General features: G+C 45.3%; 2 protein-coding genes across 3 annotated transcripts; both read left to right on the top strand.

Moving 5' to 3' along the window:
• The first annotated feature begins 11,404 nt into the window (after nucleotides 1-11,404).
• On the top strand, nucleotides 11,405-71,740 carry LOC144729090 (formin-like protein 3). Of its 2 annotated transcripts, XM_078608982.1 has the most exons (28): nucleotides 11,405-11,619; nucleotides 12,836-12,975; nucleotides 21,903-21,986; nucleotides 29,146-29,229; nucleotides 30,851-30,927; nucleotides 31,259-31,342; nucleotides 31,902-32,078; nucleotides 33,559-33,658; nucleotides 34,541-34,617; nucleotides 35,317-35,413; nucleotides 38,254-38,328; nucleotides 39,287-39,397; nucleotides 39,837-39,986; nucleotides 41,819-41,920; nucleotides 42,381-42,600; nucleotides 45,208-45,408; nucleotides 50,297-50,421; nucleotides 51,503-51,714; nucleotides 52,952-53,186; nucleotides 54,183-54,251; nucleotides 54,932-55,012; nucleotides 56,068-56,197; nucleotides 56,993-57,156; nucleotides 58,079-58,180; nucleotides 60,132-60,215; nucleotides 60,731-60,854; nucleotides 64,429-64,469; nucleotides 69,450-69,550. In XM_078608982.1, exons 2-28 carry the CDS (start codon nucleotides 12,856-12,858, stop codon nucleotides 69,453-69,455), a joined length of 3,132 nt encoding a protein of 1,043 aa, XP_078465108.1. In that variant the 5' UTR covers nucleotides 11,405-11,619; nucleotides 12,836-12,855; the 3' UTR covers nucleotides 69,456-69,550. The 2 variants fall into 2 exon arrangements, with proteins under 2 accessions (XP_078465108.1, XP_078465107.1); XM_078608981.1 differs by lacking the exon at nucleotides 64,429-64,469 and having other exon boundaries at nucleotides 11,406-11,619; nucleotides 69,450-71,740.
• Nucleotides 71,741-81,961: 10,221 nt separating this feature from the next.
• On the top strand, nucleotides 81,962-96,878 carry LOC144729086 (TGF-beta receptor type-1-like). Its single transcript, XM_078608978.1, has 9 exons — nucleotides 81,962-82,106; nucleotides 86,965-87,246; nucleotides 89,841-90,071; nucleotides 91,747-91,977; nucleotides 93,305-93,472; nucleotides 94,373-94,529; nucleotides 94,928-95,052; nucleotides 95,951-96,081; nucleotides 96,631-96,878. The coding sequence occupies exons 1-9, from the start codon at nucleotides 82,046-82,048 to the stop codon at nucleotides 96,745-96,747; spliced, it is 1,503 nt and encodes a 500-aa protein (XP_078465104.1). The 5' UTR covers nucleotides 81,962-82,045; the 3' UTR covers nucleotides 96,748-96,878.
• The last annotated feature ends 6,849 nt before the right edge of the window (nucleotides 96,879-103,727 follow it).

The raw sequence follows: 103,727 nt of genomic DNA, 5'->3' as shown, positions 1-103,727 counted from the left end.
ATTTTAAGTTAAGCAGCTATAACTTGACACATTCAGTAATAAACAGCAGTTTTAACGAGCAGCTCCACTTCCCTGACTCTCCAAAGGATTTATTTCAAATAATAACTTTCGAACATCGTACATCTTTGTATGATTACATGCCGGGATTGCGAGAGGTGTTGGCAGATTGGGGAATCCTTCATCCAGCAGTGGATTGGCCAAAGCAGACGATGACGGTGAAGATGAAGACCTTTGTATGAATAACAGCTGTCTTCTGCTCCTCATTTGTTCTCTAGTTTCTCCCAAGCAGGTGCTGTGTTGGTTGCAAGAAGCATTAGTTATTGATCGTGGATGATTAAATGGGCCATCTTTGCCGGCACCCGTTAAGTGGTCCACTCTTGTTGGGCAATTAATATCTTCGGAGAAGACAAGCTTGCAAAGCACACTGGGGTTCCCGTTATGCTTTGCTTTTCGAGACATTGTGGATAAATGATCAATTTGTCTTTGGGCCCAGCACATATTTTAATGAATTTTTTTTTACCGCGCTTCCGTCTTCAATGAGAGACAGCGTTTGAATTTGGTTCTTGATCCTCCCCTTTAAGCTGCTTAGAATTTGTCCCCGCAGTGTATGGGAATTCCACCTCTGGGTTACGTAAAAAAAGACCCCATTACATAATCGGAAGAATATCTCAATTCGGGAAGAGATATTTTCAATTGGTGGCTATGACAACGCATCTACATTACATTTCACTTAACTGTAAGTTACTATACTATTTGCCAATTATGAATTCAAATGACTGGGAGAACAGAAAACATGCACACGAACGCGTTGTATTTTTTCCAATTAATATTATTTCACTAAAGTTTAGGGTATCGTTCTCAGCTTCATGAATGTTCATTTTCACCACTGTGTTAGATTAAAATATATTTATCATTTTGACAATTGAATTTTAGTTCCAGAATGAGCTCACAGCACATGGAGTGAAACGTGCCAAACAAGCACGCGACACAACCGGAATTTTTTTTTTGCAAAACAATGCGACATAAATTAAATTGCAAATGATACTCTTGATGTTTAACGTCAATATTTTGTTTTAGTTTATAATAATACATTCTACATTTGGTTTAACACGTAGGCTTCCGCGACTAATATTATCCATAATATAGGTTTTTCTAAGTAAGATCACGTAAATCTAAATGTATCGTTAAACCCGCCACCACCCGACACAGCCAATTAGTAAAGTTTTTCACGTAAACAGAACATGCCAATTCGTCACTCGTACATCACACCGGTGTGTTAGAGAGCAAATCCACAACATTTACAATCAGAGTACGACGTTTCGCCACTAATTACAACTAGCTTCATCAGGCGACAGCCAGATTTGTGGATAAATCCTCCTGTTTAGTTCCTTAAATAGCGGGATAAATGTGATGACGGCGAGTTTAACGACACATTTATATTTACGCGAGAAACCCAAAAAACTCCTATATTATGGGCATTCTACATATGTAAATTTTGACTTAAAAAAATAAATGTCCTAACTCTATAAGCTCTTTCCAGCTTATATATAAAGGTCGTCAAATCTCTCTCTGACCAAATAAACTCAACACATTCGTGAATAACAATGTGGCCTTTAAAGGAAACCTATTTAATAGGCTAAGTTTTGGGAAATTGTCCATCTTTCAAGGAAATCATGCAGAAGGAACGTTTCCTAAAACGTCACCGATTAAATATTTGATATCCCTTTTAAGACCGCAGTATTATTTCCGAATGTGTTAAGTTGTTGTTGATGTTGTTAATTGTGCTTGTGCACTATTGCCAACGCAACAGCAGCAGCAGCAACAGCATCACCAAATAATTTCCATATCTCAAAGTGGTTGGCATCCATCGACATTACTTGTTTTTCACTCTATTTGTCATTTAGATTCCTCGTTACTTCATGGAGAGGGTTACTCCCCTTAGGATGAAACGTCTTCAAACCACGTGCTGGGTCGCCCAGAGTTGGCGGTGGTCAGGGTGGGGGATGGGTTGAGGAGACATTTCTATGAGGCCTCCCAGCAAGGTGTTTTGCCTGCTGGGAGAGAAGGGGGTTTCGGTTGGGGGTGAGGGAAGCATTGATGAGGAATGAGGATGAGGATAGGGATAAAGGGTGAGGTGGGGGTGGGGTGCAGAGTGAGTGGCACACGGGGGTGTGGCTGGGTGGGTGGGGGTGAGAAAGCCACATGGTCCAGTTTGGATTTTCTTTGTTTGGCTAGGCCAGGGTTCGGCAACCAAAATAACAAGAATAATTTTGTAAACCCACCACCCCCAAAATTTCAAGAGTCCGCAATACATGTGACTACGATACGCTGGTCCTTCATAAATAACATCACGAAAACAGTCCTTCACGAGCCACGTGCAGCTACGCAGCCAAAGGTTGCCGACCCCTGCCCATGGCAAACTGGATTCCCATGGTAAACTGGATTCCCATGGTAAACTGGACATATGACAATGACTTGGTGAGGCCTTCATCCAGCATTCGTTGAGTGATTTGATGATGTCTACGTGATAGAATATATAACATAGCTTGAGTGTTTTGACAGTGCTCGAGAAGGGCTAGAACTTTGGCCACATTTTTCACATTTTTTTCTCCGAATAATTATGACCCAATAGGCGGGTTTAGCCTAAAGTTATAAATAGCTTTAAGTTTAATGCTTAACACAATAAAATATACAATGCATCTCCACGAAGTAAGTCACCTCCATACAGTATTGTACCAGCGTGGTCCAGATGACCTCCAATTAATTCTTCAAAAATGAATATGTTTTAAGTAAGGTTTGTTTAAAACAGAAATGAATATGCAAAGGAAAAACACTACCTCGCATGGTATACAGGAGGTTGTGGGCTCGATCTTAACCCTGACGTCTGTATATTTGGAGTTTGCATGTTCTCCCTGTGGTTGTGTGGATTTTTCTCCGGGTTCTCCGCTTTTTCCCTCCACGTTAAGAAACATGCGTTCCGAGTATTTGGCTGGGATAAATTTCCACATAAGCCATTTCACTGGGCTATCATTTGTGGCCAGGTGGCTTCTGAAAAAGAACGATATAGCTCATGGAGCTAAAAAAAGAGTGCTTTTTTATCAGTTCCATGGACTCCCACGGTGAAGTGGGTATGCAGCGTGCGTGATGCAGGCTCGGTGCACTATTGGAAGTGGTATTTGTATACAGTACTTTTTATCACAGCCTCTTGGGTACAGTTTGTGAGTTTCAGTGTTACCGAAGTGTTCATGTCTTTGTTGTGGATACGACGAAACAGTCATACGTACAAGCAATACACTTCCTTTGTGTGTTGCTACATCTGGATGCTAAAATCTGAGTGACATCATCTGTCTTAACCGCAGAGTCAGGCAAACACTGCAAATGCGATCGTGGGATTACACGCAATTCAATTGTGAAATTATTAAAAAGGGGCATGGCTATCTCACCGTGGAACACGCGTATCTTGTAAGATAACAGTGTGCTTGTATTTGTGGACATTTGCAAAAAATAAAAAGTGACCACGAACCTTGCGCACAATCAGCAAAACATTTAAAAAATACGTTAATAAGAATTACTATTGGCCGCACTTAAAAGGTACCCAGCATGATGTTTAATTCGGGTTATCACAGGCTAATGGTGCGCTACGCCACATTCAGTTACACTACACGCAAACGCTGGCAAAGAAGGCAGTAAACCGCTTTTTTATTGTGTTTTTTTTTTCTGTTTAATGATCTGAGAATATGACTTCTTAAGTGGCGGTGCCTTAGAGGAAGCAATCCGCAGTGTAAATAAGATGTTAGCGAATATCTGAGACAAAGGGTCACACATAAGATGGCAGAGGCCAAAGGTCAAAGGACTAAAGATCACCGCGCTGAGAGGGATAAATTGTCCGAGTGTGTGGCCCCACTAATTAATTTCCGAGGTGGACAAACAAGAGTTGAGCAATCCCAAGAATGTTCCATCCAGGCTCATTTGCCCACTATTTTTGCCTCTCTATTCAAATTCCAACTCCCCTACCCACCAACCAAATGCCACAAACCCTGTCCACCCATCTTAGCATCTGTGCTGTCCTGAAACAAACACGCACACAAACAAAACACAAAACCATTCTTAGAAGCTGCGCCCTGCCACCACACACACTGTGCCATCTCGTATCCACCCCCTCCCCCAAGGGGAATCTCTTAAAGTGGTCGTTGTGGATTTGAGGTGGCAGCTGATGAAATGTACACATTTTAACGATTTTTATTTTCAACTTGTAAGACTATGTGCTGGAATGCCCCTTTGTGTGTTTTTATACTGCGATTATAATAGTGAGTGAAGTTTATAGGTTTACATTCAAGGTGGTTCCAGGGGTGGGGGTCGATTGCTCCATCCCCCGTGAAACCCAAACATTTAATTGACATTTACTATATATTTTTTCAAAACCAAAAAGGGGCCCTATTTCAAAAAAGTTTGCAATGTCCAGAAGCACCCCTCACGTTTGGAAATGTCTAGATCCCCTCTGGTTTACTTGTGGCTTTGATGGGAGATAATTCCTTTGGGCAGAGGAGGCAAGAGAAGGAAGATTAGTTTGTATGTGTCAGTGCTTAAACACGGAGATAAGCTGGAAGAATGCCACACATTCTTGAGAGGTGCAATACTTAATTATTCTAAGGGAGTCGGGAGGGGGGTGGTCCTGAAAAAAGCCTGATAAGGCAACACCACAGCTTTCCTGTTTTGAAGGGGGGTGGGGGGGAAATACCGGGAAGATCCACAAACACCATGGAACTAAAACAAAGAGCCCCCGTATAGCCTTTAATAGACTTGGGGAAAGGGCCGTTTGCGAGCACCTATGAAGGCCAGCGTGGCACACGAGGAAGTGGGTGGCCAACACCAGTGGTTATTTTAACACGTAGGCTTTCGCAACCAATATTATCCATACGTTTTTTTGGGTTAGATCGCCACCACCAGACACAGCCAATTAGTAAGGTTTGTCACGTAAACAGAACATGCCAATTCATTACTAGTGTAGTGTACTAATTCAGAGACACTAGTATGAGGCACTATCTCTCTCTCTTGTTTATTCCGACCTTCACAGCCATAGGGGATAACTACACACCGGGTCAGGACAGCCAACATGCTTCCAGACCCACAGCTCGAAGAGGCGAAGACCACGACGACAGCAGCACGACGAGTTCCACTCCAGATGGCAGCAGCCCTGACTGCGAGTCGGAGCTCACCTTTTATCCTCCCCAGCGTGGCCAGCTTCCGCCCTCGGCCACGCTCCTTCTGGATCCCCCAGAAGGCTCTGGGCTTCGCCCACGTGTCCCACTAGTTAAACCGGGCTGCTCCCCATAATCTACCAGTCCCCAGCGATACGCGCTCTAGTGACTCATGTCATGGCACTACACTAGTACAGCACACCGGTGTGCTGTGGATGTTGTGGATTTGCTCTCCGCATTTATATTCACGCGATGAAACCCACAACAACCTATATTATGGACCAGTGGTTATGTTTTCACACCACAGCAGGTACTTTACTAATCAAGGCTGAGTCGACATAGGGGAGGTCCAGGACCGGGACACCATGAAACACACACAGATGTGCACGCATGTACATACACATGGACACGCTTACACTCGGCTCTGATGATCCTCGCGTGAAGACACCGAAATCCAGAGAATTGACACACAACATTTCACTTACATCGAAAATGTCTGATCTTAAGTGGTTATAAATGCCAATTGCAAACACATTATACTTCAAGTTTTATGAGGCATTTAAAATGATCACCTAATCATATAGATATATACATTTATAAACATGTATACTCAATTATTAATGATATATACCATCCAAAAAAAGACCTGTCATTTTAGTTGTAGGCATTCTGATTTGTGGGGCCCTATACGTTTCTAGTATAAACTGTGGATATTAGTGTGGGAATTGATACTAAAGTACTGTCCTGTTTAACAATCACACACAATCATTGTGTGCCGTGGTGTCCTTAATAGGCGCTCACTAATTGCATTTTCTATGTTTGTCTTGCTAATTAGTGATTTTTATTTGAACACAAGAGTTGTTATAACTGCGGGTCACTGAAAGTTGTACAACGGAGTTTAATTCGCTCGGTTTACCCTCTAGCGCTCCCTGGTGGAAAATGTTGAAATGTGGCAACGTTGGCGTTTATTAGAAGGGAGTTAAATTGTTATGGAAAGGGTTAATTTAGCTGGTTATTTATATTTGCCATAGAGTACTTTACATGGTAATTTTCCCACCAGACAACAGCATTTTCCAATTAAGCTGACTAATATCAGGATTTAAATACACTACTTACACCAAAATGTAATTATCCACGCCTTCAGTAATGATTAACAAACAGAAGGCAGAATACACTTTTTGCCACCACAGTTAGTATTGTGCTTCACTGCTCTAAGATGTTTTCTCACGAACCTCTCTTGTATATTTATCTTTCAAAATATATCACGCGATGGCCCATCTTTCGGAGGCGAATGTACGCACAGCTTGGTGATACATTTTGTCTAATTGTATTTTTCTGCAGTAAATTTTGCACGGTGGTGAAGATCACAGTCTCAGCATTAATGTTGAACTGTAGCGTGCCTTTAGTTTTCTCAAATCTGGTTCTGTTCGTTCTATAGTGATATCAGAAATACATAGACACACATGACGTTAATTACAAAAGGAAAACAATAAGTCAAAACATAAAAAAAAACGTTCGACTACTTTATGATTTGAGTCCTCGTCTGTACAGTACTAGATTTTGATCTGAATTGCATTCATATTTGTGTATGTGCTATGAAGACGGGCCTGTGCCCGAAACGTTGTCTATTATGTTTTTATTTTAAGGCCTTTGAGGTATTGACGATTGTGATTGTGGGCCCACTTGCCAACTCGGCACCACTGACAATTTTGCATGGCTCTGTTTACGTTGCATGAACCACATACGTCCACTAGATGGAAACCCTGGACTGGGTTTCAGATTCAAGTGCCCCGTGTGTGTATCATCGCTGCAAATTGCTTGCCAGGTGAAGGATTATGCGTTAAGGGACCAAATGGTGTCTTGCCAAGCTTATGATGGTGAACTTTTCATTCGGATATTTCTCTCGGATTTGTCTGTTGTTGTTTTTGTTGTTGTTGTGTATGCATTGGAATGTAGCAACACCACCAAAGTAGCCTGTCCGAAATGAAGATATGAGGCATCCTCATCAAAATCAGGCCGTGATCAATCCACTGTTGGATGAAGGCCTCCCCAAGCCGTCGACATATCTCACGACCCTGCGATACAATAATCCACCTAGCATCAGCTGCACACGAGCTGATTCCATAATTATTAATGAGTCAACGGGTACAGAATTTATAATGCAGGGTGTTTTGGGTTAAATCGTGTAAATATATGTGTCGTTAAACCCGACACAGCCAATAAGTAATGTTTGTCACGTAAACATAACGTGGCCAATTCGTCACTAGTACAGCATTAGTGTGTAGTGTATAGTGTAGTGTATAGTGTAGTGTACTAGCACAGCACACCGGTGTGTTGGAGAGCCAAGCCACAACATTTTCAAACTGAGTACGACGTTTCGCCAATAATTATAACTAGCTTCATCAGGCGACAGCCAGATTTGTGGATAAATCCCCCTGTTTCTTTCCTTAAATATCGGGATATCACGGATAATATTGGTCGCGAAAGCCAACCACGTGTTAAACTGGGTACAGAATTGATCACCTGTGAGTTTAAGCAAAGGACACCGGGAGTGAACAAAGAACCAGACAATTCGCAACGGACGTGTTGTTCAGCCCTTGTGTGCAAGCCCTCTGCTGGAAGAGGGCATTCCCTCTCCCACGCTGGTCTGTACAGGTTGGTGAAAGCATGGAGCATAGAAACACGGTACAACAATGGATTTTGACCCCACGGATTTTTCCTACAAACACGTAAGCACGTCCGCCTATTCCTGCATCCTGTCTCGAGGGCGAATGTAAGTCATCTCAGCCATTCAAGCACCGTCCAGGCTCAACTCTGTTTGAACTTTCACGAGACGGGACACATTCCTGCCGAATTGGTCATAGGCATTCGAAATGCGTTTTCATCTTGAATGCGGGTATTGTGTTGTTAACGAATATTTGACAAAACGAGCGATGTAGCAACGCGATTCCATTAACATGAGTCACGATCATGTATACACGTGAATTCAGGTCGGCTCGAGTCATCATTATCTTCATCATCATCTTGTGGTCTTGCGTAACGTGTCTGATCAAGGCTAACACGAAGCAGTCATTGCACGTGATTGATTTACGTGTTCACGTCATTCATTCACGGCTGGTTGTCAGACAGGAAGTTCATTTTGACACCTTCACTTGAGTCAGACAAAAGAGAAACGTTCCTAAGCATACATTGCGTTTTAAAGAACGTTTTGACCACCCTATAGGTACGCTGGTATGCACAATGCAGCAGTGCTAAAGAGGAAGTAACTTTAAGGCTACGTTCACAGTAGTCTATGAATAGTGTTTACCGAGCTCCATTGATAAAAGTGAACCGGGATACACATTATACAGAAGAATGTGGTGGAGTGCTTTGGGATATTATTTTAACTGATTCATAAATTACATAATTTTTGGTCGTATCGTGTAAATGTAATGGCAATGTTGATGACAGAGCCAGTCAAATCAAGATGCCACGTGGCTAAATATGCCAATTAATTTATCAGCAAAACCGGAGGAACATTTTTACTATGTCAACGGTATTACAGTACTGCGTCCATCAGGGATGGAGTTGGGGTTGTCAACCCTCTCGAATTTGCCAGGAGCCTCGACTGGAATTGTCATCGAGCTCCCGGTGATTATTATTGAAAGCTATCCAGGAGATTTCAACACAGCAATACCCCGGTTTACGTCGGAGATGCGTTCCTGAAAGGTGCGACGGCGGATATCGAAACGACGTTGCTGAACGACGTTTCGTAGGGGATTTCATTCGGCATCATCAGGCGTTATCAGAGGCTCGGCTCCTTCCCCCACGTGGAAACTTGAACGTGGGGTTCGATATACGGAATTTCGCTTTACGTACAACTTTCCAGGAGCGTATCTGTTCAGTACAACGAAGGATGCCCGTACTGTATTAACTACTGTGGCAGGACACATAGCTAGAAAGGATGATATGTGTATGTATGTTGCACTTCTTTCGCACCGTACATAGCCAACCGTGCTCGTCGGAGATGCGGGGGAAGGACAACAAACTAAACACAAAAAGCAGTTCTAAATAAATGAGTTACCGATCTAGGCTTCCTAATATCGGATTGAAGAGCGTTCCAGACGGCCGCAGAAGCGCGTCTTTGTTCAATGGCCAGCCAGAATCCGCTGCTGTGAGGATGACTGGAGTTTGCGTGATGGTTAATGCATCTTGACGAGATCAGCGAAGGTATTGTGGTCAATTTGTGGCAATCACTTTGTGTGTGTTGAGTCGAGGCTAACGACGGAATGGCAGCAAAGGAGTGAACACACCAGAGCGGGCGAACGGGTGAGATTAGATCATGGACAAGGTGTCACTTTTGATTTAAAGCTTTCGTGACTGCAGTGATTAATATTCTTGGTTCTTTCGGTAAAGTCACCTAGGTATAAAAGTAAACAAATGTTATTTTAATATATTTTTAAATATTTTTTAAATGTATTATTTTTATTTTCTATCTACGTAACTTTACCGAAAGAACCAAGACTGTGATTTCCTGCAGTCACGAAAGTTTTCAGTCAAAATTTGGCTGCTGTAAGTTGCAGATGACGAAGACGTTTCCCAGCAATGTATTAATTGTGTGAACAAGTGCCAAAGTTTCGTCTTTCCTTCTCCACACAAAGTTCTTCTGGATACTCTGTTGGAAACCCCCGCCTTCTCGTAGGGCTGGTGGTGGTGGTGGTTACAACACTTAAGGGAAGGCAAAGGTACTTTCCTGAGCCGGTTAGTTGTGGTTGTGTACTTCCCCATCTCTCTCTCTCGTTATATCGCTCTTGCTCCACCACTGGCCATGTTCACATCCCCCACGAGCATTTCCTGTTGATTAATTGCTTCACTTTTTCTCTCAACAATGTTGGCTGCGTAACGGTGCGAAAGTCGTCCAAATCACTGGGATTTTTCACCATTAATTCTAGATTTGAAGCTTTCGTGACTGCAAGGATTCATATTCTTAGGTTTTTTCGGTAAAGTCACGTAAGTAATTTTTTTGTACTTTTATTAATTTTAATTTTTTACCTACGTGACTTTACCGAAAAAAATCTAAGAATATGAATATTTTTCACCATGTTGGGTGGACCCAACCGCTCACTCAACCTCGTGGCCACAACCTCTGGGCCCTGTGGCACCGTCGTTCAAAAATAAAACACCTGGCGTGGTCACTTTCATTTGTTGAGACCAAAAGACTTATGGGGAAAACTTTCTTCAATTTTTCTTGTTCTTCTACTTCTGGTTGTTTTTGGGTCAGCTTTGAATTTTCACTGTTTAAACGCTTGCATAATTTGTATTATTCCCTTTACTGTAAGTTAATATTATGGTTTGCTAATTAACTGGGCAGACCATCGTGCGTGCCAGGTTGTTCGAGGCGTGTGAGGCGATGTGGAAAGGAGCAAAGAGAAGTTGACCATTCGAGTTTCAAGTGAATTTGTTTGGCCAGGTGCCAACTCAAGGGACCGGGATGAGCCTCATCTGTAAGATCGACCTGGGGTCGGCAAAATAATAATAAGAAACTAATAAAACACTTAGCGAAGTACGGTCAAATAGCTTCCAGAACCAACACATTGGACATTATCCAGCAGTGGATCGAGAAACCACTAACCCTGAACGCATAGCGCGTTTCACTTTGTTTACTGGTAACGTGGTGATAATCTTCAATTGATCAATTCGCGTCATTACTATTCACTACTACTTAATATTCACGATCAACGAGACACGCCCCTCATTAATATTCATGAGCAACGAGACACGCCCCTCATTAATATTCGTACGAATACGTGCGGGATGTTTAGGGCGTGGCCTGACCATATATGGTATACAGGGCGGCCATGTTAGGTAGAGGAAAAACACTTTTAATAGTCGAGTCTTGATGACATCACTAAATTATTTATACGTTTTACTAAATTAAAATAAACACCCAATTGTTTACATTAGCAACGGGCGCGCAGTAAATAACAAAAACAAATATTAACACATCAGTGGCTTCATTACAAAAATAAAACAGATATACGATTAATACCTTTTGTTGTTGTTGTTAACCCTCACTCAAGATGGCCGAATGGGCGTCCGGGGAGGGGGCGTGGAAAGACGCCCACGTGGTAAAGTCCCCGCCCCCTCCACCCCCGCCCCGCCCCCCTCCACCCCCGCCCCGCCCCCCTCCAACCCCACCCCCCACCCCCCACCTCATCCGCGTTTCCCGCCCACGGCTCCCGCAGAACAGCAGCGGCAGTAGCAGCAGCAGCGGCAGTAATAATATTAATAAATTACATTTAAAATAGGCGAAGAATCAGAGGGAGGAAAGTCCCCTCCTCCTCCTTCTTACTCGTCCTCAAGCCCGGTGGTGTTTTTATTTATTACAGACGAGCGCGGTGGCTCGGAATGGATTTGCTGCGACTGCTGTGTTGAGTTTCGAGTGAGTTACACGTGGGTCGCGAATACGTTTATTCAACTCCCAACACATTTATTCAACAACTCCACCACATTTAACTCTACCACATTGATTCAACTCCACCACATTGATTCAACTCTACCACATTGATTCAACTCTACCACATTCAAATCTACCACATTTATTCAACAACTCCACCACATTTAACTCTACCACATTCATTTAACTCTACCACAATCAACTCCACTACATTTAACTCCGCTGTCGAAAACTTCTCGCTTAATAAACCCTCTTCTTTAATAGCACTGCGTGCTTCATTTTAACAAGTGTGAGATTTACTTTGATTTAATCTAACAGTGTCCTCTAAACGTTACACACGCTGCTAACTTGTCTATTGACTTACAACTAACTTGGGCCTCTGTGAATTTTATTAACGTGATGGTATAAAATTACGCGTGGGTTATATTTTTGTTACAGACTTTATCTCTCCATTGAATGTGATGTGCAAGTTGTGTGTTAGGATGCTGCTGGAGAACAAACCCGCGTGTGTTAATATACATAACGTATTCTATATTGTGTTTGATTAATGCCTATTACTTATGACAAGTTTATATTTAAGCTCTTTTACAACGCTGTCTTATTATATTCGAATTGATTCTGCAATGTACAAGCCCTTGGTCTATCCACCGCTAGATGAAGACATCAATGCACGCCGTCTCGGCCACGGGGCTTGTTTGACCATACTTCACCACGCTGGTCAATGCGTATTTGTGAAGTTGATGCTCCTGGCACCGCTTCACAGACATCTCTCGCCACTGATTCATCGCCGAGTGCGCTAACCGTTGCGCCACCGCTCCTCTCGCACGTGTTATCTTAAATAACGTTAATCGCTGAACATAATCGTTCAGGAGTACAGTACTGTACTTTAAATGTAATCGATAACACATCGAACAATGTCCGTTATCTGTGGGTGTGGGGGGGTGTCGCAGCTGTTGGCGTTCTGCATCCAAAGTTCGATTCCCTGCCACGGCTGACATCAGCGACGAATCCTCTATGAACCGGTCCTTGTGTGTGTGACCTCCTACCTCGCAAAACTCCCCACCACTCGACCAGCGAAGTATGGTGAAATATAACCGACCTGGTTAAGCCAGCAGTGGATCGGTGAAGCATTGTGAACTACTTAGATGCTGTACTTACTAATTGCCACGTGCTGTGTGCGGTTTTTGTGTGTGTGTCGCAGCTTTCCACATCGCGTTCGCCATGGGGCTGAGTAACAGCTCGCAGGGCCGGGTGGGCCACGACCTCCGGTCCCATGCCATGCCCATCGCCCTGCCCATGCCCGAGCCCGGCGAGTTAGAAGACAAATTCTCGCAAGTCCTGGTGAGAAGCTGTATGTGGTGTGTGTGTGTGAGACAGCATCGTGGTTTCTTTGCGTCTCAACATGCATTATATTTACACGTTCTAACCTGAAAAAAACCCTCTATTATGGATAATATTGGTCACGAAAGCCTACGTGCTAAACCTTTCTTGTGGTGAATGTCAGGATTTCGTGGTGACAGCTCATAAGGTGTGTGTGTGACATCCTCTTTGGCTTGTGTGTTGTGAAGGCCTTAAACATTGTGAAATCCTCAAGATAGTGTGTGTGTGACACCTTTAAGAGATGTGTGAGAGACCATTACGGTGTGTATGAAAGCATTTTGTATATGTGAGAGTCTCATGGTGTTATACCTTTTTAAGGTGTACGTGTAAAATCCTTATGGTGCATGCTAGGACCCTGTGGTGTTCGTGATAACTTTTTAAGGTGTGTATTCAAAGGTGTATTTCAGGGTGTTCTGGTGTGCGAGCTACTTGCGTTTTGTGTGAGTCCCGTATGGGCTGTGTGAGTGTTAGACCCTCTACGTTCGTGAGACCCTAAGTGTGTTTGTGACTGCCATGGTGTGCGAGGTCCATGTAGTTTATGGAGGACCTTTACGGTGTGTATTGCACTTCCATTGTGGTGTTCTCTTAAGGTGTTGTGTGTATCTGTAGTGTCTGGAAGGCCAATGTTATTAGAGTTCTTCTGGTCAGTGCTTTTGAGATTGAGATGCAAATTCTTAAAGGCTCATCCACGTGCAGACTTCTATCAGAACTCAACAACTAGGTGAAAAAACCTACTTCATTTCTCATGGAGACCTAGGGCCCAATAGCAAGGTTACTCCCTCAAGCAGTGACTAAATCCATTGTCCAGCTAAGTGGAACCTTTAAAATCCGCTTGCAGGGATGTGCAATTTGCATGTGTATGAAAGCTTAGGTGTGCACGTCCTGGTTTTGTGTGCCCGTTCATGCCATTATACATTGTCATACGTGTAAATAACGTTACACGTCCTGCGTGCATATCCGCCTTGGTCCAGTTGTCCCCAAGTACAAGGTACTTTTTGGATCCACGTGTGTGCTGTGTGAGCTTGCATCTGATAACACACTAACGGAACTGACCCCCAACAGTCTATATGGTGGTGTCTTTGTCTATGCACGCATATGTAGGGAGTGGTGACATTGATCACTTGGCACACTGCGCTTTGAGCCTAGCGACCTGCGTTCAATTCCTGGCCCATGGCTAACTGCAGTGGCGTTTCTGGGCCCTCTCCTCGGTTGACTCAGCCTTAAATGTGTAGATGACCATCTGGGAGTGGTGCTGCCCACAGCATATTCTCATTCACTGAGCAGTCCTTCACAGGTGTTCCAGTGAACAGTACCAGAACTTGCCCTAACAGTCTGATAATGTGTACACAGCGGATCGTTGTCTTGGACCACGATGTATTCTCGAGTGTCGCATGCAATAGCAGTGCTTGTGATGCTAACGCTTGCCGAATCCTCACCTCGCGCGAACCCCAAGCATTGTAGAAGGAGCTGGGCGGGGGATCTCCGCTTTTCGCAAGGCTGCCAAGCGCAGCCTCTGGAGATTCTTAAGCTTCCCCTGAAATTACAAAGTCAGAAAATTTGCCACAGGATAAATAAATGCGATGCATTGTTATGACTGATAAAAATTCACCTTGTGGCGGTAAGAGTTGGCCCTGATAATACCACTGCGCGTAACGACTGGCATTTTGAAGCCGGTTGAATTTGCCGTTAGAAAGTGCAGTGCGGGTTTTTAAAAAATATAAATGTGTGGTTGTGTAAGCGCTGAGCAGTTGGGTGGCCTGGCAAGTGAGGTTGTGCTTGTCACAGGGTCGTTTTGTTTGGAGTTGGCAGTTCAATTCCCGCAGCTACCCGGTAATGTCTGCAGGGGGAATTAACAAAGTAAGCCGTGTCCCGCAAAGTGGATGTTGAGAATCACATGATATCACTCGCTAGAGTTAGCTCCCTGTGTGCGAGAGCCATGACCTGAATTATCGTGATCGTTTTGCCAGACTTGTTCAAATCCCCCTCTGGAGAATGGAGCACGGCTGAGCCTTTGTTGAGACGGAAGAATATTCTTGCCTTCGTGTCGATGTGTATTGCATCTTTACAGCAGCACAATTTTTTTTAATATAATGCCTTAAGTCTTGAGTGAGTCAGAACGGTTACATCATTAACATCTCATTGTCCCTTGGAACCAAATGTGACTAAGGATTTCCTGTATTGCTCAATTGTCGTCGTTTGTCTGTGATGGAAACACAACTCCTCCCACACTGCGGTTTGGGAATTATTGGACTCTCCCGTGATTGTCTGAGGATGTGTGGAGGGGGGGGGAACAATGCAATGGCTGTCTTACAATGCGATTCCCATTATTAGATGGGTGGCGGCTCTCTTGGTGTGGAATGTGAGCTGGTTGATGGGACCCTAAAGGTTTTGGGGTAACTGTATGCTGATGGATGCACATGATGGCTATTCAAGGCATCTGAGTGAAGCCAAGCGGTGTCTTCACTTAATTGAAAGACCCGATACATTTTGTCTGAAAAAGGACCCCATCTTGTTTGACTTATAGGAATCGTCTGTCTGTCTGTCTGTCTCGGTCCTCATTCTCTGGATGCTTTGTGTGCGAGTTGTGTATTCAGACCAGTCTGTTTTGTCTTGCAGATTTCATGCAAAATGGTTGTGCTGGTCTGCGGATTTAGATTAGTTAATTACAGAGGTGTACTGAAAGACCCATAATTATACATTTATATTTCCAGACAGCCTTAGAGTTCACCCTAAGGCCTGACCACAGGCGGTTTGATGGAAGCAAATCCATTTACGCATCCATTCCTAACCGAACTGGACAAATTAATAGTTGTGAATTAGTTTCAGGTTTTTATTTTATGGCAGATGAGGCAACATGCCTTGTAACCAAGTACTTTATAATAATAATGATGCCAATTATTGAACCAGGAAATCGTCAGTGGGTCTTAAGACTCTTTCCATGTTTTTTATTTACATGTCTCATGTAACGGGGTCACGTGATCCTTGAAGACAATAGTGGCCTGCCTCTGCATTCACCACAGCATTAAAACACAGATTTTTCTTTATTTGATTCACAATCACGAATCGCGACAATTTCATGAATTGCCGGTGGCAGTGGAGAACAAATACTTTCACCTTTTGACATTCAGTATGGAGTTGGTCAGTTGCCTCGAGCAGGAACCTCCTGAAAAGCATTGTCTTATCATCGTCACGCGATTTATCTTCGGCAACTGTTGGTGTGACTTACGTACGATTACTTGTGTGGCATCACAGGAAAATAACAATAACCACTGTGCAATAAACGTGACAGTATGTCAGAGTGGGCAAGTGAAAACGGCTTGCCAAGGTGTGGTATCTCTGTTTGAAGAAAAGCCATAAGTTCACCAGATTCTAAAGGGCTTTGGGTTTAATACTCTGTAAATTTACAGTGCACTGCATGTGTGGAAGTTGTGGCTTTAATTTCTCTGAAGCGGTTCCATTTCGCTGTGCATCAGAGTTTGCATTTCCCTGATGCAATCACATTTTCTCTGTGTATCATCACTCGATTTTGTTTGTGTATATTTTTCTGATTATTCGGACTAAGTGTGCACTTGGCAAACTGTTCAGGCATGAAAACACATAAAGGCTGCTGCTGTGAAGAGGGCTTTGCTGTTTTGGGGAATATAAAAATAATACATTTCTATCATCAGCCATGTTCAGTCTACTGCTGAATGAAGGCTGGCCCAAGCTGTTGCCATCTCTCACGGCCCCGCAGTGTAACTAATTGAACAATAGCGGGGGTAAATTTGTATGCCTGTACAATCCATCGCTCTTTTGCTCCAAGCTTGTAAGCCATTTGTGTTTGTAGCCGGTGGATGGGGAACTCCGCTGCTTGATGTTCGCAGAGCTTGGGCGCTATTGTTGATGGGTTGTGGGAGGATGGCAGTGGCCTACTGAACCCACTTGCCCACTTTGTGAGCATAGTGAGAGGTGATACTGGCTGTTGAGGCTTCCAGATGTGTGTGATGATTAACTCGCAGCCCCGCTGTTGATGGGAACCGTTATTCGTTCACTCCACTCATGTTACTGTCATGTAACGAATATTCTTATTGGCAGTGCAGGTGGTAAAGTGCTTCCCCTACCTTTCGGAATATAGGTCACTTGAAAGGATCTCAGAAGTAGCTCTGTAATATCCACTTATATTTAGATTGGTGGGATACATGTAGAAGCTTTGAGTATATAAGTGGATCACCTTCTGCTTTGCCATCCTCCCAATTCTCTCATTGAAAACAAGGGCCATCGTCCAAGATCTTAGCATGGTATGATGTTCACTTACAAGGCAGTGCTTGTTAGTGACGCTAGTTAGACGAGGTTTGATTTTTACGAACCGTAATAATACATCACTTTGTGCTGCGAGCGTTATGCATTCTTCAATTAGCAAACGGCACAAGCGGACTTTGAGTTCCTTTAATGCCAAGCTCACAAAAAAAATAAATGTGCGTCAAAATAGCCTTTGGTCCTACGATCACTTACAAAATAATGGCCTTGCTTGTTATGGTTTTGCATGGGAGGAAAGTGGATTTTCGAGTGGGTGTTCCATACATAGGAGACTATTGAAGTCGGCTTGTGTGTGTGCGTGCGTGTCAGTGCGTGTGACTATGGGTTGTGTCTGCCTGCATGTTACAGCGCAGATGAAGATTCTTAAGACGTCAGAAAGTCAGCCACAGATCCATTTTGCGCAGAGTTCGATACCTATCGCAGCCGCTCACCAACATATATAAGCATTCACCGATGCTTCGGCTCACATCTCCTCTTAAGCTTATGATACATGCATTTAATTGTGCACGTAAGAATGAATTTGTTTTCAATTTGTGTGTGTTAGGAATGGCAACAAAAGGGGAAAAAGCACCTGAGATAAGACCATCATGTAGATGGAGCCATGAGATAGGTTAATATGCAGGAGTGGGATGGATAGTGGCGTCGCAGAACCATGAGACATGGTGATGGCTTGGGGGAGGCCTTTATGCACATCTTGACGACTATAATTTGAATCATTGGGAATGGTAGGGGGATTAATGAGAAATCTTTACATCTGCAGGCCTTTTTCAATCAACTGCCGGATGCTGTATTGGCATTGGGGTTTGTTTGACTATACTTCACTGCACTGGACAGGACTGGTCAGTACGGATTGGTGGAGGGAATGAGCCAGGATCAATTGGCGTGTCACTCCCCGCTTATGTTAGCCATGGGAGGGAATCGAACTTCCCTCATCGGATTAATGGCACAGTGCTCTAACCGCTGTGCCACTGCTCCCTCCCCATATATTTACATGCCTAGTAGCAAATGTAACGTGACATCACTGACACCTCGATTAACCTTCGTCTCACACAGTTTAAGATTATTATATATAGAACTGTGTATTTCTCACTGAAACGGTATGCAGAGTATTTATGATTGGGTTTGGATACTATATCAGGTAGTGAGGATTGTAAACGTTATCCTGTTTTGCCAGTCCCGCACCAAACTTATTTTGAAATAAAAGGGCCATGTACATGTGTTAAGCAATTGTTGTTTGCAATTACCTATGAAGGCCTAGCACGGTTGAGGATTGGGTGATGTGTTAAGTCGTCTCATTCATGGCACTTTTATTTGGTCTTTTTTTGAAGTTTTGAAGGTCGAGGCTTTGGTCATACAGTATTCCAATTAGACTCCAGTGTCATGTATGTTCCAGAGTTGAACCCAAGGTCATTGAGGTTGTAGGGCATTGCTCCAACGACCACTACAGTAAATCTCTCCGTATAGACAAAGATATTCCATGTAGCCTCCATAAATGGTTGAGGCAACTGCTGTTAGCAGTCACCAATTAAGGCTGGCATGGCACACGAGGATGTGGCAGGCCAGCAGCACTCCCGGCTGTCTTTGTCTTCCTTGTGCTGACGCTTAGATACTGCACCGGGTATTCATTTAAGGCTTAGTCGACTTAGAGGATGGACAGGACGAGTTCAGATACCGCTCGCCACTGATAGCCATTGTCGAGTTTCAAATTTAGTTCGCCGGCTTCATAGCACAGAGTGGTATACACTGCGCCACCGTTCCCTTCATGAACATACTTGCTCAAACTGACTACGTGAATACATTCAGGTGTGCATACCTTCACAAAGGCACATGCATTAGCATGCACACACACACACTGATGTGTTTGCAGGTGCACGCAGACCGCAGAGCCGTCAGAAAAGGAATTACTCTCGAGAAGGTCTTTCTTTTAGCAAACTTGTGCAGTACCCTTAAACAAATTATGCCCATGGCTAACCTAATAAAAACACACTGATTCATAATGAAATGCAAACGATTATTTTTAGCCTTTCTTAACCTGCTTTTGGATAAAGTCACGGGAGTTGGTGAAGGTTGGAACCTGGACCGCTTCAGATATCACTTGCCACTGATATTAGCCATCGTCAGGAATAAAACTCGGGTTGCTGGGTTCATAGCGCACTGCGCTATACACACTGCCACACTCCTCAGGCTTATCATCATAATAATGTCATTTATTCATGCAGGATAGCTTGCGTTACTGAGTCCCCAAGATTCTTTCACGAAAGTCCTGTATTGCAAAAGTTTTGACCAGTTCAGTTTAGGAGGCTATTGAGTGAGGGGGAGTATTAATCAAAAAAATAATACCTGCATAAAATCCGTAACGTACAAGGTGATAACACTCAAATATCCACTCAGATGGGGTCACAATCCCTCCGTTGTACTGCCACGGTGCTCGGCCAACGCGCAGCCCAGTTCGTCTGGCAGTTCCGCAAACTTATGCCATCAATCATCCACTGTCTCAAATGTCCCTAATTGCAGGCGTGTGCCGCACGCCCAGCTCCTGGCAGGCATGCCGAGCTCCACTTACGCGAAGCAAAAGTTGTTTTGTTTTCACCCGCTAAGTTGCACATCTGCCTCTTTATTATCCAGGTGACTTATTTATTTAAAACTCGGGTCTTGGCAGAATTTGTATTGGGTGACTGTATTGGGCGGTGGCCCTGACTACGGAAGTGGTTCTCGGTGCCCTGAACCCAGCCTCGCTGGCCCACGTTTCCTCACCTGCAGGTGTTTTGCGCAGATTACATCTCGTGGCCCGATCCTGCAAGGCCTGGCATGCCATGTCGACGCACAGCCTTTTAAATCATGCCCATGCACCCACCACGTGGAATGTTTTGCCTCCAAGCTTGCGCAAAGCAAAAGTATATATACGTGTTCTGGTACCTTTGCAAAAACAAAAAGACTGCGAGTAGTTTTTTTTCCTTTATTCATTTGTCGTGTTTTGGTTCCACCGGCTGGTGAAGATGAGAGAGCCCTTTGAGACTGCGGCGGTGGCACTGTGTGTCTGTTGTTGTAAGTGAGCGCCGGGGACGGATTGGAATGTAAATTCGGGACTTCTCTTCAAAAGGAAAAACACTCGCCCACCAAAGCACATTCTTTTTGACTGATATATTAGGCAAGGTCATATAAGAGGGTTGGTTTCACAGGACCCCCACTATCTATCCATCCATTTATTAATTAATTTGTTCTTTCCTAGTCATCAGCCATGGTTAATTAATCCACAGTTGGATTAGTGCCTCCCAAAATGTCGCAATCTTTATAATCCTCTCATGTAATAATCTGCCGAGCACATGCACAAAAGCTGATTTGATCACTCCGCCTCCTTGCTTGACGTCCTGTCAGATGCGTTCCATTTCTTTGGCTGCCATTCCGTGTTCTTGACCATCATTCATCACTTAATTTTTTCTTCTTTCAAGCAGGTAAGAACCCATTGAGACTACACAACCCTTTTTTAATGGTGGCCTGGGGTACAAAGGCAAATACGAGCATAAGAATGCTATTGCACAACTTTAAATTAAACACAAAGCATCGTAAGCAAAACTCAAGAAAAACTAAACATTTTACTTGGGCGAATAAGTAACAAAGCGAAATACAATATACCGAAATTAATGATAAGCCGCTTTGTTGAGCTGTCATTTGTGGCGAAGTTGCTTTGGAAAAGTAAGTTAATACATCATTGGACTTTGTCTGGTAGGATGTGGATGGTTGAGTTTTATTTGTATGCGTTTGGGTGCTTTGTTTACCTTTCTTCGACTTGGCACTCCTATCGTGTTTTTGTGTTGTTTGTTGTTGTAACGTTCTTACCCGCCCCTACTGGATATCTGTGAAAAAGAGCTTCATAGCTCATCGGATTCCTCCAATAAAAATAATTATTCTATTTCTGATCATGAAAACAAAGATCAAAAGTTCTTACACTCGGAAAATTCCAAGCTCTGTGGGGTGGGGTGGGGGGGTGGCGGCGCCAGATTTTATTGCATGGCTATTAGCCTGTAATCTGGGTGAATTGCAGTGGCAGGTGGTAATGAAAAGTCCAGAGAAGAGGATGGGGAAAGCCGCTGCCATTGTGAGGGGGCGAGGGGGGGTAAGTGAAGAGGGGTGGTCTGCCAGGGTGTGGCCGCGTGGAGGAGGATGGGGAATCAAAAACAAACACGCTCCAAACACCACGGGTCGGCCTTCTCAATAAAATTCGCATTCCCAAGGGAAAGAATTCTTTGTTTTCACAAGGCACTTTTGCACCTCCAAACCAGTCTCTTGACCCCTCTTTTTCCGTTTCATTGGCACATCTACCTTTGGTGGGGATTTGTATCAGCTGAGATCATACAGGCTCTGGTTTTGCATTTGAATTCATCAAAGGAAATCTGCGTACCATTCTAATTACATTATATTCGTCAGTTTTCTTTTGGCCAATTAAGTTACTCGGCTCCCTTGCCGAGCAGTTCACTCATTCGCTTGATGAGTTGCCCAAAGGGATCCTTCCGGGCAGCAAACTTACCTGAGATCGGTGGCATTGAGCCACACGGATGCCGTCCCTGATGTTTTGTTGTTTGTGTTCATTACAGAGCTCGATGAACTTGCCGCCTGACAAGGCGCGACTCCTGCGTCAGTACGATGACGAGAAGAAGTGGGAGCTGATCCGCGACAAGGTGAGTGGGAAGGCTTTCGGTAAAGTCACATAGGTAGAAAAATAATAGATCACGACGTTTTCGATGGCAACACAAGCAATCGTGATCAGGTGGGACAACCTTTTTTCTACCTACGTGACTTGACCGAAAGAAAATTTTGATTTAAAGCTTTCGTGACTGCAGGGATTCATCTTCTTGGTTCTTTCGGTAAAGTCACGTAGAAGGGAAATAATAAAATAATAAAAATAAAACATTATAAAATACAATTCTCATGACGTTTCGGCCACAATGCAAGCAGCCGTCCTCAGGTGAAGAACCTTTACTTAAAGAACCAAAGAGTATGGATTCCTGCAGTCACGAAAGCTTCAAATCAAGATTGATCCACGTAGCGTCTGTTGCATAAGCCATTCGATCGCTCCATCTATTGTGGGTAGACTTTTTGCCATTCAGTCGTTTGTCTCGTCCACCGGCTGTCATCCCTTTTATCAAGGTGTTCTCATACCTGTCAACCCCTTATTAGTGCCTACCTTATTACAGACCAGTTCAGACCTTATCGGTCACCCCGTGCCCTTATAAATCTCATCGTTCATTCTGCAAAGTTCCATCGCAAGGGAGAAATGCAAACAAATAGACAAAAAAATAATGTTGCCCATATTAAAACGGCTGTATGCCGTATAGACCTGAAAATGTAAATTTACCTGTACAAGGTTATGGGTAAACTCATATGGGTTGACGGTATATGTTCTGCCCAAGCACACTTACTATTCTTCACACTTGACATGCGCTTTTGTTATGGCACCTCTAGCTTGAATGTTTTCTAATCCCATGTGTTCCTGTCCACGTTTTTTGCAATTTTTTAATTTTTTTGTAAAAAAATTGGCAATGTTTCTGATGTCTATGTCTATGCAGACATATGCACCATCTCAGAATTGCTGATGCCCAGTGGTGTTAGAATACAACAAACATTCGGTCTCGTGGCATCTCAGCATTCATCACTCATTTATCTCCGGATGTTGAATATTTTGCGCTTTGAAACCAGCGGTGCTGGGAGAAAAACCTTACTCGCAATGTGAGGGGCAACCACCCCAAATTACATACATGGGGGTCAGACACCAACTTGCTGTACTGCCCCCCACAAGGGACCTCCTGCACCTGGACGTGTGTGTGTGTGTGTCTCACACTGTGGTTCCACCTATGCGTTGTGCACCAATTCTAGCCTCCCAAGTCCTCGAGTTGCCGGCATGTACCACCACAACCCGTGTGCACAAACCAAGGTCTGCCTTGTCTCTGGTTAGGCTGTGTCATTGCCAAGCACCGCCTTGGAGCATTTGTAGGGCAGTGTAAAGAAAAACGTTTCCTTTTGTTGATGATTACGCAACCTTGAAGACAATTCCATTTACTGTATATTCGAGACAAATGGGGCTTCTGGAATGTGCGTGGGAGTTTTCATGCCCCACGCACCATAGTTGATGCTTATGAGTTATTTATTTTTTCAAAGCTGGAATGGAGCCGTGTATAGAGCCATCTTCCCAGTCTGTACTGGCTCGTTTAATTTGGGGTAAAAGTTGGAATGCAGCCAGTGGTTCTGTTGGCCGAGTAGGGTGCTGACCAAAGTGTAGCCCGCAGCATAGCTCAACAAAGTGTTTGTTGGCATCCTGACTTCGACTCGGCGTTGGAGGTCGCGCTGGCAATTTAGCCACATGTAATCCTACGGCACTCAAGAACCCATGGCTTGTATTGTAAGTGGGTCATGCATGACACAGATCGGTGCTCGTGAGAACAAACTGTAATTCAGACAACAAGCGGATGCCAACTGGTACACACGTGTAAACGCTGCCCAAGAAATCAAGTGTAACATCACCCGCGGCAGCACTGTATTGCATCACGGGTTGTGCTGTGCTGTGTATTCAGCCATTCTAAATATCCATGGCCGGCACAATTGTCGCTTGAGCGCGGCGAACATTTAACTTTTTTGCTGCGGCGTAAAATGATCCAATTTAAGTGGGATTGAAAACAATGCATTCTGCACAAAAACGTGTTGGCTAACCTGAGGGCTCTTACTCTGAATGGTCGAAGGCGTGCCACAATTGAAGGACGCCCCCCCCCCCCCCCGGGCTGGGCTTAGTTGTGAGATTGTGTGTCGAGGACTGAAATGTGCAGAGTGAAATGTGCGGGCACTTTGGCCAGCTCACGGTGGCTGCTCAAACAAGTGACTGCAGTGCGTCGTTTTTTTTGGGAGGGTGGGGGGGAAAGGGCGCGAGGTGCTTCAAAGGGGACTCGTGCAGCAAAAAACCCCACCCCCTTGGGCAAAGTCCCAACGAGAAACACGCTCGGCCAGTTTTATTCAACGCTACAAAAAAGTGCGCATTTCCTTTGGCATATATTGCGGTTTAAAATCTGGTAAAGGTACAGCCCTGACATTGCTTTATTATGCCATTGCTGGTGGAAGTGCCTTGATTAGAGGGAGCTCTAGAGACTTCATCTCGAGGGTAATTGTCCTACTCTTCTTGATATAATGTAAGTGGTGGGCAGTACCCACAGTTAATACCGCACCAGATACAACTTGTGTATTGATTAACTGTGGTGTAGCCATTTATACTGCTGGGTTGGACATAGGCAGCGAGGGCATTTAAGAAACCTGGACATTGTTTCAACTGCCATGCCAAGTGATTAAATCGAGCCAGCCACAACCAATTAACCACGGCAACATCCCATATTGCGGTTTACGGAGTTAACAGTTATAATTATGACAAAAATATTTTTTACAGAAATTGCAAAACAAATTCCGTTGCTTCACAAAAACATTTGGGTATTGACAAACTGCGAACAAAGGTTGCTCCTATCATCCGGCATACCCGCTGCTTTTTTACGGTTCCTAAATCGGAACGGGTTATCGCCGGTGCGCGTGTAGGAGGGGCAGTATGCATCGATGCAGCCCCCCTTATGGGTTAATTTTCCAGGTCACTGACCGCCAAGCATCTTCAAATGCTCGCTCATGATGGGGGCCACCTCCTTCTGGACGCTAAAAGCCTTTCTCTCCGGCTTGAATGGGCGCTTGACTTGAAAGGCAACTCGCTGCGTTCCAAACCCTTACCTGCCGCCGGATGTCCGGTCAAGTGGCCCCAATCATTCCTCCCGGGCCTAATGCGCTGCTTTGCACCACCTTTTTTTGACCCACGTCACGGGTACCTGCGGCTAGCCACTTGACTGATTCCAATGATAAGGTAGGAAAAATGATGCCTACGCATGGATTATGGTGAAGGTTTCGAACATGCAGTACGGAAGCCGATGGTTAGCTGTTAGGGAAAACGTGTGTTAACATGTTTACAAATAGTCCTGTTTGCCATAGTTTTGGCCGATTTTCGAAAGGGTAAGTCCTTAGTAGCAACGGAGCAAGATAATAAAATTTGATTCATTTGGGATAATCTTATAATGTCCTTCCCCCCCATACAGACAGCCGGATAGAGCTAATGCATAATTTATTTCAACCTTGTTGGAAAGTGTTAAAAATGACTAATCATCACAACAGTGTCTTGTTTATTTATAGCCCATTGGGGTTCGTGACATTTATATGGGCATAGAACAAAGTAAATGTGACTCATGCTTGGAAAAGAAAAGGAAACATTTGTACTTGGCTTTACTGATAACACGGAAAGTACAATAGTGAGTCACCCCTTTCCCCTCTCGTGTATGTGGGAATGTCACACGTACGATGTCACCCATTGATGAAAGCGCAAAATGCTTTGATGCGGACATCCCCTTAAGCATGTGGTTAACGAGTTGTGTACTGTCCCAGTGCCCAATGAAGGATTTTGAAATTAGAGTCATCATGGTCATTAAAGGTTCCACTTTGTAACTGTCTGATAATGTCTCCCAAGTCAGACAGGGCAATAAGCCAATAGACTGAATGAGGTCCATATTTTATGAGAATAATGTCCTTTATTTAATCAGGAAATCCTCAATAAGATGCGAGACTTTTTTTCTGAATGGTCCTGCAATGAGGTGGTTGGCCAATTCCATTGACAAGAGCATTGTGGGAAGAAACCAGAGTGCCTTCCAATTATCCGCACAGATGTATTCAAGAGCCCACTTGCTGTACAGCCGTCTCCTGCCCACTTCTTCAGGTTTGATAGTTTCCAAAGTTCACATGATCCACCAACCCTTACCTCCAAGGTGCACCTCCGATGAGCACGGTTTTCTACGTGCAGTGCGAAAGAAGTTCAATGTACACACATATGCTGCCACCACACGCAGCTCACAACATGCACTGGCCCGTGTGTGTATCGATGGCACTCGCTGCCAGAATTTCAGCTCGGGCTTTTTAACAGCCAATTAGCAGAACAGTTTACGAGCTGTAAAAGTCGCAGGTCAAATTTCAGCCGCAGCTCGCGGGGGGGGCCAGGGACGACGACGTGAGACGGCGCGAATGGTTTAATTGCTCGGCGGCGCGCTTGCGAAACGCAGATTGTGCGACGCCCGCAGCATTTCGGCTTGTCACGCGAGTCTTCAGCGAATCACGCTCCGGCCGCCACTGGCCGCACGGTGCTCGTAGCGGCTGCCCATGCGCCCCGCGACGGCTTATCGACGGAAACATTCGACGTGTCTGAGCAACCGAGATAGCAGCTCTCTCCCTTTGGCTGCAAACGCCGAGCGAGTTATAAAATAATTACCACGGTTATTTCTTTATTTGTTGTTTCCCCTGGCCCGCGCTCTCTCTCTCGCTCTCTCTGCCGGTTTTTCCCGTCGCACATCAGTGGGGGTCATTGTTTCCGTGCATGAGGGGGACTTTCTGTTCAGGATGTGGCAGATTGCTGTGGGGGGTCATGGCTATGCGCAGCAGTAAGAGGGGTGTGGTGGCCCATGCAGCATATCGCTTTTCTCCACTCACTGGCCCTGCAGAGACTTCCACAATGAAGGGCTGTTGCCACATCGGAGCTCTAATCGCTATGGGCCACTTCCTTCTGCTGCCAATCTCGCCCGGCTCTATAACCTTGCTTGATTAGACTCGGGGACAGTACTTCACGCAGTTTCCTCATACAGTCGGTTTAACGCAGTCACATTGAGATTTGTTGTCACCTCAATGAGATCCTTTGGAGGGCCTTAAATAGTCAACCGATTGTATTATTAATTGATTACTAACATAGTGTGAGGATACGTGTATCCATTGGTAATTGGGAATCAGTGAGATCCTTTGGAGGGCCTTAAATAGCCAACCGATTGTATTATTAATTGATTACTAACATAGTGTGAGGATATGTGTATCCATTGGTAATTGGGAATCGATGTATTTGACTTTGTTTTAATTACTGTGTGGCGCTGCTGTGACATCTTGAAAACATTTTCGTGTTGTCATCTCTGAATTCTATTCTCAGTTTGTTTCTAATTGCGTTACACAGTTGTGTTTGTTCAGTCTTTTGGTTCTCGCCTGGATTGTTGCCTCTTGGGACCGTGGCAGATTGCAACGGCTTCGGGAAGACTTTATCCAGCAGTGGATGGATCATGGTTGATGATTATGTGTGGTACTGATTTTTGGCATTTCACACCCTCAACTATTGTTTCAATTATCATAGTTTGGGATCACAATTCTACTCCATGATATATTCTTTCTCCATTGAGGAGGGTGTGGAATCGATCATACTTTCAGCAGTCATTTGAACTGATTAGATTAATAATAATCTATTCACACACAACATTTTTAGCATTTATTGTGAATAAATGAACGAACGAATGTATGTGTGTTGAACTTCTTTTGCACCGTACGTAGCAAACCGTGCTAATCGGAGGTGCGAATGAATATTAATATGATTCTCTACACGGCGATTGTAAGTTGAATCGCGGTGATATATTGTCCCTCTGCCTTATATCCCCCTGGGATCAATTAAATGAGTACCACTTTTCCAGGCAGTCTCCCATCCCATCTACGACACAGGTTCAACACCACTTAGCTTTCAATGTCTGACAATATGTGGCACATTCGTTTATGCTCTGCATGTGTATATTTATATATATAATTTATTTAAACGTGACCTATATTACAGTTTTAGGCAACTTAACGGACAGAAAAGGAAACCATTTCATCTGTTGAAACAATTAAATCCAAAATGCTCTTTCCAGTTTCCTTCAGTGTGCTTGGAAAATTCCCAAAATTTCACACATTCCGCTGGGAGATGGCCAGCACTGTCCACCTCCTGAACATCTTAACGCTCTGCGGCTTAAAAGATAAAAGGTCTGTGTTGAATTCCTTGCCCTGATAATTGGGCAGCTAGATTTCACGCCACGGGTGGCAAGCCCATACGAGTAAAGGAATCGCGGTTTGTGATCCTGACAAAACTGAATCGCAGTGAGCAGTCATGTTGGACGGTTGAATGGTTTGGAAATCATTGCGCTTACCCCACTGAGCCTTTTTGCATGGAGCCTGAGATTAAATTCCCACAGCTGCCTGGATTTTTAAAGTCCCTGTGGGATAATAACGCTGGCTAAGAAGAAGGCCAGCTTTTTCTGGTATTATAAAATATCAATCTGCTGCTGGATGAAGTATTCCCTTAGCCGTTGCCATTTATCTTAGTCCTGCTTTGTAAAGGTCCAACCATGCAAATGCACAGTGGATTTCATTGCTCCATCCTTGTGGTTGACGTCCTCTCGGGCAGGTTTCCTCCCTTGTCTCGACCACCGACAATCATGTTGGTATAATATAATCTATTGCTTGTGTAAATGTCCATAAATCACACATTTGAAAAGTTATACGAGCATCACGTAACAAATTTAACACGTAGGCTTTTGCGACCATTATTACTCATTCAAGGTTTTTGGGTTAGATTGCGTAAATATTAATGTGTCGTTAATGACACATTTATATTTACACAATACTTTATTATGAGTCATATTTAAATATAAATTATGATCTCCACATATGAGCTAATGTTTGACACGTGCAAAAAGAGTGATGAATCTTATTGAGCTTTTATTAATGTATGAATGCGGTAACAAGAAAGGTCATGAAAAACATCCTTAAAGGATATTGCACTCGAACCAAACTTGAGCTCGTCGGTTACAAATCTTTTCTCAGGGGGTGGTGGAAAAAGATTGGTTCGATCCCAAGTTACTGCGCAGCATTGCCGTGTCCTCCGCGTGCCTTGGCTTGTGATGTGACGAGCGTTTTTGCTGCGTTGTTTATTTGCAGGAGAAAGTCCAAGTGAAAAACCCTCCGCACATCTACATCGAGAAATTGCGCAGCTACTACAGCGACCCGGAGATCGACAACAAAGTGCGTGTGGCCGGTGCAGGCGGGGGAGGGGGCTTGGGGTTACACGCGCGAGCAGTTCCACGATGATTTTGGACGTGCGTTTTCATACGCCCGTTAGGATGTGGGTAATCATTCATGAAATTGCGAAGTGACTTTTTTACTTGCGGATAGTATGTAAAGCGCGCCACTGATTAGCACGGTTAGCTACGTGCGGTGCGACGGAAGTTCTACATACATGCATACAACCAATTAGGGCTGTGATTCGGTAAAATTATACTTTTTGACAAGGGAGAAATTATAAAATATTGCGGTGGTGTCAGGCCGAACATGGACATTCTGAGTTGGAATGGTGATGGAGCATTCAGTTGTGTTTATTGTCAAGCTATTAATATATTCCATTAATAAGCCATAGTGTTAGATTATTTCATAAATTAGTCCGAAAGCTATTGGTGATTTCTTTAATCACAATGCCCGATATGCATTATTATTATTGTTCAGATGATTTTGACCAAGGTTGCCTCATTAGTTGTGCTGCCCCTTTTGTGTCCACCGGGAGTGGAATGATTCACCTCCACCCCCTTCACCTCTGCATTCAACCTAAAATCTGCGTCAATGCCGCCATCCAAAGGACTCTGTTGTATTCATTACAAAGAGCCCATAATGCCACAGGGCCACGTAATGTGCGCAGGGGAGGCTTTTGAGGTGGGCACTAAGTACCTGCCCAACGCAACCTAACTTACCCTGCCCTCCACAAAGAATTCCTCACTTGCTTCTTACAAAAGATACATGACTGAATTGCATGAACTCATACACATCACGATCAGACACGTGCATTGCGAGCTCAAGAGACAAATGAATCGTTCCGCCTCGAGCGTCAGTCGTCGGATTTTAGCGCTCATATTTTACATGTAGATGTTTTGCGTCATGGCAACGATTGACGTAAATCTGTGCGCAGTGAGTATGTTGTACAAGTTTTTGCGACGAGAGCTGTTCCCACGTTATTCATCCGCGACGTGTGGATGTGTGTCAAACTCTTCGTATTCCGTGCACGGCCGACAACTCAAGCCGACACTTGTAGAACTCGCAGGAATTCGGCGGCAGAAACCCACAAGCAGATTAAACAACCAAAGTGTGTGACCCCCGCTTGCCGTGTCGCCGACAGACGGGAGTTTATTTATCCCACCCAACAGTTAAGGAAAATGTTTAGAATATCCGCAGACAGTACGCCAAGCCATGTCTATTTAGCACATTGGCGTCATTAATGTGTTAGCCCTGGGGTTTGTTTAGACTGAGAGGGGCGGTAGTGGTTGCTCGATGATTTTGAAACGGTGCAAGCGGTGCTTGTTTGTGCATTCCTATTGGCTCAAACTGATGCGAAATTACTTGACATGGTTTACGAATTTACCCAATCAGTGTTCGCTGTGGGCACAAAAAAAATACAAAGGCTTGCTGTGTAATTTCAACAAGCTCGTAACGTCAAAAGCTTCATTTGTTTTGTTTACCATGTATTAAATATACGCAACCATGAATTCTCAGCCTTGGACATGTCTTTTTAACTTATTAATGTAATTTCTGCGGTCAGTTGTTTGATGGTGTGACCCCGGCGTTCTGTGGGTGAATGCGTTTTTCCCCCCTGTATCAGAAATTCAGGCGGAGGGTGAACGAGTCCACGCAGGTTTTACGCGAGCTCGAGATATCGCTCAGAACCAACTACATTGGGTGAGCACAAGTCGTACTGCACTTCCAATAAACTTCCCAGCTTATTGCTTGAATTTTTTTTATAACTCGACATGGATTTCACAGACGCCTCACATTGTCAGTGGCACAGCTATGGAGTGTACAGGCGGTGCGACTGCACGGGGGTTGACGGGCCGGGTGGGCCTAGGCTCAGGGCTACGGAGAAGAGGGAAATTGGTCAAGTCGTCCTGTTTTATTTTTTGCATCAGTGGCCTGTGCTGTTCCAGCCTCGCTACGGCACCGCCTGTCTTGCCCCCCCCCAACACACATGGTGTTGACCTCTTTGCGGGCGATACGCGTGCGCTGCCTTCAGATGGGTGCGAGAGTTCCTGAACGAAGAGAACAATGGGCTGGAGGTGCTGATGGAGTACCTGGCGTTTGCGCAGTACGCCGTCACGTGAGTACGCGCGGCTCGAGTCGGACACATTCTGTTCATCTTGCAAGACGTCAACGTGATCGTCGCCTGTGTGCTATGAGAATCGCACGAGTGATGCGTAATGTACACTTGTGTGTGGACTCCCGCATCACATATGCACATTTATGGGGAGCCCACTTCCTTACTGAGGGCTAAATAGGACTTAAAAAACATTTGTCCATCAAGCACACGTTAGTTGACACTAAACCCTTGATAGTGCTTGGACTGTTTGGATTGTGCTCACAACTACATGAAAGACGAGTGCCTTGTTGCCAGGTTAAAGGTATTCCCTTCTCGTACCCGACTTGAGATGTGTGATTTAATACATCTTATTTGTGCGTCGTTTCGAAGCGATAGGCCTCAGGTGGCTGCGGGCTGTGGGTAGTGAAGCCATGGGCTGTTACCTGGTCTGTACACCTACAGGTTATTCTTCTTCGATCGTAGCTCCTGCCAAGCGCAACAAACTCCATGCGCCTTCAACCAAACTAAGTGCAACTCTGCCCATACCCGAACATTGACCATGCTTGTGTCCTCCTCGCAGGTGCGACGTCGAGGGGGATGAGAATGTGGCTCCGCTCTCGAGGAACGGGCAGGCGTCGCCAAAGGAGCTCCGCCGGTCGCTCAAGCAGAGGGGCTCCCTGCCCGGCAGGCAGCGATCTTCCTCCGGCGCGTCCAGCACATTGGCGGCAGCGCGGTCATCACGAGCCGCGAGCCTTAGGTCGGTTGTGCACCTCCGCGAAACTCATACGCTCTCTGATCGGTCAAGTTCAAATACCTCGTCACAGTGAGTGCTGTTGATGCTACCCGCGGTGTGTTGGTTGGTGAAGTAATGAGCAGTGGCTGCTGTTGGTTATGGCCGCCAACTCTGTCCATGACAGCGTTCTTAAGCTGTATTTTCATAATCAAATTGGCAGATCGCATGAATATTATAAACTATGATATCACACGGCTGCGTCATGACGTCTGTTCTTACGGCCAATAATCTGTATATATGTCTCCAGGTTTCCCATCTTTTGTTTATCTTACCTTTAGCTCACTAATCCTCATCTCTTGTCTGCAGCTTTCCTATTTGTCTTGTTTTTTTATTTTCTCTTTCATCTGACTAGTCTGCGTCTCTCTGTATCTCTTAGTGGGCCACAGCTCGGTAAGCCACTCCGAGGGCCCGTTGCACTGGTCTATGGTAATGTTGTGATTACCCAGAATGTAGTCATTTAACACCTTTACCTTTACATCTATCAGGGGAGAGCTTATTTTGGCAGAGGTCTATTTCACAAGACACAAAATATCAACTTGTGTCCACGTTCAACCAGTAATTGGCTTTACTCACTCACTTTGTAGATCCTTCGCCAGCGGTGGAAATTCCACGTTCCTATAACAGGGACCAGTTACTATATGGCAACTACTGTTTAATTCTTCAAAGTGGTACAGACTTTGAGCCCAGCAAGACGATGGGCTGAGTTTCCTGGGGAATGTGGTACTGACACGGATAATTTATATACTGTTAGTGACAAGTAGGGTTTTTGGGTAACTCTTCCATAATTATTTTGTTATTTCAATAATGTATTACATATGTCTTGTTTGTAGACATGATTAAGAGGTTTTGTTCTCTGTGTGGCTGATGTTGATGTACAGCAACAGCTTATGTACGTTGAGGCAGTTGACCCAGATAATTGCGTCAGGAGTTGTGGACTACGTAATGTCGCACCACCACTAATCGGTTGAACAATAAAATGAGACCTTTGTAACCCAGCTTCGGTTGCCTTATCCATGGAAACGTTTTCCAATGGGCCATTTGTGTATGACGCAATCTACATTTAACTTTTGTCATCAAGTGTATTGAGTTGATGATGTCAGCCCTATCACCAATGGCTACACAATAAGCCAGCGCATTTAATCTGGTTCTCCAGTTAATTGTGGCACGGAGCACTGAGAATTAATAGTATAATTTTGACCATCATGGGACGAACGGTACTCTTTGTGGTACTACAAGTGCTGCCCTACTGTGGGCCGGAGGCCAAAGGTCACCTTTCGTTTGTAAGGTAGCTCTGTGACATCCACTTTGTGGGCCATTCTCTGATTCTAATAGATAACTTTGTCTTATGGCTTGACACCAGGAGTCCGATTGAACAAAAATTGGGGAAACTGACGAAATTATAGATAGATATTTTCTAAACGTGCTTGTCTTTGCCGCACAACAGCAACATTCGCTACAAGACTCTGCGAAACTCGTGGCTCGTGAGCCAAAAGGACGACGTCCACCTGTGCATCATGTGTCTCCGCGCCATCATGAACTATCAGGTGTGTCCTCTCACCTGTCAACCGCTAGCGAGCACTCGCGATGAACTTGGCTCCTGCTCCAGGTGCGACCGACACGGGGAGTCTCACCCCTAACAGACACAACCCAAGAAACAAGTGATGCTGTCCCACGCGAGATTGAAGTTCTCTTAATGAGAAACAAGGCTTTGGTTTCCCTGTCACATGCATCTTGTGCCATGAATACCCCCCCACCACCTTCCCACAGCCTCCCCCCCTTCCTATTCACGATTAATTCACTTATCGCGATTCAAGATCATGATTCATGGTGATGAATGTTGCAGCCTCTAGTGGCCTTGAGGATTCAAGCATGTGAACTCATTGCTGCATACATCATCATCACCATGATTCGCCATGATCAGTCCACGGCTGGATGAAGGCCTCCGTATGCCATCGCCATCTCTCATGGTTACGGTCTTACGATGTAAAAATCTGTATGTAACATCTATGGTTCCGAAAAAACGTGTATTTTTGCTCAGCAATTCGATGCATATATTGGTGAGCGTCATCATCGTTGTCAAATGATGCATCGTGAAACTTGTTTCCCTCTAGCAATGTCACCATGATGCCACTTCCATACATTTACATTAATGGTGGATACAGTGATGTGACCTGAGCCTGCTATGTAGGCCACACCTGAAAGAAGATGTTTCTTTGGAGCTTCATTAACGAATCTACAAGCTCTTGTCGGACAGTCTCGGTACTTCTCTGCAAGATATGATATTTTTTTTAGGTTGACGAAATTGTCTTCGCGAACCAAAAACAGACTGTCAAAATGTCAGATGTACCGTAGGCACGATGGTTTATTGTTGACCACACATGTGAGGTGACCCATGTGACCTCCGTCTTGTGTGTGTGCCACTGCAGTACGGTTTCGAGAAGGTGCTGTCACATCCGCAGTGTGTCAACGAGATTGCACTCAGCTTAAACAACAAAAATCAAAGGTGAGCACTTTCATCATAATATCTCGCCTCATTGCGTATTTTATGCCGTTATGGTTATGGTGCCTATGAACAAATCACTTGGAATGTGCCACATCCTGTCAGACCTTTCAAGCTCAGTAGGTTTCAGCTTGCACGGTGCTGGGATGGGTACGCACCATGCGCATAACACAGGTGTAGTAGGCATTGTAAATAGTAGAAGACAGTGCATAAAAATTAATTGCCCTGTATACACTGCCCCCCCCCCACCCCCCATCTTCACCAATTCACACTGACCAGTGTAGTGAAGTGTGGGCAGATAACCCTGAATGCCTGCATGGCCTGGCGGGACCCTCATTCAGCAGTGGATGAGAAAACGGCTGTACATTGACATGTTGACGTTATTATTGTGTTTTTGGGTGAGCGGCGGCGCAGCCTTTAACACAGTCCAACAAATCTAGCGGATTTGGATTCTCAGCCACGGCAACAGAACCAGTCCTGGGCTCCTCCCCTAGGTCGACTCTGTGATAAATGAGCACCAACTGTGTTGTACCGTGAGCGTTAGCCGTGGGGCGAGACATCGTCATCCGGACGTGGTGCAGCTGTCCACCCGCCTTCCGCGTGCGCCGCGCCGGCCTTCCAATAGGTGCTGACTAACAACAGCACCTTTCCCCCCCCCCACAGTGTGTTAATGCTCCGCGTGTGTGCGGGTTGTGGCTGCAGGACGAGGACGCTGGTGCTGGAGCTGCTTGCCGCCGTGTGCCTGGTGAGGGGCGAGGGCCACGAGACCACTCTTGCCGCCTTCGACAACTTCAAGGAGGTGCGGCGGTTTGTGCGAGACGGTGGACGGGGCCCCGTAAAGCCGCAGAGCGCCCTCGAAGTTGCGCGAGCGGATCAGAATCAGAATCTATATTTATACTGGAGGAGGAATCCAAAGGGCCTATGAAGCTCTTTTTTACAGATGTCCAGTAGGGCCATGGGGTCAGAATAAACCCTGGCGGGAAAAAATAAAGATAGTTCCCCATGTTTACTTTCGGATTTGCGCCATGTATCTCTGCGATCCGTTGTCAGGTCGTACTGCATTGATTGGCATGGTGTACACAGTGTAAAGCTAAATTCTGCCTTGCTATTAGCTGCCTCTCCACTTTGTGGTTTCGTGTGCACTCTCCAGCAAGCACTGGAGCATTGCATCCTGCGTTCCAGACTTGCTGGTGATTTTGAGTGGTCTCAGTGGCATTTTAACCCTCATTTTAAATAACTTTTTTATTTTATGATAATACAAAATCGATGTAGATAACATTTCAAGCTCCAAATGGGCTTAATGTGGTCTTATTGTCAATTTCTGGCTTTTTCTTGAAAAATATGATATACCGAGGTGTGCCCGTCTCCTGAATTACACCAGTATTTTGAGGACACTCTGTACATTACGTATTCCTACTTTGTGCTCTGTTCCCACTTCTCGAGTGATGCGAATTCACCCCTGTTGTGCTATCGTGTGGTGCTGTGAAGCATCGCCGTGAATTGGCAGAAAATCGAACCGGACAAGTTTCACAGCCGTAGCTTAACAAAGTGGGCATTTGTCCAAAGCAGTAAAGTAGGCAAGTACAATACGCCATGTATATAAACCATGACCCTGCAGTATGTAAACTAGCGTTTGGAGTTGTCAAATCTCATTGCATTATTGCCCAGCTTCATGGATGCTTTGATGTAGTTTCTTTTGCCGCTACGGCAGCATGCGGAGGTTTTTTTTATGCTTAGTCACTGAAGACGTATTCCCGAGTCTCGCTCATGCTCATTATGTTTTAACCCTCGGAGGGTTCTCGGTGGCTTTGTCCAATCACTGAGAAATGCTTTTCCAGGCATTTTTCACCTCTCACGTGGGGCCTGCATGTCTAGTCCTGTTACTATACCTGTTCCTGTGCTATGCCATCTCCACATCCACTCAATTGGTACTTCACTTCCCGGTTCATTCGATTCATCTCTCGCTTGGCCTGCCTCTTAGTCTCCTCCACCCCCAATGTCTTAGTTCGTCATCACATTTCTTCTTCCGCTGTGGTTTTTCCTTCCTTTATATTACGTTTCCTCGGCATCCGAGTAGACTTTTCTCAGCTTGTCCGAGTATGGCTACCATTCTAGAATTCTTAATTGTCTCTTCATTTCTGGCCCAATCTAGTCTTGTGATCGCTGAGGTTCTGCCTCGCCGTCGTAATTTTTGGGGTGCACGACATCCGTTCCTCCCCGGATATTAGAATTTAACATTCACACCTGTATGGCAGCCCCTGTGCTATTGCTGTCTTATAAACGTTTCCTTTCAAATAAGTCAGAATATCTCTGAGCTAGCACTTGTTGAGATCCTGTTGAGATACTGGTTTCAGATACGGGCAGCTACCTGTGATTAAACCACATGCACTCTCGTTTAGCAGGTTCGATGGTATCAGCTTGGTTTACAGGGAATTCACAAAAACAACTGTTAAGTGTTTGGTTTCCTACTTGATTTAATCTAGTTCTACTCTAAGGGTTCAAATTAATGAAATTGACGATTGACAAGCTGCAAACGACTCGTTTAAAGTATCAACGAGCAGTGTCGTTTTTAACGTCATGGAAATGATTTACTACTTTTGGACATCAGCGTCAACTCATCATTAGCCATGATCTATCCAGTGTTGGATGAGAAGGCTTCTCCAAACCGTCACCATCTCTTATGGTCTTGTGGTACAACGATTTATCTGGCTTTTTGCACATAAGCCGATTACATCGCTCCATCTCCTGTGGCGGTCGTGGCCTCCGCTGCGATCTCTCCTTTGCCTGCCACTGTCGTTCTACTCGACCACCAACCCCCATCTCTGCAAACGACGCGTTTGCTGCCCCAGCAGTCAACACGATGCTCTTAATTTGCATACGTTCTCCAATTGATGTGTGCCTCTTTCTGTCACGTGGTCTATTTTAACGACAGAATGCCAGGTTGGGATCCCAGATTGCGTGACTTAAAATATATATATGTTACAGAACTCTTGCGTAGTGGTATTTCCTCAAGTCTGGAAAATAAACTCCACTCTTGAGTTGTAAAAAAAAAATATTTATACAGTAGCTCCTTTCAGCTGGGAAGCTTGTTTTTGTGAAAGCAGGTTATTGTTTCCATTGGAAAAAGGAAAAAAAGGAAACTGAAAATCGCAGCAGCCTTTGTGACGGCTACGGTGTGATCGTCATATTCCGTTCAGTTGTACTGCAGTTGAATTGAAAAAATGCCATAACCTGTTCGTTTGCCAAGACCCTCCCGGGGTCTTCTCTGTGTCCTGGTTATCCGTTCACATGGGAAATTACAAAAAAAACAATCAAAACAATACTAAAAATGACCTTTCCCTGCTGAAATCTGGCTTTAAAATGCAATAACGTATTTGACGCCATGGTAAGTTTGGGTTTAAGTGACATTGTGGATTATTGTTTTGGCTAAGTGTCTTCCGAAAGAGAGCTTTTAACTCTGCGTGTGGCTTGTTTTGTTTTGTCCGAGACTTAAATAGCTGATGCCATTTTCAGTTGCATAAGTATGTCGTAGATTCGGTGACTGTCACTTAAATCGGTAGCATTACACATTTCCTACAGAAGGGGCATTCAAAGTTCGTTTTGTTGCTGTTATGGCTGTTGTGTTTGTTTTGCACGCAGGTCTGCAAGGAACGGCATCGGTTTGAGCGACTGTTGACTTATTTCAAAGATGACGAATCCAGCATGGACTTTATGGTAGGGGCACACAGCAAAAGTACATTTACTATAGACAGCACCTATTCAACAACAGCAACACCAACAGTGCTTTGAATAGCGTCAAATTGCCACCACATCTCAAAGTGCTTTTCATAAATATAATATAAACTACATTGGGGTAGAGGGATGGTGGGGGTGGAACGATGGTGCTGCAGTTAGCGCACTGTTTTGTGGAATCAGAATTTGTTTTTGGCTGTCAGCCTTCAAGTCTTGACATTAAACAAGCAGCTAATGTCAAAATCAGAATATTTATTTGGACTGGAAGAATCTGATGAGCTTTGAAGCTCTTTTTCACAGATGCCCAGTTTGGGCGGGTCAGCAAGTTACAACAGAAAACATTACGAAAACACGATAGGATTATAAAATAGAGAAAAAGGTAAGAAAGTCACTCAATATAAATAAATAACATGCGTCCGATTTATCAAGCTTGGACAAGGTAGCAGAAACAATAACAAAACAGTCCCAGATCACACCAAGATAATACACAGTTCACTATGAGATCTCTTTTACCAATGGCAAAATATAGTAGTAGGTTTTTACCCTTTTAAACTGGTACAAAACTGACACCTTTATATATAACAAAGGTGTCATATAATAAAGGTGTCAGTTTTGTACCAGTTTAAAAGGGTAAAAACCTACTACAATACACAGTTCCTTAATAAAAAGGCACATTAACATTGAACTATCGATACACAGCAAAGGATCAAAGTTATAAATCACATTGACAAATGTGTTGTCTAAACATCAGCACTGGGGAAACAAAAGCCTATTGGCATGGTTTCCGGGCACGCGACTCTTTCCTCCTATGCCATAGTGGCCTTATTTTAGGTACTTACTCGCATTACTTGCTCGCTCTGCACCATAAAACACGAAGGGGGAGCTCGTTTTCCTTGTGTTAGCTCCACAGTGTTCCATTGAGTATCTCTGTCTCTCACAGGTGGCCTGTATGCAGTTCATCAACATTGTGGTGCACTCGGTAGAACACATGAACTACAGGGTTCACCTGCAGTACGAGTTCACGAAACTGGGCATGGACGAATACCTGGAGGTACCGGCACAAGTTGTACAAACTCGCTCTGATCGCCCCTCCACTTCTCACCGGGGCATTTTCTGTTTTACTATTCTACTCAGTCTCATCATTATTAACAAGCAACCATGACCTAACCACTGCTGGATGAAAGTAAGCTACAAGAAAGGATTGAATAACAACACAAAAGGTTCAAGATAAGAATGAGAAAAACAAGTTGCGTGATACCTCGAATGAGTACATTGGTGTGGTGTGCTAACATCGCCAGTACGGTGACAAAGTTGGCCCGGAGTGATGCATGCCACTCATCCCCTCGTTTGCCAAAACCGGCCGTCAAAGGTGCTCGCTAACAGCACTTACCCCAAACGTCTGTTGAGGCTACACGGGGGATCTTTGTATTGTCTTTCGTATGTCATTGTGGTGGTGATTGTGGTGGTGTTTGTGGCGGTCGTCGCTATAGAAATTGAAGAAGACCGAGAGCGAGAAGCTGCAGGTGCAGATCCAGGCGTACCTGGACAATGTGTTCGACGTGGCCGTGCTCGTGGACGACGCCGAGACGAAGAATGCGGCGGTGGAGCGTGTGCAGCAGCTCAACGAGCAAGTGTCGCACGTGAGTGCTCGGGCAAACAAGGCAAAGATCCCCCGTGTAGCCCTAACAGACCCGGTGGTGTAAGTGCTATTATTAGCGAGTAGTGCCAATGGAGGCCGGCACGGCACACGACAGGGTGAGTGGCCAGCACCACGCTTGGCCGGCATTGTCTCCGCAGTGGCGATGTTTACACATCACACCAGGTACTCCTTTGAGGCTGAGTCGACCTTGGGGAGGCCCGGAACTGGTTCAGAAAATTGGCACTGGTGGTGGCCGTGAGCGGGAATCGAACCCCGATCGCTGGGTTTTTGTAGCGCAGTGTGTTGACCACCACTACCACTCCTGCAAACACACTTCCGCACGCACTACACATGCACTGCGCACACACGCGTTGCCTATAACAGAGTTGGGTGATCCTCGTCATCACGATATCCGAGGGACTCTAGCGATCGGAAACCCAATTGTAAGACCGCGGGACCGATCTTCTTTTAGATCGTGACCGCGAGGTCTCCCACGGTCTTTTTGGAGAGCCCCCCCCGTGACAGACGTCGCAGTCACGGCCAGCGAACTAGCCGACGAGAGCTCGGGCTTGGAGTACAGCGCCGTCTACCCCACAGGTCCCAGGCCACGGTCCCACCAGCTTTTGAAGGGTTTTCTCTCCCATGAGCCTGGGGCTACCGTGCGGTGCCGTGAGCTGTTGTCCGATGCTGATGAACTAACTTGCCATTCGGAACTTGACCATGTGCGGTTGTTATTTCCGTATCGTATTGTTCATGTTTTTCTTATTCTTCCTGTAACCAGGTTATTATGGTCTAACCAGGTCCCTGTAGAAAATGAGCATTTATTGCCCGATGGGTCTTAACCTGGGTCAAAATAAAATCTAAACCTAATAAATGATTGGTGGGACCATGGAGATTATTAACCGTGGAGAGTGAGCTCGCGGTCCCACGATCCACGTGGGGCTCGGAATCACATGGCTCTTAATGCACGAGCACCACGCGCACACTCGCGCGCTGTACACATGCGCCACAGAATGCACCCCGTACTTTGACGCACTCGCAGGCATTACACATATGCACACACTCGCTGCTGCAAGGACACATGCGCGCACTGCACACATGCTTCCGAACGCAGTGTTATATTGATCGCACATCACGTATCACACGTTGTGACCTGTAACAGATGCCTGTAAACATTGTGAAAGTCGACCGATATAAATCAGAGACAAAATTGTCTCACTGTTCAAACAAGCGTGGGATGGCATTCATCCGCCATGGTGGCCTTGATTCAAGGGTGGACATTGCACATTCATATGATTTTTTTTTAACAGAAATCACTTTGAATTCATCGCAAAGTGGTACTCATATTGTCATACCGTACGCACACTATTCTATTATTTGTAAACTATTTTAAGGCCACTCCCCACTGTTGCATATTCCATCCTTTTGGAACTAAGGTATGTGAAAAGGTCAGATATGTGAACGTTTATGGAAAATGGCAATTACATTGCCAATAAATAGATTATTATGAAAACATAACATACAATATGCTTTAAACATAGGGATATTCGTTATTGTACTTCAGAAGTAAGTGTATGTAGACGGGAATACGTTGCTGCGTGTGAAACGACGGGATGAGTGAACGTCTGTAGAAACTGGCAAGTTACACCATCATGCACCGCGGCTGCACTGGGTGTGGGTGGTTAATTGGTATGTGACGGTCGGATATGCGGCGTTGTGCTTTATTTTGTTTATCCAGAATTAGATAAACGACGGTCTTGTTATTTGACTTGCCTCACTGCAGAAGGAGGCAAGCATGCATGCATGTGAAGGCCATTTGCCGTTTTCTTGCAGCTTCAAGAGAACTTGCAGGAACAGGAGGATGCGGCAGTCTCTCGGATTGTCGAGCTGGAGAAGAAACTGCTGAATTACTGCAAGGAAGTTGAAAAGCTCCAGGTGCGGTCATTTGCTCACTTTCGCATTCACATTTGTTTTGTATGTGTGTATGCATGCATGTGTGTGTTTTAATAGGATTTAAAGGATCAATCCTTTAGAGGGACTCTCTTAAGCTCCCCCTAGCGGAGGCCCTTCTGCCACCAGTGGCGTGCACGAGCAATTGCAGCGCTGCACCCTTTACTGTATTATAGGACAAATATGAATCGTTATCAGATTTCATTAAGCTAAGCAGGTATTAGCCTGGATAGTGCTTGAATGGGCCACTACCATGCACAAACAGGTTGTTATAGGCGGCTGCAGGGATACGTGTTTGGCAGCAGATGGAAGTGTGGACTGGCCGTCATCCAGCAGTGGATTTACAAAAAGGGCTGTGCATGTCAAATGTAAAAATCGTAAGCCTTACCAAAATGGTCAGCCTTAGACGTGTCATCCTGCTGCCCCTTGTCCCCGATTGTCCCAGGTTTCCTTGAAGGAGGAGCGGGGTCAGGTGTCCACCTTGCGCCACTCCGTCAAAGAGAAGGACCTGGCCCTGCGCCGGCAGTCGGAGCTGGAGAAGAGGCTGGAGGAGATGGAGGCTCATCGCTCCAGCATGGTGCTGTCCCAGGATGGGCTGCCATCCTCCCTGCTCGCTCCCCCCAGCGCTGACACTGCCTCAACCCCTGCCTCCGATCGAGCATCGGGTGAGTTCATCTGACCAAACAACACCAGAAGGAAAGGGCTCGCTGGGAAAGCATGTGGTTTTTGTCTGTAATTTTCCACCGATCTCATCCATTGGCATCACATTGCAAGATGAAAAATCTATTCAGAACTCTTGCAGAGCAATGCAACCCTTCGTGTTAGATCAGGGGTCGGCAAACTGCGGCTCTGGAGCTGCATGCGGCTCTTTAAGGACTGCTGCTTCGTGACATTATTTATTAAGGAAACACCGTCTCGTATTGACATGCATTTATACTCTTAGGTTTTTTCGGTAAAGTCACGTAGGTAAAACATAAAAGTAATAGAAAGAAAATAAAATTATTTTATTTTATTTTGTTTCTATTAATCTTAATTTTTTTTTATTTTGTTTCTATTAATTAAATTTTTTACCTACGTGACTTTACCGAAAAAACCTAAGAGTATGAATCCTTGCAGTCACGAAAGCTTCAAATCTAGAATTGACATGCATTGCTGCTCTTTAAATATTCAGGGTTTTTACCGAATTCGAAAAAAATGGCTCTTCATGTTATTTTGGTTGCCAACTCCTGTGTTAGATGAAGGCCCACAGAAGCGGATGTCACAGAGATAATTTTTAGATCCCTTCAAGTTACTTCTGCACACAATTGACAGCAGCACTTTCCCACCAGCTCTGCATATGACAGTAACGTTCATCGCGTGCCAGGCAAATGGATATTTGAATTCTGATAGCTGAAATGTCGTCAAGGACTGGGGACGAGAGAAGAAGCTGCAGGAGATAGAGCATGTGTCCTAGCGTTCGAGAAGCATTTGGTAGTGACGTTGTAGGGAACTGTGGGCGAAGAGAGAGGGCTGGCATGCGTGACGCATCTCACATCGCGTAACAGAGAACCTCTTTGATTCCGCATAGGGGCTTGTAAATCAGGGCACGTGAGACACTGTCCACGGAAGGATGGGTCTCTTCAAAAGACTGTTGTTGTCGTTTCTGGTAATGCAGTAAAGTCATTCATTGTTGGGATTTTTTTGACATCCGTAAGTCATGTGTTTCGTTTCTGCATTTTCATAAACATGCTGTGTATATTTTCATCGTTGTTTTTTCTTTGTAGGGAGCACAGAAAGTAAAGAATTAGACTTTACTTGAATCGGTCATTAATTGTTGACATTGGGGTTTATGCATTCGTTTATTTTGGTGTTTCATTAAACAGGGCGCTCCGCTCTGATTAAGAAGTTGGTTGACTTAATGAATGCTGTTACGCAAGAGATAAAAACTATTTAAATCCGTACTTCACAGGGGTTTACATATATTAAGAGATGTTGCATGGATATTTATTCAGTTTAATGCTTTTTTACCGGAACAATTCAATGGGTGAGAGAAAGCTCTGTTGGGAAATGAAGGAGACAGGAAGTCGCAAGATACGTTAAAACAACGACAATGGTTTTCACAGTAAGACTTGTTACTTCCTGTAGTGGGGTCATTCCAAGTAATGCATAAAATCAATCAGCTTTCAGTACTTCCACTTAAAATGTACTTCTATATTTAATCGTCTTATTGGCCATATGGGCTTGTATTATTCATAATCAACGTTTTTGGGTTTAGATCGCGTTATTTATAAATGTGTCGTAACCCTCCACCACCCGACACGGCCAATCAGTAAAAAAGTGTCACGTTGACAAAAGACAAATTAGTTCACTGCTTTAGCCCACCGGTGTGTTGAAGCGAAAGCCTACGTGTTAAAATGGGCTTGTATTAACTAGCACCATTTGTGTAAGAAAACTCTGGACCAGTTTAGACCTCGTCTCATCATCACCGTCACGTTCTGCTGAGACGCTTAGTATCGTACCGCCTGACATAGGTCGAGAAAGCCAATAGGCCGATAGTCTAAACATTATACTCTCTATGAGAAGTTGCATAAATGCGACTACAGCGTGCTTAACAGCAGTGGAGTGCCATCCCAGATCTTTGTCATACACAAAACGTTGGTTATTAACAGCACAGCTGGCACTGCTGTTAGCACCCTGTCGTTTTGAAATGAGGAATTTAAACATATTTGATTTATGGCATCACGTGAGCGAAATACTTCCCCTGATGTTGAGCTGCAAGATGGGCAAGTCATATCAAGAGAGGTGTGGGGCTGAGAAGTGATGGTATGAACCGATTGACTATGCAAAGCAGGGTGTTACTAACGTGCGTAGTAACACAGTGAGCACAATAACATTGTTAGTTATGGATAGGTGAGCCTCCATTAAATAAATAATATTACTTACTTAATTGAGAGGCATGTAACGATTTTCTGCCTCATCCCACCTTGTGGTTTGTTGAATTATCATTCTTCAGGATTGTGATAATATTCAAGCATCAATTATGTTCTGCCGATGTGGGTGCGTGTAGAGTCTCCACTTGCTGCAGGGTTGACTCGAACCAATCATATACAGCAATATACAAATTAAAAAAAGTATTAAATTTGACACATGATTCGATACCATGTGTCATGAACATCAGAATAAATTTCAATCGATGCATCCTTACGTGCCTGCCATTTTACCCATGAGAGTTTCGATCGAGTCTGACTGAAGCGTGTCCCGTGCCATCTTTCCCACCTCCTCACCTGCTGTAGAAGCGCCTACACCACTGCTGGTCTCAGGCTCACCTGCTCCCCCACCACCGCCGCCGCCACCGCCACCACCACCTCCCCCGGGGGTCTCCCAGGATCTCCCGCCGCCCCCTCCTCCTCCGCCACCCGGCATGGGAAAGGCTTTTCAACTGTCCAAGGGGGCGCCTCGCCACGGAGCGTTCAACAGTCCGACTGTGCCAGGAGGTAGGCAGTTGCTTGTCCATCTGTCTGAAAGTCTGTGTTTTTGTCTGTGCCTGCTGTCGCCGAATCTCAAGACTCTTATTTTCAGAAGGGTCCTGCTACATTGAGATGTTTGGACAATTCTGTTCATGAGTGCTTGGCATATGGAGGTCGGTGTTGTTACAGGCCTTTGCTGGATGTGAGGGTATTTGACCGTACTTCACGCCGGTTACTACGGATTGGTCAAAGCAGGGAGCATAGACACAGGGACGTAGAAGCACAGCACAACAATGGATTTAATTCACTGCCGCTGTGCTGTCCACAGCGTAGCTCCAACAGGAACTTCACTTGTTCCCGTCATCCAAAGCAGTTTACTAAAAATAAGTGAATAAGCACTCTCATAACTGGTAACCCACAGCTGGCGTTAACCCTAAAACTCGAGAGTAATTTTAACATTCACCTGACATACACAGGAGGCTGTGGGGTGCAAGATCACACGGACGTGCTGAGAATTAGCGTGGCTCTCAGATATTTTGTTGTTTGCTGGCACTCACCTCAACGAATTCTGCCTCATGACTGTTGCTGGCTTAAATTATGGACTGGCTTCTGTGTGCATGTGTGTGAGCGTGCTTTGTTGCCTTTAAACCTCACAAATTATCCTTGTTTTGTTTACCCATTGCAAAAAACAAGAACAAGCCAGCACTTGTGAAATCATGAAATCGGAGACAATGCTGGGTCACTAAAGCAAAGCTTTAGCCTCAGAAAATGCCTGCTGTGTGTATACACAGACAGGATTCAACCAGTTCAGATACAATCTTTAGTTTTCAGAGGATCTAATCCAACATTTATCTTCTCGATGATTAATGTGAACTGCTGTAAATCAGTGGTGCCGACTCCCAAGAGCAAATCCTGTCTAGATGTCTGCCAGCAAGACGGAGCCTGTATTGTGCGTTATCACATCACGTAACACAAATCGATTAATTTTACAATGATTGATAGGCCCTGGAAAAGCCATGCCGGAGAGCCAAGCTTCTTGTATTTAATCGATAAAGGCCTGGAGGTACTTGATCATTTGTTTCTGCAAAGAGTACTTTGGGTGGTGATTGGTTTATTTACCATGCGGGTGGCGTTTTGCAGGCTTAAATATAAAGCAGTGCACAATCGTGAGCAGTTTGGTGTGGGTATGGCTTTACCCTGCATTGGAGGAAGTAGATGACCAAAGTCCACGCTAGCATTCATTATTACCAATGCTGGCCAAGTGAGCCAAATATTTAAACAGCTGTCAGGCTGGCCCAGTGGCTTTGGTTTATTGTATTTCAGAGTGGTTAACTTTTAGGTGAACAGACTTATTATACGTGATGGTGTTTGCTTATTGAATTAAGAACGCCAAGCACCTAATCCTGATTGCTCACGGTCCATCGAGCAGATAGAAAGTAAACAACCTATTGAAACTAAATATATATGGGATTTTAATACTTTCCGACGAAGGTTGAAAGCGTTTATACATTGGCAACGCCTCTTTGTCAGTTTGCAATGGGGTGGGGGGGCACGATAACGCTCGTGAAGACGTCCAATTTCAACCAAACCGACACATTAATATTAGAGACTTGTCCAATTGAAAACTGGCCTAATTGCTCTTAAGGGTAGCTCAAAATATGGAATCACAAACCAGAGCAAAAACAGGATTATTTGCAAATATGCAAACATGTTTCACCTTGACAAGCTCGGCTTCCGTGCAGCAAATAAATACCCTCCTTCCCCCGCCCCCCCGCGAGGGCATGCGCGTTAGAAAAAGTCACGAAATTAGTGTGCTCGTGTGCACGATAGTTCCCAACTTTTACACTATGGGAACCTCATTTGCCAGTTAAAATATGATAATTGGTTCTTTACCCTTCTATCTGGCAACAAAACTGACACCTTTTTACAAGGAGTCATGTTTGCATAGACCGCAATACCTGCAGTCATAATACAAACAAAAAGACATAACTCTGATAATGTGCACTGTCCTTGAAGTTGATTGGTCCACACCCGAGACAGCTTTCCTTAGAGCCTAGTCTCATATGGGTTGGACCAGATGACGCCAAAAGGCGCACAACTCAAGGACAATGCACCATCAGAGTATGAGAGCTCGGGGCAAGCATCTACACTATGGGAACCTCATTTGCCAGTTAAAATATGATAATTGGTTCTTTACCCTTCTATCTGGCAACAAAACTGACACCTTTTTACAAGGAGTCATGTTTGCATAGACCGCAATACCTGCAGTCATAATACAAACAAAAAGACATAACTCTGATAATGTGCACTGTCCTTGAAGTTGATTGGTCCACACCCGAGACAGCTTTCCTTAGAGCCTAGTCTCATATGGGTTGGACCAGATGACGCCAAAAGGCGCACAACTCAAGGACAATGCACCATCAGAGTATGAGAGCTCGGGGCAAGCATCTACACTATGGGAACCTCATTTGCCAGTTAAAATATGATAATTGGTTCTTTACCCTTCTATCTGGCAACAAAACTGACACCTTTTTACAAGGAGTCATGTTTGCATAGACCGCAATACCTGCAGTCATAATACAAACAAAAAGACATAACTCTGATAATGTGCACTGTCCTTGAAGTTGATTGGTCCACACCCAGAGTTATGTCTTTTTGTTTGTATTATGACTGCAGGTATTGCGGTCTATGCAAACATGACTCCTTGTAAAAAGGTGTCAGTTTTGTTGCCAGATAGAAGGGTAAAGAACCAATTATCATATTTTAACTGGCAAATGAGGTTCCCATAGTGTAGATGCTTGCCCCGAGCTCTCATACTCTGATGGTGCATTGTCCTTGAGTTGTGCGCCTTTTGGCGTCATCTGGTCCAACCCATATGAGACTAGGCTCTAAGGAAAGCTGTCTCGGGTGTGGACCAATCAACTTCAAGGACAGTGCACATTATCAGAGTTATGTCTTTTTGTTTGTATTATGACTGCAGGTATTGCGGTCTATGCAAACATGACTCCTTGTAAAAAGGTGTCAGTTTTGTTGCCAGATAGAAGAGTAAAGAACCAATTATCATATTTTAACTGGCAAATGAGGTTCCCATAGTGTAGATGCTTGCCCCGAGCTCTCATACTCTGATGGTGCATTGTCCTTGAGTTGTGCGCCTTTTGGCGTCATCTGGTCCAACCCATATGAGACTAGGCTCTAAGGAAAGCTGTCTCGGGTGTGGACCAATCAACTTCAAGGACAGTGCACATTATCAGAGTTATGTCTTTTTGTTTGTATTATGACTGCAGGTATTGCGGTCTATGCAAACATGACTCCTTGTAAAAAGGTGTCAGTTTTGTTGCCAGATAGAAGGGTAAAGAACCAATTATCAGTTCCCAACTTTGTTTAATTAAAATGATTATCGCTCCGAAGCCTAGTGAAGTGTGTGCACAGGACGCAACCATTTCGCACCGCCTCTCTAACTGCCCACGGTTTGTTGTTAGGAATACTTCAAGCTCGTTTGGCGTGTCAACGTAGGGCGCGGGGCCGTAATGCGAGCGCGGTGTGTCGAGATTCCGCGGGGAGATGCGAGATGCCGAGATCAGCCTCTAATGCTGTGTTTTATTTTATTATTTGGGAAAAAAGAAAAATGCTGCCCCGCCAGTACCGAGAGGAAAAAGGACACAAAAAATATATTTAGTGAATAATTCGTGTTGCGTTGGTTCGCACGGCAATTGCCACTATTCATCATGTCGTACTCTTAGTTCTTTCGGTAAGGTCACGTAGGTAAAAAATGAAATAAAAAATAATAAAATAAAACAATGAAAATCACGACGGTTCGGAGGCAACACAAGTCTCCGTCATCAGGTGGGACCGTCACAGCCAGATTAGCTGCATCAAGTGAGTTTTATTTTATTAATTTTTATTTCATTTTTTACCTACGTGACCTTACCGAAAGAACTAAGAGTATGAATCCTTGCAGTCACGAAAGCTTCAAATCTAGAATCATCATGTCGTCTCCGCCGCGTTGCGCGATCACGCGCGGTGAGCTGGAACACTTTGTGTGTGCATTACTCGTCGTTGTAAACATTATTTAGTAAATCTTGACTTAAAGCTTTCGTGACTGCAGGAATTCATATTCTTTGGGTCTTTTGGTAAAGTCGCGTAGATAGAAAAAATAATAACTTTATTTGTGTTGCGATCGAAATGTCGTGATTTGTTTTATTTTATTTACATCTATGTGACTTTACCGAAAGACCCAAAGAATATTATTTAGTAAGCTTCATATTTGCCTAAGGACATATTTTCCACGTTCTAGTAAGGTGCAACTACAATGACCAGCCTGTGTTCAATGCCTCATTTTTGTTGGACCCCATGTGTATGTGTGCATATTCATTCGGGTGTGTAGTTATGCTTCAGTTAATGCTGTATACTGAAGTAAATTGCATTTGCAAATGCATATACATGGCAAATACTCAAAAACAGCTGTTGTGCCAAGCTCGGTGCACTTTCAGGCTCTGTGCAGTATCTGCTGGAAGGAGGTCACAGAGCAGACCCTGGTGCTATGATATATTTAATACAGTTTTAACCTCAAAGATCTCATGTTCCTATATACAGCACATACTCAACTGAATTGATTCAGTTCCTGAAGAAGCTCCTAGCACATAGATTGAAACGCCACAAAGCAAAACGTCGAACATCACGCCAAACAACACGCGGTACATTCCACTGCGAAGCCCAACACAGTCGTAAAACACTCATTTATGGAATTGCCCCCAATATCCTGATGCAGGATCCTCCTTAAAAGGAGTCTTTAAGACTCGGTGAGGCTTTCCTCTGAATGGCATCATCATTATCACGATTGTTACCGAGATACGTTATTGAAGCCGTGCGTCCCCCCGCGCTGTGTTCCCTGCGCTTGCGCCATCGGCCACTCTAGGCATGCGCATCAAGAAAGCCATCCCCACCAAGTACCGTCTGCCTGTGTTCAACTGGACGGCGCTAAAGCCCTCCCAGGTTAACGGCACCGTCTTCACAGACATGGATGACGAGGAGCTGCTGCAGGTGAGTCTGCTGCACCTGCGTTCCCAGCTCCGGTGGAGCCTTTGTAATTGTTCCGTGTGTGCATGTGGGTGTGTCTTTGTGTTTGTTCATCAAGCGGGTTTGCACGCTGCGCTGTGACCCCGGCGACCCGAGTTTGATTCCCGCTCACGCCCAACACCAATGACGATAATCGGAATTAGTCCTGGGTCTCCCCGATGTCGACTCGGCCTCAAATGAGTACTTGGTGTGATCTGTAAACGTTGCCACTGGGGAGACAAAGGTGGCCCGGCGTGGTGCTGGCCACCCACCCCCTTGTGTGCCGTGATGGCCTTCATTGGGGTTCGCTAATAGCACTTGCTCCAACGGTCTGTTAAGGGGGTCTTTGTCCATCAAGATGCACCTGGGTACAAGCGCTGTGATAACATCACCACGACTTAGCGGCGAACGGCGGTTGTTGTAAGACAAAGATACCTATGGAGCCTACACAGCACTGCACTACGAACCCGGCGACCAGACTTCGATTGCTGTGATGAATATCTTAAACTGGGCTTGGGCCTGACTAGGTTTTCTCAGCCTTAAATTAGTACCTGGTGCGGTGTGTAATTGTCAGCGCTGTGTAGACAAAGGCTGCCGGGCGTAGTCCTCACCACACCATTGGTATGTGTGCCGTGCTGGTCTGAATTATCCTTCTGCTCCTTCGGTACTTGATAAAGAATAAATAGCCAATGATGATAATGATATACCATAGGTATGTGTTAAGAAGTGAATTGGCACTGTAGTGATAGCACTCGGCTCACAATCAGAACTACGCGAGTGACGCCACTAAGCACGCGTTCAGCGTCCGTGTTCACGCCGTGACGTCATTGCTACTTCCGAGCTCAGCCTGGCTGAAAACGTCAAGCGCAGTAAAAAAAGCGTCGAAACCCAAGCCTCCTCACTTGCCTATGGGGGGGGAGGGTCGGCCCAAGTGGGGCTGGCGTGGGAACGTGGACCGTGCCCGGTTATTAAACCGAGCCGGCACCCTTCCCTCCCCACGGCCGTTGAAACGCGGCGTGAGCATTGACGACGGCTCCGTGCCTGCCCGCACGCGCGTGTGGTGCAGGTTCTGGACATGGACTCGTTCGAGGAGCTCTTCAAGACGAAGGCGCAGGGCCCGGTGGCGACAATCCAGGTGGACGGGCCACGGTGCGACGCCGCCCAGCCGAAGGTGGCGCCCAAGGTGTCGCTCCTGGACGCGAACCGCGCCCGCAACCTGGCCATTACGCTGCGCAAGACGTCACGCTCGCACGGGGAGATCTGCAAAGCCGTGCAGACGTACGTGAAAACACGCGCACGTACATATCTGATTGGCTACAACCACTCAAAATGACAATTTATGGTATACAGACAGTCCCCGGGTTGCGGAAGGACCCATCTTACGGAAATCCGACCTTCCGGAAATGCTCCATTAAATCATGTTAAAAGAATGCAATATGCGGATTGTTTTGCGTGAGTAATGCAATCGCAAGTAGTGCAGCGTGGTGAGGTTGAGGATGAATACCACGAAGCGGGGGTGTAAGGCAGGCCGAGCCTAATGCGTAAGGCGGCCTAGCCTAAAGTCTAGGCCTAGCCTAATGCACGGTAAATTAACATTCGTGGTATTCATAAACAATTGGATACAGTAAATGTTCCATTAGTTTAATTATGGGTTGTGTTAGGGTAGATATTAGATGAAATTAAAGAATCCTAGGAAGTGCAGAGCGTATGTACAGGGATATGATAAGGTAACGATAGAAAACGGACGACAGCGCGATGCAGCATTGAGAGAAAACGAACCTCGTAATAGGGTAGGGGAGGTGCAACTATTTCCAGCTATGGGATTAATTTGTTCAGTTTCCATTCGGGTTACGGATCATTCTCGGGAACCCTAACCCTTCCGTTACCTGGGGACTGCCTGTATAGTTATTTTTACACATTTAACGTACAAGATGTGAAATGTAAACCAGCAACAGTAACAATTGCCAGCTTGCACGGAAGCTAAGGTTACATTTGACACCTTCCCATTCTCCACCTATCACCTACAGCACCTGCCTGTCCATCACCTTCACCTATGCGACTTTCCCTTTGCAGCAACAACTTCTCCAGTACGTGTCCTCATATCAGGCTAAACAGTGCCTTCACCTTATGCGTGTGTGTTTGTGTGTGCGTGCGCATGGGGAGCGGTAGTGTAGCGGTTAGCGCGCTGCGCTATGAACCTGGCGACCCGGGTTCGATTCCCGCTCACGGCCAACACCAGTGACGATTATCTGAATCGGTCCTGGGCCTCCCCTAGGTCGACTCAGCCTGAAATGAGTACTTGGTGCGGTGTGTAAACATCGCCACTAGGGAGACAAAGGCGGTCGGGCGTGGTGCTGGCCACCCACCCCCTCGTGTACCGTTCCGGCCTTCATAGGTGCTCGCTAACAGAACTTGCCCCTACAGTCTGTTAAGGCTATACGGGGGATCTTTATCTTTGTGCGCGTGCGTGCCCGTGTGTGCGCGCCCGTGTGTGCGCGTGCATACGTGCCTGTAGGTACGACCTGCAGAAGCTGCCGGTGGAGCGGCTCGAGTGCCTGCAGCGCTTCGTGCCCACCGAGTCGGAGGCGTTGCTCCTGCGCCAGTACGAGCGTGACCTGCGGTCCCCCGAGGACCTGGCGGAGGAGGAGCGCTTCATGCTGCAGTTTGGGCGCGTCGAGCGTCTGTCCCAGCGCATCACCGTCATGCTCTTCATGGGCAACTTCATGGACACGGTGTCACGCCTCACTCCGGTTAGTCGACCTCACGTAGCTTCGAGGCAGACCGGGTCCCAATTCTGATGGATTTACACTCTGAATGAAGATTTTTTTTTGCACGTTCTGATGAATTCACAATGTAAAATATGTTGTTCTACAGAATCTGATGCATTTAGACTTGGCAATGATCACCCTCAGATTTCAGTGAGTTCATACTGCTAACGATGTTCTCCAGATTTTCATGGATTCAGATTGTTGGCAGTGACCTGTCTCTTCTGTTTCAGACTGTGATGATGATTTAGATTGCCTCATTGTAGGTTCCTGATGTGTTGAGACTGCTAATGATAATCATCTGTACCTTGTGATGAGATGCCACTGTTAACAGTGACCTCACAGTTTCTAGTGGACTCGGTGTTAACGATGACCTCGTACAGATTCTGGTAGAATTCAGACGGAATGATGATCTACTATGATAGTGCCCCTGTCCTGTACCCTCTCATGCCTGCAAAGAATCAGAATCAAAATATTTTATAATTCTGGAGGAATTCGATGAGCTATAAAGCTCTTTCACAGACGTTCAGTAGGGGCGGCTAAGAACGTTACAACAACAAACAATACAAAAATACGATAGGAGTGGTGACCGTCTCCAGCCTCCGATGGGTTTCGACTGCCACTGGCTGCCTCGAGTGGGGCCTGGTGTTGATGGAACGTGATGTCCTCGGGGCAGGATCACGTCTTCATCTCCATCCGTCCCTTTCCCCCGTTGCATTGCGCAATACTTGGCTGCCCCTCCCTTTGTAAACCCTCCCCCCCCAGTGGCGTTGGCCAATGGAGCAATTCATTGCGGCGAACGTTTGTTTATTTTTCTTGAGTTTTGTGTTTACGATTGTACCCTACGTCCACACAAAGTAGTGCATGTCAGCTGTGTGTACGAAGCATTTCTCAAGCGTGTTTCAGCGATTGCCTTTCCTGTGCTCATTCACCGCAACAAAAAGATTTCCTTAATATTTCCCCACCCTTTTTGTCTTGCAGTTTGTGAATGCGATAATAGCAGCGTCGCTGTCTATAAAGTCCTCTCAGAAGTTCAAAAAGATCCTGGAGGTGAGGCCTGCTGTTGTAGACTCTGCGAAACAAAGTGCGGACAATAACTAACCAGCCACATGAGTACTCGCGCCGCCCACAGATGCTCACCCATAAACAGCGTTCGCAACTAACAGAAAGTATTATCTCTAACACTGACATCCAAGGCAACAAAATGCCAGCCAATACCCTTGACTCAAAGCTTCTCTAGCCAACTGAGTGATAGTACTAACCCTAACCAGTAGCCAACCATCAACTAGCATGAGTCCATACTCTATGGTTCTTTCGGTAAAGTCATGTAGGTAGAAAAAACAAGTACATTTTTATTTTGTCTTTTTTTATTTTTTACCTACATGACTTTACCCAAAGAACCAAAGAGTATGGATCCTTGCAGTCACGGAAACTTCAAATCTAGAATAGCATTAGTCCCCCACTGACCCTAACCAACGGGCCTACCAGCCACCAACACTAGCCCTCATGTTGATCCTAGCGCTATCTCTACAATCGCCTTCAACACATCCCAGAGCCCCTTGAAATTTTGTTTGTCTCAGTGTCGATGTTCACAGCACCATAACCCAAGTTGGCCACGCCACCCCTTCCGAGCATTGTGCCGTCCTTAATAGGTGCTCGCGAACAGCTTTTGCCTCAACCGTCTACTAAAGGGGGGAGGGGTAATCTTTGTTTGTCTCTGCTGCACGCAGCTCGTCCTGGCGTTTGGAAACTACATGAACAGCAGCAAGAGGGGGGTGGCGTACGGGTTCAAGCTGCAGAGTCTGGACCTCGTGAGTGAATCCTCTTCTCTCACTGGAGGAAGACGTAACCCACACCACAGTGCTACACGTATCTTTCATAAAGCGCTTTTGTGAGAGCGCTTGACAAACATTATAAATTGTACATTAGTATTGGCTGATGGGGTTTGAGTGTTGGGGAGGGATGGCAAGGAAGGGTGATAGGGAAAGGGAGGGGCGAGGTTAGAAAGGGGGAAGATGGTTAAGGTTTTAAGGACGAGGAAAGGAAGTATTGGAGGGATACGCTTTTGAAAAAAGTTGATTCTTAAGGGAGGAACGAAAAAATTGTGTTGCCTGTTTGTGAAGTTTGATGTGGAGTGGGAGTTTATTTTAATGGAGGTGAGAACTCAATAGACCCAGGATCGTCTCATTTGCAAAAGATAGTAATCTGTTGGAAATCCCCAGCTGTTTCCCCCACTCGTTAGAATCTAAGGCAACGTGGAAATATGATCGAAAAAAATAAATTTGCCATTATTTGAACAGGGGAAAGCAGAAGTGGTTGTTGGGTTGGGTGTTCTATGAAGCTGGTTGTGGAGATTTTGGCAAGGGTGTGGTTGGTGTTCATATCACAATGAACTAATATGCAGCATCCGAAGGGTGTGAATGATGTTCAGTGCACAGGGAGGTATTACGATAGTGTGATTTTTATCAAGTGACTTTCAGCTATGGTATAGTGATGTCGTGGTTCATGTTTTATAACATCGTTAACATGACATCACATCAGTGCTGTCGTGGTACACTTGAGTCACACCACATTAATAAACCTCAAGCCGGATATCTCGGAACACAAACTGAAGTGCATGTATTCAAGACGATAGCTGTTTTTATTTGCATGTGGGAAAACACAAAAACGAATTGCATAGAGATCAAATCGCGTGTGAGAGAGCAGAAATGCTCAAATCTTTACAGATAGGTCAGCGACCTGCTACCTCCTTCACGCTACAGACACCGCCTTGTTGCGCTACAAGCGGAGCGTCTCGCGGTCTCTTGTGCACAGCGTCACCCCCCTCCCACCCCGCGTGACCCACGTGCTCTGTCCCTGTCGGCAGCTCGGGGACACCAAGTCGACGGACAGGAAGTTGACGCTGCTGCACTACCTGGCCGACGTGGTGCACACCAAGTTCCCCGAGGTGGCCTCCTTCTACTGCGACCTCTGCTTCCTTGACAAGGCCGCAGCAGGTGCCACCCCCATCTCTCCCCCCATTTGTGCTACTTTTAGCGTTTTTATCATATCTCTGAGACCGTGTAAACGGATTTAAATTGTAATGCACAGAGAGGTTTCCCCCGCTTCATGCGGCAGATGCGTTCGGGGGAAAAAAACAGGCGCACGAAGCGAAACCTCACAAAACAGCTGCCTGCTGAGTCGCGCACACAATACCTACACACAACGTTGTGCCACGTCTGACTGCATAGCCTTATTTAGTAAATTCAAACTACATGCAGTAGATTTTGGGTAGAAATAGGTTTGCCAGATATATACGCAAAATTGGACAAACCGAACCCACATAGAGCGGAGGGAACCTATAACTACGCGTTTTAAGGCCATTTGTCAATTGACTGCGGGATGAAGGACTCCCCCATGCCTTGTCGGCCATGGGGTGGGTGGGTGGGGGGTGAGGGGTTTGTTTGGCCATAAATCACCACCCTAGTCGGTGCGAGTTGGTGAAGAAGGGACCTAGCACAGGTTCGAATATCACTTGCTACCAATGTTAGCTGTGGTTGGGAATCTTAAGTCAGGTGGCCGGGTTCATAGCGCAGCGTGGTAACCACGCTGGTGACCTGTTTCACACTTCATCACGCTGGTCAGTGCGAGACCAGCAAATGTATTGTGAACCGATAATCGATTTGTTTAATCGGTACACTAGATTGTCATTGACGTAGAAACTGGAATTAACAGTCATAATCGTTGTCTGTGCTGTTGGCGCTGCTGCTGCTGGTGCTGCTGCTGCGATGATGGTGGTGTCGGCGCCGCAGTGTCGATGGACAGCGTGATGCAGGACGTGCGTGAGCTGCAGCGCGGCATGGAGACCACCAAGCGCGAGGCGGCCCTGCACGAGTCCAACGTTGGCCTGCGCCGCTTCATTGAGGCCAACGATGACACGCTGAACCGCCTCGTCGGCGACGCCAACACTGCAAAGGTACGACACCGCCTCCGCTGCGCTAATCCAACCGCTCGGGTGGCACAGAGTTTTCTTTGGTCATCCTTGCCAGCGTCCACAGCCGCTCGGGCCTTATTTTGTACGTCAGCGTTATACCGCAGGCGGCGTAGGGTCATGAATGTCATGCAAGAGAAGGCCACCTGACTCCACGCCCACTACCCATCATCCCTCACTTTGATATCTGTACTCAGATGGCTCAGCGGTAGAGTGAGTGGCTCGCGATTCCGGTTGGGTGCTTACTCAGCCCAGCATCCGTCCAGGGTTGGTAAATCAGTACCACTTTGCGGGGAAATCAACAGCGATTTTCCTATGATTAGACTCGCCCTTGCTATAGGACAATGCGATTTTCACCACTGGCTGTGCAGGGTTGTTGACAGGAGATGAGCATCGCCTCAATGCTCCTTTGAGCAGGAAATCGCTTTGACCTTGAAGCACAGTCGACTGCGTCAGTCTGACATGCAATTATGTGGTTTCTCATAATGTTGTATACTGTATGAGTCAATTTCTTACCATCCGAACAGTATAGAGGAGACCAGGCGTTTGTGAAAAGTATTTGGTCTCGGTGCAGTAGTATATATATTTTCCATGTATATAATACTTATAATATGCAGCCCTTTGACAATCCACTGCTGGATGAAGGCCTCACCACTGGGTTTACAGCACAGTATGTTAACCACTGTGCTATCGCTCCACCCTATTTTAAAATATAGTATACATTTAACAAGCATATTCTTCTTATTAATGTGAATACAACATAAAATGTACATTAATATGCAGCTGTGCTTGGTAATGATATACCGTGATAATGTAGCATCTATTACAATTACATTTGAATTTATAGAGCTTATAAATGTATCTGCAGCCAGCCAGTCTTACCCAGAAATCACTCCTCCTTTCCCAGGATGCCTTTCAGGTGGCCGTGGAATACTTTGGCGAAACTCCCAAGACGATGCCTCCTTCCAACTTCTTCCCAGTGTTCTCCCGATTTGTGAATGCGTTCAAGGTAACGGCTGTAAATACACTTTGTGTTTGACCATGTGTGTGTAGTCAGATGAGACCCAATTGAGGCTGAGTATCTCGTTTACAACAGAGACCTCAGGTATTTTACTCTTCATCTGGATAGTTTTAATTTGGGCCTTGATAACAACACCCAATGGTCTATTATTGCGGTTCATGTCACATGGGTGAGATGGGAGGAAGCGATGGAACGAGATACGAAGATGGGGATGTGATTCGAGAAGTTGCACAGTACAGAAGCACACGGTGAAAGAAATCTGAGTAGCTGACTCCACGATATACTTTGGCTTAGAAGAAGATATCACATGGTCTTCGAATGTCCACTTTAGTTAGGTAATTCCCCTGTAATTGATATCTGGAATTGCAACGATAGTGCACAATACTTTTAGTTGATATCTACTTGAAGTTACTACATGGCTGATCAGTTATCTACTCGGGTACAAAACAATAAAAGTCTTTATGTGGTGAGACAGATATACGAAGGAGACAGTCTGCTTATCTGCTTTGCATTTGTATTCTCTAAAACGACACGAGTGACTATTTTGTGTTGTACTTCTGTACAGGTACACGTAAACACGTGCATGCACAAGGTGCTCGTTTAAATAAGCGTGACTGCTTTCATGGTGGGTAATACAAAAATGGGCTCTGAGTAAATATTCCAGGCCAGGCACGTGTTACGGCTCACATTCAAGCCAAACAAGCAGGTGCGTGGAGGATATCTATTTTGTTCGCCAAGGATCCAAATGGATTCGGGTTCGTTACCACCGAATCGTGCTCTGGTGCAGTCGCCACAATCAGCTGTAAGCAGACTCGGACCATCGTTGGTATTTCTTATGCACGCTCTGAAAAAAAAATCATTCCACCAGACTGTAAAGGGCTAACTAATTTGCATTCAGGCAAAAATGTATTGTTGCGTATAAACAAGGAAACGGCAGCGTGGGCGCACCTTTTGTGAAAACGAGTGCCCTGTTTTTGGCAGACCCCACGAGGCCAAATTTGCCCACCACTGGTTTCCATATTCTCAGCCGCTTTGAATTGCGGATGATTTGTGCCTCCTCCATGCGTCGTCTTGGCACAGGGCCCCGCGACTCCCGCGTGAAGCTGTCCCACCTTTGTTATTTCTGTCCTCCGCAACCCTAAGTGAAACTCTATCTGTGCGCGCGCGCACTGCTGCCACGGAGTTTACTGTGCCAAGGGGCGAAACGAGGGGAGGGGAAAGCGGAAAGTCTTAGTTGTCGCTGCAAATGCCAAGGACTCGTGGAGCCAAATTAGTGCGTTGGTACTGTGCCAATTTAGCATAACTGTGAAACCGTTAACGAGTCAGAGTTTTACTGTAAACTTGACACAACGCAATATTGTTCTGATAATTTTAAGCGAATTTTGTCAAATAAAAACGTCTGATTAATACTATTTACATTGGCACACATTGTCTATTTGATTTTTTTTTATATATAATTCAATTGGTAATGATAATGTATTTTAGAAAAAGAGGTGTTCATATTGCATAACTTTTTTTCTTTATGAATAGCAAGTCCTTAATTTTCTTAAAAAACTCCACATGTTCGTCGGTGACATAACCTAGGCTATAAGTCTACTATACAGGTATTGTTTGACTCGGCCTAGTCTCCACACTCGTTTACATGGACACGCTCCTTTTAATATTCGTCTAATTCCTTTCTGAGTCCCGTTGCTCTGTGTGGGAGTAAACCAGGAGTGTGCATTCTTTAATAAAATATCCAAAAACATCTCAGCCCCTGTCTCCTGGTCCGCGTAGACAAAGCATGCGCTCAGACCATGGCATGTGCTCGGATGTAATCGTTCGCAACCTTGGAGTGGCTGGGTAGTGTGGGAGTTCTCACTGAACAAGGTTTCCTGATAGAGCTCCTCTGTTTACCCGTACCCCCCCACTCCCCCGCATGTGCCCTCTTCTCTGGCAGAAAGCGGAAAAGGAGAATGAGTCGAGACGCTTGCAGGAGGAGAAAAAACAGATGCTGGAGGAGGCAGCCAAGGAGGAGAAAAATGTAGGTGCATGTGTGCATAAGCATTGTCAGTGTTTGTGTGAGTGGGGAGTGGTAGTGTAGCAGTTAGTGTGCTGCACTACGAACCCGGCGACCCGAGTTAAATTCCCGCTCACGGCCAATACCGGTGACTAATATCTGGGCCTTCCCTAGGTCGACTCGGCCTCAAATGAGTGCCATCGCCACCAGGGAGACAAAGGTGGCTTGGCATGGTGCTGGCCACCTACCCCCTCGTGTACTATGCTGGCCTTGATAGGTGCTCGCTAACAGCACTTGTTCCAACAGTCTGATGAGGCTATACTGGGGGATCTTTGTTGTTGCTTAGTGCGCGTGTGTACGTACTGTATTTGCACATTATTGTCCATGTACATGGTATATATGCACGTTGCAATGTATGCATGAACGTGTATATAATGTGTGTTGAATACATTTGTAAGTGTGTGAACACCTTCATACGATGCCCTATGTCTGTAATTAATAATACATACAATGTAAATCCCTGACATGTTGTGGTACAGATGTCGGCAAACGACAAGGGTAAGCGTCAGCAGATGAATCTCATCGCCGAGCTGACCAAGAAGCAGGGCAACAAGCGCACGATGTACGAGGGCAAGGATGGCGCCATCGACTCCATCATCACAGGTCAGAGGCCACAGCTGCCCACTCGCACACACTTGCGCTCAATCCTACGCACGAACATACACATATGCAATTCCCACTTAGCTCTACTCTTGAACGCCCGCTCAGCCCCACTCACGCACGCATGGTCACACGTACCTGCTCGTCCACCACTCGCAAACACTCGTACACACCCGCTCACCCGATTGTAGACGTGCACACACCCCCGCTCGCTCCCACTCGGCAATACTTATTTGCACGCTGGTTCACTAAAACTCACCCGTGCAGACATACAGCCGCTCACTCGCACACACACATTGGTTCACCCAGATTTACCCTTACACACACATCCATTCACTCCAACGCTCACACACACTCACCAACGCTCACACACACTCACCCCCTCTCACACACTCGCCCCCTCTCACCCATGCACTCATACATACACACAAGTATTCACAGATACATACCCTAACCAATCACCACATATGCACCCGTGTCACGATACTCCTTTCTTTGCGAAAAATATTCTGTTATGAAGACCATTGTGCATGTGTGAGTGTGCTTGTGGTACGTGGCACTTGGGTTTGTGTATTTACGTGTGTAGTGTATTTTATTTGTGTTATATACATTTAATTAACTTTACGTGCTGCATGTACTTGTATTGTGAATGTGTGAATGAGCACCTGTTGAAGTACTCCCAACGTCATCAGCACTGGGGAGACGAAGGCAGCCGGGCATGTCTGGTGCTGGCCACACCTCTTCCTGATATGCATTGCTGGGCAAAAGTCTACGGCAGGTTTTATAACAGACCAAAAAAGAAACACCCATCGTAAACATTTTACAGAAATACATTCCTGACCTCTGATTAATTTGTACGCTCCGAGTAGGAAAGTGCAAATTCATTGATGGCAACCCCGAGCATGAACTGCTCTCTTTGTTAAGGCCCTGTTCGGTGACAGACACAGTATGCAATAGGATGCACCCGTGCTTGTGTGAACAATGGCTCAAGTTAAAGTGGGGTTTCCTCATGCTGAAGTCATCGAAAACACCAGCGATGTAATCGAAATGCAAATTTCCATGTTAAAGTGGGTTATTGCTCCGAACCCAGCGACCTCATTTGGGTTCCAGGCCACGATTGATATCTGAACCGGTCCTGCTCCCCACCACCACACTGCCCAGCATGGTGAAATATGGTCAAGGCATCTCTTTCACCACGCTATACGGCATGAGGAGACCTTTATATATTAAAAGCCTTCCATCCTCCTCCTCTTTCCTTCCAATTCTTGGTCTTGTTTCATCCTTCCCATGATTCCTTGATTGTCATCTCTGTTGTAACGCTTAGAATGTCAAGAGTGTTTAAAAAGGTTTTCCGCAGGGGGCATATCGACCATAGCATGGGCACATGTACACCTTGTCAGACTTAATAACATCAGACTGATATAACTCATCATCAAGCAATGAATAGCATTATCATTGTCATAATTATTTGTAAAGTGCTGCTCAAGATCATCAGCCTGAATCAACTACATGGACCATCCAAGCAGCCAGCAGTAGTTCTATAACAACGGCAACGGGAGCACCAAGGTCGCTTAATATTCACATCATCTAGTCATCTGCGATGCAGGCACCATCTCATATAGGAAGCGAAGTGTGGGAGGGAGCCTCAATATCGACGTCCTCATTGTAAACTTACAACTCTGAGCGGTAGATTAGGGACCGACTTTGGAGGTCACGTGTTGACCGTGCAATAGCTAGCGGATCTGGCAGCAATAAGGAAGTGATAGTGAGGTGAGGGGGAATCGAAGGCATTGACCATTATGACCACATTGCATTGAGTGCGTCCCCAGCTGCCCTGGGGAGCTCCCTCTGAATGTATTGATCTATCGTAATATATTTATACATATATTAATTTCCTGCAGCATTACTGACCAATGTGGGTTTTTAGAAATCCGTGCCTCCGAATGGGCGTGGGTAAATTCACAAACGCCCCTCCCCCCCCGCACGTTTGTTTGGCCGTGTCTTTGATGCTGTCCCCTCTCTTGTGTTGATGCTGAACGATTCTCCTGTCCCTCTTGCGCGCAGCTGGCGTGGTTCCGCTCCACGGCTGCCTGGCTCCTGTCCGTGCGCGCGGGGCCTGATGTTGGGGCGAAGCGTTCTCAAAAACCCCTTCCGGCGCAGCTCGCTTCTTCTTCTGATTCTTCTACTTCCCTATCACCACTTTCCTGACCAGGTCCTCTGCTTCTTCCTTTTCCGTGGAGGTCGTGGGTTCGATCCCCGACCCTGACTGCCTGTATGTATGGAGTTTGCATGTTCTCTTCATGGTCACGTGAATTTTTCTCCGGGTCCTCTGGTTTTTCCCTCCTCATTTAGAAACGCGCATTCAGAGTGTTTGGCTGCTATACATTTCCACATGATAAGCCACTTCGTTGAGCTATCATTTGTGGCCAGGTCGCTTATGATAAAATAGCTCTGGGCCTTACCTGGTAAAATAAAAATAATTTAGTTACGTTTTTCCACCTTGTAATAGTCTTGACTTGTGTACGTGTGAGCCCCCTGTTAAAGTAGTGAAGATACAACAACAATAATACTAGAGTGGTTTGAGGCTTATGCTGCTCAAGAACATACATAATGCATATAATTATGTTTTTAGACATCAATGCACACATGTTATGTGTGACGATGTTAATTAGGGATGGAAAAATTCAATCCCCTTCTAATTCAATTAAAGGTTGGTTTTCAGGGTTGCGACCTGATCTGGTTTGTCTTACATTGTAATGAAATTAGCGACCTCAAGTGAATACAGGGGTCACGTGAACTCATTAACATACCACATGCAAGAAAACGAACAACATCATTTATACGGACGTGAATCGATGCCGCATTAACGATTGACATTGTCACAACCTCAACACACAAATGCTTATTCTCTACACAAGCTGATGTAAGTGTACATCTGGGGTGAAAAACATTTGCTTGGAATACAATTGCATGTCGTTTTTAATTGTCACATTTTGCTCCCTTGTTTGGTACCTCCAATTGAAATGATGATTCATGTTCATTGTCTTCTCATTTGGTTGTTTATTGTTCCATTATCACTGATAACTCATTCCCATCCCATGTTGTCACACTAACTTCACAGCTGACCGCTGTTTGCCTGCCTCTACCGGTGATGGTTTTTCCTTCAACTCATCATACTGCTTGAACCGTAGCCTAAAAGAGTTCCAGCGAAGAAGACCCAGTCTCCTTAATTAACCTCGCATTTAGGATGAAAGAACCTCGTATTCATATCGATCCTATGTGTTTGGCCTTATCGATACACCGGGTCAGACACTTTCCCTCTGCTGGAGGATATTTAAACTATATATATATGAGATATTAAAATATTTTAATATTACAGAATTTCTTACACGCAAAGAGCGAATAAATTACGATTCCTAGCAACCCTGCCTTGGTTCTTGGAAACGGATAGCAAAAACTAATTTGACACAACAGCAAGAGGTACTGGATATAATTTGCAGGGCAACACTTTACAAAACTGTTAATGTGACTTAATTTAATTTACCTTTCCCCCTCTTCCTCTCTTCTTACCCGCTAGACTTGAAAAAAATTGCCTTCAAAGCAAACGGGGTTTCAAGGGTAAGAGGAGCGGCCGAGGACAGGGCAGCGTAGCGGAGCACCCCCCCCTGAGAACGGTGCCGTGGGGAAGAGCGCAACGCTGCGCTTCCCCTCTCGCCCACCCGCCCACCACCACCACCACCCCACGCGCTTGCACCCGTCTCGGCCATCTTACCCCTCCACCGCTGCGGCGGCAGTCATGGGGTGGTGGGTCCTTGGTGGGGGGGGGTTGTGGTGGGCGGGGGTGGTGAGCGTGCGAGGGAGCGAGCGGACAGCCGAGCAAGCGCTTTTCCCCCGGGCGGTGTCCTCGGGGCGAGTCCTCCGCCCTCGCGCGCCTGAAATGCGTCTGCAGCTTCCACGCGCGCGATGCGACGCCGATGCTTTGCATGCCGCGTGTTTTTTTTTTTGCTGCCGCGGAACGCGATGAGTGTTGACTCGGAATCAGGAGTTGATGAGTTGGTCGTTTAAACAAGTCGGCCAGTCGTTCGATAATTATTCAACTTGATCCGTCGACGTTAACGGCCATGTGTATGCTCCCCGACTCGGGAGGGCGTAGCTTGACCACGCAGATCATCGACTGAAGCTTTTCGTTTGAGGGCTCATCAGCTGACGTACGGAGCAGTATTTGTCAGAGAGTAACCCTTACAATGTTTAAGCAGTGTTAAAATAACCGTCAATGAACTGTCCATGGCAGTCAGGTTCGTTCTCTGGTGTATGGTAATGTCCTGCAGGTCAAGCAACTTTTGCACAAGACTACTTTCTTTTTGGTTTCTTATTTCGACAAATGCAATCATATTCCTGATTCCTGTATATCAGTCCGCTTGCTGTGCGTGCGACTTTAACCGAAAAACCATCATTCTAACCAAAGAGTGGCACTTATTGCTTTCAGCCTTCAGTGTGGCTTGCATACAACTGCATGCAACTTAACGGCACAGATCAGCATCAACAAGGCTACATCATCCTTTGATTCCTTGAAAGTAAATGATGTACAATTACCAAAATACATAGCGTCATATTCATTTGGATTAACCTTCAAAAGAAGCGTTAAAGCATTTGTTACATAAGCTAAGAGGTCTACAATACTGTGAATGCCGCATTATGTATATTAAGCAGAGTGAGGTGATGTTGGCCAGTTGATTTGGTTGTTATCTTGCCTTTCACCGTTTCAATTTTGTAAGAATGCGTGTTTATTTGTAAACAGTGATTAGCACTCTGTGTGGGTGAAACTGGATGTCAATCCCTGCCGTAGAGAATCGTCCACGGCCGAGTGATATCTAAACCGGTCCTGGGTCTGTTCCTCCTTGACCAATCCACACTGACCAGCGTGGTGAAGTACGGTCAAACAAACCCCCATGACTGATGCGACATTTGAACCGTCGACGTTAAGCCAGCAGTGGATTGCAAAGGTCCTTAAACTATTATTTGTGATAATGTTAAACTGTACTTGAAGCTGATTTTGTACGTCTCACGATGCTTTTTAAAGTCCCAGTTCTCATCGCCTTGCTTGTTGCGTAATTACTTGCAGGCAACCACTGCCTTTGGAGTATCCTTTAGTTTACAATAAGACACTAAAAATAAACAACTAAACTTTTTTAATTTAATCACATTAAACTTGCGTGAAAAATATTTAATTGAGTGGAAATAAATTCATAAACAACATTTCTGGGGGCGTAGAATGCAGGGCATTTTATTTGCTTCAATAACTGTAGCGAAAATGTTTGTTAATTGTCCAGGCTGTCTGATACGAAGGCGGCGCTGGTTTGCAACGCCTCTCTTGCCGTCATGCTACCGAGTGCAACACCATACTCTGCCATATTCATTTGAGGACAGGGGAACAATTGGAGCTCGCGCCTGAACAAATGTTAAAAAAGCGAATCTTTAGAAAGCTTAAAAAACACACGCAACAACCGCAAAACAATTTGTGCAAGCACGTGCCGAAATTCTGTCATGGTCACAGCTGCTCAGAGCGAGACTGTGTTCCTTGTCCACGACTGTGGGAGAGACGCACTTCGCTATTTTAAGGAGCGCTTCGTCGGTTGCGTTCTTGGCTTGAAAACTCGACTCGTCAGACGTTGCTGCTGTGGAGAAGGGGAAAAAAATGTAATGTCAGTGAAGGGATACATTTGTAAATGATGGGAAGTAACTGCTGTGGTGCTCATGACACATGGGGTGGGTGGTTTTTTGGGGAACTGGGTGTGACCGAGACAGGCACACGACACGTGGCTCGCCTGCCACTGACGGAGTGGGAATGTAGATAAAATATAAGCTAATGGGGTTCTGACATACAAATAACAGTATTGTGATTGTAAAACTACAGGCTAATTGGGCTACTGTGTACTAGGCTCATATGCTGTAATGTAATTGTGTTAGTGATAGTCATATTAATGATCGGAAAGAAAAATACATCGGCAGTGACGATAGGAAATGGAGTCCTTACTGTCTGTATCGCGATTAAATCATGACAATAGTACAATATGCAAACGTGCCTGAGAGTACGTCCGCTACGGAGAAGGCGCGATGAAATCTGGAAGTATGCAGTGTACTAGGTGGATTGTTACACCGCAGGACGGTGTGAGATAGCGCCTTCATCCAGCTGTGGATTGACCATGGCTGATTATGATGAGAAACATAGTACGAGTCGTGTTGCCGACGACGATAATGGGGTGGATTCAATGCCCCCCACACACCCTTTTGGAAAAAGGAAGTCCAAGTTTATATTGCATGAGCGGTTGTGACCCCCTTTAAATGTATGGTGGTGTTGGTGCCCACATTGGTCAGGGTTTATTTGGGCTAGCATTACGTTTTTAGAATACAGTGTTCCTCTCTGGTACCCCCAAAGCAGCAACATCTCTTACTGGAAGAGGTGGCCGTGTTGGACGACCATGTGACCAAATCAGAATCGTATTGACACATCTCCCCAGAATCTCTGGTGCGCACACCATGTGTTCACTGGGGTCATGAATTATATAAAAAAAAGAAGCCGCCTCTGTGCCAGTGAAAACCCAGATCTGCATGTTTAGTTGCACGCGGGGTGCTCTGGACGATGAAAAAGACCCCCGTGGGATTTTTATGAACTCCAACTTACAGGAATGGCGCAACACTTGTTTACCGGTGAAAATCCCCGACGCGGCACTTTGCCTGCTCCGCTGGGCATCCTGAGCTGGCATCTGTCGCTGAAAAAACGTGATGGACGGTGGGAAAGAAATAACAAACATTCAGCTCTTTGGCAATTGGCATAATACAGCCAAAGAGCACCATAAACACACAGCAAGAAGAGCATTGGCAGTAGGTAGTTGCACCAATGGTAATGCGAATTTAAATCGTTACCCAGAAGAGATCCTGAGTTTCAAAACTGCGTTTTTCATGAGGTTCCTGCTCGGGATGGTTGTCCAGTTAAACTTTTTTTAATTTTTTAATGTAGGTGTAAATAGTTTTGGGTGGTCTCCGAAAGTTTACGCGCTAAAGTTGAAGAACACTGCACCAACTCGGACACCGCACGTATAAAATCTTCGACACCGATTTGCTGTATTGCCTCCCACAGGCACGGAATTGCCCATTTAAGTGGGTGCCTAATGCACGTAATGACTTGCATCCCTGTGCCATCCAACAACCCGACTGCACAAGCACCTAAAAAGAGTATAAAATAACTTGACCAAACTCAAAAGAGTAGAAGCAGTAGTGTTCGACGCAGTAATGGCTGAAGTGTTAGCGGGGAAGGTGGAGTATACTATAGTATTGGCTAAAGTTTGTTTTTAAGTAGATGAGAACCACGTAGTATTTTGAGTTCAATAAGCTTTGCTTTGCTTGGTGTCATCCAGGAAGAGGATGCTCAAATAAGAACCGAGCTGTGAATTGTCAAGCAGGTTTCAGTGGTTGCCCGTTGCGGCTCCTACGCCGTGGGCTTGTATTGGGATGGAGTATTTTGTCATTAGTTGTACGTATTACTTAGCATTTGATCGTTACATTTAACAAATAACGGCCTCCTGTTGTACATTTAAGCAATGTATCGTATTCATGCTTCAGGCTTGCAACTTGTCCACAGCTTTGCTTGCAGCTGTTGATGCCTTGCCTCTCATTCATTCACATGTTTTCACTCATTCTTTACTGTTCATATGTATTATGCATAACACCCGTGAGCCTTTAACCCCCTTGCCTGTGCTTACCACTCTTGCTAATATACGTGTGTGTAAAAAAAAAAAGTGTGTGTGTGTTCACGAGAATTTCGTTCCGGTGTCATGAAAACTTTTTTCATTAAAATATATTGGAAACTGTGGCATTGCTTCATAATCAAGGTTTTTTTTGGGTTAGATCGCGTAAGTATAAATGTGTCGTAGCCCTACACCACCCGAAACAGCCAGTAAGGTTTGTCACGTAAACAACGCTCCAATTAGTTACTCCTTGAGCCCACCGGTGTGTTGGAGAGTAAATCCACAACATTTACAATTTGAGTAGTACGACGTTTCGCTGGTAATTACATCCAGCATCATCGGGCGATTTGCCAGAATATTTATACTTACGCGATCTAACCCCACAAACCTTTATTATGAATAATATTGGTCGCGAAAGCCTACGTGTTAAACTGTGGCATTGATTGCTGCTTATTATACATTCCACACGTTTGAGTATGCAGCAGGGTGAAGCCATTCAAATGCAAGCCGCACGTGCGCCTTTAGGAAATTAACAAATCACGAGTGAAAAATGTATAAATCTTAGCTTATGTAATGCCTATTTGGATTTTCTCTCGGAAAATTGGTATGTAATCGTTTCTCCAATTGACAAAGGAATCCATGTCATGAGGCTAAAGAAATCTATTAAGTTAATGCTACAGTTTGTTTAGTATCCTGGCACCAGCATGGAGTTCCTCCCGTGTGTGTGTGAGCGAGTGATCGTATGGGGAAGACTTGGCACCCGCCTCCCACACCAATGAGCCTCGTTTCTCCCCAGCTGTCGATTCGACTTGCGTTGTTGACACTCGTGCTTTCGACTGTCACTTCCCGGCAGACCTGAGGAAGCAGCCGTTCCGCCGCACGGTGCGTAAGAAGAGCGAGGAAGCCACCAGCCCCACGGCCTACTCCACTGATGTGTGAAGCCCGCGCGCTGCTGCCACTGCCACCGCCACCACCGCCACCACCGCTGCGCTTCCTGACCACGACCAGACTCGTTGTTGTACGTCGTCTGTGCCCTCTACAATTTACGGGCCTCCCCACTTGAAGCCCTTCTGCGACAAGCAAACGTGAACTATTCAAAGGAATCCGTAATTTGACCACTGTGCTCCTGAGCCATCGACTGGGCCCCCGCAGAGTTGTGCAGTAAGCGCGGTTGGCTGCCATCAGCCAGAGTCGTCTGGATGGTGTCCCGTGGTCCAACTATTGCACTCCAGGTTGGATAAAGCGTGTCCGTGGGGGGCACTTCCAGTAATTCGGGAAGCACAATACAAATTCATCGTTTAAAGTTGTGGGCAGAAATCCGCTTGGCTCATCATCCCTCCAGGTTCTGTAAAAGTATGGCCACTTTTGGATGTGATTGTGGAATTGTATCCACCGGCTCAGGATGGACAATGGAGATTAGTACCAACGCAATGCTCGTTTGAGAGCATTTTGGAGAAATTGGCCAAAGATAAACGTGGGCGCTTGTTTCTGTAAGGCTCGGCTTGTTTGAGATCGGCCACAGTAGGACGTCAACTTTTTCATGACAAATTTTATAGCGCGAGTCCGTATAAATTGTCATGTCGAGGTATTTAAAGGGGCTTTTATGAACATGCAACTAGAGTGCAAAAAGGCTTACCTGGTAAAATACCCAAGCAATATTCCTGCTGTCACTCAGTAGAGTATATTTTTTTAGATTAAAACAGTGCACCTGAATTTTTCCCATTGAATGAATGAACATTTGGTTTCATATTGCACCTTGAACAGTTAATATATTTGGCAGCTCTTTTTCAATACAGGATGGTCTTCACACTAAATTGACTTTCGCCTTTGGAATGCCTGTGCATTCATTCGTTGACCCATAATAGGTGACATTGCAATCGTCTGTTCTCAGTGCTAAAATTAGAATGCATCTTAACAAATTAATCTTTTAGTTTCATAGCAGCAAATTAAAAGTTCGGCATGAAGGCAATGTGAATTCCTAATAGTCCAATATGCTGTATTTATGTGCTTGATGTGCAAGCTTTGGTCCATGTAAATTGCATAAAACGCAACGGCCCATTTAGTTAAAAAGGTTATTGTCTAATGCTGCACTTTTCATGGTTAACTGTATTTTGTATATTTTTGGTGATGCGTATTTTGTTATATATAATGCTGCCATTTTAAAGTGTTTATATTATGACCTAAAAAATATTGGATTTTATTTTTGTCAATTGTTTTAGTTTTGGCTTTACAGTGTATATTTTTTTTACAGAACAATTGTCCATACCACACGGAGTGCCTTATGTTTTGCGTTTTCAATAGCTTTATGAAAGATGAAAATTGCACTATATATTAATTGACGTTTAACAAACTCTTGTCCTCGAAGACCTCACAGGGCAGCGTTGACTCGCATATTAATGATAAGGGTCCCTCATTAGTTTCCACTACCAACCATCGTACTATCGACGTGTCCTGCGCAAGCCCCCACTTGTCTTGACAGTCAATATGGTTTGCCCACCATGCACAATTCACTAACAATAACGGAGTTGCAACCGACGAGGAGTGTACCAGAGATGGAGCGATGTAATCAGCTCGTGCTAGATGTGGTACAACAGTTTCACATTTCATGTTTAGCTGTGGGGAGTGGGAGTGGTAGCGGAGCGTGCCAACTACGAACCCGGCGACCCGAGTTCGATTCCCGCTCACGGCCACCAACACCAGCCACGATTATCTGAACCGGTCCTGGCCCTCGTCTAAGTCGACTCGGCCTCAAATTATCTGCTGTGGCGTGTAAAGATCACCACTAGGGAGACAAAGGTGGCCGGGCGTTGTGCTGGCCACCCCCCCGTGTGCTGTGCCGGCCTTCATAGGTGGTCACGAACAGCACTTGTCTCTAAAATAGGTTTTGGCTATATGGGGGATCTTGTCTTTGTCACAGCAATTGCCTGGGTGAGGCCTTTATCCAGCAGTGAATTGATTATGGATGATGATGGTGATGATGATGGAGAAGATCAGGAGTTGGGAAGGCTGCATCGTGTTGGGCCCGCGAGGACTGGAGTTTGAGAAACTCGGCTATCGACCATAGAAAGCTTAAACGCCTCGTAGAAACGAACTCAAATGGCCAAATCAAAAATATTCAGATACGTAATAAACATTCATTTTTCATTTGTTGTCTCCTGTGACGTTACAACTGCACTGTTGCACTATCAGTACCGCATTCACATGACTATTGAGAACATCAATCATTGGGACATGCATCGGCCATCATTTGTCTGTTAACTTTTATTGCCCACCTGTATCGAAGCATTCGCAGTGATGCGATTCACCCCCCCCCCTCCTGACGATTTGTTGAAATCTAGAAATTCAGGATAACTATTTGATCCATTGCTTTAACAAAGTGATGGACATGCAGTCGTGGCTAACAGGGTCATGTAAAGCCATTGTAAATTAGGAAATCATTGGTTGTCTTGCTTTTTAATGAACTTTTAAGTGTCACGAGCTTTTGAATCATTGATCCGTCCATGAATATTCCCTCATTAAACTGGATAGTTACTGACGGTTATGCAGTTTTGCCATTGGTCAGCTCTTGGTTAAGTTCCAATGCCGATTCAAACATTTGATTACCTTTCCGAACGTTAATGTTTAGATGGATTAGATTTTCATTCCACATTTTCACAGCGTCCAAGAATCACATTTTTTAAGTAAAATCATCTGACAAAAAATAAATCCTAAAGTTAATTTATCTTAAACTATTTTAGTTTTTTTCGGTAAAGTTACGTAGAAGGGAAATAAAATAATATAAATATAAAACAATTGGATTTCACACCTGATGATAATTGCTTGTGTTGCAGTCGAAACGTGAGAATTTGTATTGTTTTATATTTATATAATATTATTTCCCTTCTACGTGACTTTACCGAAAGAACCAAGAATATGAATCCCTGCAGTCACGAAAGCTTTAAATCAAAATTGATCTTAAACTGTTTAGATACTAATTATCAAACTAGCTGCATTGCAGCCTTAAAATTTTTAACACATCAGAAGCGAGATGATGGTATTGACCATTACCCCAAATCACAGCATCTGCTTTGCGTAAACTTTTCTTCAAGTTCTGACAACTGAAGAATACAACCTTTAATTCCTGTTCTTCAAAACCGCTTGTTGTTTGTTTAACGCGTCATTTGTTTCGGTCTCTGTGCAGTGCTGTGGCACATTTGTTGACGCATATATGTCCGCACCTCCGATTAGCACGGTCGGTTACGTACGGTGCGATAGAAGTTCCGACTGGAGTGACGCGGCGCTGCTTGCCGCCGGGCCGTTTTGCCACGAGTGCGCAAGTGCAGCAGCACATTGTGCAGTCCACTACATCAGAGAGTTGGGCCAAAGCGATAGCACTACTCAAACCCAAGGGTGGCACAGTCGGGTTTTTTACAGTGGAGTTTAATTGTCTTTTTTATATTAAACCCGATCGTCTGAAATTGGGAGAAATCCGGTTTAATTGGTTCTAATTGCAGAACCGCAGTTCGCCAACTTCTCAACGATGGGCTTCGTCCATTCCAAGCTAAGGAACTCACTGGCGCCCACGATTGTGGAGGAGAAGCTCGTGTTCATCAAGACCAGCCTGCCCGCCGCATTCTACGACTACCCCGTGCCCGACGGCCCCCCCGAGTACGATAGCAGCACCGACGAGGAAGCAGCCTAAGCCTTGGATCAGAGTTTCGTATTAATTAAACAAGGTGTTAATTCCCCGAAATCGGGTTTAATTGTATTAAAGAAAAAAACCCAATGCCTGCCGCTGGAAAAATCGTGTTTCTTCCACCCATGCTCAAACCACACAGAGACCCGGACTCTGTCAATCATTACAACCCATTGTCCTCACTGCTCATGCTGCACGCGCTGTACGAGCGGATGGTAATTGGTAGGAGAGTGGCAATAATGAAAGGGCAACTTACTGCTGATTATGCCGGTTTACACTCGGACCGTTCATGCTGTGGCCAAGTCGCACCAAATTACAGGGGCATTGTTTGCTGATTTGTTAGCCGTTTCTGATGGTTGTGTAATCGATTACGGTAATTGGGCTGCCCCAACGTTTAATGTTAGCACCCTTGTGATAGGAATATCCTCCTGACATGACGTTGCATTGCGCTGTATGCCAAGTGTTCTATCAATCTGGTCAAACTTCTTATGCTGCAGTGTCCACAATATATATTGTCAAGGCCCTTATCACGAAGTGCTTAGTCCACAATATGTCCACTGCCGCCGCATGGTCAATTTGCCAAAGTAACCCCCCCCCCCTGTTAATTTTCTGCCCAGTGGCAGGTCCACGGCTTAAACTCCATCCATCCCATCAGATATCCCCGCTGCCCACTTCACCTCGCAACCCCATAATCCGCACGAGGGTCCTTAATTCGCAGCCAGAAAAGGAGAGTTCAAAATTATTTTACACCGTCAATTCACGTTGAAGGTGAACGTCCCACGCAGGGCAACTGTTCGAGTCGAGTGAATGTTAAGAGACCCCAGTGAAATGATGTGCACGAGTTCCGCGTTGTACGCTGGTTATCATCCCAAACCCGAAATGTTTTGAAATGGTGGAATTATTGTCTGGATATTCATGCGTTTTAATTGAATGTATAATAATAATAACAATTCATTGGGCAACTAAAGCATTATGCAATTTTATTTGCCTTTATAAACACTGCCATTAGTGCTGAACCATTTTATTGCGAGCTAAAGATTTGGTTAAAAAACATGCTGCATTCTTTGGCCAGCGTGCATGCCAATGTGGAAATAACATCTTAAAGGTGAGTCTGGCTGCCCACGTTAGGATTTAGCCAGAAATAGCAACCCGTCTGAATGAACTAAAAGCCTCCCATTGTGTTCGACCCAGCCTAAATATATACATATTGTACATGATGGACTTAAGACCGCATGGCCTGCACGGCGTGCCTACGATTCCGGTATGACGTCGACTGGAAGGAATGGACGCGTGATTTAGATGTTGGTTGCCTCCACTCGTGCCTCCATGCACTTTCACTTTGGTCACATGTGGTCCCAATGGGGGCAGGGTGCTGATTTCGGTCTTTACTGGGGCACATACGGTATGGCTATACACATCCATACGATATAGACACATTCCAGTGGAGTTGATGAATACAAGCCTTAGAAAGGCACACCGTGTGAATTTATCCTGCTGGGACAGCATGCATTGCTTGAGTCTATTTATGGCATCTGTGCAGATTGTAAGTATCCTGTGCATGACTTTTTTTGTTTGTTGTGAACAGGTACAGCCCTTTGTCAATACAGACTCAACCCTGCTCAGCTTCCAGTGTCTGATGAGATTGGGCGCATTCCGAGTGAATTTGACGTAGGCCCTCCAACAATAATTACCAGAACTTAGCTGAGCAAACATTCCAGGAAGTGCCCTACGCAAAAGTCTTGTTGAGGTTGCCCGGGTCAATATTTTAGGTTACTATTATACGTACATACAGGAATATTTAAACTGGGACGTTTTAATACTTTTCATATTGCAAGCATGCATGTGTTACTGAAAAAGAAACTTAATAACAGTACTCTATCAATCCACTGTTGTATGAGGGCCCACAAAGGTGTTTCAGTCATGGAGTTTTTAAAATCCATACTTCATCTCGTTGGTTATTGCAGGTTCGTGAAGGGGGTGGTGCTCAGGACCGGTTGCGATATCACCACCAGCTGGGAATTTTTACCAACCCGCACTGATCACAGTTGTGCTATATTATCAAACAACCCCATGACGGAAGGTTGTGGAGTCGATTGACAAAGATATATATGAATTATTTTTCATTTTTATTCACCGTTACGCATGTTTTAAGTCTTGCACTCATCTGTTTTACTTGTCCCTATCTATTGCTCAAGATACGATTTATTTGACTTTATGTTTCCAAAACAATTCGCTGCGGAAAGTCCCAGCAATACCCTTATCCGCAGGTCTTCTCGGAACGACAGAATACTTGGAACGACAAACACTGGCGAACGACTGAGCCAGCACTAAATGCAGGGGCCATTTGGCCTGCACTTTTGCATTTATTCGGATTTCTTGTGAAAACAGAGGTTTTTTAAAATCAAGGTTAGCATTTTGCACACGTAGTTTAATTACATTTTACTACATTTGGTATACGTGCCATTCGTATCGCACAGGGCTATCACGAACACGGAACACCGTATTTTTGACAGACAGACAAACATAGTCTGCCAGTGAGGTGTGATGTTGCTATGTGTAAGTACTTTGCCATGTCATTTTTTTTAATTTGGTGAATTTGAAAGGTCACGTCAGTACACAATAGCCTACTTGTTTACTTTAGCCCACCGGTGTGTTGAAGAGTGAATCCACAACATTTACAATTTTACTGGTAGGAACCTCCTGGTTACACCAGCCCACAGGGGATTATTGTGTCCGTCCGTCTGTCCGTCGTGCATCCAAAAATTGGAGGGGTGGGGCTGGGTGGAAAGGGGAGGGTGGGGAGGGTGGGGAGGGGCTGGGTGGGGAGGGGAGGGTGGGGAGGGGAGGGTGGGGAGGGGCTGGGTGGGGAGGGTGGGGCTGGGTGGGGGGAGGGGTGGGACTGGGTGGGGAGGGGCTGGTCACCCCGTGGTTCCCTTATAAAACTCAACGTTTAGCCCTCACAGTCGGCCATATTTGCGGAATACACCACGCCGCCGTTGACCCTGGCCATTGATCGAGCAACCCAACGTTCCTACCAGCTCCCTCCGCAGGAATGTGTTTGAGTAGTACGGCGTTTCGCTGGTAATTACATCCAGCATCATCGGGCAATTGCAATTGCCCGCAATGCACGTGAATACGAGATCGGTGGTCCTTCATAGATGACGTCACGAAGCGGCATTCATGAAAGAGCCGCATGTGGTTCCTGAGCCGCAGGTTGCTGCCCCTGCCCGAACAACGAGGGATGACTCTAGTAAGGTGATACCTAATAATTGGTTTGTTTTACCCTTCTATCTGGCAACAAAACTGACACCTTTTTTGTTGGCAGATAGAAGGGTAAAAAAACCCAATTATCATATTTTTTTACTGGCAAATGAGGTTCCATTGGTGTAAAGGTGATACCTGTAACTGCCTTGGTAGCGGTGCCGGATTAAGCTAGTGCGGGGCCTGTAGCATATGTTATAAAGAGGCCCTAAATAAAAAAAAACACAAATACATTAAAACACAAATGTTTAACTTGCATAGTAAAGTAATTGTTTTTTTTCCATTTGTTGTACAGCTAGATAATACAACAAATCCCTAACCTTAAACACCCAGTCGTTCATAAAAGTTGAAGGCAGTGTAGTACTATAGTAATAGAGCAAGTGCAGAATCACCGAACCGGAATTGATAGCTTGAAAGCATTTAGCGCGGGGCCCTTGAAAGTGCGGGCCCCATAACATATGTAACTACTTTTGCTACTAGGATTATAACTAATCCGACACTGAGCGGTGCACAAACCAACAAGGTTCCGAGTTCGTGGAGTTGCGAGGTCACAATGCCCCCTAGGGTCTGCGTGGTGGCGTGCAGTCGCATTAGGCAGACACTCAGCCTTGGCTAAATGATATCACGCGTCCGCCGGTTATCGAGCTGCTGACATATATTCAAATCAATGCTTACATCTAGGTCTGTGGCATGAAAGGAATAATGTGTCTTAAGAGGTCTCTCTCCCAGGTTCGATTTACAGAGCGAGACGTGTGTTCATTTGCAGGGGCGGGTGGAGCATTGGATGCAGTGGTTAGCACAACTGCGCTGTGAACCTGGCGACCCGAGTTAGATTATAATTTCATAATCAGAATCTTTATTTAGACTGGAGGAATCTGCGTCAGTGGCGAGCGATATCTGAACCGATGATGGGCCCCCTCCAGCAAAACCGCACTTAGACATGTAGCAAAGTATGGTCCAACAATCCCCACGGCCAGCAGTCAATTGATACAGGGCCACATGCATGTCAATTGGACTGCAAGGCATCCAAATGGGTGAGATACTTGTGAGCCACGTGAGAGCCCAATACGACTAAATGTCACCTTAAAAAGGCAGACCTGTGGAAAACAATACAATAACAATGCCATATTGGATACATATATAATGCAGAGACATCGCCAAGGTTTTTAAAATTTAATCAGCAACAGCAGATCTTATACTCATTACTCTCTGTGACACTGAGTGTCCTCATGTTACGGTAAAGAGCGCCCACCGACAATGAATATTCGGCCAAACACGTGTATTGCTGCATTTATAGCACATACATGTTCGGCAGATGCTGTGGTGCACTGGATAGCACACTGCCTATGAATCTGGTGACCCGAGTTTGATTCCCGGCCATGGACAAACTCAGTAGCGACTGAGATCTGAACCGGTCCTCAGCTTTTCACACAACACTGACCCGCACTCACTAGCACAGTGAAGAATGGTTAAACAACTCACGTGACCTACATGGCATGGGGATACCTTCATCCAGCAGTGGATTGTGAGACCTTTCCGTGTCACTGACATATCAGGAAAGCCAATGCCTTCACTTGCGACGGTATTGTGCCAATTCACAAATGGCCGTACAATTATGACTCGTACGTCCGCTCACATGGTTATGAACGAAGGTCAAACTCTTCATGAATTCACTCGCTCATTCATTTCCCGACGTCACTCAGCACCCCCCACCCCCCAGTGCTGCCACCCCTTCCCTGCCACCTCTTCTCAGCACCTCCACCCTTGATGCTCGACCTGATGATGAGTTCCAATACGACGAAGACAGGGCCGACAAGGCAGCCAGCTGCGTGCCATGCTGTCTAACTGCTCCTGCTGCTGCTGTTGCGAGAGCCTCTCCAAATTCCTGGTAGCCAGAAAGAGTCCATCCTCCTACGGCTCCAGAGGAGGTTGAATTATCGCCGTGGGTTCTCTTTGAGCCGGCGAATTCTCAAACGCGTGTAGGTGTATGGATTGGCGTGCACTCGGCTTCGTTAAGGTTTATTTTTTTGCAAGTGTGAACACAGCTACGTGTAAAGAGAGGGTAAATCAGAGTGCGGCCAGACGAGATTGTGGGTTTAGAAGAGCTGAAACACCTGCAAAATGCAGAAGTCTTTCAGCGATTTATATGTTAATGTGGAACAACGAATCAACCTGGTAGCGCTGTGGTGAATCCATGCCACAAGGGTTTTTTTTATTGTACCTCACCTGGTCAGTGTGGGCTGGTGAAAGTGGGGAGCATAGTACAGTACAACGCAATGGATTTTTCGGCACTCTCCTCTGGTGCCTACAGCATAAATCCACAGTAGCCTATAACACGGTTTGTTCATGTTGATCGCCCATCAAAACACCGATTAGCTTCTGACATCGGACGAGATTGGGTGCATTCCGAGTGATTTGGTCAGAGGCGTCTGAGCTCTTACAATACGGTGTTCAATTATGCGCCTTCTCTCGTACAATTCCATGCGATTATTTCATGTTTTTAATAGATGCGTTTTGCAAGAACGACGTTAAACGCTAAAAGAATATAAATTGCCTAAGCTATTTGTGGCACTAAAATGACATGGAACAAACAGTTTGAACACAATTACAGATGTTTTGTTCCAACTTTTAAGACTGACTTAGTTTTGTGACTCATCTCCAGTCTCAGCAGGGCAGACGAGTGCATACATGACTTTCCGCACTGCACTGTGAACCCAAACCATTAATTTATTATCAGCCACTGCTAACATCAGATGCGAGTGAGATCAAAACCAGTCCTGCCCCTCCCCCTCAACCCGCATTGACCAGCGTGGTAAAGTGTGATCGCACAACCCCCATAACCAATCTCCTACAGTGGATTATAAATAGTTCTGCAACTCTCCCCACCTTTTACTCCCTCCCCTATATAGGGCTCAGTTGCGTCGGGGCGTTTATCGGATTCGTGAGCTGCTTGATGAGCTGGAACTTGCTCTCGTTTTGCTAAGATGAAAATAAAATATACGATTCTCACTATTTATGTATCATTTGCGAATTCACCACTTTGGTGCGATGCCTTCTGGTTTACCTTCGTGTTGTCCTGTTGTGGGCCTCTTTTGCTACTTGGCCCCGACCGAAAGGTCACAACTCGCTCCTTGTGGTTCAGTGTATGGGGTGGGTACCATGGCATAGGTCGGTGTTCTTCACGAATTTCCAGACGCAGTGGTGGGGTGGGGGGGCACTTTCGCTGATAAGACATCATCAGTGTGAGTGCCGCCACACATTTGAAACCATTGGGGGTTGACAGCACGATAGTGTGGGTGTTTTCACGTGTTTTAATTGTCGGGGGCCGCACATTAAGGGCCGCACTAAAGGCCACCAGGGGCCTCCAATTGCCCGCGGCCTTGCAATGAAGAACACGTGCCATAGGTGCTCGCTAACAGGACTTTTGGTGTGCGCACGTGTTGATCTCCTGGCCTCGCCACCCACCCCACAGTTCAGTCGACCCATTCCTGAAGCTCCATCGAAGGATCGGGGGGGGGGAGGTTAAGCTGGTTATGCGGGGAGGAAGAACCATCCAGCGTTTTTAAAGCACGCAGGCTACCGGGCGTCGTGCAAAGATTAGCTCACTTTTCCGTGGAAGTGTGCCAAGCCTCCTGCTCACCCCCCCCCACCACCATGTGTGACTTATTATGATTGGAACGAAGCTCTGGGATAAGACGAGCCAGATTAGCGGGTCCCCGTAAAGCACGCCACACAGGCAAACACGTGTAGTGTTGTTCAACACGGAGGCACACACTCTGGACTGGGAGGCAATACCTTTATTTAACAACTTCCCTAGCGGGTAACACTGAGTAGCGAGTTAACTCGAGACGAAGACCCAGAGACGACGAGACGCGGGACCCAGGCTTGATTCCACAGACGAGCCAAGAACTAGATTTGAAGCTTTCATGACTGCATGGATTCATACTCTTAGGTTTTTTTCGGTAAAGTCACGTAAGTAAAAATCAGTAATAAAAAATAAATAATAGAAATAATAAAAAAATATAATAAAAATAATAATAGAAATAAATTAATAAATCACGACGTTTCGGAGGCAACACAAGTCCCCGTCATCAGGTAACCTAAGAGTATGGGCCAATAACTCTCTCACGACTGCCCCTTGATGCCCCTGGGCGTGGCCTCGCTCCGCCTTCGGCCACGCCCCCCTTCGAGACCTTTCCCGAAGGATCTCGACCGAGCATCACGTGCCCCACTCAGGCTACCATGTCCTCACTTGCCCTGTGAGGACATGGTAGCCTGGGTGGGGAGGAAGGGGCTGGGTGGGGAGGGGCTGGGTGGGGGTGGGAGGGGTGGGGCTGGGTGGGGAAGGGCTGGTCACCCCGTGGTGCCCTTATAAAACTCAACGTTTAACCTACTCACGCCGGCTTGTGCCCGCCCTCACAAGTCGGGCATATTTGCGGAATACACCACGCCGCCGTTGACCCTGGCCATTGACCGAGCAACCCAACGTTCCTACCAGCTCCCTCCGCAGCAGGAATGTGTTTTAGTTACCGAATGCGATAAGCGTCGAATAAAGATCAGTGGGGTGGTCGCATACTCCACCTGACGTGGAAAATGTCCCTTTTATGTTGATTTGAAGCTTTCGTGACTGCAGGAATCCATACTCTTTGGTTCGTTCGATAAAGCCACGTAGGTAGAAAATAATCGATCACGACGTTTCGATCGCAACGCTGTAATTGGCCAACGTTGCCCTCCCACCGTGTTGATGTGCAGTGGGATTTGCTGCGCCACTGTGTGTCCCACCTGATGACGATTGCTCGTGTTGCGATCGAAACGTCGTGATGGATTATTTCCCTTTTAAGTGGCACCGATTTCAATAAGCAGCCAGCGGGTTCTACCCACTGCTGGATGCCCGATACATCACTGCGTGCCCATTCCGCGTGGAAACGTTACGCGGCATTCACAGATTGCTTATGGAGAGCAAGAGAGAGATAGGGGGGGGGGAAAAACACTACTGCGTAATTTGTTTTCCTCGTCAAACAAGAGACGTGAAAAAAATAAAAAAATTATTTCGGTCTTTCAGTAAAGTCACGTAGATAGGTGCAAAGAAAATAAAAAAAAACATCCACGATCGTTTCGATCGAAACGTCGTAGATTATGCATTCCTGCAGTCACGAAAGCTTAAGTCAAGATAAAATAAACACTTAAAACCACCCTCCCTGCCTTACAATAACAACCATTTAGACAACAATAGTGACACACAGCGGCACAGCAATTCCCACTACACATCCGCACGGGGGGCAACGTTCGCCAATTCCAATTGGTTGAACCCTCGGAACCCTTGGGACGAGCACGCCTTCCATTGGCTCTCGGGTAAAGCGACAGCCAATCAGACGCCGGGGTGGGCGTGGCCTGGCGTATCCGCGCTAAGGAATTAAATTCGTCTTAGCCCCTCAGCTGACGCCGCTGATCGCAGGGGGCGAGAGAAGCCGCAGAGGCTGCGAGGCAGCCCCCGGGATCAGTCGTCTACGGCCATGGCTCGCCTCACGACGCTGCTCGTCTTCATCGCCATCCTCTTCTACCCCGCGGCGCTTGGTGAGCAAATTGTCGCGGGGATTTAAACAAATCGTCGTCATAAAGTTTGACGCTGTTCTCGAGCCCCAGACCGGCGGCGGGGAGCCGCAGGCCGCATTTTGTAACTCGTAGCGCGGACAGGCGGAGGAATGTCCGCGCGGCCAATCGACGAGCCGGTCGCGCGTCACGTTGTACGGGCGTTGGCCAATGGCGCGCGGCTCCCGTGGGCGCGATCGCCTATGCGGACTGGGATTTCGAAAGGCGGCGCCTGGACACGTAACGGGGGGGGGGGGGAGGCCCCTAAAATGGCGGTCGTTGTTATTTTTTTTGTTTTTTTGCTTTTTTTTTGTTATTCACAAGTGGTGAGGAGAACGTAGGCTGATGCTTTTGTGGAACACCGCACTCGTGTTTTTGCTGTGGCCTTGCGAACCGACTGAGCAAGCGTCGCTGATGGGGGGTGTTGGTGCGTTGGCGTGCGTGAGTTTATTTGCCGTCTTAATGGATGCCCCCGTGTGTTTCGAAGAGTCGCGTCCCCCCCCCCAGAAGGCCTTGATTATCCCACGCCTGTGATTGTTTTTTGACTGTGCCCACCGTAGGTTTGTACGTGTTTGTTGTCAGGCCAGAGTCGAGCGTTGTTAACTCTCATTAAAAAGTTATTTCGTTGCTTGGCTGAGCGTAGTTTTGTCGGCGTGCGCGGTCGTGGTTGCGTGCTCTCGGTGCTTGTGAGGCCAACCCCCACGGGTTGATTGTGAACGATAATGAACAATCGTAAAAGCAAAATAGTATTCGTAGTTTGCTTAAATTAGAATGACATTTATCTTCGCGCGATGTGATTGTGCAGATTCAGAAAAGTACGTCGATGAGTATGCAGTAGAGCAAGTAGGTTGCTGACCTTTTACTCCGTGGTCGAAAGCCTTTGGATAATTGGCGTTACTTGGCATTTGAAGGATGTCACTGTTATATCATTATTAAATCATTGTAGGATACATTTTATGATTGTGGCGATGGTTTTTAAGGAACGCCTCGTTGAGTTTCAAAACTCATGCCGGGGGTGGTTCTGCTACACCTACATTTGGACAATTTATATTTAAAGTTATTTAAGTGTGGGGTTTAGTGTGGGAGGAAACCCACGAAAACGAGGAAAACAATACTGTGTATCACACTACTGTTCCGTATTTGAGGCGATTGAGATTTGTGTAGGAACAGTATTTAAATTGCATAACAACAGGATCAGAGCCCATTAAACAAGACTGCGTAAACCAATTTAAGTGCAACATATTGCCTGGAATTCCGATGTAAACTAGTTGCCAGGTAAGGGACACGTTTCCTTAATGTGTTTTATGCAATTGGACACCGAGGTGTTTAAAGACAGTCCAATAATCGATTTCTTAAAAATGCGCTTTAGCAATTTTAACAGAGTAAGTAAGCAATTTCGAACCATGCAAGACATTTCGTAAGCTTGTCTTGTGCAGTCTCAAACAATTACATGTGTAAACCATTTTAGACGAGATATTCATTAAGTATGCCTTCTATCATTACACCATATATAATGAGATAATGCAGCCAAATCACAAATGCAATATTGAATTTAAAACCTCAAGGTTTTAATTGATCAAATGTAAGTTTTTTTTCCCATCCATGTAACACTTATGGGAATCTGCTAATTGAAAAAACCCGCAGTGTTTTGACTATACAGTGTGTGATAGGGTCTGTATTATGAATGCTACAGGCTCCATTCCCTAGAGGTACGTGTGCGCTATATGCCTTAATTGCTTAATGTTTTAACTGGCATTTTAAAGGGATTAAGCTTGCAGAATTTATTCTACCCAATATTGTCTTGCAAGAGTGTTGGTGCCAGCGTCAACGTTGTGTTTGTTCCTAGCAAACTAAAGTGAGGTACAGTGTTTACTTTTTTATTTTGTTAATTTGACTAATATTTGGTTTTGGCAACGTTAACTGCACAAAACGACTGTCGCAAGCTGTAAATAGCCCCTGTGGTCACGTATTAGCAGGTGACGGGGGCAGGGGTCACGTTAACATTAAACAATCCTGGTGACTGAATCTCTGACGTCTTCGGTTTCGTCCAAGCACAATGGTTGTGCAAATATTTGTCACCATTTACATTATCACCTGTGAAGTGTGAGAAATAGAGTTTTTGCATTGGACGGAAACAACATTGAGTTTATAATTTCTTTGAAGAACCCGTATAAGCTCACATTTGACCATTATAGTTATTAAATTAAGGTATTCATTGCAAACCACCCCCTGCTATTTAATGAAGCTCATTAAGAAAGTCACTCAGAAGGGTTATTAGATTGAAATGATAGTTTCGGTTGAGGATTGGAGATGACGGGTTTGACTCGATGGTTAATAATACTTTGTGTTTGTCTGGGCTCAGGCTCACCACGTGAAGCACAGAATTAGCCCTCTCCAAATTTACCCGTGTGCTTTTGTTGCGTGTACATGAGCATATTTTAATTATTTCTTCTACTATTTAACATTAACCTTTAGAGAAACTCTTGATGCATTGTGTGTGCAAAATTTAGCCAGTTTCATTGCTGCACGTGTGGACTGCAAATGCATTTTGTGTGCTGAAATCGACTGATTAAATCATTGATTCGCAAACAGCACGCCGGAGGGATCAACAGAGTTAAATCTTTAAATGGCTACCAGTCTACACACAAATAGCCCAGTGCACAGTGTCCAATTTACGTGTGAATTCTGTAGATTGGTTGAAATGGAAACCTGTGGTGTGGTGAGCCAGGTCAAGCCACATGTCTGGGAATTTCCAGCCCATTTTGGTTGGTTAATGTTTATGTGCTTGGACGTATAGTGTGACGGCTTGTTATTGTTGTTGTGTAACTCTACAGTGAGATGCGGTAATGGCCTAAGTCAACACAGCACAGCCACTCAACGTAATGTTATTGCCCAGATATTCAACAATGGCAGTAAAGACGCACTGAAAAGCATATTTCACTGGCTTGCGATGAATTGAAATTGTCAGTTTAGTTATGCGAGCCTCTTGAGTCGGTTAGGGATTTTTGGTGTTACAGTACCCAGCATGATGGCATCACGTTTTTTAGCCACCCGATCCTGTTTTTGAATTGATCAATTACAGGTCAATTTTTGACCACAACAGACCATTCTGAAGATGCCTAAATTATTACTACCTGCTTATTTAAACTAAATGAGCTAATGGATTTCAATTATTTGAGGCACTTGATAATTCGTTATATCCTGCCGAGTTAATTGGCAAAGCCTTCAGTAGATGATTCATCCTAACCACTACCCTCATTTTTTTACCATTTTAACTACATAAGCCAGTTTGACCTGGAGAATAATACAGGGTGAAATACTATTTAATACACGTTACAAACTAATACATAACGGTGACAAAATAATACACAAAAGAGAAAAGAAAATGTTGTGAATAATTTTTAGTACTCCATTGTTTATAATTACTGTGCAATGACTTGCTTTCACTGGCACTCACTCTCAATGTTTTCATGAATTTTTTAAACTTCACTTTTCATAACACTTGTTGAGCTACATGACCCACGTTTGACCATGAGCAGTCGGTTGTTTTTATGGTTTTTTCTATTTATGAATTAATCTGTTCTCATGCCACAGGGTCTAAACAATTCACTGTCGTAATTTTTGAAAACAAATTACAGTCGGGACGAAGAAGTGAGAGGCTGAATCGTTTCTTTTCAGTACAGTAATAATGCAGAAACGAGCTCGGTCCATATTGTGAAATCCATTTCAATATCGTTTCGAAAACTACAGCTTAATTCCTGTTAAATACACAGTCTGCCGTGGAATGTAGTGTGTTCAGGTTTTTAGACATTTGCGTTTATTAGAATTATTAAATCGCAATGGCAAAATTGTATGAACCATTCCTGACTGTGACATTAGTTAATAACGTTGCATTTGCTTTTCCTTAACAATGGACACGGGCAGTACAGTACAAAGTTTTCTGTTTTAATATTTGACGTTGGAAACTCAAAATTGCTTAAGTGTGTGGTTTCTTTCCTGTTGGCATAACGTATTACGGGTCCAAAGCTGATCACTGCTTATTAACACACACCACTGAGCGTTGTTAACAGTCCATTTTTAATCGATTCACTTAGCCATTGGACTCTGGGTTCATTCCTCTGTCGCGTTTTGGTGGAGCCAATGCTTTGGCGGATGAAATACAGGCCGTCTGGTTAGTTGGCACTTAGCAAACATGCCCACAGGTCTGCAATTGCAGTGCTACCCCTCACGCCCCCACTTCTTAACCGAGTGCTGTGGCAGCTGCAGTTAATTTTGGCAGGCGCTCTTGGAGGGTGTGTGTTATGGATGACACACAGCTTTTAAAGTGGATACTAAAGGACACCTCTTATTAAAGTCTTCTACCCTGTCAGGACTTAAATATTTAGGGGGGGATAGTTGTTTCTGGGCATGAGTTGTGAGCACCTGCTGGGGAGACCACTTTCCAACACCAGGAAGTGTTTGTCTCGATGTTGTTTTTGTGTTAACAGAGGCTTTTTAGCGTTTAGTGTGTGCTAGCTTGACTCGCACAAACACATCGAGTCATTTGCACTTACTCGAAAAATCCTTTTGAAAATAGAGTAATTGTCAGTTTGTTTCACACTTTCACAATGTGTGGCTTATTTGTAAACCCATCTCTACGCTACCTTTAATATTTAAGTAATGTTTTAATATTACAACCGTTTTGTATATACAATTTCATGGTGCTAATGCAAATAGAGGTGTTGCATATTTTCGAAAAATGGTGAAAGTTCCATGAGATGTCTGCTGCAGGTGACGGTGTGTACACACTGCGAGATTCACTATCAAACCGTGCCCGCCTCTCTCCCACATAACCCCCTCACAGCCCTGCGCTGCGCCTGCAAGACCTGCGCCAGCAGCAACTACATCTGCGAGACGAATGGCATGTGCCAGGTGATCGCCGTGCGTAATAAGGACGGTCATGTCACCAACGACCGCAAGTGCTTGACGACCGAGAGCCTGCAGCCGCCAGAGCGGCCTTTCCTGTGCGTTGACTCCGTGGGCTCCCAGTCGCGGTTCAAGGTGCAGTGCTGTTCACAGGACCTGTGCAACAACAAAACGCTCTCGCTGGATCCGGTGCATGATAACGACGGAGGGAAACAGCCAGGTGGGTGGCTCCATGATTTTTCGCGTTTGTGTGTAGGTATTGTTTCAGCCAGTCATCTGTCACTCTACCGATGGTACCTGGGTCTTTCCCGTGACCTGCCAGCAGGCGTTCGATACTTTACACGGCCTTAAAGTGCACATAGCCTGGCACATGCGCTGTGGTGACATCCCCGCCGCTTTGTGGAGAATGGCGGTTGTTGTAGATAGTTTCATTCTAGTTGCTAAGTAGAGGCAATGAGCCTTTGATAGGAAGTGGTGAACAATCGAGAGAAGTACAGAATATTGTACTGTAGGTGAGCATCATCAAGCAGGAAGAGTTTTGGATAGGTAATGCATAAGTCTCCGTGTGACTGCACCAAGTCACCATTAAAATCCTTTGTTGGAGTCTGGACAAATTCTCAAATGTTTTTTATTCTATTGTCTTCAAAATATAGGTCTGGGAAGCCCGTAAGCTGATTTAAAGATAATACATATTTTTAAGGGGAGAGGTGAAGTGACTTTATTTTATTACACATTGTAATGTGTAATATTTTTTGAGGTTTAAATTAGTTTCACGTGTATAGTGACTTGATGGAATTAAACCGGTCACCAAATGAAACATTGTATTGATTTCAGCCATCTTCAGCCTTGGATATTGCAGCCATTGTATAGCAAAACAGTTTAAGAGCTGGTGTTATGGGTTGAGAAACGAAGTGCATGTTTTACCCAGGTCAGCGGCTATTGGAATGAAATACTTTTTTCCCCTACATTTTTTTTCTTCCTCCATTTAATGAAGTCGCTGATAATGCACACCCATAAATGAATATCTATATCACATGTTCAATTAACTGTATTGCCCGGAGCCAACATCCAAATTCATGTCAAAGCCCAGCTGCCTAGTTTTAATAATGAAAGTTCACTGAATGTGTCCCATGTGTCACAGCCTGAAGAGTAATTATCTTCCTTTGCTTCCATCGTTGTGTAACACTTGCTCACTACATCTTCCACCCCCCCACCCCCCTCAAAATCTGTGCCTCCTTCATTAGCAAAAGTGCTTGGCCTGTGTTTCTAATTGAAGTTAATAACATAAAGCAACTGTGATTAGCCTGTTACTCAATAGCATGTGAAAGCCAATTGAGATGCGTAATCAGTTTTGGAATCTTACCAATAAATTGTTAAATGTGAAAAGTAATGTTGTGGAAAACTTAGAGCATTTATTAATTTTGGATTCATTATTTGAATCTGCTGATGGGTTTCACTGCCCTAAACGGATGTTAAAGATTATCATTGAATGACATCAGCCAATGCACAACCATCAAAGGGAATGTAAATCAAAGGAAAACGATTCTTGAAAGATATTAATGTCAAGGAATCTTGGTCAATGTCATGATACCATCACACACCGCTATTGCTTTCTTGCTTTTGGTATAACCGCTCAGCTTTTGCACCTTATTGTCAAGCTATTTGCTTACAACATGTCTTCAGGTTTTGGTTAACTAAAAAGCGTTTGGCAAAACTCCTTAAGAAGGAATAGCCCAGACATTTTAAGTTAGAGCTTTCCCGAAAGAACTGTGCAGTTCAATGAGGCTTTTCTGGATAAACAACGGCCTATTAGGTATCACAAAGCAGAGGACAAATGCCTTGGCACGGTGTTATTTGAGCAGATGTCAAATTTCCAAAGATTAGTGTTGGTTGTGCCTTGAGTGCCTTCTACCTCGGCCATGCCTACAGTTGTCATCCATTGACCGCAATAAATTATTGACGAGCGAGTGCAGTCTCCAATCTCTTTTCCTTGTCCAAACAAGCATGTTTGTTTACTTTGTCTCCTGTTCAATATCTCATCCTTTGCGACTCGCAGATGACAAGAGGTTGTTGCTGAGTTTTGAGCGCTCCCCATTAAACATTTTGATCCACTCTCCCAGGCCTTGTTCTCTAAAAAACAATATTGCTTTTTTTTAAGTGGAATAGTTTGGAGGTTGTTTGTGTGTGTATTGCTCATCGTAGTACTGCTTTTGGTTCTTGAATTATAAGCAGAATGATAACAAATGTCTATGATTAAAATCAATAGTAGTAGTATGATGTGTTGGTGTTTAAAAATAATCTATCGTAGAGTGGTAGTAATTAGTTGTGCCCATCCTACTGCTACTCTCTGCCCCCCAGCTACAGCCAGGCCTACCCCAGCCCCTCCTTAAGCACTCCCACCTGTCTTAACAGTCACCGTAACTACACCCACACTCTTTATTTTAACCACTATCACGTGTACAATTTTATAATTATTGTAAAGGGTCTTGGACTAAGTCACTCTATAAATAAACTACTGTTTTATAAACTATTTTTTATTTTACCAGGTAATGCTCACTGGCTTATGTAGAAATGTATAGCAGCAAAATACTCGATGCATGTTCTAAATGTGGAGGGAAAAACCGGAGGACCCGGAGAAAAATGCACGTGACCATGGGGAGAATATGCAAATGGGAAATATACAGGCATCGTCAGGGACGGGATCGGACCGACGACCTCCTGCATACCAGGCGAGGGAGTTAACATCTCTCCACCACGGTGCCCCATCTATACAAGATAAAATGTGTGATCCCGTTAAATTGACCCTCCCTGCAGATGAGCGCCCAATGAGTTCCCTGGAGCTGGCAGTGGTCGTTCTGGTGCCGACCGTGCTGTTGGTCGTGGCACTCATTGCCTTCCTGTGCCATCGCCGCTCGCTGCACCGTCACCGCCACCATCCCGTGCCCGAGTTCGATGCCGAGCCCTACCGCGAGGACTCCTTCATCCCTGATGGGGCCTCCATCAAAGATCTGCTCTACGAGATGACCACCTCTGGCTCGGGCTCAGGTTGGTGGAGTTTGTTTACGTGCTTGATTGACTGTGGCATTCAGAAGCTGTTTTGTTTCACCCTGATCGCAGTGGCATTTGGCATGTAAGGATTCAGCCTCAATTCTGATCCCCTGGCGATTTTATTTAGGGTCTCAATGTAGCTCCATGTTTAATTTGTCTCATTTTACGATCTCATTTTATTGCTACTTACTCCATTAGCTTATTTAAAATTGGCCAAAAACCACGATTGATTTTCACATGGTGTATGCATTAATTACCATTATGAGAAGCAGGTAAATGGATGAGTTTATGGATCATGACATGTCCACTTGGTAACTAATGATTTACCCCATCCCCACTCTTTGTGATTCGGTGCATTGCCATGATTGGGAGGTCACAGTTCTGTTGAAGAATAGTTGTTTTCTTGTTTGTACTGTCTTTTTACCTTGTTTAATTTTAAATGTGTTTTTGCAATAAGTTGTGTTGTCCCTCGTTTCTATTGTGTGCTCTCTCCCATTTGTTGTTGTCTCATCCTGTCAGTTTTTTTTCTTGTACTGTTTTGTCTCCACACCCGTATTTCTTCTGCCTCATTTGTCCACTGTTCTAAGAAAAAAATGCATAATGTTTGTATGACTCAAATGCATTTTACATGCATGATCTGATGCAAGTAATATGATTATAAGAATACATTTTATTCTATGAATCGTTATATAACGAACGAATCATGTCCTTGATGTTTATGCGCAGCACTATGCAGTATTGGGCGATTCTGATACTGCATCACAGTTACATATCATACCGATCAGTAGAATGGCTGTTGTTAAAGAAAACATTAAGAATCTAACGTCTACGTTATTACCTCTATCACTAAGTGTAATGAATAGTCACTTGTAATTATATCAAAACAATCCCTTATCTTCATTATTGCTATTAATATCCTTGGGTTATTAGATCTTTTGAACAACTTTTTTCCTTATAGGCAATATTCAGCATGAGGCATTTCCAAGACAATGCTTTTATTGTGCAAGACTCTTTAACGTAGGACATTCCTAGGCGGTCTTAACTGTATTGGGACCCTCCTTTATAAACACTGAAATGAATAGCACTGTTTTGTTTTCACGCCTTTGTTTACCTTGTATTAAGCCACTCGTGATCTTTGCCGTTCTGTACTTAGGGCCTGTAAGTCTATTAACTCTGAACCCCATTAGGCTCGGCAGATGGGGGAAGCTTATGTCTGTTAAATTCGTCGTGTTGCATTATTACCTGACCCACACTGTTGTACTGCTCGTCTTGTTGTCTGGGTTTGTTATTTACCTCATCGTACCTTGCATGACTCTTGCCCGTTTTCTTTTGTATTATGAATGTGTCGTTTATATATTTTGTTAACATAGTTTTTTTTTATTGTTGCTGTTTTTGCGTTGTTATTGTTTGGTTTTTGCATTTATTATCGTGACGAATCCCGGAATTTGAAAGCAAGGTTTTTGGATCATGCATTGACCCTCTGTAGGGAAAATGCGTAAGCAGTACAGCAAGTACATTTCCAGCCAGTTATCGGTGTATAATTCAAGTATCCTTTAATTGTATGCATTCATGGTTCCCCCCCCCCCGCAGAAAATACACTTTCCTTCAATACAAAGCAATACCAAAATACTCAATTGGAATTGACCAACACTCTGTTTACCCCCGTGTGCAGGCCTGCCACTGCTGGTGCAGCGCACCATCGCACGCACGGTGGCGCTGCAGGAGAGCATAGGTAAAGGCCGCTTTGGCGAGGTTTGGCGCGGAAAGTGGCGCGGGGAGGATGTTGCCGTCAAAATCTTCTCGTCACGTGAGGAGCGCTCGTGGTTCCGTGAGGCCGAGATCTACCAGACCGTCATGCTGCGCCACGAGAACATCCTGGGCTTCATTGCCGCCGACAACAAGGGTGCGCCATGCCCTCGTCCACCCAGAAACCTTAGATATTTATACACCTCGTAAACCTTTAATCCTCATGCATCCCAATTACAATTGCTGTGATTACCGTGAGATGGAGGCGCTTGTGTCCTGTAATGCTCACAAACGAATAAAATGTCACGTGATGTCAGGGAACAGCCCATGAAGTTACGCCTTAGAAATAGTCGAGTGTAAATCTAGATCTTAAATGGCATAGTCAAGCTTTCGTACACCTTTTTATAGTACAGAGCTGCCAGTTGCTACAGCATAATATTTTAACCCGATTTAAATCAATAATGTTTTAAGTAATATGGATAGGGTAGCTGGCAACAGGAATAGTTCTCACAAATGTGTGGCTCACTCACCTTAAATGTAAGGTGTGCAATTTTTCACCTATGACTTAGATCATAGTCGTCAGTAGACTGTCATTTATATCGATAGGCTTGGGCACACAGAACTATCAGTGATGGTTGCGGAATTGGTTGGACACTGTATATAACTCCCATTTTCAGTCTAGCTGAATGTTTAGTGTTTTGCAGATACCTCTGCAGATATTCCAGTGAATTAGATTGGTGACAAATATCTGAACCGGTCGTAGACCTCCCATAGGTCGACTCGGCATCAAATGAGTTCCTGTTGCAGTGTGTAAACATCAACACTGGGGAGAGAAAGGTTTCTGGGCATGGTGCTGGCCACTCACCCTCTCCTGTGCCGTGTTGGCGTTCATAGGTGCTCGCGAACCGGACCTCCCCCAACAATCTTGTTAAGGCGAAAGGGGGGATATTTGTCTTTGCTAAACATGTGTGGCCATGTCTCCCATATAATGTACTCATGTACAGCCCTGCCACCGCACCTTCATCACACCACATCCTGCACTGCTGTTCGACATCACACCACCACTGGCCATTTACAGGAACACTAATGGAGATTTCCAAACATTTCACGATTTTGACACTTGTTCTACTGGGAGTCTTAAATAGGTCTCTCCATATACAAAATAAAACCATGTACACAATGCCCTGCATATAGTTTTTGTCTCATGAGATTCCAACCAATCTGTTGAGTTCTCAAAGCTGGGATATTCCAAATGAAGTAAAACTATTCTAGCAATGGCTTTTTTTTCTCGTCTTCAGTAACCAGGCTGAGACCATCAACTCTCTACACTTGAGAACCTGGTATAACCATGAGTATTTAAAACACGGATTTGAACCTGGGACCTCAGCTGTGTCGGCTGACTTTCTACACTGCACAGCCACCTTAGCTTGCCCCCACCCTTAGTTAATCTTGCTGCGACGGACGGGACCTGCATTATTTTTCAGACAATGGCACGTGGACCCAGCTGTGGCTGGTTTCGGACTACCATGAGCACGGCTCTCTCTTCGACTATCTCAACCGCTACACGGTGACGGAGGAGGGCATGGCTCGCATGGCCCTGTCCATCGCCAGTGGGCTCGCTCACCTGCACATGGAGATTGTGGGGACTCAAGGTAAAATGTCTCCTGAAGGAACGCATTCATGGTCTGTTCTTGTGGGAGTGCAACATAAGGTTAAAGGTGTGTTTATTTGGGTGGGTGAAATGTTGCACAACTTATAATCCTACAAAGTGGAGGTCGGGTTTGTGTGTCATGCATAGATTTCCACCATTAAATGTCTGAGGCACCTACCTTTGTGACTTCTGATGTGCATACATTATTTAGTACGAGTACATTTTTGCACAATTTGAGTGAAAGTTATAGTGTCATCTCTTCACATCCTTGGGTTTTCTCCAGGAATTCTGAAACAAATAATAATTTCAACTTGTAATACGCACATTATTTTCCCTCGTGAGATAATGACTAGAGAGATGCAAGGAACCACACACAAGCAGAAAGGCAGCCACGCGATGAGCCGGCGCCAACAATTGCCTAATCTCTGTGGTCCTTTATATATGAAGATGTTATTGGTCAATTAACGAGTGTTTACATATGGGAGAAAACCGGAGAACACCAACGCTTATAAGGGGGCAACACTCTATCCCATACAGACAGAACAGGTGGAGTCTGCATATTTGCTGTACTATCTTCTGGCAAGCCATGGTATGGCACCAAGATGCCCATGGGAAGGGAGTTTCAGCATTTGTTAAAGCCATCAACCATTGCCTCCATCCACATTGAATTACATGAGTGCACCACCACTGCCCAGCTAAATACTCAACTGGTCAAATGACCCATGCAGGATTCTATTGGCAAAGTATGTCAACAATTCTCCTGGGGCTTGGCTAAATAAAGTTTCGTTGATATGTTGGGTTAATGTGTAGATTGTTAAGAGTGTCTCAGGATGCAGTTACATTTACACACGTGCATAAATTAAACTTGTGTTTGTAACTGCGTTGTGTTGTGCCTTGACAGGCAAACCGGCCATCGCGCACCGAGACCTAAAGTCGAAGAACATCTTGGTAAAAAAGAATGGCACGTGCGCCATCGCCGACCTGGGTCTCGCCGTGCGCCACGACTCAGCCACTGACACCATCGACATCGCTCCCAACAACCGCGTTGGCACAAAACGGTGAGACAAGCAACAAAACCAGGGAGGGCCACAGTCCCATCTCAACAAAACCGCCAAAATAATGTGACCTGTCCTATTATTGATATTTGAGAAATTGGCAGTCTGTGAAGTAAACATTATTTGAAATAGGTATAGGCCAATACTTAAGTTGTATATTGGAACAAATAAATATCGTAATAGCACTCTGGGCAGCTGGGCCTTTTGACAATGAGTGAGTGAAGCAGACTTGGTCAACTAGAATTATAATTGTCATTCTAAATTAATTACAATCGCATGCCATTGTAATTTCAGCAAAAACATGCTGGTGTAATTGTAATTATAATGGGGCCCAAGTCTGGGGCGAATTGTTATTTTTACGTTTTTATTGTTTGTTATTTTCATGTCGTGTGCACTCTCAGGTACATGGCTCCGGAGGTGCTGGATGACACCATAAACCTGAAGCATTTTGACTCGTTCAAGCGTGCCGACATGTACGCGCTGGGGCTCGTGTACTGGGAGATCGCACGTCGCTGCACGCAAGGAGGTACGATGGGTGGGGCAGCTTGTTGCCCTTAGTTGGAGGGTAACAGGAAATGCTCTGAGCCTTTGTGTCGCTATCAAGTGTGCAGGAAGTGTGTGAATGCATGGGCCCGCGGGCTTGCTGGGGCCCACTGGGCACTGGGCAATGAAAATGAGGAGGAAATTGGACCAGTTGTCCCCAGTTCATTCTTTGTACCATTGCCCATACCAAACACACGCTACACCAATGACAGTCTGCATTTATTGGGAGTAACGACCCACTTGTCAAAATTTGATTCACGAACTATTTTTTTGCCACTGCGGTCCAAGTAAAATTCATATTGGTATGAATCTAGAATATTTAGTAGTAAACATGAAGTGGAAATAATTGATTCCTACACGGACAATTAATTGTCTCTAGCGTGTGCGTATGAATTATGTTTTCACAATTAATCATTGCATACCTCATGTTTACAGTTAGGCATTAAACAGCAAGGCTGTTATTAGCTGCGCTTACCTTAAGGCTTTTGTAGGTATAGATTCCAAGTTATTGTTGAGCTGGTTGTGGTGACGTATGCCTGTAATCCAGTGCTTTGGTAGCAAGGGTTGGTTAGTGGGTCACATAGATTTGTGAAACTTACAAATTCACTGTTGCAAGGGGACTAGTAGATAGCAGCAGAGCCAATGGATTCATCAACCCATCTGTGCAAACTTGCCAGTGTTATCTTAGTGTTGAGTTTTTCTCTCGGTACTCCAGTTCCCGCCTACACTTGAAACTCCCACTTAGAGCAAATTGGCCAAACATCATTATGCAGGACACTTCTATATAGTCATGAGACTTATGAGCTTTGGTGTTAATTGTATATGAAGCTGCAAAGTGATGTAATGTGCATTATAATAATTGTAACCCCCTACCATTTCAGGAGTATTGGATGAGTACCAGCTGCCCTACTATGATGTGGTGCCATCAGACCCATCCGTGGAAGAGATGCGCAGGGTGGTGTGTGACCAGAAGCTACGTCCCAGCATCCCCACACGTTGGCACAGCTGCAAGGTGAGTGGTGGGGCCCATTTCTCTGCCCTCTGTTCACTTCTGCTTCAGCCTGCCACTGTTGATAAGCGAGTCATGTACTACTTGATACCAAAATTGGTGAAACTTTAATAGCTACGGTTTGTGAATTTGTCATGACATCTTGAAACATTTGTCTTTTTCAATTTGATCCAAAATGTACTTTTGAAGTCTATACAAATTGTACCCCTTGCTTTCTGCACTGTCAAATTATTTGACCGTTTACAATTAAGCAATGCTTTTGGGAAGGATTTTTCACCTGGGCCGTTAAAAGTGTGTGTTACACTTCAACATGACTTTTTAAACTTTGGTGGATGTTCAGAATTGGAAACTCATCAGGAGTCAGCAGTGTCCCACTTTGGCAAGGATTTGCACACGTATTGAGTTACTGTGCTTAGAGCAATTTATTGTTCTAATATTTTACATGTTATAGTTATTGACAATATTGTCTGGCAATCAATGCTCATTTTTTGCATTTTTAAATTGCAATTTACGCACTGTCTCCTTATCAACGCCCTCCCTCCCCTCATGCAGATGCTGCACATTGTGGCCAAGATCATGCAGGAGTGTTGGTACCACAACGCAGCGGCCCGACTCACGGCGCTGCGTGTCAAGAAGTCCCTTTCACAGATGCAGACGGCCCTGGCGTAGTAACACCACTGTGCCACCAACATGGAACCCCACAACACCTCAGTACCGGCAGCCGACAGCGCAGGGATATTGAAGAAATGTTTGTCTTTTTTTACAGATGTTATGAAATTAGTTTTGCTTTAATTCCTTCCTGGTTTTATAGTTTTGTTTCTACTATATTTTTTTTAAACTCAGGCCTGAATGCCGTAATGCACGACATGCCCAGTCTTTGGCGAGGTCTCAATCTCCAGTAGGGTGTGGATACACTGTGCTTTGTCGTGCTGTTCTGTAGACCACCCTTCCCTTTTAATGATCAGGATGTGCAAGTGAATGGGCAGAGAATTTCACCTTTTGTTGGAAGTCAAAGGTGTCAACCAATGGCCAAATTGGTGATGAGTTCAGGGGCACCGTTCAATTTTGCTAAATCGTGCTTTGACGATTGCTTGGATGGGGATAACACGTTCCTTCGGAGTGGGCAGGTAGGAACTTGGTTGGACAGCGCATTCGTGCGATCCGCATCACGCGGCGCAAGCTGCGTGGGGCGGCGTGTCACGCGGTGCTGAGCCCGCCCGAAGCGCTCTATGAAATACAACTCGAGGGCGTGGCTATGCACGACAGACAGACAAATAATCCCTGGTGGGCAGTGTGGAACCTGTTGTTCCTACCTGTATATTCTCCAACCACTTAGAGCCTCCAGACTACCTCACTCCTTCCAATGTATATCCATGGCTCTTCAGGACTTCATGCCTCCAGTGCAGAGGCCAGGGGGCAGTGTGTGTGTTGAGTCAGCTTAAAGAATGAAAAACCAGTGTTAACAAAAACTTTCCGATTGTCACCATGATTTTTTTAATTACGTTCTTTCAATGCATTGCCACCTTCATTACAAATAGTGATATTTGGTGACTAGTTTCATTCGTAATTTTGTCTTTATAGTCAACAACCTGACATCATGAAAGTTCAGGTTTTCTCTGCGTAAGATAATATTAACGTATTTACTATGTTAACAACACCAGACGTTTTCTAAGCCATAGCTCAAGCCATAAACAGGACCTTGTAAGTCACTGAAATGGTAAACGAACCTTACACTTTTTTAGGAACTACTCCAGACAGACGTATGTGCATCGGATGAGTAAAAAACACCCCACAATAACCACATGTAGGGTTTGCACAATGTGCCAGCCTGAATTTTTCCCCAGTGTCCACATGGTGCAGGAGTATTGCGCATTAAGGGAATCTATTGAGCAAGTTGACGGGCAACATCTGCGGCTCATTGGGCAAATCATTGTGGCATTTTGTAACTGGTAAGGCCTTTACCTGGACAGAAAAATGGTGTACTTAAATTTTATGCAACATACAAACATTTGAATGTAATCTGCGTAAGCTCAGTGATTTTTTTTATTTCGTATGCACGGTAATTTTTCCTCGGAGCCTCAAATTTACGTCGTAATCTTAACGAATGAAAGTAAGCACGGTTCACCTCACTGCGATTAAAGGATTGTTTTTTTCATTGAATTTTTAAAAACAAGCATTCACAAATAGGATTTGGATATAGGATGTAATGACAAGCATAGTGATTAGGGAATTATCACATTTGATAAAGGTACTTTTTGACTGCTCATTGGATGTACGCAGTCGTGTTTAAAGTTTTATACAAAGATTTTGTCTAATTAATTAAGTGTGAAACCTTACTATAGCAACAGGAGTTTTTTTTAAGTTAAATTTTCATAGTTTTTTATTTTAGTACTCATTGCCTTTTTCTTACAATTAACAGTCGAGCACTTATCCATTGTAAATATTATTTTTTACCGTTGACAAAATTTTCTTTTTAATTATGTGCCAGGTGATGTACATAGATTTTGAAAATATGAATATCGGTGTGCTGTTTAAATTATCTAGGTCTACTGCATCCCAAAAGAGTGGAGTTATGTGTTTATCGATGTACTGAATTATAAATCTGAAAGACAAATTGATGGCTAATAACTGACCTGTTATGTGTGTAACGTTCAATTGATATGTTAGGGATATATACATTACTAGCGGAAGTACCCGGCTTTGCCCGGGTGAAAAATATATTTCTTAAAAATCTTACATATATATACACAGATACTAAGGTATTGTCAAAGCCCGGTAGGCTGTTTGTACATTTCTCCACCAACAAATATATAAGAGGCTTTCATAAGTCCAAAAAGTTGTAGAAAGTGTGGTGTAAATAGTTGATGTCAAAAGGTTTCCGAAAATTGCGGTCTCCCCCCCCCCTCAAAAAATATCTTTACCCCTCGTAGGTATATATACTAACAACACATTACATACAACAGAGGAAGTGGTATCTATTGACTCTGTAGTAGTATCTACTGACTGTACCGTAGTATCTACTGAGCCACTAGTAGCTACGGACTGTGTAGTAGTATTTAGTGACTGTAATAACTACTGACCATAGTAGTATTTACTGGGCCTACAGTAGTATCTACCGACTATATACTCGTAACGACTAACTGCATAGTATCTGCTGACTCTATAGTTGTATCCACTGACTATAGTAGTAACTACAAAATCTATAGCAGTATTTACTCACTCTATAATAGTATCTACTGACTCTAGTAGCTACTCACCGTAGCAGTATGTTCTGACTGTATAGTAGTATATACTGACTGTAGCAGTATTGACTGACTGTAGTGGTATATACTGACTGTTTTAGTATTTACTATAGCGGTATCTACCAACTCGATAGCAGTATCTACTATCACTACAACAGTGTATATCGACTGAGGTTGTACCTGCTATGATTACAGCAGTGCATACTGCTGTGTTGGTACCTGCTATGATTACAGCAGTGCATACTGCTGTGTTGGTACCTGCTATGATTACAGCAGTGCATACTGCTGTGGTGGTATCTGCTATGATGAGAGGAGTACATATTGTGGTGGTGGTACCTGCTATGATAACAGCAGTGCATATTGACTGTACTCATCATTCACCCTCACCATTCACCACTCACAACTCACCCTTACCACTCATCCTCACCATTCCCACTCACTATTCACCATTCACCTCACAACTCACCACTCACCAATCTCCCTCACCACTCACCCTCACCCTCACCAATCACCACTCACCCTCACCACTCACTCTCACCACTAACCTTCACCACTAACCCTCACCACTCTCACTCACCACTCTCCCTCACCACTCACTCTCACCATTCACCCTCACCATTCAGCCTCACCACTCACCCTCACCACTCACCCTCACCACTCACCCTCACCACTCACCGTCACAACCACCACTCACCCTCACCACTCACGCTCACCCTCACCACTCACCCCTCACAAATCACCACTCATAACCGCCCCTCACCACTCACCCTCAACACTCACACTCACCGTCACCACTCACCCTCACTACTCACCACTCATCCTCACCAATCACACCCTCAACAATCACCACTCACCCTCACAACAACCACTCACCCTCACAACAACCACTCACCCTCACCCTCACCACTCACCACTAATCCTCACCAATCACACCCTCACCAATCACCACTCACCCTCCCCACTTGCCACTCACCCTCACCACTCACCCTCACCATTCACCCTCACCACTCTCCCTCACCACTCTCCCTCACCACTCACCAGTCACGCTCACCACTCACCCTCACTACTCACCACTCACCCTCAACACTCACCTCTCACCACTCACCCTCACCACTCACCCTGACCACTCACCACTCATCCTCACCAATCACACCCTCAACAATCACCACTCACCCTCACCACTCACGCTCACCACTCATGCTCACCACTCATGCTCACCACTAACCCTCACCACTCACCCTCACCACTCACTAATCACCTCTCACAACTGTCACTCACCCTCACCACTCACTCTTACCACTCACCCTCATCACTCACCCTCACCACTCACCCTCACAACAACCACTCACCCTCACTACTCATCCTCACCAATCGCACCCTCACCAATCACCACTCACCCTCACTGCTCACCACTCAACCTCACCCTCACCACTCACGCTCACCCTCACCACTCACCTCTCACTAATCACCACTCACCCTCCCCACTCACCCTCACCACTCACCCTCACCAATCACCACTCACCCTCACCACTCACCCTCACCATTCACCCTCACCATTCACCCTCACCACTCACCCTCACCATTCACCCTCACCACTCTCCCTCACCACTCACCATCACCACTCACCAGTCACGCTCACCACTCACCCTCACTACTCACCACTCACCCTCAACACTCACCCTCACAGCTCACCACTCACACTCACCCTCACCGCTCACCACTCACCCTGACCACTCACCACTCATCCTCACCAATCACATCCTCACCAATCACCACTCACCCTCACCACTCACGCTCACCCTCACCACTCACCCCTCACTAATCACCACTCACAACCGCCACTCACCCTCACCACTAACCCTCACCACTCACCCTCACCACTCACTAATCACCTCTCACAACCGTCACTCACCCTCACCACTCACTCTTACCACTCACCCTCACCACACACCCTCACAACAACCACTCACCCTCACAACAACCACTCACCCTCACTACTCACCCTCACCACTCATCCTCACCAATCACCACTCACCCTCACTGCTCACCACTCAACCTCACCACTCACGCTCACCCTCACCACTCACCCCTCACTAATCACCACTAACAACCGCCACTCACCCTCCCACTCACCCTCCCCACTCACCCTCACCACTCACCCTCACCAATCACCACTAACCCTCACCACTTACCACTCACCCTCACCACTCACTACTCACCCTCACCACTCTCCCTCACCACTCTCCCTCACCACTCTCCCTCACCACTCTCCCTCACCACTCTCCCTCACCACTCTCCCTCACCACTCTCCCTCACCACTCTCCCTCACCACTCTCCCTCACCACTCTCCCTCACCACTCTCCCTCACCACTCTCCCTAACCACTCACCACTCACCCTCAACACTCACCCTCAACACTCACCCTCACCACTCACCCTGACCACTCACCCTGACCACTCACCCTGACCACTCACCAATCACACCCTCACCAATCACCACTCACCCTCACCGCTCACCCTCACCGCTCACCCTCACCACTCACCCTCACCACTCACCCTAACCACTCACGCTCACCCTCACCACTCACCCCTCACTAATCACCACTCACCACTCACCCTCACCACTCACCCTCACTACTCACCACTCATCCTCACCAATCACACCCTCAACAATCACCACTCACCCTCACCACTCACGCTCAACACTCACCCTCACCACTCATGCTCACCACTAACCCTCACCACTCATGCTCACCACTAACCCTCACCCTCACCACTCACTAATCACCTCTCACAACCGTCACTCACCCTCACCACTCTTACCACTCACCCTCACCACTCACCCTCACAACAACCACTCACCCTCACTACTCACCCTCACCACTCATCCTCACCAATTACACCCTCACCAATCACCACTCACCCTCACTGCTCACCACTCAACCTCACCCTCACCACTCACCCTCACCCCTCACTAATCACCACTAACAACCGCCACTCACCCTCCCCACTCAACCTCACCCTCACCACTCACCACTCACCCTCACCACTCACCCTCACCACTCACCACTCACTCTCCCTCACTCACCACTCTCCCTCACTGACCACTCTCCTTCACTCACCACTCTCCCTCACTCACCACTCTCCCTCACTCACCACTCTCCCTCCCTCACCACTCTCCCTCACTCACCACTCTCCCTCACTCACCACTCTCCCTCACTCACCACTCTCCCTCACTCACCACTCTCCCTCACTCACCACTCTCCCTCACTCACCACTCTCCCTCACTCACCACTCTCCCTCACTCACCACTCTCCCACTCTCCCTCACTCACCACTCTCCCTCACTCACCACTCTCCCTCACTCACCACTCTCCCTCACTCACCACTCTCCCTCACTCACCACTCTCCCTCACTCACCACTCTCCCTCACTCACCACTCTCCCTCACCACATGTTAAGGGCGAACCTAAAGGAATCTACAACCTTCGATGATTCCTTTGCGCCATTCAAAGAATCGATTCCTGGCGCATAGGAGGTTTCTATTTTTAATTACAGAGTTTTATTTTCATTCGTATGTTATGTTTTAAAGTTTTCAGGAGTTTTTAATTATATTTTAGCCCCGGTCAACGCCGGATATTTCCCATTCGTAGCAGTTTATATCAACTCTATAACCAACTAATATTAAACGGAAATAAGGCGATTCTAAATGAATCTACAACCTTCGATTCCTTTTCGCGATTCAGAGAATCGATTCTTGGCGCGCTCGGGTTTAGAGTTTTAATTACACAGTTGTATTTTCATTGGGATGTTATGTTTTAAAGTTTTCAGAAGATTTTAAATGTATTTTTCCCCCGGGCAACGCTGGGTATATCGAGTTTATACCACAAAGTCGTCGCCTGACAGAGTTGCGTGTCGAGGCCTAGTGTACCGTGCAGAGCCTCCGGCCTCGCCTAGATTGCCCAACCGGCTGAGGCTGGGTACTGGGGCCGTTAACCCCCCCCCCCGCGCTACAATAATACTGTCTAATCGCTATAATTTTATTATCTACCGACCCTATAATAGTAATTGCACACATTGGGGTGGGGGGGGGTGAAGAGGACGTGAAACTTTGATGAATTTACCTCAGAGTCGCGTGTTAATGTGTGCGCATATTTATAACGGGAATTAAAAATGGCGTCCACCCCGCAGCGAAGTTGTTGCTACCCGTTGCCAGGGGCAACCGCCGTGGTCCGCGCCGGTCGGCGATATTAAATAAATAAATAAAGCGAAATCGCACTAAATCGATAATCGGTCCGATTTAAAGTTTAGAGACGAAAAATCGGAAATGCCTAAGTTTACCGCGGGGCCGGGGGCGTGCCCACCTGCAAAATTTAATCTCGGCGAACCCCACGGTCCGAGAGCTACATCC

The sequence above is a fragment of the Lampetra planeri genome, chromosome 31 (assembly GCF_965212315.1).
Source record: "Lampetra planeri chromosome 31, kcLamPlan1.2.h2, whole genome shotgun sequence".
NCBI lineage: Eukaryota > Metazoa > Chordata > Hyperoartia > Petromyzontiformes > Petromyzontidae > Lampetra > Lampetra planeri.
Note: the sequence above shows the minus strand (reverse complement) of the source record. Positions and strands in the feature narration are given on the sequence as shown.

What these genes read in the sequence shown, in the direction of transcription:
- LOC144729090 (XM_078608981.1), top strand. Translation starts at nt 12,856, where the DNA reads ATGGGGCTGAGTAACAGCTCGCAGGGCCGGGTGGGCCACGACCTCCGG. An exon ending in TCAACGAGCAAGTGTCGCAC is followed by an intron (nt 39,987 to 41,818) that starts GTGAGTGCTCGG and finishes GTTTTCTTGCAG; the next exon opens with CTTCAAGAGAACTTGCAGGA. An exon ending in ATCTGCAAAGCCGTGCAGAC is followed by an intron (nt 51,715 to 52,951) that starts GTACGTGAAAAC and finishes ACGTGCCTGTAG; the next exon opens with GTACGACCTGCAGAAGCTGC.
- LOC144729086 (XM_078608978.1), top strand. Translation starts at nt 82,046, where the DNA reads ATGGCTCGCCTCACGACGCTGCTCGTCTTCATCGCCATCCTCTTCTAC. An exon ending in CGACGGAGGGAAACAGCCAG is followed by an intron (nt 87,247 to 89,840) that starts GTGGGTGGCTCC and finishes CCCTCCCTGCAG; the next exon opens with ATGAGCGCCCAATGAGTTCC. An exon ending in AACCGCGTTGGCACAAAACG is followed by an intron (nt 94,530 to 94,927) that starts GTGAGACAAGCA and finishes GTGCACTCTCAG; the next exon opens with GTACATGGCTCCGGAGGTGC.